Consider the following 144,179-nt stretch of genomic DNA (forward strand, 5'->3'; position numbering starts at 1 on the left):
GATTCAACACCCTCAAAAAAAACCCTAGGACACCTAAAATTATATAGTTTGATAATTGTAACCTGGATTTCCAAAAAAACCCACAATATTTATAAAAACTTGCCAAGTGATTAAAATTTAATAATATAATAATGCATGAAATTACCATTTTACATTATTTAAACTATATTTTTAAATATATAAAATAGATTTGTCAACCTAAAAAATTTAATGTAACTTAATTATACAGTCTTAATTACTAAAAGTTGTAATTTTAGAATTTTTATTCTAATTTTGAAGAAAATTGGTTGGAAAAACATGGTTGAAAAAATGTTAAAAACATAAAATGTTTGGACTATATACTAAATGACAATTGGGTTTAGTTTAAGTGGTTGAGAGGAGCGTTAACTTCCTTAGGCAAATTCAATTCCCCTATGTAACATGTTACTTTTAATAACTATATTATTGTAATGACCTTGAACCTTAGTACAATTTGAGTGGGTGAGCATGTGTTTTTTCCTAGGAGTCACATGTTCAAATCTAGAGAAAAGTATAATATGTACATCTCGACAAACTTTAGTAGTCAATTAGTGTGTAGAGGTGTATCTCTAGTCCCGCAAATAAAGGGGCCTCATACACCAATTTGGTGTATGACTTAGTCATGACCTAAAAATATATATATTATTATTATTAATTTGGGTTTATACCCTAAAGAATTTAGGGTTTGCCACAAGTAACATTTTCAAAATGAAGAGAAGTGCCTTTTCCACCTCATACACCAATTTGGTGTATGACTTAGTCATAACCTAAATATATATATATATTATTAATAATTTGGGTTTATACCCTAAAACATTTAGGGTTTGCCACGAGTAACTTTTTCGAAATGGAGAGAAGTGCCTTTTCCAAATATATCACTAAAAAAAAGAGTTATAATGATAATAAATTATTTTTAAAGTCACAGATAAACCCCTTCTCACATATACTTGTAGATCCATCTTATCTCATGACATTGTGTTCTTCATTCACCCGTGTTCAATCCCAAAGGACATGTTTGACCCATTGCGGCAAGACTTGGATAGATCTCACTTTAGCGGGGTAGCCAGGTCGAGATATCCTGGCTCTTTTACTAAATGACTTCTAAATTGTTAACTATAGCGGGGTAGCCAGGTCGAGATATCCTGGCTCTTTTACTAAATGACTTCTAAATTGTTAACTATACTCTTGGTATTATAGTGGTGACAAGAATGGTTGATTCTAAGTAAATTTAAATTACTCCGGTAAATTACCTATTCACCATAATTGAAATTAATAAAAACCTAAGTTGAAAAATGATGACTTACTTTTCATTCGAACCTCTAGAGAAATATAAATGGCCAATCCCTTTAACACAAAGTGCTGCTCACCAATCTAGAGAACTTGTAAATCTTTCCCCTTAATTTCCCTGTCATATCGGTCAAATTACAATTAAATTGTCAAATGATTTAACGATTATGGTGGGAAGAGAAAGCATTTTTCGTCTTCTCCTCGCCGAATTCCTTTACCTTTATTTTTCTGTCACACACAACTTCTGAGAACACATGAAAACGATAGACGATTCAGCCGCTGTGTTTAGAAGTCCGTCATTTGACGCCACAAGGAGCAAAAAATCTTAAAATCCCGTGCGGGGGCGGGGGTTTTGAGGGTTCCTAGGGCAACAATGGCGCTATTACTGTAATATGGACGGTGCAATGGCAGCCATTCCGGTGCAGTTGGGACGGAAAGAGTGGAGAGTGGTGACGGAAGGTTCAGGGCGGGATAGGGTTTTTGTCGACGGAATTAATGACAGCAGCGGTAGCAGAAGAGGAGGAATCAAGTCTAATTCCAGTAGCAGCAACGGCAGCAGCAACAACGGCAGCAGCAACAACGGCAAAAATATTAACATTAGCAGCGGCCACAGGATGTTTCATTCCGGCGGAGGAAGCGAGCATTCCAGTGATTCCGATCATCTGATTGTTGAATCCGGGTCAACCAATTTGATTAGCGGGGTCGGCGGGCTGGCTTCTCCGCGGCAGAATATGAGCCAGCCTGATGACGCCACAATTTATGAGGTCAGAGTTTCAATTCCCATGGATACCCGTATGGTTAGCTTATTTTCATTTTTCATTATTGCCTCCGTTACTGAGAGGTTGCAGGTTCAATTCCAACGGAAACCCATTTTGTTATCTGTTAGTTTTGCTACCTTTCATTCCTTTGTGGAAAGGTCACAGGCTCAATTCCTATGGACGCTTTGTTATCTGCTTCCTTAACCGACAGGTCACAGGTTTAGTTGCTACGGACTCCCATTTTGCTATCTTTTAGTTTTGCCTCGATTACTGAAAGCATACATGATCGATTCCTATAAGCGACCAATTTGTTATCTTTAAGTTATACCTCCTTTGCTGAAAAGTCACAGGTGTAGTTACTACACATTTAACATTTTGCTATTTTTTAGTTTTTCATATTTTCCCAAAAAGGTCACAGGTTCAAAACTTCAATCCCTATGGATATTCATTTTGTTATGGTTATCTTGGAATTTGCATTCTCTATATAAAGGTCATGTGTTCAAACCCATAAATACTCATTTTGTATATCATTATAGTTCATATGCTCAATGTTCATGTACACTCGCTTTGCTTTTTTATTACTTATCCGTCATCCGAGAAGAACAAACTAGTCCAATTTGCACGGACACCGATCTTTCTATTTTTAAGTTTTGCATCCTTCACTAAGATCCCGTAGGTTCAATCCCATAAGCATTTGTGCGACCTCATTTCTATTTTCACGGTTGAGAGGTTCAATTCCCATTCAACATTCATTTCATTTTTGTTGGAGGTTCAATTCCCGTTCAAACATTCATTTTTGTTATGTTTTTTTTTAGGTTTCGCCACTTTTGCCTATGATCCCATAGGTTCAATCCCATAAGTATTTGTGCGTCCTCATTTTTATTGAAATTTTCACGGTTGAGAGGTTAGAGGTTCAGTTTTCATGGTTGAGAGGTTCAATTCTTATTGAACATTTATTTTTGATTCTTGTTATTTTTTATTAGGTTTCGCCACTTTTTCTCAGAAGTCACAAGTTTAAAGCAGTTAAAACATATTTTATGTTTTCAAATTTTCTTTTCTTTTAAGAGGCCATACGTTCAAATCCGCTGATACCCATTTCACATTTTTAATTATTCTTTCTCCATTCGGAAGTCATATCATATGTTATATTGGAAAAACACTTAGAATTATTATTATTTTCCACTTTTCGAAGAAAAAGGCAGAATTTGGAGTCCATTTTGTCATCTTTAGTTTTGCATGCATTAGTGAGATGTCAACGATTCAAACTCTCAACACTCATATTTGTGTTTTTAATTTTTCCCCTCCTGAAGGATTCATTTGTTTGATTTCCATGGAAACCCACGTTGTATTTCTTAGTATTAGTTCCCCATAGACAGAGTTTGTTATCTTTTATTTTTGAATCCTTTACTAAGAGATCACAGCATGTTCAAACCCATAACTATCATTCTGTTTTTTTAATTTCTCCTGTCGAGTCCTGAGAGACCAATCACAACATGTTCAAACCCATTACTATCATTCTGTGTTTCTAATTTCTATTCTCTGTTTAATTTCCGTGGACACTCACTTCGCATTTTTTTACTACAGACATCGGTGTAATTTCCATGGACACCATATGTCTAGTTTCCATGGACACCATCTTCATTATATTGCAGTATTGAATCCTTTACTGAGAGCTAACCAGTTCAAAGTTCAAACCCATTGATTTCCATTGACATTGCATTTTTTAATACTTTTCGCTCTTTTAAGGATTGGACACTGATTTGATTCAGATCTACACGACTTTTTTTATTGTTTAGTTTTAGTTCCTTTACTGAGAGTGCACAGGGCTAGACCCGCAAACACTCGGTTTGTGTTTTCAACAATTTCCTCTCTACTAAATTTGAGAGCTCACATGTTCAATTTCCGTGGATACACAGTTTTGCTTTGTTGTCACTTTCAGCTAGAAGAGGGCACTGGTTCAATGCCCATTAATAACCTATTCTATTAATTTTTTTGTTCTGCGTCTTTAATGGAAAGGTTACAGATTCAAACTTATCGATATTTTTATGGTAAATTTCCTATTCTCACTATTTAGAAGTTGAGGGTTCGATTATAATTCGACATTTTTATGGTCAATTTTCTATTCTCACAATTTAGAAGTTAAGAGTTTGATTATAATTCTTTATGCATGTTTATTTTATTATTTTCTAGTTTTGCAAGAGGCCACAGATTCAAATCCATAAACACTCATTCAAATTTTCATGTTTTTTTTTTTACTTTCCTCTATCTTCAGAGAACATATGTTTGATTTCCATTGAAACCCACTTTGCATCTGTGTATTTTCTCTTGTCAAGATTAGAGGCCCAATTCTCGTGGACACCTGTTTTGTTATGGCTTGCAGATTTAAACACTCATTTGTTTTTAATTATTTCTTTGTCCTCAGAAATCACATTTTGGATTCCATGGGCAATCACTTCGCATCTTTTCTGTAAAATCCACATCCCAGGGAAATCTGGCAGGCACTTCTCGTCATCCTGAGGATGATATGCAGGGTAAACCAGTTTCTGCAGAAACTAGAGATTTTGTCAACAGGGGCTTAAGGCTGTTATAAAAATATACTTATTAAGAATTCAACATGTCACCTAGGTGAATTGAACTTAGATGAACCTGGATGAGGAGGTTAACACCCCTCCCAACTGTCTGGCTAGATCCAATTGACAACTGCTTTGCATCTGTACACAGACTTTGCTATTTTCAAAATTATGAGGTTGGAGATTCTATACCGATGGGAAACCATTTTGTTGTGTTTCAATTTTGCATCTGTACAGCTGTTTTTTTTGTTTTTGTTTTTGGTTTTGTTTTTATTTTTACGGTTGAGAGATTAGAGATTTAATACCTATGGGCGTTTTTTTTTAAATTTTGCTTCCTTTACTGAGGACTCAGAAGTCACAGGTTCAAACCTATAAACACTCATTTCATGCTTTTAATATTTCCCATCTCCTTGGTGGTTATATATTTGATTGCCATGGGTAACTGCTTTTGCATTTTTTAATTATTTTCCTTTCTATTAAGGAGGGGGTAGTGGTTTCAATTCCCATGGGCACCCATTTGGTGTCTCATATATATATATATATAACCATGGACAGGTTCTATTCCCTCGGGCACTCCTTTCACTCTTTTACTAATAATTTACTCCATCACTGAGTGGTTACTAGTTCATTCTCCATTTGTTTGTAAAGGTCAGAACCAACACAAGAGAGCCTATATTACCGTCGCTGGGTATTTAAGCTCCTAGGGTTTTATTTATTCATTTAGTTTGGTCCATTTCTTTTTTCAGAGTTGAATTCCTTGAGCACATTAAGACCTAAGCTTCCCCCAAATGACATCTTGGGTCTACGACTTTTACGATGATTTGTCCCCACAGACATCATTGGGAAGGATGCAATGCATTGAATTCCCATCTTGATGATCCATACCAAATGACTGAGGAGATTTGATTTACCCTGCTCCCAGTATGGTTTCTTTGAGTTTCATTATTTTAGTGTCTTTGAAGAATTTTGAAAGACCTCCAATTACACAGGCGGTCAAATGTTTTTCATGCAATCTGGCTTCAATCGTGAGTGATTTTACACAACCTGCCTCTCATAATAGTTGGGCAACCTGGACCTCAGGCAATAAGTACAACTCAGTTATGATAGGAGATGCCTTTACTCTCCCACTTGTATCTACATTGACATAATCTTTGTGGTCGTTTGTTGGACATTAATGGAATTTTCTTATCTTATTTCTGTTTTGGTTTCTTTGGATTCCCTTCACAAGGGTTTCCTCTTGCCACTTACCAGTATACAGTCTAGAAGGTTGGTGTGCCTTTGTCATATTCATTAAGTACATTGACACATGCTTCAAACAGCTTGGAAGCGTAATTTGCCAGTGTTTTATTTAGAGTGTTTTTTTCCATGCAAAGTTGGAGCAATTCAACCACAATCTTTCTATGTAACTATAGCAGCTTAGGTCTTGCTATCTGAAATAGATCCAAGGAATTTCAGCATATCCTTACCACCATTTGACTCAAGCCTGTTTTTTCTATCATGTTTGTATTGCAAATTTGAATTCATCTATTATTTGTTGTTTTCATATTTGCAGAAAAATCATTTTTTTTGGGTCTGCATTCTTGAATTGGCGGAGAAAGCTCTCTACATTTGACAATTTTATTTTAACAGTGTTAACATTAGCATTTTCACCGACGCTGTGCTTGACTGTTGGGTTTGAATTACACAGATAAAGCATGTGCAGCAGTCTAATAGACAGCTGGGGACTGATTTAGCTTCTTTATCGATTGATTCTGAGATGAACAATTCTGAGGAGTCGATACAACAACGCCTGCATGACATTGCAAGGCAAAGGGAGCAGCTACAACAACTAGAAATAGATCTTAGAGCGCAGTTTATTGCTAGGGCTGAGGTGGTGCAAATCCAAAGTGGATTTGATGAGCAGGCAAAACAGCACGCTAGCATTGTTGCGAACCTTCAGGTATGCATAATACTGCTTATTTTAAATTGGCAAATCGAGTGTACCCAAAAATAAGGAGTGTATGTAGTGTTAGTGCTTACATACAAAAATGGATATTATTTTACCTGCGTGTGCTTTTGTATTTTGTCAAATTAAATTATAGACCTCTGCTTTAAGCACATATCACTTTAAGGCACATATCACTTTTAAGTTTCGTTATCCTGGTGTTGTAGGCTGACTGATGTGATAGTTCCTGGAATGTGTTCTTTTTGATTGTTTGCCGGGTTCTTCCTTCATAATTTACTCATCAGAGTTCTGTTTTCAAAATTGTTCACTTACACTAGTTACTACCAATAATTATTAGAAGGGATATTTGCTGGCTGGAAAAAGTAATATTCTTCGTTTACACTTTTCTCCAGTGCACGTGATAAGTACGTTGTCCAAATCCTGAGATTTTTAATATCTTTGAAATACATACTTCCCCAGAATAAATCCTTGAGGGACCTTGAGGTCTTTTTGGTACCATAGATGGTACCATAGAAGAAGGGATATTTGTTGCCCGGAAAAAGTAATATTCTTCGTTTACTGTTTTCTCCAGTATATGTGATAAGTACGTTGTCCAAATCCTGAGATATTTAATATCTTTGAAATACATACTTCCCCAGAATAAATCCTTGAGGAGACCTTGAGGTCTTTTTGGTACCATGGGAATGACTTAATCTTCTGCAGGAGATAAATATAACTTTAGAATCTCCTTCCACGCCTTTTATTTTGGAGGCAAATTTAATGCACAGTTTTGCCCCTTCCACAAGAGCATCTTTTGGTTCTGTTAGTTGCAATGTGGAAAAAGGTCGGGATTAATTCGGCAAGGGTCCAAAAGTTGAAAAACTCGGCAAAGTCGGGAGTTTTTTGAAGAAGTCGGCAAAATGTCGGTAAAATTAAAAAAACACAAAATTATTCATTTTTTTTTTAACATCTAGAGTATCCACAACATCAAATAAATGCATTTCCACGTAAACATGTAAAGAAAGCTAATATATAATATGTATATGAAATCTAGTGCTACATCACATATCAAAATAGTGAATCAACTCCTGAATTTTGAGTCCTGTCTGAGTCTCAACTCGCAAGAGTCAAAATATCAACAAAAAATATAATAAATGTATATCATGAGTCATCTAAAAGTCATCAAGTAATCAATCACTGAGATCCTCTTCCCCTTTTATGGGAATAGGGAATGGCTTTGCCTTTTCCTCTAGAGGAAGAAGGCCCTGCCCCTGGGGATACAAAATCAAATGGACTTAATCGTCCTCTAGAAGCCGATGGAAGAGGTGGCCTCTGTGCTATGCTGCTGCTGCTGCTGCCCATCCTAGATGGTGTCACCTCGTCCTTAGCATCCTCATCCAGCTTTGCTACTGCCTTCTGACCCTGATGTTGCTCCTCCTCCTCTATCTCTGGCTCTCCCTCCCCTGCAACTGCTACATCCTCTAGATCCACACCTAACCAATCCGGGATCGAGTCCATGATCGGCCTCTCAGTCTTGACTCTCCATGAAGAGGTGGTATCAATATTGTCCAATGAGATGGCTTCCACATCAGTAGGTTTTTGAAGCTGTCTCACCCACAATCGAAGATTGTAGTAGACGTAGACCATGTCATTGAGGCGTTGGGACTCCAATCTGTATTAGGGTCATAGATTGTAAATTAGTACTTAGAAAATTTAAATATTAAAATTAATCAAATGAATTCAAAAAATTTAATTTGAAATCTTTTTACCTGTTGCGCTTTTTGCTGTGTATTTTGTCAAATACACTCCAATTGCGCTCACACCCAGAGGAACTGCATGTTTGGCTGAGCACTTGAATGGCAAGCTTTTGGAGATGGAGTACTCTAGCACCATAGCTTGTCCACCAAGCATCTACAAGTTAAAAGAAAAATGAGAAACACAAAAAAAACATTGAAATTCTAAACTTGAAAGTTTGAAACAAACTGAAGCTTACCTGGCATTTTGGTCGTCCTATTCTTAATAGCCATGTTAAAATCAAATGTGCCACCTCCCATCCTATAGGCCTCCATTTCTTTAGAAATCTTCTCATGTTCTTGCTCAGATGACACCATCCTCTTGACACAAGTGAAGAATCCATCCATCACCCCGGCATCAAATCTGAAACCACAAGCGTAAGAAAATGCAGGGTTGAGGTAGACACCTGCAGCATGAATGGGGGCGATGGAGGGTATTGTTCCATCATTGATCAATCACTCTCCATATGACCTCTTGTTTCTCTAACCCCTCATCTCCCTTCTTTGCATAATAAGCACGAATGGCTTCTTTGGCCCTATCCATGGCCTCATACAAGTAGCCCATTGCGTGCTTGGCTCCATCAACCAACCGAAGAACCCTTACCAAAGGTTCTGAAATGGCACACTCCTCCTCTACTCCTGCCCAAAAGCTCTGTTCATATGAAACTAGTCTGCATATGCCCTCTCCCTCCGGTTTGCGGCTAATAGATAAAGAATGCCAATTCGCTGAGAGAAACATGCTCTTCACATCCCATATAGAATTCAACAGAGACTGAAGAGATATGAAAGTAGTGGCAAATCATGTAATGGCAGGACGCACTAACTCTTTGTTGTTGGTGAATCTTCTCATCAAGTTAAGCACAGATGCATGATTATATATAAATTTTGTTATGCTCTTGGATGATTCAACAATATCCCTCACAGTAGGAATCTTACCTATATCCTCCAACATCAAGTCAATGCAATGAGCAGCACAAGGTGTCCAAAACAAGTTAGGATACCTCTCCATAAGCATCTTGCCAGCTGCAACATAATTTGTAGCCTTGTCCGTTATGACTTGGACAACATTGCTCGGGCCTACTTCCTGAATGAAGATGTCCAACAACTCACATAATGTACGTGCATCTTTAATGTGTGCAGATGCATCAACAGATTTCATAAACATTGTACCCTTGGGACAACTAACCAAGAAGTTAAGAAGGGTCCTACCCTTCTGGTCAGTCCAACCATCTGACATGACTGTGCATCCAGTGTGTTCCCATGATGCCCTAAACTCCGCCAATCTAGCGGTGCAATTAGTCTCTTCATCTTGAAGAAGAGGTCCTCTCAATTCTGCAAAGGTGGGGGCTTTGTACCCTGGGCCAACGACAACAACAACATCAAACATAGGCTGGTAGAATGGGTTTGTCTTGGCAATGTTGAAAGGAACATCACTCCATAGAAGACACTTACTAACCAATCTATCAACTTCTGCCTTTTCCTTTTTCTTCATTGATGATTTGATCCCAGGTTGTGAACCAGCTGTTGTTCTAGGAACAAAAAAAGATGAAATAGAAGGATGAGTACCCATGGGTGAGGAAGGTGATGCTATTGAAGAAGCACTGCCAGTCTCAATTCCCCCCCGCTCTTGAGCCCCCTACAAGTTGGTTTTTTAGTGCTGCCTTGGTGTCTTTTTTGTCCTCTTTATCCATCAATGATTGATTGGCCCGTCAGATGATTTCTGGAGTTGTATTTGTGCAAAGTTCAACATTTTGCCCCAGAATTTGCCCCAAATGGAATTTTAATATGTTTATACCTCCTGACATATGCTTGCCACACAACTTGCAAGTCAAATACATTCTATTCACCCCCCCAGTTTCGGGTGTAGTATTAAGCTCACCAAACTCCCACATAGCATCCAAAATCCTTGGCATTTTGTTTTAAACTTTGAGCTTGAATTTAAAGTTTAAACCTGGGCACAAAAAAATTGAAACAAATTAAATTAGCAATGATCCATCAAAATAGTAGCAATGATCCATCAAAATAGTCCTAAATGATGTCCTAAAAGTTTGAAACAGATCACTCAAACAATGTATGTATGCTGATCCTATTTGGCTATATTTGACATAGAGCACAATAGGGTTTTTGTAGGACTTTGTTCCCTACAGATTTGTAGCAGGAACTTACTCTAAACTATTGACAGTAGGCCAAGAAAGAAGCTCAGACTCTGTAGCTGTTAGCAGGAATTAAGGCAGTGAATCTGGTTCATTTTGATTTTATATACAATATTGAAGTGGTACATTACTGGTTTTCTTGGACAAATCAGTTCCGTTCATCGTGGACTTGTGTATTGTTGTAAAATTATTTGTGACCAAAACTGTTTTCTGAGCAAATTTCAGAAGCCCTGGCCCCTAACCAGTGATCGAATTATCAACAAAACATGAGTATTTTCTTATTGTAGGAGATTGCTTTGTATATTGGCGTTAAAATATCTTGATTGACTGTTCATTAACCATGAATTGATGATTGCAGTAAGGGTTCTGCAGCGTTGGATATGCTACTTCTTCCTCCCTTGGGCAATTAATTAGTAGGGGGCATTACAATATCTGAGTGCTTATGTGCTACATGGTACATGCACAGAATAATATATGATAGTTCCATGATACTTCCATCTTTCCTAAAGCCTACTTATGTCACCCTTGCTAGTTTTGGACTTCTAGAAAGCCATTGAAATTCTTTATGCTATGACTTGAGACAACTGTGGTGTTCATTGTGACAGTGATACTGCTTGATGTGAGAAACATTACACTGCTCATAACAAGCATCACCATTCTCTTTGCAACTTGTCCTAAAAAATGAAGGAAAGAGGTGAAACGTAAAGTTGGAAAGTACATTCACAGAAAAATGTAATATTGAGGAGTCAGGACTAAAACATGTTAAGGTAGTTTAAGTTACAACTGATAGATGATGTTAACTTGTTACGAGTTCTGCTACACGGGTTTTTCTGTCAGCGAGTTAAGGGTTTGGTTATAAATTATTAAATTTATAATACTGTCTTGCAGTAGCTATAGCCTACAAGGCTTCACATTGGTAGAGTCGTAGACATATATTACAATACAATGACCATTGGCAAGATTTAATAATTTTTAACAGCGTTTAAACTTTAACATTTACAGGAAATCTGAAACATTAACATTAACCTTGGTCCTTGACTGAAACATTAACTGTTTAACATACCTTGCTGGCTCCTCTCCACGCAATGGCAATGTTGCAAACGGAAGTTGGAACGTAACCCTCGATGAGTCGATTCTCCACAGCAGCCAAAACAATGAAAACACACAACAAAAAATAAACCGAAATCACCCTTTGCGGCATTTTATCCACGCATAAAAAATGGAAGCTGATTTTTTCCATAGACTCCCGATTAAATCAAGATTATTTCGATAAAATTGTGATTTTTTCGTTTACAAAAAAATCGCCAAAAAGTCGCCTGATTTATAATTCTTTTGGCCAAAAAATTGTGATTTTAGGAATAAATCACAATTTTTTTGGGACTTTTTCCACACTGGTTAGTTGTTCATTCCCCTAGACATCTGTTAAAAGTATTCTTATTCGACCTTCCTTATACTGAATCATTCCTTCTTGAGCACTGCCCATATATCTGCTAGCTGTTCCGTTGAAGTTATGTTTTACCCCATGTTATTTAGAGGACTCAATGTAATGGATGACATCTTTCAACGATGTTGATTTGCTTTAACTAACATGTATTTTTACTGCATTTTTGTTAGAAAATAGTCTAGGTACTGAAAATAGTATAGATATCTCTGTATTTGTTTTTATTTTTATCTAATAATTGTTGACTTTTTTAGCTATGGTCAGTCTTCATAATTTGTTCTGGCCCTCCAAATATATGAGAAATGATAAATATAAATGTAAACATCATGTCGGCTTTAAAAGAGGGAATTTCAGTTTTTGAAATCTAAATTTAGTCAGCCTTCCAAGAAGATCAAGTCGGCTCAGCCCATTAGACACACCCAATGTTATCAGAACCAAACCGGTGATCGAACTGAAAAACCTTGTGGACTAGGAATCGGTCGGAACCGGACCAGAACCAATAAAAAACCAGAAAAAAACCGGTTTACCAAAAACACATAAAATATTCATATTCTAAAGAAAAACATATATATTCATGTGCATCCATATGAATTCGAAACATTTATACACAAATATGCAAAAGTTCTCATTTACATAGGATGTAAGGGTGCACATAACCAAAATAACATCGAGCGCAATCCATCTCTGAACCGAAAATACATCAACAAATAGGCTCTAGATGACCTCTAGCATCCAAAAAAAATTCATGTTACAACAACTGCCTATATATCATCAAAATCATTTGCCTATATTGGGGTCTTCGTCATCAATATAATCATTTAGTCATTAAAATATGATAGAAAAAATGTAGCATGTCATGTCAAGATTTTGTTTGAGTGATGGGTACATTTTTAGTAGAGTCACGATAGAGGAGTTCGATAACCAATGCCACTAATATCAAAGTACATAGAGGGCTTGGTGCTCTTTATTAAAAACTAGTTACATACCCTTGTACATGACAAAATCCAATGGAAACGTTGCAATTCCCCCAATCCTGAAATCTTGAAAAATTGTTAAGTCTGTTGGATTTTGAGTGAAACCTAAGATTTTATTTTATTTTATTTTTTATTTTTTATTTTTTATTTTTTCCATATGAAATCCAATGAGGTTAGAACCACTTTCAAACATAACCAAAATAGCATCGAGCGCAATCCGTCTCTGAACTGAAAATACATCAACAAATAGGCTCTAGATGACCTCTAGCATCCAAAAAAAATCATGCTACAACAAATGCCTATATATCATCAAAATCATTTGCCTATATTGGGGTCTTCGTCATCAATATAATCATTTAAAATATGATAGAAAAAAATGTAGCATGTCATGTCAAGATCTTGTTTGAGTGATGGGTACATTTTTAGTGGAGTCACGATAGAGGAGTTCTATAACCAATGCCACTAATATCAAAGTACATAGAGGGCTTGGTGCTCTTTATTAAAAACTAGTTATGTACCCTCGTCCATGACAAAATCCAATGGAAACATTGCAATTCCCCCAATCATGGAATCTTGAAAAATTGTTAAGTCTGTTGGATTTTGAGTGAAACCTAAAATTCTATTTTTTCCATATGAAATCCAATGAGGTTAGAACCACTCTCAAACACCCTTGAGTCATTTCATGGTAATGTTAAAAATTTAAGTAAAAGGAATTTAACATTACCATGAATTGCATAGCAATACTAGGGCCATAGGCTTGATTATTAGGCTGAGGACCATAGGCTTGAATATCAGGGTAGCCTATGGGAGAATTAGAAGTGGGCCAACCAACTAAAAAAATAAAAATAAAAAAGACAATTTTTTTACGATGGCCTGCAAAGATATAAACTGCACGGAACCGATCCTGAACTGACCGATCCGGTGAAATAGGCCATAACGGAACCGATTGGTTTGGTACCGAATTGAGCTATTTTGGTTCGGAAGCTCGATTCAGACCGATTTTGGGCCAAAAACAACTAGATCGGCTGGTTCTGATAACATTGGACACACCAGTGTTACTTGGGAGCGGGAGCGGGAGCGGGGAGCGGGAGCGGAAGCGGGAGCGGGAGCGACCATTTTCAGAAGCTCCCGGTTTGGGAGCGAATCCCGGAGCGATTTTTTAAAAATATATATATTTTTTATATTTTTTAATTTTTGATACATATATGTCAACAAAAACATGTAGAATGATGAAATAGACATAAAAAACATAAAAAAACATAAATTGATCATTGAACCATATCACATCAATCATCTAGAAATTATAATCGTCATCAACCTTAGTAAAATAATAAATTAAAATAACATTCAATTCAATAACATTTATCATCATTGATCACCAAAGTAACAAGTTGTACTTGTAAGCCAAGTTTAACCATTACAAGAAGTAATATCGAAGATATTTCTAAGTCCTAACTTCTAACTGTTAACATGATATGAAATGTTAAAAATTTATAAAATGAAACATGAATAATGAGATGAAATGAAACAACTTTAGTCTTTCACAAAGCATCATATTCATAATTCACAATCATTACCAATGAGTTATAATTGCCAAGGCCCAACTTCAAACTTCAAATTTTCATTGTCACAGTGATATAATGTTTACAAAAAATATCATAATGTCATAATGATATGAAAGAGTCAAGAGTCAAGAGTCAAGGACTCAAAACTCAACACTGAACAGTTATGAAAACTAAAGTGACAAGTCTAATAGAAACTAAAAAAGACAAGTAAAGTGTAAATCTACAAGTGGCCCTTGCCACGAGAGTCTCCAGGAGTATAAGTAGGTCTTGGCGGTCTTCTAGGAGTCTCCCTCCCAGACCGACGACCAGAACTCGAGCCTCCACGCGAGGGTGTCGATGGAGGTGGCGACAGCAATGGAACAAGACTCGGGCCCCGAGAACTGCTACTGGATGGTGGAGGTGGAGGTGGCATGGCTGCTGCAGCTGCTTCAGCTTCATCCCGTACAAGCTCATCTTCTAGTTCTTCCATATGTACAATGCCATCCTCTAAATTGTCGTCCTCAGGGTGACTGTCCCAAATTTTATATGTGGGATCTTCATTGGCCCGATGACAGTAATGGCTCAACAACCTCAAATTGTAGTGCACATAAACCAAGCTTTCTGCTCGGTTTTCGTTGAGCCTGTTTCTTTTCACATTATGTATATAACTGTAGGTGCTCCAACACCTCTCTGCAGAAGAAGAATTTACAACCTGTGCAAGAACTTTCAATGCCAATTTTCGCAAAAGTCCGTCGCCGCCATATGTTTCCCACCATGTGAGAGAATCAAATTTATCTTTGTCGTCCATTGCATGGAAGTTACCATACAAACCACTGCCAGTGAAGTATCTGCCTATTTCAAGGCGCACAGCTGCACATTCCTCCCTGTCAGGCACCAACTTTTCTAATGCATCCAGATATCCTTTAGTTACCTCTCGATCTAAATGGGGTTTGGTCCTAACACCACCCCCTGCTGCAGGTTTGCCCAACCAAGAATCTGAGTAGTATTTTGGCGTAAGGATATACGCCAAGCAATGTAGTGGAAGGTTAAGCTTTTTCCACCGTTCACACACACAATCGTGAATCAGATTGTACAAGTCGGGATCTCTGTTATTAACAATGTCTTTTATTTCCCCCAACATGGTATCCATTTGCTCATACACCTCGCCAATCACCGGTTTGTCTGTATCTGCAAACCGAATCATGTTATAAATTGGCTTGGTGAAATCCAATACCTGTCTCACAGCTGTCCAAAACTGCCCATCAAGAGCGGCCTCCTCCACCGTATCAAAACCTGCAATGTCAGCTACATTTGTAGCCCTTTCCTTTAACACCTGCCAATTTGGACTTGATACCATGCTAGCTAAACCCTCTCTTACCTTCAAAAGGCGCCTGAAGGTGAGGTAATAGCTACCAAATCTAGTCCTCGCAATCTTCAGCAACTCCAATCTCGAGTGACTGCGGAAAAGGCCATGGGTATTGCTATGATTTGTAATAAATTTTATCATTTTTTTTCCTCTCTTGTACAAATCCCCAATCCATTGGTATTGTTCATTTTTGTTTTTGACAATATCATGCAACAGAAGGTTCAATGTGTGAACCAAACATCCAGACCAAAATATGTTCGGGTATCTATCCTCAATAATTGCTCCCGCTGCCTTACAATTAGGAGCATTATCAGTGATGACTTGGATGACATTGTATGGGCCAATACGCTCAATTGTTTCAAGCAATGCTTCTGCAATGTTGATAGCGGTCTTGAACTTGTCTGAGTAATCATGTGCAGCTAGAAAAATGGGACCACTTCGGGACACAGCAAGAACACTTATCAATGGCTTGCCTTTTACATTTGTCCATCCATCAGATACAATGGACACCCCATTGTCAGTCCAAGAACTTGTCATTTTATTCAAAGAATGTGATATTTTTGCTTTTTCATGATCAAGGCCAACTGTTCTTGCCTTGTCATACCTAGGGCTCTTGTATCCTTTAGGGGCATCATTTATGGCAGAAACCATTTCGTGCCAATAAGGTGAGCGTAGAACATTGAATGGTATCCCATTTGCATAGAGGAACCTGTAAATTTTTGAATCCACATCATTCCTACACCCCTCATCAAGGAAATCTGATATGCTTCTACGGCGTAAAGATGATGACCCTGAGCCTCCATGTCCATATCCACTGCCTTGGGAGGATGCTGAAGGAGTTCTTTGTGAGCTTGGTTCAAAGAAACCCCTTGATCTTTTTGCTTTGTATTGGGCGTCCTCCTCTTCCTTTATGTATTTGGCTCTATCAACTGTTGACACCCCGTTGCAAGTTCTGATTCCTATTTGTTTCTCTCCATCCCATGCCCTTTTCCCGCAAAGGTGTCTTCTCAAACGGGTGTATGAGCCTGTGAAATCAGTGTTGCAATGGGGGCAATGAAATTTAGTGGTTCCACCCCCTCTCCCTGTTTCAGGCCTCTGAACATATTTCCACAATGGAGTTTGGTCTTGTTTAGTTTTTTCACCCTCATGTTCACCCTCCACATCCTCCTCACTGGGGTTTTCACCTATTTGACTTCCTCCGGCTTCTTCATCCACCTCTTCAGGGTCAGGCCCCCTCCGTTTCCTACTCTCCACCACCATAATAACCAGAAAGGGGACCAGGAAGAGGAAAATGCCAATAAAAATGCTCAGGTCCATCGTGTTTGATGTTTGTAGGGTTTGAGTCTTGAATCTGCAAATTAATTTAGTTTATTGGGATTAATTCATTTAATTTATTAATTTAATTTAAATTAATGATCTTTAAACTCAAACAGGTAAATGAAACTAACCAAATTAACTACCTAACCAGCTAAACTAACTAAATGATTAAGTTACATACCTCTGCAAGCTTGCTCCTCGCTCCTTGGCACTTGCTCCTCGCTCCTCAGCTCTGGCTCCTTGCTCCTCAGCTCTTGCTCCAGCTCTCAATCTCTTGCTCAAGCTCTCAATCACTTGCTCAACAAAGTTGTAATGACAAGTTTTTGGCCCATTGGGCTTATAAAACAAAAAAAATTAGCTAAATTTTTTTAATTTTTCGGGTCCGGCGGAATTTTTTTCCGCCGAACCGCTCCCGGCCGGTTAAAAATCGCTCCCGGAGCGTTTTTTAATGCCCGGGAGCGATTAGGGAGCGATCGCTCCCCTATCGCTCCCGGGCATTAAAAAACGCTCCGGGAGCTCGGGAGCGATCGCTCCCTGAAACGCTCCCTATCAGAGCAGGGAGCGTAAATTTTTTTAAGGGAGCGCGCTCCCGACCCGCTCCCGAGCCGCTCCCGCCCGGAGCGCGCTTCGGGAGCGGGTTCGAAGGGGGGGGGGGGCGCTCCCCCGCAACACTGGGACACACCAATTCAGTGTCTTTTGATTACTATATAAAGGCCATTTGACCTCCTCCTTTGGGCATCAATTTGGATCACTTATGTTCACTCGTGGGGGGATGGAAAGGATGAAATTTGAGGCAGAATAAAAGACGAAATCTAAAGAAGAATAAAAGGATGAAATCTGAGGTAGACCTAAGTCTCTGGGGCAGACCGAATTTCTTAGGCTATTCATAGGCAATTTGACCAGGTTTGACCTTGGTTTGGTTACTGTCAGTTTGATTTTTATTTGTCTGAAAGTTCAAATTGTATCTCTTGCTGAATTGGACAAATTTCTCTAAGAAAAGTTCGTTGGGTTTTCCCAGGATAAATTTTGTGTCTCTTTTTGTTTGGTTGTCTCTTCATGATCCTACTGGCGTTATTGTTTATATTGTTGAGATTTTTTATGTGTAATTGCTTAAATGATGAATGTAACACGACAAATTAATGAAGTAATCATTGGACGTAATTATCAGTTTGGAGATTCTTGAAAAATCAACATGGTATCAGAGGTTATGGTTTAAGAGCAGCCATTAAAGAGACTTGCAAAAAACCAAGCCACTTGCTTGAGGAAGGCTACATGTTGAAGGAAAAGCTGCCCAGGTTGTATCTCTGTCTACCTTATAATTCTGCCCTGTAAGAGCCAAACACTACTTGTGTCAAAGTTTGGAAAAAATCATGTTTAGGTGGCTCCCATCCGAATTCCATTATGATTGATAGGACTAAATGAGAGCCAAGCCTTATTTTGTGTTTTTTCTAAGTTTGAAGAAAGAGGGCTAAAGTCCTAGTAGGAGGCCTAAAGACCTCAGGCCAGTATTCTAAATGAACCAAGATAGTAAGAAGCCTTAGAGTTTAGGCCACAGGTTAGAAGGAAAGGATTGAAAGGCCTTAAAAGTTTAAGAGCAATTTTTGAAGTTTGTGCTGGTCGAGTTTCTATTGATAGCCTCAATCCTAGTTGCAGGAGGGCCGAAGGGCCTAAGTCCAAGCTGAGGGTGAGCTAAGACGGTGTCAAGGCTAGTTGCAGGGGTCTGAGAGACCTCAAGAGAGCTAAGGAGCCTCAGGACTAGGCTACAAGCCTAGTAGAATCTGAAAAGGGGCTTTAGTTTGAGCAACAAAGGTTAAGGAGCCTTAGAAAATGGCCAGAAGAAGTGGGTTGTAGACCTTAGACTGTAGAAGGCATTGTACATTCAAGTCACAGAAAGGAGCCTCTCTTAAGAATGGATTTGATTAGTGCTTTAGTGCCAATAACATTTCATGGTTAATAAGTTTGAAGTTTTTCTAGTATCACATGCTCACATCAATTGAAGATTGCTTAATTCTCTTTGAAGACTTGTTTTGGCTACAAGGACTGATAAAAAAGGGTATATTGTTAGGCTCAATTACAAACAACAATTATGTAGATGTAATCAAAGACTTCGTTGCGTATGACTTCCAATCCAAGTAGACTACAATGTTAGGATATATTTGGGTGCTGTAAATGATTTGGTGTTTGCAAGACTTCATTCACTTAGATAAATGGATGCCCAACCCAAAATGCTAGAATCTATTCTTTGCACATCAAGGCAATCAAAATCGTATTTTTTGTTTTAAAGTATCTAGGCCGTAGACGTAGAAAAGATATTAGAAGCCTCAAACCCTTGACAATACAAAACAATGATACCCCAACAATGATGGACACAAATTGCAAATGATAATTCTTTAAAGAGGTCATTCAACCATTGATTGAAGAAGAAACTTGGCTATAAATATAACTAAATTTGAAGCAAACCTTTAGAAGTCTTTTGTTGAGACAAAATGGACATTAGAAACACTTGCTTCAAGTGTCTTGATCTGTTTAGGCATTTTGTTGATTGAATTCAGACTATTAAGCTCATTTTTTTAACTGGAAAGCAAAAAGAATTCACGCTTTAATGTTTTATCGCTGTATTATGTTGATCATGCTTAGGGACAAAGTTCATGATAGTTGAAAGGGCATTCTTAAAGAAGAGGCCAAGTTCCTCATTAGTTTTGGAGACCGAAATTCTCTTAAAGATGGTGTCACTTTGAGCTCTGGAGTTGTCCTTGTAAAGGGCATATTATTGCTATAGCTACATCTATTCTAAAGAGGCCAATCTACTTAGTTTGAAAAGGCTGAGAGCAATCATCTCTGCGAATAAACCATTTAATGACTTTGAAGTCTGGCACTTGCCCATGAAGATTGTTCACTTATTAAGAATTGGTTGATGGTGTAAGTTCCCTTATAAAATGCTATAGAAGACAATGAAATGCAATTCCTTCCCCTGGAGACACTTACTCTCATGAAGTCTTCCTTGGAGATTTGTATCTATTCCTTGACTTGATATATCTTTCCCTTTGTTGATAGTTGGAGGTGTTGTTTCTTTACAATGCTAGATGGAGGTAGAATACAAGCCCTACAAAAGCTACAATGGACCCTAAATACATATACATTTGCTTGGACTGATATCAAGATGGAACATCCTTTGCTGACACGATGGATTCCATCATATATGTTGAGGCATGGGGACTCTATGGTTCTCAACATCTTAATATGAAAGTTTGCAAGTTTATTGGACTTATAAAAGGTGTAAATGAAAATTGTAAATCTAGGGTTTGTAAACCTTAGAAGACTTGAAGTCCTGGATGTGAAAGCCCTAGGGTTTGTGGATAAAACCCTAGAGTTGGAACTAGATTGATAATTCTATTGAATGGAGAAACTGTAGCTCATACAACTAAGGAAAGGAAAGCAAACATGCTGATGATGAGGATGAGGATGTTTGCAAGAAGGTAAGGATCAAGAGGGAGTTGGCAAATTCCCTACAATCCTCAAAAGATAAGTACTTTATATCTCTCTTCCTTGTTTATTATTGTTTTTCTATTAGTTAGTCTCTTGTCTTTGTTCTTTTTGCTGGGTTATAGTCATTCTTCCATGGGCCTCCTCATGAGGATTGTAGGTACATTGTGAACGCTGCCATGGCTTAGGCAGTAGGTGGAAGTATTGGTAGAACGAAGCAAAATTTGTGGCAAGAGGATTCTCCTAGGAAGAGGGAGAGATTTATGAGGAGAAATTTTCTCCAGTTGTCAAGACTCGTGTCAGAGGGAGCAATGATGAAAGGAAGATTTGCTTCCATAATAAAAGGAGCAATCATATCAGAGGGAGTTGATCTCTAAGTTCGAGATGGAGGATCTTGATACATTATTTCTTGGGACTAGAAGTGTGGTAGAAGCCATATGAGATCTTACTTGGTCAAAAGGATGCTATATTGTTATGATCCTTCAGAAATTTGGGATGATAGACGACAAATCCCTGGTCATTCCCATGATGTCCAATTTGATGAAGCTGAGTGGCAAAGGGGGTAGCTTGGATTGTCTCAGCAGAATTGTTTTAGCGTTAGAATGACTGGAAAGTAGTTGTGGTGATGAATTCAGGCAGATTAGTTTATGGTTGAGCCAAGGCATGTGGCACAACATGTGTTGAGGTATCGACATGGTACAATTGGATAGGGATTCACAGATTCAGCTTGGGGTTTGCTATGATGAGTAGGAAGATGACAACACTGCTGGAGCATAGTATATTACAACTTGTTTGGCAAATCGTTGCTTTGGAAGTTACTTGCATAATTGTTTGATCAAGTGTGGGGAGTGACCATGATGGTAGGTCAAAGCATGTGGTGAGGCTCCTATGTATTTTTATGGTCGAGTTGGTTCTTGACATTCTCACAAAGCCTCTATCTCTGGATCAAGTTGGCATACTTTTGGGACAAATTTGGAGTGATTGAGAATGCTTCCCTTGGTTGAAGGGAGTGTTGATGTTGTAGCATCAAGGGGTGGATAATCTCCCTTAGGTCATGGGTGTTGACCAAGAAACCATGTAATATGGTTGTGGAGATTGGCCCAATTAGCATCGAGGCCTCTGAGTGCTCCCTCGGTCAGTGGGTTCTGACCATATTGCCATGGGGTTTGGCTAGTGGGTTGAGCGAGTGCCTTATAGCATCAAGCAAGTATTTTTACCATTCAATGACATGTGATGACATGTGGGAATGGTAAATGGGCCCCAAGTTTCACCATGGGTTAGGTGGGTTTCTTGATAAGACTCCAAGTGATGACTTGGTAGATTGGTGACCCAAGGGTTTCACCATGGGTCAGGTGGGGTACCTGACATGACTCCAAGTGATGACTTGGAGATTGGTGACCCTAGGACTAGTGGGTGACTAGTTCCTCTATTTGATGTTGATGTGGGGGTGCTTTCCACATATAGTGGATGGATTGATCAACATAGCCGAGCTCGTTCAACCTTTTCTTGGGATAGAGAAATTTTTTATTCAACAAGATAACATTTGGAAAGGTCAGTATGAATACCTCCCTAGCTATAAGAGGGAGTGTTGATTTTTGTGGCTATGCCCAGTCTTCATAATTTGTTCTAGCCCTCCAAATACATGAGAAATGAAAAATATAAATGTAAACATCATGTTGACTTCAAATGAGGGAATTTCAATTTTTGAAATCTAAATTTTATGCCTCTAAAAGTCAAGTCGTCCCTCCAAGAAGATCAAGTCGGCTCAGCCCAATAGACACACCAGTTTGGGCTCTTTTGATTACTATATAAAGGAAATTCAACCTCCTCCTCTAGGCATCAATTTGGATCACTTTTGTTCACACGTGGGGGGATGAAAGGGACGAAATCTGAGGCATACTGAATTATTCTGAGGCAGACCTAATTCTCTGAGGCAGACCAAAATTTCTGAGGCACAGCTGACCGAATTTCTGAGGCTATTCATAGGCAGTTTGAGCAGGTTTGACTTGGGTCTGGTTACTGGTCAATTTGATTTTTATTTGACTGAAAGTTTAGATTGTATCTCTTGTTGAATTAGACAAATTTCTCTAAGAAAAGGTTGCTAGGATTTTCCCTAGTTTGGGTTTTCCCAATATAAATTTTGTGTCTCTTTTTGTTTGGTTGTATCTTCACGATCCTGCTGGCTTTATTATTTATATTGTTGAGATTTCCTGTGTAATTGCTTAATGATGAATGTGACACAAGATGAATTAATGAAGTAATCATTGGAAGTAATTATCAGTCTAGAAAATCTTGAAAAATCAATAGTAATAACCATATAACAATGATGCATGAATCATGATCTCTAATGTTAGATTGGCTACTTTTTTACTTCCAGTTTGAGAAGTGGTAGAAAATTAGGGATGGACTTATATATCTAAACATTGCTCTTGATCTGGTTGGTTTGTAAATTAAAATATTAATGATCTTTGATATTTTTTTTGTTGGCTGATCCATGGGAAGGTTTGAACTTGGAATCTAAAGGAACATAGCACTTCATTATCAAGGCAATTGGAAATCGAGCTACCTCCTCTGGGTTAATGATCTCTGACATTAGGCCGCTGCCATATCGGAATTGTAATTTAGGAATGTTTTTCTCCCCACATTTTTGATATATATCAATGTTGCGAAAATCGTTATTGGGAGTAAATCGCTGAGGGGAAAAATCGGAAAAAGTCGTAAAAATCGGGAAAAAATTGTAAAATACAAAAATATTCATTTTTTTTTCAAAATTTTTAATATCTAAAGCATCTACAACATAAAATAAATACATTGACACATAAATATGATAAAAAACTAATATATAAGATGTGTAATATCATTTGTAGTGCTACATCACACATAACAGTGAATCATGTCCTGAATAGTAAGTCCTGACTCTTGAGTCCCAACTTAGCCTCAAAATATCAACAAAAAATATAATAATGTATATCATATCATGAGTCATAATGTCATATACAATGAAATGAACCAAATAACTAATACTACTGATTTCCTTTGCCCCTCTTGCAAGAAAATGCAATAGCTTTCCTTTTCCCTCTAGATGTAGATGCTGGTGGAGTTGGCAGTGGACTTTGCTGTGCTCTAGAAGCTGAAGAACTAGGAGCTACAAGTGGTAGACCACATCCTCTATTAGTGGCAGGGGTTGCCTGGCTAGGTGGTGTCACCACCTCCTCCTGTTGCTCCTCCTCTTCCTCCCCCTCTTCCTCCCCCTCTACACCTTCCACTACCTCATGCTCTAACCAATCATCGACAAACTCTATGAGAGGCCTCTCGGCCTCAACCCTCCATGCAACAGTGGTGTCAATCCCATCCAATGAGATGGCCTCCATATCAGCTATCCTCTCAAGTTTCTTCATCCGCAATCGAAGATTGTAGTAGATGTAGACCATGTCATTAAGTTGTTGGGTCTCCAATTCGTACAAAGATCATAAAATAATAATTATAAAAAAATTATTTAACGAATTCAAAAAATTAATTGGAAATTTGGAATATTTTAATTTTTAAGTTTAACCTATTGCGCTTCTTGTTGTGTATTTTTTCAAATACACCCCAGTTGCACTCACATCTTGAGGAGCTACATGTTTGGCTGAGGATTCGAATGGAAAGCTTTTGTAGATGGGGTACTTTGGCATTATAGCGAGTCCACCATGCATCTAAAACAAAAATACAAATAAGATAAACATAAGAAAAAAATGAAATTTGAAAGTTGAAGCAAAGTATGAAGTTATGAACTTGAAGAGACAATGAAATTTGAAAATACCTGGCATTGTAGTGTTCCTATCAGTTACAACCATCTCAAAGCCAAATGTGCCATCTGCCATCTTGTATATCTCCATTTCTTTGGAGATTTCTGCACGTTCTTTGGAGATTTCTGCACGCTCTGCTGGAGATCGCATCATCCTCTCAACACATGTTAAGAATCCATCCATGATCTCAACATCAAATAAGAATCCACATGGGTAAGAAAATGCAGGGTTCAGATAAATCCCTATAGCATGAATGGGACGATGGAGTGTGTTGTTCCATCGTTCATCAATCACTTTCCACAGGAAGAGTTGTTTCTGAAACCCTTCATCTCCCTTATCATCATAATAGGCTCCAATGGATTCTTTGGCCCTGTCCATGGCCTCACACAAATATCCCATTGCGGGCTTCTCACCATCAACTAATCGAAGAACCTTTACCAAAGGTTCAGTAATGGTGCACACCTCCCGCACTCCTGCCCAGAAGTCTTCCTGGTATGAAACTAATCTGCATATGGCCTCTCCTTCTCGTTTGCGGCTTATTGTCAAAGCACGCCACTCCTTTGAAAGAAACATTCTTTTCACATCTCACATAGAATTCAATAAGGATTGAAGAGATATGAAATTGGTGGCAAATCGTTTAATGGCGGGGCGCACCAACTTCTTGTTGTTGATGAATTTTCTCATCAAGCTAAGCACAGATGCATGATTATATATAAATTTTGTAATGCTTTTGATGAGTCAACAATATCTTTGACAAAGGAAATTTTTCCTATGTCCTCCAATATCAAATCAATACAATGTGCAACACAAGGTGTCCAAAATAAAGTAGGATGCCTCTCCATAAGCATTTTGCTAGCAACAACATAATTTGCAGCATTGTTCGTTATGACTTGGACAATATGTTCTGCACCCACCTCCAAAATAAACACATCCAACAAATCACATAATAATTTTGCATCTTTGATATGTGAAGATGTATCGACATATTTCATAAACATTGTCCCCTTGGGACAACTAACCAAGAAGTTTATAAGGGTTCTCCCCTTTTGGTTGGTCCAACCATTTGACATCACAATGCATCCTGTTTGTTCCCATGATGCCCGAAACTCCTCCAATATTTTGGTGCAGTCAACCTTTTCCTCTTGAAGAATGTGTTTTCTAAAGTCATCATAAAAAGGGATTTTGTACCCTAGGCCAACAATTGCAATAACATCAACAACACACTGGAAAAGTGGATTATTCCTTGCAACACTGAAAGGAATATCACTCCAAAGGAGAAACTTGCCCAACAACTTGTCAGCTTGTTCTTTCTCTTTTTTTTTTAAGCATTGAGGTGATAGATGGTTGTGAACCAGGCGTGGTTCTAGGAACAAAAAATGATGAGGTAACTACAGGGTTGGTTGTAGACATTGACGCTGAAGTAGGACCAATGCCACTTCCATATTCACCTCCTAACACCTTCCCTGCTAGTTCCTTCTTCAGTTCTGCTTCGAGCACTCTCTCTTGCTCTAATTCTTCCAATGATCTCATGGCTTTTCAGATGATTTCCGCATTTGTATTGTTGCAAGGCCCTACATCATATCCAGGGATTTGTGCAAGGTGATACTTCAATCTATAAACCCCCCGACATATGTTGTCCACACAATTTGCAAGACAAGTTCAATCTATCAAACCCTCCATCAGGTTCACCATATTCCCATAGAGGGTCCAATTTCCTTGGCATGTTTGTAACTTGGTTGAACTCTTGAGTTTTAATGTAAGATGAAGTTTGAACTTTGAAGTTCAACCTATGGCACAATAAGAATTGCAAGTTACAAAAATTAAAAAAAAAATTACATGCATGACACAACACATTGAATTTTTGACAAACAAACAAAAAAACCTCAACTCAATCTAAAATGAACTCTCTTCATTCTATGCAACAATAATGAAAAAAACACCATCAAATCCACTAAAAAAACTTTGATAAACAATGGGTTATAGAAAACCAAGCAAAAACAAGCAAAAAAACCAAAACAAAATTGCCAAATTTGGTGCCCATACCTGGAAACAACGGTTTGCCGGAGAAATTTGATCCAAAGACGAAGTCCTCTTGCTTGGGATGCTAAAATATCCAAGCTTCCTCCTCCTCTGCCCTAGCAGACGCCTTCCAGGGTTCCTCTCCTCTTCAACTCTCAATCCACGCCGCTGTCTGTTCAAAATGACAAAAAAAATCATGTTTTCCCTTATAAAACACGTTGTTTGCCACCCCCACGATAACTTCCCATTGAATCGCGATAACTTCAAAATTATCGCGCTTTTTTTGAAGTTGGTGCGATAATTTCACCGATTTTTTGGGAAAAAAAACCGCGTAGTAATCGGGCAAGTTTATCGGGAATTTGAAAAACTCGCGATTTTTTCATGTTATCGCGATTGTGACACTGATATATATATATATATATATATATATATATATATATAAGAAAAGAAAAGAAGAATTTGTGTACTAATGTATAAGTGGGACTAACAGTACTCTATTGAATTGCCCAAATATCTCAAGTAGTACACAAGACAAATATATAACAAAATAGATCAACTCTGCTATCTAGAACAGAAAACCATTATTGCTTGAGTTTTAAAGCATCAGTTATGCCTTTAAGCTCGATTTAGAGGCTAAATTGATCTCTTAATCCAGGTTATATCAACTTATACCATGAATAAAATTACACATTAGATCTGTAATAAATTGTTTTTGCTTGAATTATGCCTTGAAACATGGATTCAAAGGCTAAATTGACATCTTAACTTAAAGTTGACTTGGGATCCCATGTGAAAGTTGACTTGGGATAAACCTAGCATCAACATCTAGGTTACATCAATTTATGGATTTAATAGAAGTACCGACAAAATCTGCAATGCGAACAGAAAATTTAGCCCGAGGGTTGGCTCAATTGGTCAAGTCCCTGTCGTTAAAGCACCTTTGCTTTTGAGAGGTCACAGATTCAATTTTCTCGACACTCTCGGGGTTAGGCTTTGTGGTTGAGCTGGCAGGAAGTGATCTCTTTGGGTGGATCTGCATGGTACAAATATTCTGTGGACGTAGCGGTTACCGATCTCCGGGTTCCATGAACCACATAAAAAAACGTAACAGAAATTTGCCCAAAGGATCAGTTATGCCTTTAAGCTTGGCCTATAAGTTATATCATAGATGAAATAACAGTAATCGGCTAGGGTCCCAAAAAGATTAAATTAACAATAATTGGGAAAATGATCAGTCTTGGTGCCCTTGTAGTGTTAAATGGTGTATTCTGGATTGTTCTGAAATATCATTTTGTTGATTGCATCGAAATTATTTTGATTAGTCAGAGGCCATTTCACCTATGAATTTTATTTTTTAAAGTAACTTTTAAATCTCGTTTATATCTACTTTTGCTATGTATAAAGAAACTTAACTATGCTACTGACCTAATCTATAGTTATTAGCAACAAAGCTGTCATGTAATGAGTAAACACAATACTGCTTAAAAACATTTTTAATGAAAATTAAGACTTATGGAAAATTTGCTTCGCTAAGTTTTTCATGAGCAAGATACTGAGATAAAGTAGAAAGACAAATTGATAATAGCATCCACGCTTTTCCTTTTTATCTGTATTTCCCCCATTTCTTTTGACATCCTTTACCCTCAAAGCATTGGTGGCTTCCATTCTAAATGGGAGGACTTAATTAAGAATAGCACTGGTTTCAATAAATAATATTCAATATGAGAGTTGGATGCCCTTATTTTTTGATAAAGCATATTCAGTACGTAATTTGTTTAACCTAACAGGTTATTGAGATGCCACTTTATTGTGTGCAACAAAATTTGGCAATCGGCTTGGAGGGTAGGGTTTACCCCCGATCAATGGCTATTGTTCTTTCAGTATGAGTCATGATTTTGTTTCACCCAATGGAATTAAACTTCAGTAAAGTTGCTGTACATACTACATATTATTTGGGACAACAAATGAAGGTTCTCATGTATCAGAATGCCAATTCTCTTATCCTTGTCATAATCTGACATGTTCCATATAATTGAGGTGTTGATTTCACCTCCTTTTTCCTAAGTTATGTTTGTTTTTCTTGTGTACTGAACAGTCCCGTTGACCTACTTTTGGTCATTTTTTGGATGTTAATAAATTTATCTTATCCTGATTTGAAATTTCTAAACTGTAGAGACAGTCACATGATTTTGTAAGTTCTCTGTTTGTTCAGTTATCTTGCTGCATGTTTTTTGCCCTCAGTTAGGTGCACTGTTTGTAAGTTGAGCAGCTTGAGCTTCTCTGAATTTATTCTTATGCTGGTGCATGATAGCATGTCCATAGAATTAGAAGGCAAGTATTGGGCATGGTCGGGAATACTCTCCAACTTCAAAGTAAATTTTGATGGAAATGAAGTGTTCGAAATGCCAAAAGACATGGATAATATAAAGAAAATGGGGGCAAAGCACCCTTGTCCCTCTAATTAGAACAATATTGGAGGGGCACTTTAATTGATCTGATTATAAAGAAAACTCAGTTTGTAACCTAGGCGTTTGAAAAGTCTAGACTCTAAACTTCTTATGGTATAGAGATTTTTTTCCAGTTCTTAAGGATTTTGTTCTTAATATGTTCTAGAACTTTTAACTTGCTGATTGTTTTTATCTATATAGTCTTTGAATAACATCACAATTCTCGAAATCAATTTGAATATTTCTATCTTCTCATAGGCAGTTTAGCATGATTGATTTTTCAGCAATTTGCTATTTTCAATGATGACATGACATGACATGAATTAAATGGAAATAGAAATATAGCATCAATTAGTTATTAATAGAAGTTAAGATACACCAATATAATTTTATTAATGTCCGATGGATGACCAGAAAGGTAGGTCAGTATGACTATTTTAAACCCAGTGTAAATACAATGTGGAAGTGTTGATGTTTGTACCTCGGGCACATACTTACAGGCTGAAGTGTCTAAGCGTGCAGAAGTCGCCCAAAGTCTCGTTAGGGCACTTGCTCAAGTATGAGGGAGTTACTATTGTAACATAGCCTAAGTCTTAGGAAAAACACATAATTTATTATGTTGGCTATTGAGCTAAAGAAACATAGGAAAGTAAAGTATTTACTTTAGTGATTATGTTTTAATCTCAACCATTGATCTACAGGAGATGAGATCTAATCTCGGCTGTCAATCATTTTGGAAACTAGGATTAGGGATTTAGCTCAATGTAAAGTTATAAAAGCAAAGCTAAGGACAGGAGAAAAACACACCATACAGCACAAGCCATTGAGAGAAGGGATTTTCTCAAGTGAGGAGTGTTGATACTCAAGTGTATGTCTGAGGTAGGTGCAGAAGTGTAGCATAGGAGATCCAGATCAGCCAAGGAGATCAAGGACAGATTTAGGATTTGATTAGCTGGATCAGATTTAGTGTTTGTGTAAGTGTAAATTTTTCAGTTGGGCCATTGTCCCAGGATGGGAGCCCAAGTGGCAAGTAGATTCTAATTTAATGAAGAACTGATTTGATTGCGCAGAATTTGTACGTGTCACATGTGGTTTAGATTGGTTGTAATTTTGCTTCTGCTGAATAATTGGGTTAAGAACCTAGTTGTGCATTTATTCAATAGATGTGTGTGCTAAATCTGCTAGGAACTAATTGCTGAGTGCTGAAGTGCAAAAGCAAGTCCTAATTCATTGCCAGAAGCAAGTACAGAAAGTAGGAAACAGAACTAAGTGTCTAGATAAGAGCTATAAACTAGTGGTCTAGAAAGTTTAAACTGCTGCAAAACAAGTTTTGGTCAAAGAGAACCAAAGAAGCGAATACAGACAGGCTATTAACTGTTTGTGGGGTGTTGCTTTTTCTTTATGGCAAATTCATGCTCTGATTTTTTGTTATGTTATGAATGACAAAGACCTTTATTTTGTAATATATTTTAGAACCTTGAATTGTTTCCTGTTTTTATGCAAAATGACTAATGGATATGTGGGTCATGAGCAGGAGCAAATAGAAGCAAGAGACCATCAAATACATGAGTTAGAGCAACAGTTGGAAGAAAGACAGAGACAACTGCGTGTGAATCAGATAGAGACCAATGAAGCAGTGAGTCAGGTTTTCCACATTTCCTCTCTTTTTTAGCTCATAATTGATACTTTTATCTGGTAGATTAAGCAAGGTTGTGCATTCAGTTTTTGATCTTATTTTGTATTGGGCAGGTATGGGCGAAGGATGGCCTGCTTAGAGAGCAGAATAATGAGCTTGCTACGTTGCGGTATGGATGTATAAATTAATTCAATCTTAAGGATATTGAGTGGTATCTGTATGTTTGAAATTTGTCGTGTGGATTTGGCAAGATCACATTCATTTTGAACTCTTTCAAGAGGTAGCCTTGGACTTGAAACTATGCATGTAATTTGACTCATATTATAAACTAGTGCACATCTTGGTGTGTGTAGGTGCTGGTTAGTGGAACTTGACTAGAAGTAGTATTCTGGATGTTACCAGCTTAATTTGATTATGCCTAAACTTTCTTGATTTCAGACGGGAATGTGAGACTGCAATGTCTGAGCAAAAGGCAACAGCTGCACAGTTGGATACCGAAAGAGTACAACATACTGCAGAGATAGAGGAATTGAAGGAACGACTATGTGAAAAGGATAGACAGATCCATGAAATGGAGGAACAAGTAGGTTATTAGTTATAATCATGAAATATGGTTGTCCTCTTGTTTCGTTGCTAAACTATTTGCTATGGTTGCTTCAACTCATTAATACAACAATATTAGTGATATAAATATTAAAAACTACAGAAATAAGAAACTGATACTAGATGATATTAAGTAATATGGCCCTAGATACATGCTGTATGGATCAGCTTATCAATGAAATATCAAGATTCATCACCATGAAAAGCTCATAAGCAGGGGTTCATTACTGTGCTGGGTGGGTGTGTGGATGGTTGCATGGAAGCTGGAGTGTGCATGGACTTGGTGTTTGTGAGACACATTAATCTGCATAAAGTGTCCAACGAACCCTGTTTTCCTCCCACATCAAAGCACCAACACAACACACACACACACCACCACCAGAAAAGGCCTTATATAATGCCAAGTGATGTTCTGTAAGGAAAATGCTTAAAAATATAGAACAAAAAGTAAGTTAAATTAAACAGATAATATGAGTCAGCAAACTGTCAAAGCTAAAAGCCAATGAATACCTTGAGCTTTGGAGAGAAAGATGTTGATGCATAGCAAAACTGAGTTACATCTTAATCCAATTTAAGATAGGGCACATTTTTTGCAATATGTATTCTATTTATGGTATCTGTATATTTGTTTAATATTTATGTATTGGTCCATTAAATTTTATCAGATAGATCTGGAATTGCACTGGAACTGGAAAAACCAAAATATTGAAGCAGACTGGAACTCAGAATATTTTTGGAGAAAGAACTGGCCATATAAAAATACGTGAATATTCAAACTTAAAAAAAAAAAATATATTCATGGACATCATTGTAAATCCAAACCATTTTTGAAAACATTGGCATTGACAAAAGTCACCGAGTGTGTGAAATATATCATATCCGCAACACCAGGGAAAAAATTAGCGGACTGTAGCAAGCGTTGAAAAATTCAAATTAAATCCATTTTTTTTTCTAAACATATAAACCATCAACAACATCAATTAAATACATAGGCACATAAATTAAGAAAAACACTGATAGATATGATGTAGTGGATCAACAACATCAATTAAATACATAGGCACATAAATGAAAAAAACACTGATAGATATGATGTAGTGGATGGCAACATGAATGTGGAAAAACACTGATAGATATGATGTAGTAGAGGGCAACATAAATGTGGAAAAACATTGATTGATATGGGGTAGTGGATGAGAAAAAATGATTAGATAAAGGTCTGTTTTGAATCTTGGACCTCGATAGCTGTCCAATCAAGGACTCAAAAGTGGACAACCAATACAAAATGACATAAAATATATTGTTGATTTTGTATCTTCAGAAGGTCTTCTACACTGGCTTGGTGTGCTTAGTGTGTAAAAGATAGCTGCTTGGTGGAATATTTGATTTTATTATTTCTTTCATAAGTTTAACTTAGGAAAGGACATTAATTAATTTAGTTAGTTATTGTAGACTATTAAAAGCCAAAGTTCTAAGGATACATAACTAAATTATTTAAGTGACTTTGATATAATCTCAATTGTTGATCTCAAGTGAGGTTTATGATTTAATCCTAGCGATTGATTACTTAGGAGATTAAAGTTAGAAATTTTGGCTTAATGAAATTATAAAATAAGCCTAAGGTAGAGGTGAAGATACATCATTGTTGAGGAAGCGATTTTCTCATGAGTGAGAGGCTTGATTAGATTGAAGAAGAGGAGAATACTAGCAGGGAATTTCGGGGTAAAATTCAGGGAAAGTCGAAGGTAGGAAAGAGAGAGGATGAGTCAGCTGAAGAGGAGTGCCAAATTATCTAGAGGTCGAATTACTCAAGTGCGCAAGGGTGGTATGAGGGAAAAGAGTGGCCAAGTTGCTGGTTAGGAAGGCTAAATTTTCCAGAGGTTGAGGTTCTTCAGTAGTGCTGACTTTCAGGGGCTGATTTCCTTGAGGTTATTTTTTCATAGTTGGGCTAAGTTTTAGGTTCCCAACAATTGTATTTTTTGTGTAGTCTTTGTGGGTTGAGGTCCATATTTTCTTGAGAAATTTAATATGGTTGTTGTAGTGTGATTGATTTCCTTTTTTGACTCTCGTTGTATTTTATTTTCCTGAGTTAATATGCCAATTGTTTATCTTATCAACAATTTTAGAAATATTTGAGATAAATATTTTTTGGGTTTTTAATAAATTGTTGAAGTAAAATAAATCAGATTTGGTAGAATTAACATGGTATTAGAACAATAGAAGCTTTGTTGGGTAGATCATATATCACAAGGGTTTTATGGGAGCAAATTATTTTTTGCAGCATAATTTATCTTGTACCAAGGGTTTTGTGGCCAAAGTCTATATGATAATATGGCATCAAGTCTGAGGTATAAGACAGGTTGGAGAGGGATGCAAGCTTCAGCCAATGGAAGGAGCAAATCACCATTGTTTTTAATGGTAAATGGCTTGCGGAAATTGCAAGCCAAGAGATTCAAGTTCCTCAGAATGCTATCCAAGCAATTGAACATAAGCTAAAATATATAAAAGCAAGGGGCATCATTTTGGATGGTGTGAGGGATCACATAATTCCACATAAGAAAGAGATTCAACCTATAAAATGTTGACAACCTCGACAAAGCTGTACTAGAGTGACAACCATAACTTAGAGATGGTGCTAATGGAGAAGCTAAATAGCATCAAGATGAATAGGTCTGACACTGTGGCCTCATACTTAACAAGGATTCAATAGGCTTGTGATGAACTTTCAACTATTGGGGAAGAAGTGGATGAGATGGAGCTTGTAAAACTAGCATTGAAAGAGTGTACTAAGTAGTGGGTTACATTTGTGACAGGTATCCTAGCTAGAGATAAGCTTCATGGTTGGGCCAGATTGTAAGACGATTTCACCCAACGCAATGGTGGAGATGTGGAGAACCTTGCTCTTACTGGCAAGCAAAGAAAGGAAAAGGTAAAGTTAAGCAAAATCAGAGTGCAAGAACAACTTCACAAGGGAAGAAAGACATGAGCAAAGTCAAGTACTTTACATATCATAAGTTTGGTCATTATGCTAGACAATGTCCAAACAAAAAGAAAGGTAAGGAGAAGATAAAAATAGTTGCATCTGCACAGATGGATTAGTTGGAAGAGAAATTTGAGAAGGAATTTACTCTAGTATCCTATCTTTTTGGCACTATTACAAGAGGGGTGTGGTTTGTGGACAATAGATCATCTCGACAAATGACGGGATCTCGTGATATCTTCACTAGTATGGCTAAGGAGCATAAAAATCTACACGTGGAGCTTGGTGACAACACTAGGTATGCAATGGAGGGCATTGACAACATACAATTCCAACTAGACTCGGGGAGTCTTATGGAGGTGGAGGTAATGTATGTACGTGGTTTGGAAGAGAATTGAATCTTAGGTTCAACCATGGAGGACAGAGGACTTAAGGTCAATTTTGTGGGAGGTGAAATAGTTGTTAGGTTGAAAGGGGTTGTTATTAGAGTGAGGCGAGTTATAGGAAGAAGGGAGAATAACTTTTCTCTGTTGAGAGGATAGTCAGTGGAATCCTAGGACATAGTAGTGACAACCAGAGTGAGATTTGGAACAAAAATATGGTACATCTACACTACAGGGTTCTACCATTGTTACATGATATGATCATTGGTTTTTCGATGTTTAGTGTGGAGCATGATGGTGTGCGTAAGGGATGTGTGCTTTGCACACAGGCTAAGGCAACATTTCATATAAGTAAGTCAAAGTCCAAGGGTGTGTTGGATTTGGTGCATTTCGACATCTATGATCCCATGTCAGTGTAGTTTATCTCAGGATTTAGTTATTTTGAGACATTCATAATGAATATTTTAGGAGGGCATGGATTTACTTCTTGAAGGCTAAGGATGTGGTCTTCAGTTGGTTTCAAGAGTTCAAAGCTCTTGTGAAGAACCATACTAGGAAGAATATCAAGGTCCCGAGATCAGATAGTGGGGGTGAGTATACCTCCAACGAGTCTAAGGATTTTTGCAAGGAAGTAATCAAGAAAGAGTTGACATTGCCCTACAATCCTCAACAGAATGGAGTGGTAGAGAGGAAAAACAAGAGTGTAGTCGGAGTAGCTAAGGAAATGAGCTAATGATCAAGATTTACCTATGTTCTCTTGGGCAAAGGCATGTAATATGGTTGTATACTTGTAGAAGATGAGTCTTCACAAAGCATTGGAGGACATGACTCATGAGGAGGCTTTTCCATGAGTAAAACGAAGGTGAGTCATTTGTGCATCTTTGGAAGTCCAATTTATGTCCACATTCCTTCAGAGAAAATGACTAAATTGGAACCCTCATCAGAGAGGGTCATTTTTGTTGGATAGAGTGGGACTTCAAAGGCCTAAAGGGTCTATATTCTAGGATAGAGGAAGATAATGGTTAGGAGGGATATCAAATTTAAGGAGCGTGTGACCTTTAAGAGGTCACGTGGAATAGATCCAACTGTAGCAAAGGAGTAGAAGTGAGAGGCTTCGAAGGTTGAGCAAGGACCAACAACACCAACAATAGGGTCATAACCTTCATAGTAGGAGCGAGATGTTCCCTCGAGCTGTACTAGGAGGAGGCCGAGATAGGAGCATGTGGAGGCTCCTAGCAACAATTTTAGGGAGAGTAGATCACTAGCCAAATTTTCTAGTTATATGGCCTTAATGAGCAACATCAATGAGTTTGAACCTTTTATTTATGAGGATGCAATAGATTAACATGTTTGGAAGGATGCCATCTTGGAAGAGTATAGTTCCAAGACAACGAATAATGTTTGTGAGATAGTACTAAGGCTTTAGGGGAAGTTAGTGGTCACTTCTCGATGGATCTTCAAGATTAAGCATTCACCACATGGCAATTTTGAGAAGTACAAAGTCAGTTTTGTGGCGAGAGGGTTCTCCCATAAGGAAGGAGTAGACTATGAGGTGACATTTGCTCATGTTGCTAGATATGCATATATCATGGTGCTTGTTTCTATTGCTTCGGGGATGGAGTGGTGGATATATAAGATGGATGTAAAGACTGCCTTCCTCAATGGGGTGATTGAGGAAGAGGTGTATACTGAGCAACCTTAGGGCTTTGAGGTGCATGGGAGGGAGCCCCATGTATGTAGATTGAAGAAGACCTTATCTAGACTTAAGCATGCACCTCACTGGTGGTATTCCGGGATTAATGGGTACCTACTTGGATTTGGGCTTCACTAAGTGTGAGTTGGACTCCAACTTTTACTATGTACTTGTTTATGGTGAGCCACTTATCATTACTGTATGTTGATGATCTATTTTTAACAGGATGGAAGTAGATCACAAGGATGTGCAAGGAGGAGCTTGTTTTGGAGTTCGAGATGAAGGACATTGGTTTGATGCGCTACTTTTTGGCATTAGAGGTGTGGCATCAACTAGGAGAGATTCTCCTAGGGCAGGGTAATTATGCTATTGAGATTTTGACGAGATTCAGGATGGGGGATTACAGGTTGATGTCTACACATGTGATCATCAATTTGAGGAAGCTAAGTGCTTATGAGGGTGAGTTGGTGGATCTCGCCTTGTATAGATAGTTGATCAAGTGCTTGTTGTATTTAGTCAACACTAGCCCAGATAATTGCTTAGCTGTGAACACACTTAGCTAGTTCATGGTGGAACTGAGGAGGGTTCATTGGGTGGAAACGAAGCATGTGCTCAGGCACCTTCGTGGTACAATGGAGTATGGATTGGGGTATGTCTGAATTGGTTGAGTGGAGTTGCAAGGCTACACAGATTCGGTTAGGTTGTTTCAGCTTGGAGTTAACTATGATCTCATCGTATAGTAGGAAGCAACACTTAGTGGCACTTAGCTTAATAGAGGCTGAGTACATGGTAGTAAATTTGGCAAGTTGTGAGACTATATGGCTTTGCAAGATGCTCACAAAATTATCTGGTTTTGAGATGGGCCCATTGTGATTTATTGTGACAGTTAGAGTTGCATTAAGCTCTCTGGGAATACAGTGTTTCATTATAGGTCCAAGCATACCGAGATCATATACCACTTCATCAGAGACAGGGTTTAGAGAGGTGTTGTGAGATTGCAGTACAACTCCATAGAGGAGTAGGTGGAAGATATTCTCACCAAGCCTCTAGTGAAGGTGGAGTTTGTGTTTTACAAAGACAAGCTGGGGGTGGTGGATAATCCCTTCCTTGCTGGGAGGGAGTGTTGATTTTGTAACCTCGAAAGGTGTTCTACATTGGCTTGGTGTCTTAAAATATAGAAGATATTTGATTGCCTCTTTAGGTACTTGCTTGGTGAAGTGACTTTTTGATTTCTTTCCTATGATTAAGTTAGGAAAAGTAAATTAATTATCGTGGACTATTGGGTGAAAGATCTAAGGATAAATAATAAAATTATTTAAGTGACTTAGATATAATCTCAAGCATTGATCTCAAGTGAGGCATAGGATTTAATCCTAGCAATTGATCACTTAGAAGATTAGGGTTAGGGATTTTGGCTTAGTGAAATTATAAAATAAAGGGAGAGGTGAAGAAACACCATTGTTGCGGAAGTGATTTTTTCAAGAGTGAGGTGCTCGATTAGATTAAATAGAAATGAGGAGAATTGCAACATGGAATTTTGGGAAAAAATTCATAGAAGCCAAAGCTTACGAGAAAGAGAGGCCAAGTCAATTTAAGAGGAGGGTTGAATTATTAGAGGAGGGCCAAAATATCTAGAGGCCAAATTACTCAAGTGCATAAGGGTCGTACGAGGGAAAAGAGGGGCCGAATTACCGACAAGGGAGGCTAAATTTTCCAAAGGTTGAGTTTCTTCATTAGTGTTGATTTCCTGGGGGGCCGATTTCCTCGAGGTCAATTTTTCCCATTGGGGTTGAGTTCTAGGTTCCTAACAATTGTAATTTTTCTGTGTGTTCTCTTTGGGTCGAGGCCCAAATTTTCCGGAGAAATTTAATATGAAGGAAAATTTTGTTGGGCACAAATATGTTGTTGTAGTGTGATTGATTTCCTTATTTTACTTTTGCTGCATTTTATTTTCTAAGTTAATATACTAGTGCATTTATTTTATTAGCAATTTTAGATGTGTTTCAGATAAATATATTTTTGGGTCTCGAATTTGGAAACACACACTGGAGTGCAGCCCTATGGTGGTCCCTTTTGGAGAAAGGTTGCGGTCTCTGGACTCGTAGGGGCTAGGCAATGTGGTTCTTGCAATGCGACCCACAATTGAAGGTTGTAGTGGACATAAACCAAATCATTAAGACGTTGGAAATCCAACCTATAAGGTCGTAAAAATGTCAGAGGGTCATAAGTTATAATAGTTGTAATTGCTTAGTTAATGTTTAACCTATTACACTTCTTTAAGTGTATTCTTTTCAATTACACTAATTGTGCTTGCAACTTGAAGCTTTACAGGTTTGGCTTAGGACTAGAATGGAAAATTTTGGTAAGAGTGGTGCTTTTGCATATTAACATTGCCACCAAAAGTCTACAATTTATTAATTTTTATTTGACGAGGAAGGTGAGATGTTAGGGAAAACTTATTGGTTAGGCACCCGACATCTTCCCTCATATTAAATTTTCCTTGATATCCCCCCCCCCTATTAGGGAAAACTTGTAGGGTAGGGGAATATGTTAGGTAAAACTTAATAAGATGTAAAAACATGGTTATATATGAGTTTTATGACACTCCTAGTTTGATCAATGGCCTCCTTAATGTTATTTTTTCAATGTTTTATGCTGCAACAATTACTTGTAACAATTCTTCTTCCAATAACAATCATTTTATCCAATTATCTTCAATCTTTCAATAACAATAAGCAACGTTAGATAGAACATAAAACCATATGCACAATAGAAGATAACCAAGAACAATAGAGACACAAAGATTTGGTCAAAGACTAGGGAAAAACCCCACAAGAGGGGAAACTCGTTCCAAACTCTTCTATTAGATTGTCATCAAATGTTCAACAGAGAGAGACATAATCCAAGTACATCAACAATGAGTCAAAAGGTCAAAGCCTTGATTGTTGCAATCAATGATCCAATATCCAATCAAATCAAAGCATGCAAGTCAAATCTGGTCAAACTTGAATTTTGCAATTTCCTGTCAAAGTCAACAACAGTGGACGTTGCCTTAACTAGTCAACAATCAACGATCAAAGTGCCTAGATAAATTTGGTCAAGGTCGCAAATAATTTGGCCTCTTTCGCTCAATCAACTTTGGTCAAAACAATCCTCAAAACAACCTCCAAATTCGGTCATAGTCCACAAGTTGACCTATGGAAACCCTAGCTTCAAAACAACAATCAAAAGTGGTCAACACATGCCCAGAATTTCGGTCAGTAACCTCCTAAATTTAGTCTCCCAAGAATAGATTAGAAATTGGTCAAAGTATCCCAAGTCAACCAAAGTCAAAGCAAGTCAAACCAGTTCTAAATCAGAAGTCAAACTTGGTCAACAAAAACATCCTCTCCCTCCTTCACACGTGTGAACTTGGACTTGTAATTTTCGGACTAGATCAAACCATCAAAGGAAGAAATGATGTGTGGTGAGATGTCCCCAAGTGATGACAAGTAATGTCTATTTATATGTGGATTTGCTGGTCGAATTTCCTTGTCTAGGTCCACTGGAACATTTTGTGTTTTCATGGTTCCTCGTTAAAAATAATATTTTTTTAAGTGCAAATGAAATTCTTCCAAGAGCTAGTAGGGTCTTGAGAGGGTGGGAAGGGCTTCCCTAAGGAGGGAATTTCTCCCTGAGTTGCCAATTTTCAACACTCCCTCTCAGCTAGGGAGGAATTTCCAACTACATCATAAGTCTCATCTCAAATGTCTCATCATCATTATCGTTTTATCATATCATATCTTGTCTTTGCTCATTTGCTGAACATTCTCGATCTTAAGAAGAAGAATCATCATAGGAGAGATCAATTTACCTCCGGGTAAAGATCCTCCAACCCTATATGCAACCGACTGATCGAAAAACTCCTTCTAGATAATAGGGAAGATCAATTTACCTCTGGGGTAAAGATCCTCCTAACCCTATATCATTTGACAATAGGGGATATCTATTTGCCACAAGTGACAAAGTTCCTCCAAACCCTATGTCACCCAACTTGACCCTTAGTTATCAAGTGGTTTGAACTTTGAACATTTGGCATCCTAGACTTAGGGAGATCAATTTACCAGACGTGTCTGCCATGGGTAAAAATACTTCGACCTAAGTACTCTCCTCACTCATTGGCTAGATGAGTGGCAATCCCAACAAGCCCAGCTTGTGGGTAGGATGCATATTGGTGTATACTCTGACAAGTCCCAAATGTGGTAGGGGAGATCAACTTATCAAAAGACAATGATCCTCCAACCCTATAGTGCAGAGTTCCCTCAACCCTAGGAGCTCTCTGACACTAATCCCTCCCTAGGAGCTCGGACAAGGCGCGAGAGCATAACTCAGTGTTTGTGATCATTCGCGACTCGAGAGTGTCACATCTACCAGTCGAAGTTGCTCTTTGAAGACCAAGAACTTCCCTTTTGGTAAAGGCTTGGTAAGAATGTCTATATCTTCTCATCAGTCGAAATTTGATGGAGTCTTACGACTCCTCTTTGTGCCATATCTCGAATATAGTGATATCTGATCTCAATGTGCTTGGACATGTTGTGGAACACGAGATTCTCTGAAAGTCGAATCCCACTCTTGTGGTCACAGAGTATCGTAGTCGTATTCAGTACATGTTCAAACAACTCTCCAAAGAGCTTCCTCAACCATACTGGCTCACAGCTAGCCAATATACGTTTGCCTTAATCGTGCTAAGAGCAATAGACCTCTGCTTCATGCTCATCCAAGATATCATGGTACACCCCAAACTAAAACAACACATGGATGTGCTCTTCCTGTCAACAACATTTTCGACCCAGTAGACACAAGTGTAGCCATATAGTCTTACATCTTCGACAATGTATCTCAAACCAAGGTTGATAGTCCCATGTAAGTATCTCAGAACATGTTTAGCAGCGACCCAGTATTCATGTAGAGGCTCGGTCATAAATTGACTCAAATGTTCATTGCAAAACATATGTCCGGTCTAGTGTTCACTAGGAACGTCAATGCCCCACTCAATTGTCGGTTCTTAGAGGGATTTTCTAGATTAGGTCTTGTAGCTTCCCCACATAACTTCTTGAAGTTCATCTCCATCGGTTTGGCCATGGACTTGCATTCTACCATTCCAAATCTTTCCAACAACTCGACAACATATTTCCCTTGTGAAAGGAAAATCTCACTAGGTGCCTAGGAAGTAGTGCATCAACCTAAGGTCTTTCATTTTGAACTCAGAATCTAGCTCCATCTTACACTCGAGAATAAGAGGCTTTCCACTTGTTAAGAATAAATCATCAACATAGAATACCAAAATCAGGGGCATAACTTGGTTAACTTTGAAGTAGAGGTTTGGGTCAGCATTGCTTCTCGACGCTCGTAAATCCAAGCTTCATTAGTTAGTTTCAATGCGGGCATACTAAGCCATGGGGGCTCGCTTCAATCCATAGAGTGCTTTCTTCATCCTGCATACATGCGTCTTATTGTCATGCTCCTCAAAGCCCCGTGGCTGCTCAACATATACTTCTTCCTTGAGAATGCCATGTAAAAACACATTCTTCACATCCATTTGGTGAAGTGTCCATCTCTAGATAGCAACAAGAGCAACGATAGATTGAATGGTAGTATAGTGGGCAACCGGTGCAAAAATGTTATCATAGTCCTCTCCCTCTTTCTAGGAGAAACCTCTAGTCACAAATCTTGCCTTGTATTTCTCAATACTTCCATTTGCACCATGCTTAATCTTGTACAACCATTTAGAAGTCACAACAGACTTTCCTTCGGGTCTTGGAACCACTTCCCACACATCATTCTTCATTATGGACTCATATTCTTTGGCCATAGCGTCCTTCAATACCTATTCTTTCACTGCTTCTTCAAAGGTGTGTGGTTCAACCTGTATCATGTTGCTCATTGTGACAACATATCCTTGATATCAACATGGATTCTTGCTTTCCCTAAAGGTTCCTCTTGTTGCAACATGTCTCTCAACATCTTGTAAAGTGTCACGAAGCCATATCTGTCTCTTCCTTGCAGGGGGATCACATGAAAGGGGATCTAAAAGATGCATAGGTTGCATGGGATCATCAACAACATATGGCTCAGGGATCAGAGAATCTTCTTGTATATCCAAGTCATCATCCCTTCTTCCAATATTGGCAGGGGGAGGAGTGTCCCTTGCTTTACCAAGGGCAACATCTTCATCAAATGTCACATCCTTGCTAAACTCTATATTCCTTTGACTAGGCACATATATTCTTTAAGCTTTAGAATTTTCTTAGTAGCCAACAAGCGTACCTTTCTTCCTAGAAGCTTCTAGCATGTTCATCTTGTCCTTCGACACATGAAAGTAAATGGGGCAGCTAAAGATTCTCAAATGTCCAACATTGAGCTTCACACCACTGTGTTAGCTATTTCACCCCATAGAAACTTGACATCTTTTGATCAAGCAACATGGTTCAGGAAACTTCCATGATAGTCATGTTCTTCCTTTCAGCAACATGCTTATGCTTGGGGTTATAAGGTACGATGGTCCCCTTCTTGATTCTTTCTTTCTTGCAAAATTCAATGAACTCATTTGAAATGAATTCTCCTCAATTATCAACTTTGAAAGCTTTGATTCTTTTCCTTGTTTGATTCCCTATCAATGCCTTGAAGTCTTTGAACATGTCAAATGCTTGGTCCTTATGTTTCAAGAAGAAAATCCATGACTTGCAGGGGAAGTCATCCACAAAGATTATGTAATGCAGGTAGCTGCCAAGAGAATTCATTGGCATGGGTCCACATAGATCATAATGTATGAGTTGTAGTATATTGCTGGTCCTGCTTTTGCTTGAAGGGAATGGTCACTTCATCTTATTTCCAAAACTCCATCATGATCTATACGAATCTTGGGCTTCCCAAAAACCATCCTCCTTACCTTAGGCAATGCTTCATAGTGAAGGTGAGCGAATCATCGTTGCCACAACTCACATTGATCCCAAGGTGAAGGCGTTCCTCAAGCTTGATTCCATGGGCCAAGTGAGGACCTTTCCATTTATAAAAGCAACCTTCATTCCTTTGTCCTCCAGGGCAAGTATGGACACAAGATTCTTATTCAATGCTGAGCCCTGGCACATAAAAAACATCCTTGAGTTCCTTGATCTTTTGGGAGGATGAGAAGTCTCCTCTCTGGTAGGTTGTCCTCCTCTCTTCCTTCTAAGATTGTAGTTGTTCCTTGGAGCACTTCTTTCTTCCGGACAATCTCGGGCATAATGACCATACTTATGACAATTGTAGCATTCGATGTTGGATGTGTCCTTCTTGAATCCTCTATTGTTGTTCTTGGATCCTTGATTGTTGCTCTTGAATCCTAGACCTTGTTTCGTTGATTTTGATGGACCTCCTCTTCCTTTCTTCTTCTTGGCTTAGGCAACAAAGGTAGAGGGCTCTTCTTCTTCATGCTTTTGAATTCTCCCTTTAGAAATTATCCTGGTCTCATCCTGAGTGCACTTGCCTAGTAGCTCATCAAATGAAGGAAACATGCCATTGTTGCTAATGGTGGTAATGAATGTCTCCCTAATTGGAGGAAGTCGTCCAAGTGCAATTAGTACAAGCTCTTTATCAAATGTAATTTCCCTAACAGACAACAATTGATCCTTGAGTTGGGATATCCCCATGAAGTATGATTGCACAGTCTCCCCCTTGTTCGTCTTAATGTTCTTGAGTTGACTCTTCAAAGAAAGAATATGGCTCAAGTTGTTGACTTCGTACATGCCAACCAACTTAGCATACATCTCCTTGGACTTCTTCAACTTTGAAATATAAATAATCAAATGGTCTCTCAAAGAATCAATAATAATTTTCTTAGCTTTGACCTCACATTTCTTGTACTCGGACTTGACAACAACATAAGAATTTTCCAAAGGCTCAAGTACGTTGTCTTCAACATATTCCAAGACATTGTTCTCATCCAAAGTCACATCCAACCTGGTTCTCCAAACAACATAGTTTTATGAGTCATTCAACTTCTCCTCAATCTTGAAGTATGAGGTAGACATCTTGTTAATTTTAGATAACAATGGTATGTTCTATGATTTCACATAATTTACTTCAATGTTCCTTTAGCAACCCAATGACAATTCATAGTTATATCCAGTAAGTGAAGAATAACAATCCCAATTCCTTTCACGGGATAAGTGGCATTATCCCCAAGTGTAATCTCCATATCCGTCTTCTTTTCAATCAACTTAGAGAGAGCTTCTTTGTACCCAGTGAAGTGCCTTGAGGCACCACTATCAATCAATCAATTATCCAATGTATCCGGAGGAGAGGCAGTGGTGAGGGCAGAAATAAGATAAAATTCTTTTTGCTTTACAACATTAACTTCTTCACACTTGGAGTTTCTCGACTTCTTGGGAGGACGACCATTTCCATTTCGAGTAGCGGGAGCATTTTTCTTTCCTTTGTTATTGAACTTGCTGTTCATTTGATTTCCATTGCCCTTGAAGTTGTTGTTATTGTTGTCATCATCTCTTGGAGTATCCTTCTTGTGAGGACACTCTCTAGCGAAGTGGCCAAACCTGTTACAATTGAAGCATCTTCCTTTTCTTCCTTCTTTGAATCCCGGCTTGAACCCTTGACCTTGATTTCTTGGACCAACATTGTTCTTCCTCTTAGAATGAGCGGAGAAGGCGATAGGATTGTTTCCATTTGAGGGCTTGTCTCTTTCCATCATCCTTATTTCTTCTTGAGTGCATCTAGCCAATAATTCATCAAATCTTGGAATCTTGTCATTGTTGAGGATGGTAGTGTTGAACACATCCCATTCTCTTGTAAGGCCTCCAAGTGCGATAAGAGTAAGCTCCCTGTCACGAATGACTTCTCCTATAGATAGGAGATCATTCTTGATCTAATCCTCATGAAGTAGGATTGGGTGGATTCTCCTCTATCCATTTTGATGTTTTCTTGTTATTGAGAAAGAGAACTTGATTTGCATTATTTACTTTGAACATCCCAACCAACTTGTCATACATCTCCTTAGATGTTGTTTCCAAATCAGAAATATAGGCAACCAAATGCTTGTGAATCACATCCACAATAATTTTCTTAGCTTTAACCTCACCTTTCTTGTACTTTGTTTGTGCAACAATGAATGCATTTGAAGGAGTCTCCACTACTCTTCCTTTGACATAGTCCATGGCATCATTTTCTTCCAATGTTAGATCTAGGGACATCTTCCATGCATGATAGTCGGATTTGTCCTTGAGCTTGTCCTCGGATTTGAAGTAAGATGTAGTCATCATTGGGACTAGTTCCAAGTTCTCGTCCAACAACTTCCTTTAGTGATTGCTTTTCCTCACTCTTGCTTGGGATTTGTCTTCACTTGAGCTCTAATACCATGTTAATTTTAGATAACAATTGTATGTTCTATGCTTTAGCATAATTTACCTCAATGTTCCTTTAGCAGCCCAATGACAATTCCCAATTATATCCAGTAGCAATCACATTAACTTAAACACATTGATAGTAAATGCAGATAGAACATAAAAACATGTGCAGATGACAAGCCAAGACAAGATGACACAAGATATGGCGGATGCCAATGACAAACCCCAATTTAGGGAACCCTTTGATCTAATTTTCTTATTATTCTTCAATAGTTCAGGAGAGAGAGACTAAAAATATCAAATTAACTTGTCCAAAACAGTCTTTACAAATCAGCAGTCAACTGCAGTCCTAACCAGAAAGTCAATGTTGGTCAAAGAAGCTCCAAAATGTCCTCCAAGCAGCACGGTCAACATCAGATAAATTCGGCTCTCCAGAGGGTCAAAGCCAGACCAAAACAGTTCAGTCAAATTAGTCAAAGGAGAGAAAACACAGCTGTAAATTCTGCAGTCAAATATGAAGTCAATGCTGAAGTCAACCCTGGTCAATGTATCCTAAACTCCTTGAAAACTGTGTCAATAAATGCGGCCTTCAAAAATCGGATTTTGCCCACAAGAACGAAATCAACGCTGGTCAAAAGCACCCCGGTCAACACTCTTCTGTTTTCCTGAAATTTTCGGCCAGCAAACAAACTCAGAAATTTGTCCTCCTTTCACACGTGCAAAGTAGAGAAGGCTGCCTCCAAGCTGTACGAACCAATCAAGAGAGGAGAGAGAGATATATGTGATGAGATGAGTGATGTCCAAATGAGAGAGAGGTCACTCCTATTTATACACTTCGTTGAGGGTGAGGAGACACATCTATTGGGCTTCATGAGCCTACATTTGACTGAGGCCGACCTTGACAATTTGTGCATGAGAGAGAATAAATTCAAAATTCCACTTCTGCTTGTCAGAATGAGATGATCTTTATATCAAAATTGAACCTCTCGAAAAGAGGAATCCAATGCAATAATCATCTCCATCATATGAGTTGTCCTAAGGTGGAATTTGGCCCTAGTTTCCAATTTTAACACATCTTGACCAAATCAAGTAATCTTCAACAGTGGATAAGAAATCTTCAAGGGTGATTGCTCTTATCTCCTCGGGCTTGTCTTCACCTCAACTCTGATACCATGTTAATTTTTCAATGTTCTATGCTACAACAATCACTTGTAAAAATTCTTCTTCCAATAGAAATCACTTTATCCAATTATCTTCAATCTTCCAATAACAATAAGCAATTGTGGATAGAACATGAAACCATATGCATAATAAAAGACAACCAAAAACAATAGAGACAGAGATTTGTTCAAAGACCAGGGAAAAACCTCACAAGGGGGAACACCCTTTTCAATTCTTCTTCTATTAGATTGTCATCAAATGTTCAGCAGAGAGAGACATAGTCCAAACCATACATCAGTCAACCGTCAAAGTGGCTAGATAAATTCGGTCAAGGCAGCAAAGAATTCACCCTCTTCTGCTCAATCAACCTTGGTGAAAACAGTCCTCAAAATAGCCTTAAAATTTGGTAAAAGTCAAAGAGTTGACCTGTAAAAACCCTAGCTTCAGAACAACAGTCAAAGGTGGTCAATGCATGCCCAGAATTTCAGTCAACAGCCTCCTGAATTCGGTCTCCGAAGAACAGATCAGAAATCTGTCAAAGTAGCCCAAGTCAACCAAAGTCAAAGGAAGTAAAACAGTCCCAAATCAGAAGTCAGACTCGGTCAACAAAAACATCCTCTCTCTCCTTTGCACGTCTGAACTCAGACCTGCAATTTTCAGACTAGATCGAACCATCCAAGGAAGAAATGATGTGTGGTGAGATGCCTCCAAGTGATGCCAAGTGATTTCTATTTATATGTGGATTTGGTGGATGAATTTCCTCTTCCAGGCCGATTTGAACATCTTCTGTTGTCATGGTTCCTCATTAAAAATAATATTTTTCTAAGTGCAAATTAAATTCTTCTGAGGGCTAGTAGGGTCTCCAGAGGGTGAGAGGGGCTTACCCAAGGAGGTAATTTCCCCTTGATCTGCCAATTTTCAACACTTAATGTAAGGGGATATTCCCCACATCCTCAAGCATCAAATCAGTACAACAACTTGTGCATGGAGTGAAGAACATTGAGAGGTGCCTCTCCATTATCAAGTTGTTGACAACCACATAATTCATTATTATTGCACAACATGTTGCAAATCAATCTTTTGGATAAACCCATCTAACAATTCACATGACAATGTTGCATTTTTAACGTGTGTTAAAGCATCAAAGGATTGAAAAAACATTCCATCTCTAACAAAATGTACCAAGAAATTAATAAGTGTCGGGGGCCTACCTTTCCTATCTGTCCAACCATCAGACATCACTATGCACCAAGTGGCCTCTGATAACTTCTCTAGGTCATTCAGTCTAGTATTGATGTTGTTCTTTTCTGCTCGAATAATTGGCCTTTGCAAAATGGATTGGTTTTTTCATTGCTTAAATGGGTGTTCACTGTTGCTCTAGATAAGGCACCTTCCGAATACACTATTTGCTTCTTGCTTCTCCTTTCTTTTAGCCATTGTTTGGATGGAAGGTTTTGCTGTATGTCCAATTCTCGGAACAAAGAAAGGGGAGGTCCTCATGGAAGGTGAATTTGTGGAGTCCCTCTCACTATTTTGAGTCCTAGATATGCTTTGCTTGTGGTTCTTGACGATCTAGCCACTCCATTGGTACAAATTCAACTTTGGTAGCGATTGCCTTCTCATAAACAGCATTGTGGGTAATGTGCATAATGTCTTGGGGTTGATTTAGTTCAAATTCCAATCTCAAGTCCTTTGAGCCTAGCTGAGTGGTACCAGTATTATTGGAACTAGATTGGAGCTTGTGGAATTGGTTGGTCCAACCAGTTTGATCCACTTTGGATTTCATATGGAGAAAGCAGAATTTTAGATCCTACTCGAAATTAAGCAGACTTAACAGTTTTTAGGATTTCAGGATTGGGGGTATTGCACTGTTTCCATTGGATTTTTTCATGCACGAGGGTATGGAACTAGCATTTAATGAAGAGCACCAAGCCTCTATGTACTTTGATGTTAGTGGCATTGATTTGAACTCATCGATCATGACCCTAGTAAAAATGTACCCATCATTCATTTATTTCTTGAGTTTGCGTGTTAATCTTTTTCTATCTTATTTTAATGCTTAGAGGGGGTTATTGAGGACAATGATCCAAATATAGGCAAATTTTTTGATGATATGTGGGTATTTGTTGTAGCATGAATTTATTTGGGATGCTAGAGGCCATTTAAAGCCCATTTGTTGATGTATTTTTGGTTTAGAGATGGATTGCACTCAATGCTAGTTTGGTTATATGCATCTTTACGTGCTATATAAATGATAATTTTTGCATATTTGTGTATAAATGGTTTGGATTCATATGGATGCACATGAATATATATGTTTTTCTCCAATTTTTTTTGAATATTTTATGTAATTTTTGGTGGACTGTTTTTAGGACTGGATTTTTTTACTGGTTTTGGTCTGTTTCTCATCAGTTCCCATTTCGGTGGGTCTACTGGTTCGGTCAATGGTTCAGCTCTGTTAACATCGAGTGGTACTTCAACTGGCTAACCCTTCCAATTATGGCCTGCCCTCACAGTTTACAAGTGACTCCTTATTGGTTTGTGCCATCTGCAGGATGACCATGCTGCCAAGATGGGTCTAAAGCCTTCAGCATATTGGTAGGGCAATACTCAACTTCCAACTTAAATCTAGGGTGAAAGAAAACGTAAAATCTGAACAACAATTGCTGCTGGAAGAAAACACAGCTGGCTTGTAAAAAATGGACCTATAAATTGTTCAATGAGCAATGAAAAAGTATAATAAGAGGCAAACAGTAAGCGCTTTGAAAACCCTGCTTAAATTTAGAAAAAGACATTGCTTTGAGGGTGAAATTTGAAGAAGTACCTGGGATTTGAGAATATGAAAATCATAGGTAGATAGAAACTGATCCCTCCTCCAATGAAAGACATTTTGATGGTGGTGAGAACAATTGTTTGGCCCTCCTACGATGGATTTTTCAATGATGGTAAATGTCTTCTCTCAAATTCCCCAATAGCTGCAAAGACAAATGAGTGAAAAAAAAACAAATTTGACACTTAAGAGGATAAAAATTGATGTGGGTGATTTTTCCATTGTGGTGGGATTTTTTCCAGAAAATTGTGATTTGCTGATTTTTTTTTTTTTTTATGGTTTGGTTTTGTATTTTTTTCACTAAATTTGTTGTTTTATTATCAAAACCACAATTTTTTTGCGGACTATTGGGGTTTGGCATCGAAAAAATTCACAATGTTGTCGATTTTTTCATCTATGTTCCAAAGTATAAGATACCAAATATATGAAATTTGGTCATATATAATATATGTCAGGGTGAATATATCAAAGTGGCACTGATCGTGATACATATCTTAACCAAAATGCATAAACAAGTCTCTAAATGGCCTTGAGAGCCCAAAAAAGACACTAATCAAATGCCTACAATATACTGTCAAAATAACTATCTATTCAGATCAGCTAACAAACAGTGTGCCAAATTAGCTTCAAGCTTGTTCCAAATTAACTTACTTTGCCAGAGCTCTGAAATCTTCAAATGCTCAGAAATGATCAACGAGAAGATGCCCGCATTGTTGTTTATTCAACAATTTGGTACACAATGCTGAATAGCCAACTTAGACAATGTATCCCTGAAGCTGAATCACCTGTAGGAATGAGGTGGTTAATCACATTGCCCATACATGTCCTGTAGGCATTTTATTGTTTCTTACATGTAAGTGTTCATTTCCTATGTTTCAAATTTCAATCTTACAACGTTACAATCCGCGCAACCCACAAGATGTAGAAGGCCATGGTTGCAGTGTTTTACTCTTATAGTACTAAAATGTTGAAAACTAGGCATTTTATTGTTTTCTACATGCAAGAATTCCGTGCCTATGTTTTTGACTTACATCTCTATGATGCTGCAACCTACAATATGCTTTAGACCAAGGTTACAGTGTTTTATTTCATTTCTTGCTAAATGTTGAAAAACTGGTAAGTTTGTTAAATTGGAAAAAAGACCTAAATTTCAACTTTTGTCTTGTAGAGTCCTAGGAGTTTGAGACCATTACCAAACATCTGAAAAGTGGGTTAGATTTTTAAATTGAAATTAACATTTATTAACTTCAAGAATTCAATAATAAAAGTTAAAATCAAGAGAGATATTTTTCTTTATGCATTTTGGGTGTGGTGGGTTGGATTGATTTTAGATTGGACTGATTTGGACAAGAATCGGTATGAACTGGTCCCATTTTGCTTTTTTACTGGAGTGGGATTGGCTTTTGTTTAAATTGGAATCCACTGGTTTTGATTAACATTGCTAATCTTATCATAACTGGAATTGGAAATGAACCTACTTGAGACCCCAAAAATACAGACTACACAGGAACTGGGATATAACTGGTCAAAACATACATAAAATATTCAAATTTTGATATAAAGGTTGTGTGTTTGTGTGTGAACACCTTGGTTAGCTAGCTTGAGTGGTTGAGTTCATTGAGCTCTAGGTAGGACGTTTTGTGGTCGATCCCCCGGCTGGTTGCCTTGATTGCATGCACTGATGGGTTTACAATGGGTAATGTCCACGAAATGAGAGGAAGTGCATGGGTGTTTCCCTGTCAAGGTTTTATCAGAGAGAGATATATTTATTCATGTCAATGTAAATCGAAACCATTACACATAATACATAAAATTTTCTTTTGTATATAGCATGCAAGGGTGAATATAGTAAAATGGCATTGAGTGCAATACAAATCCAAGCCAAAATAAATAAACGTTGAGGCTCTTGATGGCCTCTAGATTCTATAATTAGTACTTTGACTAAGCTCCATGAAATATATGAATTAGTGCTTCAAATTGGTCATGTTACACACCCATTTTGGTCGAGTGCAAAAATTTATTTTTCGATAATAATAATAATGGTAGACCAGGAGGCCTTGATAAAATTTTGTGGTGTGGCAGCCAGAGAATTAAAAATTTGAATGTGGCAGATATTGATACTTGCTTGTCTTGATGCCACCACTGTATTGTCTGAACAGGTCTCAGAGCTTGGTATTGTTCAGAGCTTGGTATCTACCCAGCTAACCCTCTGGATTCTACATTCTGCATTCTTCCTCTTCACTTCTTAGGGGAAGACCCCTATAATACTGCTTGTGGAGTATTGGTACCAGGAAGCAGGAGAGTTTGTGGCTGCTAAAATTGCTCAGTTTACAGAGATATTGTGGAGCAGCAATGATTGAAATTGATGTGCTTTGAGAAGTTGTTAAGCATGATAGAAATGGCACAAGGTGTGTTCAGATGTGGAACTGGTTTGATTATCAGCATTGTTTTTGAGAAGCTTGGACCGAGTTTATATGATTTTCTAAGGAGAAACAATTATAACTTATCTTCCAGTGATATTATTCGGGAGCTTGGCAAACAATTTTGAGAGTGTGGCATATATGCATCACTTGCATTTCTTTCACTCAGATTTGAAGCCTGAAAAAGATGGAACATGTTAAATGAGATCTCGCCAAAATTAACTGCAATAAATCTTATTGATTTTGTAAGTGCTACATTTGAGGACCATAATCATAGTTGTATAATTTCTGCAAGGCATTATAAATGGATGCATACTTGTGATCTTTATGTGGAGGTAAAACTTGAGAACTACAAGGAACTAAAAAGCGCTTTGACAAGGAAACAAATCCAAAATGGAATCAAGTATTTGCATTTTCCAAAGAGAGAACCTGAGCATCATTTTTGGATGTTGTGATTAAGGATAAGGATTTTTTCAGGGATGACTTAATAGTCCATGTGATGTTCGATATTTATGAGATCTGCACAAGAATGCCTCCTAATAGTCCATTGAGAACTCAATGGTATACTTTGGAGGGCGATGATCAAAGAAAAATGAGTAATGGGGAAGACTATAATTCCTTTGCATTAGTAGCGAGGTGTTTGGATCATAACCCTGTTCCCACCGAGCGGTACAACCTTGGAAAGCATTTTGTGGTCGATGGAGAGGAGAATGAAACTAAGTTTGCAAGAAGGATTCTTCTAAGAATTTGTCTTGATGGTGGGTATCTTGTCCTTGACAAATCTAACATATTATAACAACAATCTAATGCCCACAACCAATAAGAAATCAAAAGGCTATAGGTCCCATGACAAGAGAATATCCTTTTAAAGACCAATTAGGATGTCTTGGATCAATGGAATAACAACGAAATGCAGTCATTGAAAATGCTAAAGGAAGGTAAGGTAAATGCCATGAGGATAGACCGTAATACAAGTAACTAGAGACGAACTTGCCCTACAAACCCTCATCTTGTAACAACATATAAATTAGAGGAGAGTGTTGGAAACAAGTCTTGGCTGAAGTTATAGAACAATTCTACACAAGGTCAACACATGAATATGGAGTAGATCAATATATATATATATATATATATATTTGGATGCTTATCAAAATTTTGGATTTCGAGTGACCTATATTGAAAGATCTAGGGCTGAACTTCACACAAATGATGAAAGTCAATACGAGATAAATTGATCAATTGGAGTTGACTTGTGTTGAATACTGATATTAGAGCCGATCATTTTTTCGATGGTCTTTATTTCAAAACGATGCCACCTTTACATGTGCTAGTTGGAGTTTGCAAGAAATAAGTCTATTATTTAAAGGGCAAGCCTTTGGTTTGAATCCCCACATGTTCAGCATTGGAAGGTGTTTTGGAGGATTGCATGCTTTATCTTGCAACCTACATGTCCATATTTGAGAGGTTTCACTTGCATGTTTGGAAGTTGATGGTATGGTTTTGAGACCCATAGAACGACCCACTAATGCTAAAGATGGAATGGAGTTGTCCACTTTGGATGCTCATGTGTCAACTTTGGAAGACACTTGGCAGTTCGAAATACACCTGTGTGGATCGAGACCACGCTTGGAAGGATCATCAAGTTTGTGTTTTGAAGAGCTAGCAAGTTCAAGGGCCTTTGGAGGTTGGACGCTGCACCAAAACCCCCCTCTACCGCTCATATATGTTGATGGACCACTTTTGTGGGCTTATGCCCCTTAATTTTTGTACACATGGCATAAATGCCTCTGGATTGTATTATTGAAAATTATTTAATTGTTTAAGAGGGGATTTTAACTTAGAAATTAATATATTTTTGTAAGGGAAGTTGAGCAACTTCTCTATAATTAGAGGTGCACTTCCTCTTAGTTTCTCATGGTTGGATTTAGGGAAGAAATCCCTAGTCAAGTTTGAATTTTTTGTAATTTTTCTCTTTTATAACTTGGTTATGAATGGATGTTGAGTGACTTTCTTGGGGACTTTGCTGATGCGTGTCTTTGATCTCTTTTCATGGATGGTTATGGTGAAGCTTCGATGAATGCATGATAAATCTAGTAGGTTAACTCTTTTTATCTTGGTTTTATGTTTTATTGGATCCTTGAATCATGTATCAAGCATGTTAGCATGGTACTCATTTCATGATCCTTGTTAAAGTAACCATTCTTCCAAGTCTTTGGGGATGTAGCATGTTAGCTTCTCCATTAATCTGTTTCTAGAAATTGAGAACCTCGATTCAAACCCTAGGATAAGTAGGTTAACTTAACCTAGTCCTTTCGAATATTGTATCTAATACATTCTCCTCAAGTTTGTTGTTCCTTGACCCTATATGCTCCAAAAAATAAATTGACAAGCTAAGGCATTGATATTCTATCCTCCCATCATGTTATCCTTTGCAAAAATCCTTCAAATTAGTTTGTTAGGGTTTTAATCTCCTTGTATTTCGTAGTTATGTGTATTTGGGTTTCTTTCCTTTTGAACTTAAACCTTGAAATTACATTGAAGAACCCTAGCAACCTTATCTTACACCTTAAGCTTTGATTGCCCAAATCCTTTGATTGGTGGTATTTGAATTTTGAAGTAGAAGACTTAGGGGGCTTTTGAATTGGTTTTATTGAGCCACTAGATCCCTAAGATATACTAAGGTGAATTCCCCTCGAGTTGAAGGAGCGTTGGTGAGAAGCAAGAGGAAGGTTGGTGAGGTGACAGTGGCCCCTCGTCAAGGACAATGGGTCTTGCACTTTAGCTTTTGGACTTTGTCTCAAGAAGTGTGAGATTTTGTTGTAATAGGCCAAAAGGTCAAGAATTGTAATCAACTCTCCAAGTCAACACTGATTCAAGAAGAGGTGACCTTTATACGCTGATCCATCCTGCTACTAAATACTGTGGGCCACTTTAACAAGGTATTGATCCATGAGGTGGACTCCTCAATGATCCTACCCAACTATAGCGCTCTGGGCTACAATACAAAGTCACCCCACCTCACCCCTGAAGGTATATCGACGAATACAACGAAGTTTTTCTCCAACCTAGAGGAAAGCCTGTCGATCTCTGTTTAAGTTGTCTGCTTGTCCTCCTTGTCCTTCTTCCGGAGAGGACACTGGGTACTGTAGTGACCGAGCTCACTGGACCTGAAGCACTTGACTTTTGACATGTCCTTCTTCTTTCTCTGCTCCCTCTACCCCTAACTGGGATCTTTAGATGTGAGGGTCACATTCTCCTCCTCCTTCACCATCTTCGATCCCTTGCTACTGCTGATGATGGAGCTCTTTCACAGAGCTCGTCTCAACTCCTCTTGCTGCAAATTATCCCACATTCTATCCCAGTCTGGTAGCCTATCTCTGCCCAATATACTTTGGACAAAGACTTGCCAATCCTCTGAGATGTTATTGAGTGCCAATCGCACTAGCTCCTTGGGCTGAGGCATTGCCCCAATAGTTGATAGATGGTCCCGGACCTCTTGAATCCTGGTAAAGAAGGGGTCTATGCCTTCCCCTTTCTGCATCTGGATGAGTCTCTGCTTCTCCTCTAGGTATATCTTCCGTTGCTCGGAAGTACCCTGGTGCAACGTGGATAGAGCATCCCACGTATTTTTGGTAGTATCTTTGCCAGCTATATGTGGGACAACATGATCCCTGACTCTATCTCGGATTAACCGCTTCTCCCACGCCATCTCTTTCTTGTATTCTTTTTGCTGACTTGCATCCTGAGGAATTGCCACTACTGCATCAATGTGGGCTTTAAGGCCATATTCATCTAGAAGGAAGGATATCCTAGCCTTCCTGTTAATTTTAGGCATGTTCTATGTTGAGGGAAAATTTACTTCAATTTTCGATATTAGCTCAATATCAATTCCAGATTAGCAATAAAAAATTGCATGATAGTAAAATGCAGATAGAACATAAACATAAATCACAGAAAACAAGCCAAGACAAGAGGACATAAGATGTGGCGCCAACCAGGGACAAACCTCAATGTGGGGAAACCCTTGATCAATTCTTCTTATGTTCTTCAGCAGTTCAACAAAGAGAGAGAGATAATACATATACATCAGAACTCAACATTTTGACTTGTCAAAATAAGAGCAGAGATCTTCTCCAAGAAGATGACACATGAGGTAGTAGATTTGAACACAGCTGATTCCATCACTGTGCTGCACTCATCATACTGCATCTATCACCATGTTGCATCTAGCTAGCTGTCTAATCCTAAATGAACCCATGATTACATCTCTGTCCATCTCATATTGGAACATCACCATACAACCCTCTAATAGTTTGAGATCTCAATAGTATTATGCACAACAACTCCATACATAATGCTAATGATATGAGTCCTTAAATATCCATACGAGATTGATTGAGATGTTATGGCTTGCGGCCTAACACACAGTGTTCAGGCAACATATTCATTTTGCTTGTCCCTTCACACAGTGACCCAGTCGGCCTACAAACAACAACGCCATAGCTCCTCCTCATTGGATACTTATGCATAGCATATCATACCAAAACATAACCATGCTGTCACCTACAACAACAACGGCTAGGTGACTGTGCAAGACTTCTTTCTAGACAACAACCTTATGACCATCCTTCTGAAGCAGTTGATCATCTTCTAGCTATGAAACAATGTGGAAGGGCTACCTAAAACAATCCTCCTCAACTGTGTATTGAGGCCTTTAATCACTGTGTATTAAAGACACCTTATTACAACGAATAAGGGATTCTTTGAATCACCCTTCTCTGCATATAAAGGTCACCTCTTCTTAACAACGTTTAGGCCTTATGGTTGTGCCTTGATCTTGTTGAGAACAACAAATAGGGCCTCTCCCTTTAGCCCTGCGTTTAGATGTTTGAGGGCTTCCTTATGACAACGTAATTCATCTCTCTTTTGCCTGCGACTAGATCTCCTCACTGTTCTCCCAACATATAGAATCCTTCTCCTAGAGTCTCCATTATGACAGTATGTTTGGACCTTTGAAGATTGCGAATTAGGAGCTGCATAGACACCAGATCATGGCTCTCTTCTTACTATGTTTGAGGGTCTCTTGAGACAACAAATTAGGGTCCCTTCATGACCTGCAACTAGGGCATTAGGGATAGCGTATGAGGGCTTTTATCTTCAACTATGTTAAGGCCTATTTTATTGCGGCTAGGGCTCCCTTTAGGACTCCTTAGATTCTGTTGAAGCTCCCTTAAACCAGAGATCCTTTTCTTGGCTGCGTTGATGGCTTATACTTCACTGCCCTTCTTGATTACGAGTAGGGCACGTCCAAGACTCCTTTAGGGCTGCGTAGAAGACATCTCCTCTTAGGGCAGCGCATCATCCTAAGATCTCTCCTCCCACCAAAACCCAAAGACAAGTGGAGAGGGAGAGATCACAAGAGCTGTGTACCAAATGACTTGCAAGCCACCTCTTTTTATAGCAAAATGTTGAGGATAGATGGGGGTAATTTGGTTGTTGGCCGACCTTGATGAGTAGACCCATAACACAAATAAAGTCATATCTCGATGAATACATATCGGAATCAGATGATCTTTAGATCAATCCTACACCTCTTGGTGAGGGGAATCCACGAAAAATATCAATTGCCATAAATAAGATGACCCACATGGAGTTTGGCCATAGTTGCCAATTTTAACACTTCTAGATGACATTGTTGGAAGCTCCATCCAACCCATCCTGATCACGAAACCTTGCAGTGGCCATCTTAAAGAACTGTCGAAAAATCCCTCTTTCCTTCTGCTTGGCTGCTATTGTGCTACTCGTACTCCCTTCTGGAGTGAGAAGATCTGCTCGCAACTACTGCCAATCTGCAAGGATAAATCAAATTTCTTGAGACTAGAAGTGCCCTGAGAGAAATGTTCGCTTTGTTGTGTGTGCTTTTCTCTTGCACCCAATGCGTATTTTGCTTCTGCAACTTGCAGCAAAACCCTTTGCGTCTAACCAGGAATCTTCTCAGCGAAAATCTGAGCTGCAGCTGCTCCCTTTGACTGCTGGAATCACTTACCGAGGCAATTTAACTTTTGTGCAACCTTGCAACTAAAAATTGTATTTTCTACCTAGCGATTCGGCTTGCTTGTTTGAGCATTGCGCTGCCTCTAGGAATTCCCTTCTTCTTGCTTCCTCTCTGATCAAATGCACTCTTATACCATGTGAAAATTCCAAATTGGAATCCTATTGCAGCAACTGGTATTATTTCTCCTAATTGTTAATTAATTTAACAATTTATCTGCTATGACAAATATCGAAATAAACACATTGCAACCTTCACAAATAAAATACTGCGAAGAAATAATGTGCTGGAAACTGAGAAATGCTAGCGCACATAAAATTAACACAATTATGTTTAGACAAAAGTTCTCGGAAAAACCCAACTTGGGAAAACCAGTGCAACAGTTGCGGGTTTTATTATTATGTAGCAGTGAGAAATCCAGAGTTCAACCAAATGCTGAAATTTGGAAATCCTATAGAGAAAAATACTAGCAAAATTGTAGTGAGGAATTTTCTCACCGCACAGGCAATCTCGGCACAACTTGCCTTCAGAAACTCAGTCCTATCATCTATGACCCTCTGCGCTGCTCTACACAATCAAGCCTCTAACTGGTCTTTGATGAAGTTGTTCTGCCCTCTGCTGGCTGAGAAAATGCTTCTCCGACAGTCTGGGACTCCATCTAGGCCCTGGAATTAAAGACATCTTTCCCTCCCAGCAAATCAAACTTGCCTCTAGAAGTTGTTGCGTTGACCTCGTGTCAGCTTCTCTGTGGATCTTTTGCTACTCTGCAAATGCACTCACTGGATCTGGAATACTTCCTCCAGCCTCACTGTCTCTGCCTCTCACACTGCTTCGATCTCTAGCTCTCTCCGACAATTGATTGCCGCTACTCTGGAAATCATCTGCCAAGAAATCGAATTGCTCAAGTGCCTTGTCCATTGCCACATCGACCTCCTCTTATAATCCACTATTGGGGCACCAACGACCAAGATTAAAACATAATCTATGGCTAGGATCATCTCTGGATCGTTCTGTGTGAGTTTCCAGATGATTCTCGCCTTGACTTAATTAATACTTATTAATTAACCATATTCCCTAAGTTAGGAAATATTTAAGAACTTGTTAATAATCTAATTAAGTCATTTCTAGGCAGAATTTACAAAAACGATTTCTGAGTTTTGGAGATGTCTTGTATTCTAGCCTCTCTACCAAATTTTGTGGCTAGAACACATCCGATGCTACAAAAACTAACAGATAATAACCCAAATATCCATCTCAATATAAATTTCTTCAATTTTCAGTGTTAAAGTGCTGACTACTAGATTTTGGCTGAGCTACAATTTTTTTGAAATTAATCTGCCTTTAGAGTTGGTAAATGTATAGAGGTATTTGAAAAGTTTTATTCTACACAACTTGAACATCAGAAACTTACGTGGATATATTCTTTGGGAATGTGTGATACTGTCGGTTGGTTTGAATTGAAGCCACTAACAGAAATGATAGTTGCAACTTATCAAGCATCCATGTCGCTATTGTTTAATAACTCTGCAAAGTGGAGTTATTTAGACATCAAATTTCAATTGTATTTGCCAGATGCAGGTCTCGTTGCAGTCTTAAATACACTTGCCCTCAACAAAAGAACAATTACTGCAGCTGACTATTTTGAATTCAACTACAAATTTAGATCCAGAAAAAGGAGGATTCAAATTCCACTAACAAAGGTTGTTGAAGAGAAAAAAGTCACTAAGCATGTTGAGAACAAGCGATGCCATGTACTTGATGCCTACATAGTTTGTGTCATGAAGAATAATGCATTGAGCAATTGCACAACAGATGCAAGCCACACATTAACTCAATACATAAGTGGATTGAGGATTTGGTTTCAATGGATTTCATTGAATGGGACCATATAACTGCCCTCAGGGCCGACCTCATGATCCATGCACATTTTAATAAATTTTGTGCTTAAACACATTTGGACCCACATGTGGAATTTTATTATTCAGTTGGGACACCTTGACCATCACTTTGGGGCTTCATCTTTGAGAGGGCATATTTTCTCAACCAAGAGGACCCATGTGCCGTACAACCTATTGTTGGAAATGGCATGACGAGTACAATCAAATAATGATGGTCTTTCTTGCAAATTCCCATTCATTTACCTCATCAAATGTGGGGCATCTTGATCATTGAGCAGCGGCTTCTAAACTTTTGTGCTTCTTTCTCTTTCGAGGCTTCTTGCCCATTGGAACTTCCAGTTAGTGCAATCCATTGACGTATATTAGAGGTGTTCTTGATAAGTCATTCATGACATGACTTTCCCTCTTTACTTCTCTACTTCCAAAGAAGATGCACTCTTTATGCTGATCACCAATGGCAATGGCTTCCTTTGACATCAGTGACAACACTATTCAACAGTAGTCTTCCAAAATAAGGGGGGGAATTCATATTAGGGACCTTAGGGATAAGGTAATGCGCAATAATGGAGAGGAAATCACCATGTCATAGCCCAGTCAGTGCCCAATTATTGCCACATGTCATCCTAGGTGCCAATCCCCGCTAAAAGTAGATAATAATCCTGTTGGGTTTATGTTATATTCTTTACACAACTATCCCAACCACAATTTTTGGGTGGTTTTTTGGGACCATTTTTGGTGGTTTTCAACACGGTTTTCACTTTTAGTGGTTTTGTGGTCCATGGTGGTTCCGCCCTTGGTTTTGTAATGCCGGTTAAGGAACTAGGGTTGTATTATAGTTTAGGTTAAATGGATTGGTGGATTATGGATGCTGCGGGATATACATATTGTATTGTAGCATTGTAAAGAGAACATATACTGGAAATTTTTCTGTTTTCTCGGTTTGGGTTTCCATTGTAAAATATGTGTGTTAATGTGTGTGTCATTGCATAATTTCTATTTATTAAGAACCTCTTTGCAACAATTAACTGTACAGGGTTAAAATCTACAGATCCCAATTGGTAGGGAATGTTTAGTATTGAATGAAAAGTGGTCATATGTGCCCCTAATGATGTATGGAAGAGGGTCAAATGATGGCCTAAGTGAGGTCGTGACGAACACCTGTGTGCAATGAACCCCAACAGAGAATGTCTACATGTCTCAATCAGATCATCATAACATTTACCTTGGGGAGTGTATTCAAACATTTTATAACTTCAAGTTTCAACCTAGCCCATTGTGTCATGGATGAATCGAGGGCTCCTTAGATCTAGGCTGTTTTGATCAACAATAGAACTGGGGTATGTAGTCTTCTCCAAATGTGGGAACACTCCCATTATTGCTTGATTTATGACCTGTTTTTATTTCACTGTCTTTTAGGTAAGGTGTTCATCAATATCACAATGGAACCTGGTTTGTGGATCTGGAGGTCCATTTTGTCATCTTCTGTTTGATGATAGGACAGTCTGTAGGATCTGCCAACAAATCGATTTGTGATGTGTGCTCCACTTGTCACTTCCCTGCTGCATTCCGTAGCTGATTTGGTGCTGTAAAACTTGCAAAAACTTCTGCTCTTGAAGATAATCAAATTTGTAATAAACTCTGCTCTAAATGTGTCTTATTTGAATTTTTAGTGCTGGAGCAGGATGGAATAGTGCCTGGTTGATTGCTGGCTGCTTCATTCTGGTGGAAATCTGAGCTGGTGTATTCATGACCACCATGAGATATTTGAAGACCTAATCCATTTCTGACTGCCCTATCTATTCTTGACATTTTGGTAGATGTTTCTGGATATCATGGAGAGTTCCATAAATAAGAAGTGGCTTGCTGAAGATTTCCTTTGGCTGAAGCTGTTTTCAGCCATCCTAAAGAATGTCTACATGTCTCAATCAGATCATCATAACATTTACCTTGGGGAGTGTATTCAAACATTTTATAACTTCAAGTTTCAACCTAGCCCATTGTGTCATGGATGAATCGAGGGCTCCTTAGATCTAGGCTGTTTTGATCAACAATAGAACTGGGGTATGTAGTCTTCTCCAAATGTGGGAACACTCCCATTATTGCTTGATTTATGACCTGTTTTTATTTCACTGTCTTTTAGGTAAGGTGTTCATCAATATCACAATGGAACCTGGTTTGTGGATCTGGAGGTCCATTTTGTCATCTTCTGTTTGATGATAGGACAGTCTGTAGGATCTGCCAACAAATCGATTTGTGATGTGTGCTCCACTTGTCACTTCCCTGCTGCATTCCGTAGCTGATTTGGTGCTGTAAAACTTGCAAAAACTTCTGCTCTTGAAGAGAATCAAATTTGTAATAAACTCTGCTCTAAATGTGTCTTATTTGAATTTTTAGTGCTGGAGCAGGATGGAATAGTGCCTGGTTGATTGCTGGCTGCTTCATTCTGGTGGAAATCTGAGCTGGTGTATTCATGACCACCATGAGATATTTGAAGACCTAATCCATTTCTGACTGCCCTATCTATTCTTGCCATTTTGGTAGATGTTTCTGGATATCATGGAGAGTTCCATAAATAAGAAGTGGCTTGCTGAAGATTTCCTTTGGCTGAAGCTGTTTTCAGCCATCCTAAAGTCTGCTCTGGAATATGTTATTTGATAGACTCTAGTAATCTCGGTGTACCCTGATAGACAAATTTGCAGAAGGCATGGTCACCTGCTTCCAATCTGCAGGGTTTTCAATGTCACAGAAACAAATAGGACAAGCATTCTCATTTTCATCCGTTTCTTTTATCATATAATTGTGAATCCCTAGTCAGCATGCAACATCAGCACACTGCAAAACTAATTCACTTCCAGCTGAAAGTCACCATGAGCACAAGGCTGGTGCTGTTGGATTTTTTTTTTTTCAAACACTCAAAAATGCAAGTGCATTTTGAGAGCTAACATGATCAATAGTTGCAAATCCAACATGCCATTGATCAGATATTGATTATAATCAACAGTCGTTTGTTGAATGTGCAGTTAATAAAATGTTGACTGAATTTTGATATCCATTATTTACTGGCACATGTTTAAAAAAATCAATACCCATTCTTTATTTGGATGCAGTAAAGTTGGAAAGATTGGTCCAATTTTAATTGGGGAATTGATTTGATAATTAGATGTTGACAAATACATGAAAGCAAAATTGTTGGAATTACAATATTTTTGACACATACAACTAAACAAGAGGATTTAAAAGATTCCTTCTACCACGTGTTGAGTTTTCATTTGGGTAGGCATCATAAACATCGCATAATCACTTCATAAGAACATATACAGGCTCCATCATGGTCCTATTCTTTTGAACCCTTCTTAATGCTGCTGATCCAAGCTGATCTAAGTTGGGGGAAACTCCTCATAAGATTATTCTTTTCACTCCTTTTGGATCTCCAGAGTATCTTTATTGAGGACCTATAGGAAACAGTTGATGGAGATGTCATCTTTGGAGCCAGTCATTGCAATTGATGGATCCATTATTGTTTTGTATCTTTCGGACATATTATGATTTTCACACCGCTGGCTGATGAACTAGTTTATCAAGTGTCAACAAATATGACAGATTCATTCTTGAATAGGTTGGGATGTTGGGGTAAGGTTCTTTTTATGGAGGTGATCTAAGTTGAGGGAAACTCGTTACAACCTAACTATTCTTTTTGCTGCTTCTGCATCTCCCGAGTACCTTGACTGAGGACCTATATAGGAAGCAGTTGATGGGGATGGCATCTTGGGAACCACTGTCATTGCCATTGACAAATCCGGTTATTATTTTGAATCTTTCTGACATATTTTGATTTTTACACTGCTGGCTGATGATCTAGTTTATGTAGTTTCAACATATGACAAATTCATTCTTGAATGCATATGCTCTCATCTATATTGGGATCTTGTCTTGACTCTTGAATTTGGGATGTTGTCACTTAATGAAAGTTATTAATTGGGTACTAGTATTAAATGTTGTTTTATGTTTAAAGAATTAAATTTTTTACTTCTATTTTCTTTTGTCACACACACATACATATGATGCATCATGCACATGCAACCTGACAATGGCAGTTTTAAAAGATTGCATCCCGGTACATCCCACAGCTGCCCTTGGGAACACAGGCATCCTTGAATCATTCTGATTAGTGTTAGAAATTATTTAAATCCTTGTTGCTTTACTTCTGCATGTATGAATCTTATGAGAATTTCTCTGTTGTTTTTGTTTGTATTTTCAATTTTACAGCGTAGGACAGCTCAGGAAATGCTCTTATACAAGGATGAACAGTTACGTGAAGCACAGGCCTGGGCAGCACGAATACAGGAACTAGATGCTATGCGTTTAAGCAGCAGTCATACATTACAAGTAGAGCTAAGAGACCGTACTGATCAGTTCAATCAATTGTGGCTAGGTTGCCAAAGACAGGTTGGTTTAGAAAACAACTTGCAATATATATATATATATTTTTTCTTTTTTTAATATCTGTAGTACATTGTCATTATCTTATCTGTAATATATTTTCAGCAGAAAATAATGATCACGAGTACGAAAGTAGGAAGCAAGACCATTTTTGAAGTACCTGTTATTCCTTAGAATCAACATAGTTCTGCAATAATGCATTTTCTTTCTTTTCTATGGAAAATGTCGTCGGAAAACCCTGCAGGAACTTCTTCAAGTTCTATGAACGCTACCCAGGATAAATGCCACTTGGGTACAAGATATACTCCTAACCAAAGGGGATTCTAGCAGATTTGAACCCACGACCTTTCAGTCTCTGCCTTGAAACTGATTGCTTCAAACAGATTGAGCAAAGCCATCGGGATATATAATGCAGAGTCTAATCACCATACATTTTATTTAATATATAGGGTTCCGAGAGGGTGGTATGGATAAGAGACTTTCAAGTTTGCTGCTAACTTATTTTTCTGATTGGTTTTTGCTATGTGCTTAGCTGGCAGATGCAGAAAGATACTATTTACAAACTATTCAGCATTTGCAACTTCAGCTGGCTGAGGCAAGAGAACAGAGTCAAGTTTGCAAGGAAAACACTGCTCATAATCAGATTGATGCCAAAGAAAAGAAACATTCATATTCAGAAAACAAAGGAGGTAGCCAGTATGACGTCAATGGAGATATGGCTTCAAAGGTTAGTAAAAATGGGAGTTCCATGGTAATGAACCAAGCTAAGGCGGGAATGATACCAAATGGCAGTGTAGATGGTGCTGTGCCTCTTGTTCTGCTTCGTGATATGCCTGCAAAGGTAAGGTTCAGTAAGTCAAAAAGCTAATTTTTAATTTTTTCTTTATGTTATAATACCTGATCTGTTTAGCTGAAAGGTGAAGGTTCGAGTTAAAGATCAGTAGTCTGAATCTTCTCTTTAAAATCTGCTGTGATTCTTATGGGAGTCATGTATCTTCTGCTCCAAGTAATCTGAACTTTGTAGTCAAAACTGCTCAGCATGATCTGATGCAATGAGTCTCTGTTTTGAGATGCAAGCATCCTGATTATCATCCTAAATGCTTTTCATGAATAAAGTTTATTATTTAAATAACAGATAATATTGTTTTAGCCATTAAGGGATAGTTCAATTGGTTGAGTCCCCGTCATTAAAGCACCTTTGCTATTGAGAGGTTGTGGGTTCAATTATTGTTAATTTTCCTTGAAACTCTGCAACTATTTGGATGAATTACTGAAAACAAGGCAACTGAAAACTGAAACCAAATTTACTTTCGCCAAGATACAAAGTTTCTTAATAATCTATAAGCAGCGGAAAAACACCAGAGATGAAAACACATGCACACAAAATTGACACGCCTGTTTTACCCAGGAAACCCAAAAGGAAAAACCTGCTTTCTTTGTTGTGGTATTTTATTGATTGTTCTTGAGCAATTGGATTTATTACAGAGCAATTCGTCCCAGAGAAAGCAGTAGGCTTCTCCTTACTAATCTCAACTTCTACAGTTGATTTCGACCTTGCACACAACTGTTCCCCTGCGGAATAGCCTTGACCTGCTTTTCAAATCTTGATCCCCTTGCTCCTATTTCCTTGCGCACAAGGGCTCCTATTTCCTTGCGTACTTCTGGCCCTATTTCCTAGCACACAAGTGGCCCTATTTCCTAGTGCACAAGAGTTCGTAAATCTATGCGCACTTGTTCCTCTCAAGAATGATCGATCTTGTGCCTTCGTCCTTTCTCTTTATAGATAGAATTCGAACATGCAAGGAGGCCTAGTTTGATTAGCAGTTCACTCGAGTTTCCTTCAGTTGTGATTGCGAGTTAACTGAGAACTCAACTCTTTCTCTCTCCAATAAACACTAAAGTCTGAACACGCTCTAACTGAACTTGTCACTGCCACCTCGTCCTGTAGTATAACTGAAGAACACTCCACATAACTGAAGCTCCAACACTATGCATGCAAACTTGATAACCATTCCAGTAAATTGGAAATCAACTCATCGTAAGTGAAGTCTTATCTCGTGAACTCGTATGCATGCTAGAGAAAGACAAATTCATGGTCTTCATTAGCTAAGGCACAAGTCAGAATACCTTCCATCACTACATTTTCAACAATTCTCTCAACACCCTTGGGTTCAAGCTCCATGGTCAACATCAAGAGGAAATATTGTTGTTGGTGGGGGGGGGGGGGGGGGGTGTTTGTATAGAGGAGTGAGAGATTTTATTAAATGCCCACGTAACCAAAATGGTCTATGGAATGGGATGTTACATTAGTAATAGGCTATACCTTGTCATCAAGGGAAAAACACGAAGTGCTGCCAAGATACAGCTAAGGTATGATCGAAGAGGAGGGGCTATCCTAAGTATGTTGCTAAATAGAGTTATTATGTGGCTGATCCTTGGGGTGTGTCATTTGCTTTGGCCGTTTCCCTCGACATTTTACTCTTAGGTGCATCATTCTTGAGTCTTTACACGTGGTGTCTTAAGTTGCCTTCCTTGAAATGCTGCTGTCCAACTGATTCCCTCTAGTCTTGAGCTTTGTTTTATGTGTTTGTATGCTTAACCTTGGAGTTGAAAACCCTGTTTGATCTCTGCCTTCTTTGAATCACAAAGTTGGCAGATCCTCTTTTCCCATTCTACATTAGGAAATGGTTTCCTTCCACCTTGCCATATCACAACATAACCCATTAGGAACTTGGCGTAGTGGATCTAGCTCGTGTTTTTCTTTCCAAGGGAAATTCAGTTTCAGAACTCAAGTAGTTTTGGATCTGTATTTTGCCTATGGGATTGAACTGATCAATGTAATACTGCTGTTGTATTTGCTTATTGTGAAACTCCGGGGAGCTCTTTTTTGCTATTTCGATCAGTGATGCGGTGCCCTCTTTGTACGAAAGGTGTTTGGGCACAAATCTCAGTCTTTATAGGCCTTTCCTTGATAGGAGGTCCTCATGAGTATCATTTCTTATTTCTTCATTGCCTTGTTGGATTGGAGCAACAAGTGAGAATAGGGATCTTAGATTCTCTAGAATGTAATTGAGGCCTTATGACTGTTAAATTTTGCAGATTTAAAATTTAATTTCTGGGATCATAAACCATAGAAGATAGTCAATGAACAACAAGACACAAGATTTGCTCCAAGACCAAGGAACAACCCCCCTTATGGGGGAAGACCCTTTTTTAAAAATGCTCTTCTATTAGATCATCTTCAAATGTTCAACAAAGATACATAATCAGAGTACAAACCCCTTTTACAATTAACAATAGTAGCGACCCTTTTTAATATGATAGCTTCAGAATACCACCACAAGCCTCCAAAGGCTTCCAAAACAAGAGTAGTAGACACAAGTGTGTGAACAAACAACACAAGTACGAGAGCTAAATACTGAGAGAAATATTCTCCAAATGCAAGATCAGAATGCCTACTGAAGCGAGGGCAATATACCAGCAATCAAACTCTGGTGCAAAAGCAATATCAAGAGTAGAATATCTCTGGAGCGAGATCAATACAAGATCTAAATAGTTCTAGTGTGAGAGCAATACCGACTGCAATAATACTTCCCTGGAGCAAGAGCATTAACAACAACAAATAACAAAAGCAGAAACCACTGGTGCGAGAGCTGAATGAGAGTTCGGAGATCTGTCAATAGATCTGCCAAACGATAGATATCCCAGACAATAGATTTACCAATGATGATAAGGGATCTGCAAATTTGCAGTAGATCTGCTACTGATAATAAGAGATCTGCAAATTTGCAATAGATCTGCTACTGATAATAAGAGATCGGCTATTGATAATAAGAGATATAATAAGAGATTTGCCAATTATGATAAGAGATTTGCAAATATGCAATAAATCTGCTAGTGATAATAAGAGAGATAAATTACTAATGCGAGGGCTTGATCATCGATGCAAGAGGTAGATCACTAAAGCGAGAGAGAGAGAGAACTCGATGTGTTGCAGACTATGAAACCGGATTCGTCCTATAGGCCCCACGAATCCCGAATCCATCGTGTCCGACACGATTCTCTCGAGATTTGTGTCCAAAAACCATGACACGTCGTGTCCTATTTTGACACGTCGAATCCGATTGCGTGTCACGATTTTGGCAACGTGTCTTGTTTTCCAGGACTCGTTAGGTGGCAAAAGTGACCTGCGCGGGTATGAAAAGGCCGCATTTGGTCATTATAGCCACACATATTTTCATTTGGCAAGCGTTTTGGCAGCTTAATGATCTAGACCCTAATATTGATATGCTATTCATGGTAATGTTAAATTCTTCAAGTAAAAGTGACATTTTCCTTGATCTTCATTTTCATCCTTCTACTTAAATTTTTAACATTACCATGAAATGACTCAGGATGTTTGAGAGTGGTTCCGGCCTCATTGGATTTCATATGGAGAAAGTAGAATTTTAGATTTCATTCAAAATCCAGTAGACTTATCAGTTTTTCAGGATTTTAGGATTGGGGGATTACAATGTTTCCATTGAATTTTGTCATGTATTAGGGTATGGAACTTGTATAATCAAGAGCACCAATCCCTCTATGTACCTTGATGTTAGTGACATTGGTTGTCAAACTCTTGTATCATGACCCTCCTAAAAATGTACGCATCACTCAAACAAAATCTTGACTTGACATGTTATGCTTGTTCTATCTTATGTTAATGCTTAAAGGGTGATATTAATGACAAAGATCCCTATACAGATACAGAGGTAATGACAAAGATATCTCTAGATATTAATGCTTAGAGGGTGATATTAATGACAAAGATCCTGATTTTCCAACAAGACTAAAAAATTAGACATTTCTCGTGGTGGCAAGAGGGCCAAGCATAAGAAATAGATAATAGATTGACATGTATTTGAATTTTGTATGTACTATGCATGCTAATAGCTATAGATGAAGATCTATATTTGAAATCAATAAATTTGTATCATTAATTAAAATTTGTGTAAGAAATATCTAAATTTTAATATATATATATATATATATTTTAATAAAATAATATATAACGAATCCTACGTGTCCTGTTCCGGGGGGTCAATGTGTCCGAATCCAACACCATGAATCCTGAATCCCCGTGTCAGGTGACTTAGGTTGCAGATGAATGCTTCTTTTCAATATATAGAAATCTTTGAGGAAAAATTGCTTCCTCAAATTTCGTGTTTTGGAAGTTCCTAGAGTAATCCATTCGAATTAGATAACTTGAGGGATTTTATTTTGCATGTGTCTAGTTGAATCACTTAAGTGATTTTATGTTAAAATTGGCAACTAGGGCCAAACTCCATGTGGGTCACCTTATCTATGACAACTGATGTTTTTCTTGGATCCCTCTCATCGAGAGGTGTACGATTGATCTAAAGATCATCTGAATCCAATAAGTATTCATGGAGTTATGAATTTATTTGTGTTATAAGACAATTCGCCAAGGTCGACCAACAACCAAATAACCCTCACATGTGCTCAACGTTTTAGTATAAAAGGAGATGACTTGAGAGTCATTTCACACACACTTCTCTCTTGATTACTCTCCACTTGCCTTGGGTTTTAGTGGAAGAGAAATCTAGGAGTGGAAGCCCTGGATGTTGGAGGAAAGGAGGCTGCCCTAGCCGCAACAAAGAAGACAAGCCCACAAAGCTATGGAAGGGATCTATGTTGACCTAAAGGAGAGCTCATGGAAGAAGTTTAACGCAGTTATGGAGGAGGCCTTAACAAGCCCTAGCCACAGTTCTAAAGCAGCCCTAATGCTGTCCTAAACAAGCCCTAGACGCAGTCCTAGCACAACCCTAGTAACCTAGAGGATGTAGTCAAGAAGGGTTATGACATGCCCTAGCCGCAACATATGGAAACATGAACATCGTGTTAAAGGATTATTTCAGGGTCATTTTTAGGGTGACAGAGCTACTGTTAGGAGCATTGAGGAGCTGGGCTAGAAAGCCGCAATACTGAGACTACTTCAGCAAAGGAGAGGGGACGATAAGGTCACCTTTGTGACTGATGGCATAGCGAAGTTACCTTCCTGCTGGTCGCAAAGGAAAGGAGCTCGGATTTGCTCCTTGAGGACTGTTTGAAGAGGCAACAAGGTCTGTGTGAAGGCCGCCCTCATAGAAGGCTGTTTTGGGCTAGAAAACCTAGGAGAATCCTCCTTGTGATAGGTTGAGTAAGGGATCTTAAGTCGCAGGCCTGTGAGTGTTGGTTTGGGGGTCAAACAACCCTATACATGGAGCTGTAGGTGCCTTCTCAAACAACGAGGTCACTTACCTTGCAAAGAAAGGAAGGCTGCATAATTTAAGGTGGGTTTTGGCATGATCATTAGGTTGTTGTAGGTTACAGGAGGATGCCCTAACCAGTGACCAAAACTCTGCCCATGAACAACAGTATGGCAAACATGGAATAGCAACAACAATGCTAGCAGCAATGGCATAGTGCAATGATGGCACAAATGGGATAACAAGTTGTGATGGGACAACAACAATACAAATGGGACAACAAGGCTATGATGCTTGGTGGAGCAAGCAAATGGGACAACAGTGGCTAGCATGGTGCAACAATGGCACATGGAACAACTGTGGTAGCATGGTGCAACAATGGCACATGGGACAATAGTGGCAGCGTAAGGTGCAGCAGTATGATGTGTGTAGCATGGTCACGAGGTCTAGCATAGTGATGATGGGTGCAACATGGTGCAGCACGGTGAGGTGCAACATGATGACGAGATGCAACTCAATGATAGGTGAAGGAGTCACCTTGGAGAATCAGTTGAAGCAGCATGTTTTCAACTGAGTTCAACTATCTCATGTATCATCTTAGAGATGATCTATGCTCTTATTTAGATAAGTCAAAGTGTTGACTTTTGTTGTAAATGTACTATCTCTTTATCTGTTGAACTATTGAAGAACATATAAGAAGAGTTGATCAAGGGTTTCCCCACATTGGGGTTTGTCCTTGGCTAATGCCACATCTTGTGTCCTCTTGTCTTGGTTTGTCTTCTATGATCTATGTTTATGTTCTATTTTCAATTTACTTTAATGCTGATGTGATTGCTAATCTAGAAAAGATATTGAGCTAACTGTGAAAATTCAAATAAATTGATTTAAGCCTAGAACATACCTAAACTTAACATGGTATTAGAGCTGAGGTGAAGACAAAGCCCAAGCAAGAGTGGAAGAGCAATCACCAAAGACAGTTGGGAAAGGACAAAAGGATCAATGGATTCCTCAACCCTCTTCAAATTCACCAACAGTGAAATCGAAGTAAGAGAATATTATCAGAATGGCGTAGCAGAAGCTTGTGATGGCCTACCTAAATATCACTTCAATGGGAAGTCCAGATCTAAGGGTGGAAGGAAAGGCAAATGCCTTGTTTGTAATAAGTTCAGCCATTATGCAAAGGAGTGTCCGAATGGTAGGGACACATCAGTTGATGATGATAGCGATCATTCCAGGGACATCTTCAATGATCAGAGGAATGACAGGTAATGCAGGTCATCAAGGAAACGACTGACTCTTCAAGAAAGCAAGGAACCCTAGGTATGAAGAATCAAATGTTGTTTCTTATAAAATAAGAAGCGTTATCTTGTATTGGCCCTCTCCTTCAGACTCTTTGGGAATCTGGCTTATTGATTGTAGTGCTCTCTCTAATTTGGTAGAGATGGAAACAATTGTGGGATTATACTTGGAGATGATGCCACATATCGCGGAAAGGGTGTAGGGAATATTACCCCTCAATTGAATGAGACTAACTCGATTCATTTACGAGAATCTCTTTATGTACTTGATTGCAAGAAGAACCTGGTGTCCATTTCTGCAATGGAAGTCAAAGGTTTCAAGGTGGCATTCATTGATGGAAAGGTACGTGTTTGAAAATGAAATTTTCAAAGATGCTTTTTCTCATGGGTTAAGGATTGGCAATTTGTATCAAGTTGCAGGAAGTCCATTGAGGACCATGTCAGTTGACACATCTCATCTATAGCACTAGAGGTCTACTTTATGGGGCCCTACTCGATGTGAGTCAGATGGTAACAGGGATGTCTGAATTCAAAAAGAGCATGAAGGTACATGTCTGAGATGTACCGAAGGAAAATTACAAGGGGACCATTCCCCTCATGTAGCAGCTCCATAGGTTTGGAACAACCCAAGGGGTTTGAGATTCATGATCGGGAATCTCATGTATGCAGGTGGAAGAAAGCCCTCTATGGCTTGAAGTTAACACCCCAGGCTTAATATGAGAGGATTGATAACTGTCTGATGAAGCTGAGATTCACTAGGAGTGAAGTCGATCCAAACCATTGCTTGAAGATTGTGGATGATAGACCTCTCATATTGGCACCTTATGAGGACGAGCTCTTTCTGACAAGTGCAAACCCTCTCATTTGCAAAAGTAAGAGGGAGTTGGATTTCAGATTTGGAATGGTGAACTGCAAGCCCGTGACTACCTCGATGGAGCTTAACTTTAAGAAGTTATGTGGTAGTGATGCTGGACCAGATTTGGGAAATGCCTCTGAGTTTCATAAACTCATTTGCATTGATGTTCTTGGTGAACTTTTGTCCAGATATATGTTTTGCAGTTAGCATGTTGGGCTCATATTTTGGTTGAGCCTCACTAGATTGGTGCCAAGAATCTTCTCAGATATCTTCGGGGCACAATCTCTCATGGATTGAGATACACTGTCGGAAATATGAAGCTGCATGATTATTCGAATGCTGACTGGGCAGGCAGTGTGGAGGATCTCAAGAGCACTTCTGAGTGCTGATTCTCTTTGGGTTCTGCTCGATATCTTGGATGAGCAGGAAGCAGAAGACAGTTGCTTTGAGCACCGCTGAGACTGAATACATAGCTACGAGTATGATCTCGTGTGAAGTTGCTTGGTTGTGGAAGCTCTTCAGTGAGCTGTTTATACACATGATGGATACCACCGTGATCTTTTGTGTCAACTAGGGGGGGATTCGATTGTTGAGGAATCCCGTATTCTATGATTGCTCCAGCATATAGACATCAGATACTACCTTATCTGGGATATGGTACATCGATGAGCGAGGAGGCTCCATCGCATTGAGACTGATGTACAGGTCGCAGACATTCTGTCAAAGCCTCGGGGAAAGGTCATATTTTTTACTTTCTCGAATGGCTTGGAGTTGTTGAGAGACCCTCTTATGAGGGTCCTGCATGATGCATGCATTGAGCTCTGGGGGCTCCCGGGGGCTTGGGGTACTTCTTGGAGCAACAAGTGACCATAGGGCAACTCACCCTCCCCTAATGGTGTGCTGTGTACAGGGTGAATGGTTCAACCTTCCCCTGTGATACCCTGTGGCGACTTATGGACAAGATGAGTGGTTCTCTTGTCGAGGCATCCTACCCATGCAGTCTGGGACTCATGGGAAGTACTTCTCATCTGGCTAATGAGCAGGGAAATGGGGTTAGGGACCATAGTAGTACTATCGATGGACACATCGTTGTATCTACTGTACTCCCTATGCTAGGATGACCTCCTTTCATCTGGGATCAATGAAAGTGATATGGGATCAGTATGATTGGTTTGAGACACTCTCTTGTGATATTGATTTGGGATCAATGAAACTGAATTCGAGTTAGTAAGAGTGATATGACTCACTCTGTTGGAACTGATTTAGGATCAGTAAGAGTGTTATGACACTCTCCTCATATGGAACTGACTTCGGGTCAATAGAGAATGGTATGAGACATTCTCGATCAATTCTTCTTCTTCATGGTTCAGCCTAGCAAAGCAGAGCAGTGCAGGGCACTGATGGCAGCGATAGTACAGTCCGGTAGATGGATCAACGGATGGAGTTCTCCCTAGTTGAGAGGGAGTGTTAAAATTGGCAACTAGGGCCGAACTCTATGTGGGTCATCTTATCTATGACAACTGATATTTTTCTTGGATCTCTCTCATAGAGAGTTGTAGGATTGATCTAAAGATCATCTGATTCTGATAAGTATTCATAGAGTTATGAATTTCTTTGTTTTATAAGGCAATTCGTCAAGGTCGGCCAGCAACCAAATAACCCCCACACGTGCTCAACGTTTTAGTGTAAAAGGAGATGACTTGAGAGTCATTTCACACACACTTCTCTCTTGATTACTCTCCACTCGCTTTGGGTTTTAGTGGAAGAGAAATCTAGGAGTGGAAGCCTTAGACGTTGGAGGAAAGGAGGCCGCCCTAGCCGTAACAAAGAAGATAGGCCAACAAAGCTATGGAAGGGATCTACGTTGACCTAAAGGAGCTCATGGAAGAAGTTTATTGCAGCTATGGAGGAGACCTTAACAAGCCCTAGCCGCAGTCCTAAAGTTGCCCTAACGCTGTCCTAAACAAGTCCTAGACGCAGTCCTAGCACAACCCTAGTAACCTAGAGGATGCAGTCAAGGAGGGTTATAACCAGCCCTAGACGCAGTAAAGGAGGGTTATGACATGCCCTAGCGGCAACATATGGATGCAGGAACAATGTGTTAAAGAAGGACTGTTTTAGGGTCATTTTTAGGGTGACAGAGCTACTGTTAGGAGGGCCAAGGAGTGGGGCTAGAAGGCCGCAATACCGAGACTACTTCAGCAAAGGAGAGGGGACGATAAGGTCACCTTTGTGACTGATGGCATAGCAAAGTTTCCTTCCTGCTAGCCGCAAAGGAAAGGAGCTCAGATTTGCTCCTTGAAGACTGTTTGAAGAGGCAACAAGGTCTGTGTGAAGGTCGCCCTCATAGAAGGCTGTTTTGGGCTAGAAAACCAAGGAGAATCCTCCCTGTGATAGGTCAAGTAAGGGATCTGAAGCCGCAGGCCTGTGAGTGTCGTTTTTGGGGTCAAACAACCCTCTACATGGATCTGTAGCTGCCTCCTCAAACAATGAGGTCACTTACCTTGCAAAGAAAGGAAGGCCGCATAATTTAAGGTGGGTTTTGGCATGATCATTGGGCTGCTGTAGGTTACAGGAGGATGCCCTAACCAATGACCTTAACTCTGCCCATGGACAACAATATGGCAAACATGGAATAACAACAATAGTGGGACAACAGTGCTAGCAGCAATGGCATAGTGCAATGATGGCACAATTGGGATAACAAGCTGTGATGGGACAACAACAATACAAATGGGACAGCAAGGCTATGATGCTTGGTGGAGCAAGCAAATGGGACAACAATGGCACATGGAACAACTGTGGTAACATGGTGCAATAATGGCACATGGGACAACAATGGCAGCATAAGGTGCAACAGTATGATGTGTGTAGCATGGTCATGAGGTCCAGCATAGTGATGATGGGTGCAACATGGTGAGGTGCAACATGATGATGAGATGCAGCTCAATGATAGGTGAAGGAGTCACCTTGGAGAATCAGTTGAAGCAACATGTCTTCAATTGAGTTCAACTATCTCATGTATCATCTTCTTAGAGATGATCTATGCTCTTATTTAGATAAGTCAAAGTGTTGACTTCTGTTGTAAATGTATTATCTCTCTCTCTCTGCTAAACTATTGAAGAACATATAAGAAGAATTGATCAAGGGTTTCCCCACATTGGGGTTTGTCCCAGGCTAGCGCCACATCTTGTGTCCTCTTGTCTTGGCTTGTCTTTTGCGATCTATGTTTATGTTCTATTTGCAATTTACTTTAATGCTGATGTGATTGCTAATCTGGAAAAGATATTAACTGTGAAAATTCAACTAAATTGCTCTAAGCATAGAACATACCTAAACTCAACATTTTATTTTGCACATGTCTAGTTACTTTATAAAATATTTAAAAAAAATTTTGCTCTTATGAAAAATAATTTGCTCTTGAGAAATAATTCGCTTCAAGGGCGAAAGGGGTTAACCACATAAGTGATTTCTAGGGAAATTTCTCCCTAGTTGCTCAAAAATTAAACAATCGCTCTCAACTAGTGAGGGGTTTCCATGAATAAAGCCAAAAATATTGTACCTGTCAAATCATCATGAGTCATGCTGAACATTCTCGAATCTAAAGAAGAATACTCATGGCAGGGGAGTTACTCCTACCACCCTGAATCCAAGCTCAGTGAAGTAAAGGCTAAGAGACCTTCACTAGAGAGTCTCAAGCTTCAAGCTGGTCCAAATAATCGTCGGGGAGCCAAATGCTTCCTTCCGACATCAGGGAGTCACATGCTACAATCTGGAACAAATACCATTGGGGAGACACATGCCACCACCCAGAATGAATACAACTCAGTCAATAAGACTAGGAAACCATAATAGCTCAACACAGCGGCTAAGAATCCACAAGGCTAAGCATCCACAATAGCTCAGCTCAAAGGCTAAGAATCCACTATAGCTCAGCTCAAAGTCTTAGAATCCATAATAGCTCAGCTCAAAGGCTAAGAATCCATGTTGTTCAAGAACACCAACATCTTCGAACTTGCGTGAGATACAACTTACCATGATTGGTAAGGATCACCATCCGATCCCAAGTAGCCAACACCCATTGGCCAAATGGGTGGGAAACAAGATGCATGACTGGGGCATACTTCTGATTGGAGGTCTCTCATCCCCAGGAGCTCACTAGCTCAAGTCCTCATCCCTGGGAGCTAAACCAGGGGGGAAGAGCACACATCTCAATTTTCTTGATCAGCCGGGTCCCGAACTTGGAAGAGGTACATCCCTTATTCCAAGCATATCTTTGAAGACTAGAAATTTCTTCTTCGACAGTGTTTTGGTAAGTGTATCAACAATCTGCACATCAGTTTGAATATGGTGGAGTCTCACTGCTCCTCTCTGTACCATGTCTCAAATGAAATGATATTTGATTTCAATGTTCTTGGACCTATCATGAAATACGAGATTCTCAGACAATCAGATCCCACTTATATTACAATAGAATATCACTGTAGTATCCAGGACTTGCTCATAGCTTTCCAAAGAGTTTTCTTAACCAAATAGCTTCACAACTAGCTAAGCTAGCAACAATATACTCGGATTCTGCGGAACTGAGAGCAACTGATTTTTGTTTCCTGCTCATCTGTGAGATCATGGCAGATCCCAAACTGAAACAACATCTTGAAGTGCTTTTTATGTCCACAATGTTGCCTGCCCAATCAACATTAGTATAACCGTGCAATTTTATGATGCCAATAGTATATCGAAGACCGAAATTCATTGTTGTCCCATGCAAATATCTAAGCACATGCTTAGCAGTGACCTAGTGATTATGTAAAGGCTTGGTCATGAATTGACACAAGGTGTTTACAACATCACCATAGAGTTTCTTGAAGTTCATCTCCATGGGAGTGCTCATGGATTTGCACTCTACCATTCCAAACCTTTCCAATAGCTTTACAACATACTTCCCTTGGGAGAATAATTTCGCTAGGTCTTTGCTAGACCTCCATGCCTAAATGAAGTGCATCATCCTCAAGGTCTTTATTTTCAAATTCAGAGGCAAACTCCGTCTTACACTGAATCATCAGAAGTTCATTCCTTGTCAAAATAAGATTGCCACCTTATAATACCCAAATCAAAGGCATACCTTGTACGACTTTGAAGTAGAGGTTTGGATCAACACTGCTCCTCGTGAATCCCAACTTTACTAAGTAGCTGTCAACGCGAGAATAGCAAGCCTCGGGGGCTTGCTTTAAGCCATAGAGTGCTTTCTTTAGTCTGCATACATGGGTTCTTCTGTCATTTACCTCAAAGACTTGAGGTTCTTCAACATATACTTCCTCCTGGAGAGCACCATGGAGAAAATCTGTCTTGATATCCATCTGATAGAGAGTCCACCCTTTACTAGCAGCTAAAGCAATAATAGAGCGAATGGTGTTATATCAAGCAACAAGAGCAAAGATGTCTTCATAATCAATTCTCTCTTTTTGAGAGAATCCTTGAGCCACAAACCTTGCTTTATATTTTTCAATACTGCCATCCATGCCATGTTTTATTTTGAACCACTTTGAAGTCACAACTGATTTGCCTTGAGGTCTAGGAACAACTTCCCATACATCATTTTGCATAATGGATTCATATTCTTCTGTCATGGCATCCTTCCATACTTGGTGCTTTTCTGCTTCTTCAAATGATTGAGGTTCACTCTGTATGATGAACTCGTAGCAACAACATAGTTTTGATATCGAACGGGCTTCTTGCTTTCTCTAAAGGTGCCCCTGGGAGCATTATGTTTTTTCAGCATCTTGTAGAGTATCACGAAGCCATAGAAGCCTTTTCCTATATGGAGGAGGATCTAATGGATCCGTAGGCTACATAGGTTCATTTAGGTCCTCATGATCAAGTTCATGGGTAGAGGGATCCACATCATCATTTGTTTCTTTAGAAGAGATAGAAGGAGGACTAATTCTTACTTTTTCAAGAGCTGCATCTTCATCAAATGTTACATCTCTGCTGAAGGCTATTGTTCTTTAACCTGGTATATAAATTCTAAATGCTTTAGAATCTTAACAATATCCCACAAAGATACCTTTCTTACTTTAAGCCTCAATCTTGTTCCTCTTTTCTTTTGGTACATGAAAATAAACAGGACAACCAAAGATTCTTAAATGACTGACATCGGGTTTGTTGCCTGTGAATATTTCTTCAAGAGTCTTGTCATATAATGCTTGATGAGGAGTAAAGTTCTGTACATCATACATATACAACAATGTTGGTAGCTTCTCCCCATAGGAACTTTGGCACATTCTGATCATGTAGCATGGCACGAGCAACCTCCATGATAGTTCTATTCTTTCTTTCTACCACACCATTCTGTTCATGATTATATGGTACAATGGTCTCCTTTTTGATACCGACTTCTTTGCAAAATTCAATGAACTTTCATAATCTGATCTGAAGACTTCAATTTTCTTTCTAGTTTGGCTTTCAATCAATGCTTTGAAAGTTTTAAACATATCAAAGGCTTCATTTTTGTGCTTTAGAAAGTATATCCACGCTTTTCTAGAGAAATGATCCATAGAGGTGATATAATACAAATATCCACCTATGGATGTCACTGACATAGGTCCACACAAATCTGAATGAATTAGCTGCATAATTTCAAGATATTTGGTACTGCTAGAGGGAAAAGGCCCTCTTGTTTTCTTTCCACTTTCACAACCTGGGCAAACACCATCATGTTTTGATTGAATTTTTGGCATTCCATAAACCATCTTCTTTACTTTGGGTAGTGCCTTATAATGAAGATGAACAATTCTATGGCACCATAACTTGATCTGATTGAAATTGCATTCTTAAGCCATAGCTTTAATAGGTCTTCCATTGACCTTGTAAAGCCCTTCGACTCTCGATCCAAGAGTAAAAGCATTTTTCATGTTTGTTTTCTCTGGCCAGGTTAACACCTTTCCTTTTATAAAAGCCACCTTCGTTCCTCATGTTCTAGAGCAGATATAGATATAAGATTTTTCTTTAGACCAGGTACATATAACACATCTTGAAGATGAATAGTTTCTCCAAGGTCGAAATGAAAAGAAACTGAACCAAACCCTTTTACAAGGTATGTAGTGTTATTTCCAAGGATAATGTTTAAACCAGTCTCCCTTTCAACCAAATTAGAGAGGACTTCTTTATAACAGAGAAGTGCCTAGAGGCACCACTATCCACTAACCAACTATCTAAAGAATCTGGAGAAGCGCTAGACAACGCTGAAATCATAAAGTACTTAGATTGAGAAGCAACAACATTATTTTCATACCTTGTATTTTTGTATCTATTTTGAGGACGGGGCTCTTGATCACTATCACTACGCGCATTGCTTCTTCCTTCATAATTCCTTTTTTATTTTATTTTATTTTTTGTTTTTTATTTTTTATTTTTTATTCGATCAGGAGATTGATTATTGTAGTTGTTGCTCTTCCTTTGATTATAAGAGGATATTCTTTTTGGACAATCTCGAGGATAGTGCCCATGCTTGTGACAGTTAAAATATTCAACATTCCTCATGCTCTTCTTGAAAAACGTGGGTTTGAACTTTGGCTTAGAAGATTTTCCCTTTCCTTTCTTCTTCTTTGCTTGTGCAACGAAGGCAAATGGTTCTCCTTCTTCATGTCTCTAAATTTTGCCCCTTGAAATCATCCTTGATTCTTATTGCTTGCATCTTCCAATCAATTCATCAAAATTTGGCAGAACATTGTTATTGCTGATAATAGTAATGAATACTTTCCAAGCTGTAGGAAGTCCATCAAGGGCTGTGTGTACCAACTCCCTATAAGACAGGGGCTCGCCAATAGACAAAATTTGGTCCTTGAGTTCAGTAACCCTTATAAAATAAGACTGAATAAATTCTCACGTATTCAATTTGATATCTTTGAGTTGTTTCTTCAGGTCAAGAACATGATTCAGATTTTGGACTTCAAACATCCAACAATCTTGTCATACATTTCCTTAGATATCTTCAGTTTGGAGATACATGTAAGAAGATGGTCTTTCAAAGAACCAATGATAATTTTGCGGGCTTTGATCTCACCTTTCTTGTATATTGCTTTAGCAGCAGCAAGGGCATTCTCAAGAGGCTGGGGTACACCTCCTTGGACATACTCTAGAACATCTTCTCCATCCAAGTTTCCAAGTAGCGTAATTTGAAGCCCTTGTCAATTTCTCGCTGTCCTTGAAGAAGGATGTAGCCATATGAACTGATCTATTGTTGTATTTTGAGCAACAAATAAGGTCTTTAAACAGATAATTGAGGGACTATGTCTTCGGGCCTCGGTGTCAAGATGGTTTAGGCTGTTGCATTAAGGTGTTGGTAAAGAGGATGAAGATGTACATGTATGTTATCACGGTCGTAAAGGAAATGCCCTCACGCAGGAGTGGCTGGTAACCCGAATACATGTTCCATAACAGGAACTGCCCTCACTTAGGAGTGGTTGGAAACCAATACATGTTCCTATCTAATGACTCAGAGAATCTCTTGTACAAGCTACATAGAGATCTCGTGATAACATAACAAAGCCATAAATGTACATCTCTCGGCAACATCAGCGAACAAGATCCCGCATCAAAACATAAAGCGCAAGGATCAAATCAACACAGTGCAAACTTATAATGATGATTCCGCATCCCATCGAGCGAGAATTGTAACACATCTCATAAGCCATAAAAAGAAGTATGATGCAACAACACTATATATACCTCAGCACCATGGATGCGTGCATAATGGGTTGCTCTGCTACTGGCCTGTTGTACCATCAAATCTTGTAGCATTGATCACCATCAAAACGTCTGCTCGCACATTGAGTATTGACACCTGCAATAGAATATAAGAAGTGGACGAAAAATCAAGGCCTTTGTTGCAGAATCTGACACTGCCATCAGGTTCGTGTTGTCGAGAGGTATAAAATCGACATAAAGTTTGTCCAATTTGGACATTGGGAAAATTTGGCCCCTCTCAAAGTTGGGCTCAAGCATGGTTCCACCTGCCTCTGTTCCCGCTCATGGTTCCACCTGCAAATGCAAACTCAGTCTCGAAAATCGTGCATGTACCTCCGTGGGCGCAATGTGAAAATGAGGGGTTTTTATATGAGTTTTGTGGGTGGATTAAATAAGAATATGGTTTGGTGCATTGTTTTTTATCGGAATTAGTTGAGGAGGGGTCGGGTGGTCAAACCCCGCCCCTCCCATTTTAATACCGTATACAGTTTAATATGTATGTTTGGGAGGCGGGTCTGCCGGCCCCTGTGGCCTGCTCGCCCATATTCTGCTGGCACCGTGTGGATGTGAATGAGGTGGAGGGGCGACGGGGTTGACAACCCGCGCCCCCCCCCCACTGTTTTTTGAAGGGCCATTGTGTGTGTGGGCTCCGGGGGTGGCGGGGTCATGTCCGCCCACCCCTAATTAAAACTTTGGTTACGGCGGTTGAGGGAGGGCTGGCGGGGGTCATGGCCCGTCGGCCCATAAAATTAATTTTTTGTTATACTTTGGATATTTGGGGGGTGGTGGGGTTGGTGGCTCACCACCCCAAAAATTATATTTTTTTTGTTTTTATAACAATGACATGGCTATTTTTGAAAAATCAGAAAATAGGCCGAAGGAGACAAATTAAACAGGCTACAAATTCGCTCGGAATCTGGCCCAGGTTGGCCGGAATCTGGTGGCTGGATTTTGTTCAAATTGCTGCCTCTTTAAGCCTGCCCAGACACCCAAGTCAACCTTGAACTTTGACTGCTCCTGAGTCCTAACTTTCACATACGGACTCGGTTTGACGAACTGTTCTCACCACTGGATCACGATGACGAGATCTTCAACTTGAACCTGAGTTGATCATGATCCGAGCACTTCCATTTTTGAGCCTTTTCACAGTCACCGGTGTTCGATGAGCCACCTGGATCATCCTGCAAGCTATATGCAGTGTTTAGGTGAAAATGTGGTGAAAGAAGATTGGTAAATAAATTGCAGATAATTTTTAGTTTACATGCATTCAAATTGAATCAGCAAAACAACAAAATACACTAAATGATCTAAGATTGAAGGTAAAGATGCTGCTGCTTTGGGCAATAAAGGAGTGTGCTTGTATAAACGTTGATTTCTTTATATCTGCTTTTAAGATCTTCAATAGCCAAGATCCGTATTTGCTTGATTTGTTTTTCTGAATAACATAAAACCTGAAAATAACTTGAGTCGTTCTAGAAATCCATCATATCATTTTGATTGTTGCTTTTCTTGTCATTAGTTGTAGATTTAGTGTTATTCCATTATGAGAATGTAAGATTGGGATTGATGTGATCCAATCTACTTTAGGATAGGTGCAGTCTGTCTTAGTCCTATATTAATGTACGTGTTTGTATATATATCCACACATTCCATTGTATAAATATTAGTTCAACTTGTAAATCATCCTAAGAAGCTTACATTGGCACATTTTGCTTTTAAACTATACTGCTTGTTCTGAGGGTGAATGGTTTCAGATTATTTGATTACTTGGCATACTCATTGGGTATTTGAAATTTAATGCTTACTGATTGCTAAATAAATTCAAATGATTTCGATCACCAGTCTAAAATAGGTTATAGGGTTGTAACTTGTATGTTGTGGCATCTGATCACCCTGTTATGACATTTTGACATAGGCGGAGCATGCTGCTGGACTACCTGTTGCTCCATCTCCAGTTTTTGGCATGGGTGCTATTCTTCCTTCTGATCCGATGGGAATGATGCATCAGTTTAGCATGCATCAACAAGGTATTCCACAAAATTTACAACCATCTGGTGTCCAGGTTGCTCAACCTGCTTTTGGACAATTCCAGTCTATATCTGCTATTGTTCCTCCGCAACAGCTTATGACCCCTCAACAACATCAACAGGTATTGTATTGCTATCTTGTGGGTAATTTAAGCTTAGCAATATATATCATTCATGAGGCTAGCTTGATAGTTTGAATGCAAAAATTGTTCTTAGCAGTTTGCTGTGTTTCTTTTAGCCAATCCAAAACAATCACCAATATTTGCATCAACATCAGCCTTCACAAACCCAGCGATTTCCACTGAGACAGCAGTCACATCCTAACTACCAAGTGAATTCAAAATCACAAGTGCTGCATACTAAGCATCAAGATTTTCATACACATTCTCAGCAAAACCAAACGGGGGGTGATATAGTGGATGTACAAAAGGAACAAGAGGTTATTCCCTTGTCTATTTACTGCATGGCTAGTTTGAGACCACTTCATAATCTATTTGAAGTTTACTTCATGCAGTTTTCTGTAATCATAGTTGAATAATAGAAGCAATCATCACAGGCACAAAAATTGAAGGAAGAAGAGGAAGAACAAAAATTGTCTTCTCTTCTTCAGGAAGAATATAATGAGCATGCTCCCCAGCCACAGGAGGCCTCAGGACTACAACAAAGTGATCAAACTTGTCAGCAGGAATCACAGGTAAATGATGCCATTGAGAATTTGTGACTAACTTGTTTCAACTTCTAATATCATGTTGAAACAAATATTAACTTTCAAAATTACTCTGGACTAGGCAATGCCAATTCATCTGCACTTTCAACCATCTGAGCAGAGTAGAAGATTGGATCAGCAGCAGTTGCCTTCTTTCTCTCAGCATCAGACCATGATCCAGCAACCAAAAGGACAGATAGGAGTCCAGGACAGAGAATATGAATCACAGAATCTAACAAATCAACAAAATAAATCCATTAATACAGAGCAAATAGGCACAGTGTCTCATACATCGGTTTCCGTATCTCCAAGTCAGTCATTTGGAGGTTCGAGTCACTTTCAGCCATGTGTACCTGATTGCAAAAATATCTCTGAAACGACTGATCTACAAAGCCCTGCATTACAATTGCCACATAAATCAGCTGCATTGGATGGATATAACAAGGCTTCGGACCCGGCCCTTTTCGATGAAAGATCATTGTTGGCATGCTTTGTTCGTGTTATTCCTGCAGAAGCCAGTGCACGTATCAGAATTAGTTCAACTGTAAGTTGAATTGTCATCCCTAATGCATAGTTGATTTCTCATTGTTAAATGGAACATATTATAGCAAATGCTATTTAGTTTATTGGTTGAATACCAGATGATTGATCAATCTGTGTGTGGCAAATGTACCTGTGCACCACATGAGGATATTCTGTAATATTGTTTGTACTTGAATTTCTTGTATTAAATATCTATTAGTTTCGGCATTTATTAAACTCAATTTAAGCAGTCTTATCTTCTTCTGATTTCATATGTAATCAGCTTCACATTGTAATAGAAATTTACTTGCTATTCTAATTAATTTTTCTGTTTGCAGTTGCCAAATAGATTGGGGAAAATGCTTGCTCCAAATCATTGGCATGATTATAAGAAACAATATGGCCGGATTGATGAATTTGTAGCTTCTCATCCTGAAGTGAGTGATGTCCATTCAGTTATTCCTTCTGGTTATTTATTTCCCAGTAAAGTTCATTTCATTCTTTCTATAGAAATGTAATGCCTAAACTCTGTCTTTGTTTTAGTTGTTCGTAATTGACGGGGACTTAATTCATCTGCGGGAAGGAGCCCATGCTACAATATCTGCAACTACTGCTGTTGCAAAAGTTGCAGCGGCAGCTGCAGCTGCAGCTTCCCCTATAGGAACAGGACGGCTACCAACTGTAGCAGTCACTCCTGTAGCCCATTCTCAGGTGCATCGGTTAAGGAAAGGCATACTTATCAATCCAAAAGATGTGAAAAGCACTTCTATAGATGCCTCTACTATGGCGCAGTTGGTTCCAACTTCTGGCACTCAATACCCACAATTACATGGGGGGACATTGAAGCAATGTCAAGGTTCAGTAGTTAATGGAAGCAGTGACCAGAATGTTGATGTAGCTCATGCAGGTATAGAGAATTCCTCCAGTTCCAAAGGAGACGGTCAACAAGCAGATGGATTAGCTATAAACTCTAAGCTGGATGGATTGGCTATAAATTCAAGTACTGGATCTACAGTGAATTTTGACAAGGCAATTACAAATGGTTATAAAAGTACAGGGGCAAGTAATGGGAGAATTGGAATGTCTTTTCCAAATAGACAGGGAAGGTATGTCATCTTCCTGTAATTTGGCTCGAAAAAATTATTTTGTTTATTTATTTATTTTGTTCTTTTATTTGATTTATTAATTCTCCTTTTATCTATTTTTAGTGTACTTTATGAAGCAAACTCAGAAATTTATTCCCTTTTTATCAGGTTTATAGGATATGTTAAGCAGGAATTTGTCAACCGTCCTCAGACACAAGAGAGTCGTATTACTAGAATTGATGCACCTACTGCCTCAATAAGGTAAGGTTTTTATTAGCAAGTTTTGCATCACTTCCTCTTCATTGAGTATTGAAATATTCTTATCTTAGATTTCATATTTGTTATTATTTATGTTTGACACCCTGTATGGGCTTTCTTCTAGGTAATGACTGGTACATGCTCCTCAGTTTGAAGCTTCAGTTTTTGAAGGGCTAGGAAATTTATTCTGCAGCAGAAAGAGCATATGAGCATTTGGGTGGCCTATGAATTGTACCCTTTTGGCAGTGTAATCATCTTGAAGCCAATAGAAAATGCTCAAAATGTCTTACAGAAACTATAGTTGAGTTCTGCTGTTGGGGAGAACCCTTCGCACATTATTTGCCGGCCAGATTTGTTCAGAGCAAGGTTCCGATGCTGCAAGAAGCACCATTTTGCTTGTGGAATCTTGCATGTGACCTGAAATTATTATCAATTGCATTGATGCTTATCACAGTCTATTTTTGCTTTCTTGTTTCTTTAGTTGTGAGTGCATTCCAGAATCTACTTGAGGGAATTCCTCCTCATCTTTTCCTCTGAAACACATTTTTTCCAATTTAAAGCATATAGACAGAGATTGCAATAGAATCTGCAAGGAGGGGAAGATCCCAAACAATAAGTGGAAGTTTACTGTATACTGTTTTTCAGTTGGTGAAATGTGGAAGTATTTCCCTCTAAGCATTTGCAATTTGGACTAAAACTTAATTATTAACTAGGTAGTTTTCAAGACATGGCTGGCTGATTGCTTAAATCATTTCAGCATGCAAAAATAGGAGTGTTGTCTTGGCAATTCAACAATGGCATGACATCTGAAGTCGTCCATTCACCATGCCCTCATTGTCTATGAATAGTGTGCTTCATTAGGTGAAACTGGACTTCGTTTATACTGCGAAGATACAGTGCAGCAATGTTTTTATATACTTAATTTTAGTTGGTGATATTTGGAAATATTTCCCTCCTGCACATTTACAATTTGGACGAAAAGTTGATGAATTAAGCAGTTATCTGGGCCTGCCTGGATGTGAGATTGCTTAAATTGTTTCAGCATGCGAAAATAGGGGCCTTCTCTTGGCTTTAATTTAATAATGACATGAAATATGGAATTGTCTGTGGACCATGCCCATATTGTCTTTTAAGAGTGCACTTCATTAGCTGAAACCGGATTAAAGATACAGTTTCTGGAAGTGTACTAAAGTTTTCAACAGTATGCAACGAAACAATTCAAATAATCTTAAGATACCAATTCTATTTTAGTTGTGTTGAAAAAATGGTCCCTACACTAAGTGGTGTATTGTGATGGCCCGATGGGTTTGGATATATGGTTTGGAAGCCAGCAGAAGAAAAAAAGAGTTTTGATTTTCTTTTGTGCTTTATGATCAAGTCTTTTAGTTTCTGACTAGGAATGTTTCTGGTAGATGGCTGGCTTTACTGGGGGTGATGTGATGCTTGGACTCCTGAGCATTTCCTCTTGCCCAAGGTTTGAGATTAACTAGGGTTTTCATGGAGCTGTAGATATCTTTGGTCTGGACTTTCTATTTATTTGGGCTCAATTTTCCTCAGATTAACTAGGATCTTCAACTTCTAATGCATGTGTCCATGTCTGATCTATAATTAGTAGCGTGAATTGGGAGGAGTGTATGGCAACCCACTCTTTTGTGGTAAAAATAACGTTAGCTGGGAACAATTGTAAGCATAATTTTGAAATTTGAGCAAGCATTTCCATCAAACGAAATAGGAGCTTCTATACCGTTGTGGACATTGTGGAACTGACAACAATTGAATTGTTGGGAAGCTAGAAACCAAGACACTTCGGGAAAGCTGGGAACCAATACACCATGGAAAGCTGGGAACCAAGGCATCCTGATGACCGTGGCAACTCTTCTGATATACATGCTAAACCATTATCATTCCAATCTTGATTTGTTTAATGGCCTTTCCACTGCACTGGGTTACCCACACGGCCATCTCAAACTCACAGGAGCATGGTTTGTAAGCTCCTAAACAGGAAGGATTACAGTTAGTATAACTTAGTAATTAGCATAGGTTTTTCCGTTAGGGTCAAGGGACCATGGCACAGTTGATCATGCTACTGCCTAATTACATTATCAAACTATGCTGTTGGCGTGACATAATATATTGCATTATGTTGCGTACTTGCATATCTATGAATTTAAATTTTTATGATTTTGGTTCGGCCAATATAAATGATAATATTCGTTTCTGAATATTTGAGCTGCAAAGTGCTTCATTATTTCAAACACGTAGACTTGTGACGACCTTAATGTATAATAAATAACGTATGGTAATATATTACCAGGTGTAGACGTTATGGAGAATATACCTGTGCTCAAGAGTGTTTTATAATTATTTATCAATGGTCTCTTGACAGGCTTTTTGGGACAATATACCTGTGCTGCAAAAGTGTTTTATAGTTATTTTTAGATAGCCTCTTGACAGCCTTCTTTGTAAGACGAAGAGAGATACATTTTGTATGTGCTTTAAAGCATTGCTAGAGGGTCAGTATATCCTTATATCTGAACAAGGAACAAAAATAAGAAACCTGACTTAGCATCACATGGGGTTTGACTTTCTTTGACATTCTCTTGGCAAAAATCCATAGCTACATTATTTTTCAACAAAGTTGTGTCCAAATGAGGAGAAATGATCTCCTTTATAGTGGGGGTCGAATGGGTGCCACTTAGGGGCCCAACCGACTAATAAATTTGGAAGCATAGTAAAAAATTTCAAATTTCCATTTATTTTTCAAGATGAAAATACCGACCATGGCTACCATATTTTTCAACACTCCCTCTTAGCGAGAGAAGTACTTTTCATTCTTTCTCAAAATCAATTTTCTTGACCGATCGTAAGTCTCACAACCCACAACCTAAGGAAGTGATCATCAATCTCATCATGAGGAAAGATACATAGCATCCATTTTAAATCATCTCCCCGACCATGAGGTCTCATAGAATACAAGCTAAGGGAGGAACCAACAATACATCTCCCAGACCATAAGGTTTCATGACCCATAGCCTACAAGAGGAATCAACAGTGCACCTCCTGGACAACAAGGTTTCATGACACAACCTACAGGAGGAATCAACAATACATCTCTCAGACCACAAGGTCTCACAACACACAACTGCAAGAGGAATCAACAATCCATCTCTCGGGCCATAAGGTCTCACGACATATAGCCTATAGGAGGAATCAACAATACATCTCCCAGTCAACAAGGTTTTTGTTATGAATAAAATATATATAAAAATTGTAAAAATAATATAAATAATAATAGACATAAATAATGATTAATTAACTAATAATTGTTGGAAATACTAAGAGGGGGGTGAATATGTTTTTTTTTCAATTGTTACTTTTACTAGTTAGATCACTTATATTTAGTACACAAAATGAACAATAAGAATAAATGCTTTTATTAATTTCTTTTTTACAATAATTCAAGTACAATATATGTAGGGCTCCAACCCTAGATGAAGACACTGATCTTCAATTCTAGAGGCTCCAACTTGGACTTTCCAAGGCACCAACTTGGACTTTCCAAGGCACCAACTTTGTCAATTTTGAGGCACCAATGTCAAGGGCTCCAAACCTATATTTGGTTCAGGGTCCGACTTGGTTTCTTGAGGACTCCGATCCTCTAGGGCTCCAACCCTATCCACCAAGGCACCAACCTTGTCTCTTTGAGGCTCCAACATCTTGCGTTCCAACTCTTAGCTTACTTCGTCAAGATATGTTTAGTTGTACTTGATGACTCCCAATATCTTCTTCACTGAGCCTTGTCAATCTTTAGTGATGCCTTTCACTTAGTCTCCACATCACGTCATTAATGACAACCTTGTTCTTCACATGAAGGTGTCAACACTGCTCTTCATCATACCCAACCAAATTCTCCAAGTCATTTCATGATGACATCAACGCATCATGGTCTCCAATATTATCTCCAAGATTGGCTTCAAGATGTCTTCAGATGTCTTCAATAATGCCTCAAGGTGTCTTCAATAAATTTCCCAAGAACTATCCAAGACAATGAAGGCTTCTCCAAGGAATGCTCAATAATGCTTCCCAAGTCAATAGTTTTTCACAAGTCTTCACAAATGAACAAGTCATTGTCTTCAAATGCTGCTCCAGAATGTGCTTAAGCAAGTGTGCTCTAAAGTATTAGTCTTCAATAGGTGTGCTTCAATGCTGTCTTCAAGGTCTTCAATTCTTCAATGGTCCTCCAATAAGATATCTTTTGCACAACTTTATAAGATTGCACCACACTTTCACCTTGTCCACTGTCCAGAAGCTTCAATTTCTTTGCTGCCCATGTCTTCAAATACCTCACTGTTCAAAGAGCTTAAAGCTCTAAGTATGATTCAAATAATGACTATAATCTTAGACCGAATCATAGAAAATAGGACAGTTTTGAGTTTCAAGGCTTCTGTGCAATGGAGATTTCTTAAAGTGGACAAGCTTCCTTCTGCAACTTGACCGAGGTAAATAATAGATTCAAACTTCAGAAATTATCCCTCGGTCAGATTCAGATTCTTGCCTTATTTCCACCGCATAGAGTACCACAACACTTGTCCAAAATACTTGTATAATGTGTGAGGTAAGTGGTCTGCTCTTCTTGACCGAGTTCAACAAGTCCGAGCTACCTTTTATTTTCTGTGATTAGGTTATGTTCTCAACACAGTGTTTGACACCCAAAACAGAAATATCATTAAGCTCTTTTTCCTCGGCCTTCAGTTCACGAGGCGTGAACCCTTTATTATTTTCCGAGATCACTTCACTTCACCGAATTGGATAAGGCACATGCTTAAACAATTAATCTTCTTTTTCCTCCTCGGGTTCGGTCTCCTTCTAAGCCTTATATCTATATTGATCACCGAGATTGGATTATTTGAATGCTGACTTTTAAACGTTAATATATACTAGTTTTTTGAGTTATATGAATAGATACGGCAGTGGGAGGAGAGGCCGACTTTTGTTGATGCCAACATATCTTTATATTTATATATATATATATATATAATTTTATTTGTTTGCCATGTGATGTATGCATTACTTCTATCTGCCATGTGATGGATAATATAAGACCTTGTCTTCCATGTGAAAGATGGATCATATAAGATCTTCTCTACCATGTGGAAAAGACCTTGTCTGCCATGCAAGTGTTATATCTCATCAAAAGCCTTGTCTGCCATGTAAATGTCTGCCATTGTATCATGTACATGTTGCAATTATACATTGTCTGCCATGTATGCCATGTTTGTTTGCCATTAAACAAAGTAATTTTATGTACATGGTAATGATATAGGTGTATGATGTTTGCGTAGGTGTTTAGGAATTAAGATTTTAGAACTAATGTTTAGGATTTAGGATTTATAAAAACAAGTAGACATTAATATTTAGGGTCATGATGGCAATTATATGCTTCATCCATGTCATCTTTATATGTATATTTTATGTGAAGTTAGTTTCCTTGTATCTGCTGTTTTATTGTAGTGTTTTTATCCTTGAATTTACCTTCACATAGTTTTAGTTTACATCACATAGTTTTAGTTTACATCAATGTAAAGATTTGATAAGTGCACACTAAACTTCTAGTTTTAGGGCCAAGTTTTCTTCAACTTGTCACCAAGAGCATATCAAGGCATGCTTTATTTACTAGGTTTTAATTCAACAAAATCTAGAGCATCTTATCAACAATTCTAAGGTCAAGGCATCATGTAGTATAGGGCTTATATCAACAATTTTAGGATTTCATCAACAATGCTTAGAGTTTTATCGTCTTCAACATTGCAAGGATTTCATTAATGCACTTGGCAACATCATAGTTAGTTTCAAGACTTCATTAGTGGCTTGACATATTAATGATATCATTAATAGCTTGACATTTTCGTTAATGACATCCTTATCAAACAAGAGGTACTCGTCATCATGAGCAAGGTCATCATCATATTATGCATCACAATAATATTTGCCATGCCAACAATGCCATATTGACATCAATGACAACCTTGATTAATAATCTCCCCCTTTGTCATTGATGGCAATATTCTTGCCCTTCCAACATTTTCTCCCCCTTTGTCATTGATGGCAATAATCTTACCCTTCCAACATTCTCTCCTCCTTTGACATCAGTGGCAAACGGGGTGCCCAAGTACTCCCCCTATCATGCTGCTTCTTGTCATGTTGCTCCCCTTGTCATGCTGCTCTTTTTTCTAGCAATGTGGTTCGATGTGTTTGCATTTATTTATGTGATGAACCAACTCCCCTTGCTTGCATAAACTCCTCTAGCTCAAGAAAGATTGCTTGCCTTGTGATGAAGTAGAAGATATCTTCAACAATGGTCCATTAGAGGATTATGTTCTTTAATGGATTTTCTCCCAAGAGGTGATCTATCAAAATATGATTGTCCATGTGTGACTCATCAAGGGGTTTCATATGGACCTTTCACGGATAACTTCTGCAAGAATGATCACAAACTCTTCTTAACTATAGGCATGGTCTTCTTTTTGGTAGAGTCTCATCATCAAACACTTGGAATATCACATCTGTCAAGGATGTCTTCATCAAATCAACATGTGTTGTTGGCTAGAGTGTCCAAGAGACTTTCAGATCCAATTTGCTTCTTTCTCCATACTTGTAAAACTTTCTTCTCTGGCATGATTCTTCCTTGTGTAGGGGCCCAAGTCAAGTTACAATCACGTGACATATGTCCAATGTTATGACACTTGAAGCACTCTATGTTGTTCATGAATAAGAATTCATGACTTCTTGCAAAATTGTGTCTTGGAGATTGACGGGGATCATTATTTATCTTTGTGATATGCCCTACAATCTTTTGCCATGCGCCCAAAGTTTGTACAAGAATAGCAATAACCTAGAAATATACTTTGGTACCTGGGAGAAGAAGGTTTCCTTGATGTACTTCTAAAGTCTTTTTGCCTTGGGATCCTTTAATGATGACCATTTCTTCTTGCATCCTTGATAGCGTTTGCATTTTTTCTTGGAGGATGGTTTCTTCCATAGTTTTCTTGACTCTTCTCCTTGCCTTTGCTGGAACTGGGAGCATCAACATTTCTTCCAGGTTTCCTCACATCCTGGTTGTTTGAAGCATCAGGGTTTGCATCATTATTACTTGAGGATTCACCTGCATAGCCAAAACCTGATTTATCAAGGGGAGACCTTTGATGACTTAGGATGTCATCTAGGGTTTGAGAACTTTTCAAGTTCTTATTCAGCAAGTCAACTTACTTTTTAAGAAAGACAATTTCTTCCTTCATTTCATTGCATTCTTCATCCTTCTTTGATAAAATTATCTCCATTTCTTCCTTCATCTTGGTTGCTTCACACAATTGGACCTTAAGAGAAGTGATTTCTGATTTTAACTTGGTGATGTCATCATCCTTTTCTTCTAGGTTGCATATCATGGTGTTTCTCTCCTTTTCTGCTTCATCAACTTGTCCTTTTATGAATGTCAAAGCTTCCATCACTTTCTCAGCTCCTTGTGCTTGTTTCCTTGCTTCTTCTAGCTGAGATCTAAGGAAGGAGACCTCTTCCTTAAATTGAGCAATCTCTACTTCAAGTTTGTTCAAGCTCTTGTGCCTTTGTTCAAGTTGGCTTGACAAGGCATCTTCCCGTTTCTTTTCCATATCTAATTGATTTGTCATGGATATGACTTGTTCATGATGCTTTTCTCTTGTTTTGATGAAATTCTTCCTTAATCTTGGCGAGCTCCTCATCTCTTTCTTGAACTTGAATTTTGACAAGGTCAACTTCCTTCCTTGTCTTGTCCTAGTCACCAACTTGTGCTTTCTTCTTAAGTTCCTCATTTTCATTTTTCAAATTGTTACTCTTCTATGGCAACGATAAGTTTAGTGAGAAGATTTTCTTCAAAATCTTCTTCATTCTCTTCATCTTCTAGATCTTCTTTAGCTTTGATGTTATCACTCTTATCTTCACCTTCCTTGATGGGCTCTGAATTTCCTTCTTGTTTTCCATCATTTTATTGACTAGAGATCATTGTCAACGCTCCTTTTGAGTGACGATCATGAAGTTTATCACATATGCCTTTTGCTGACAAACATTTTTCAAAATTGGCCTTCATAGAATCAGGTAGCCCATTCAAGATTGCTTTCATTGCTCGACACCATGTTTTGATAACATAAATAATGTTAAGGGTTGCCCATCTTGTGTAAAAGTTATCATTTGCATATTTGGTGGGCTTTAGCATATTGTAACATGTTTGCATGTCTTCAACGTAATAGGTGGTGAGTTGTCTGCCACTCTCATTGCGAAGCACAAGGTGCAAGTCATCCATATACATAATTATCCATTCAATGACTTACTCACATGACATGTTCGAGAATCTGCATGTGATCCTGTGCATCCTGAACTTCTTGATGTTGATATATGCATGCAAAGCTTCCAAGTCTCCAGGATACCTCTCCTGCATGAATGTGTTATCTATTTTGATCCAAGTGACCCGTGTAGCATTATCAATGAAGCACTGAGTATTTGCATATATGAGATCATTGGGCCTTGTGAATTCCGCAGGCTCATCAATGCTTGCTTCTGAAAGTTCTTTGGAGATCACTTTGTGAGGCAACATGTCTCCAACAAATGACAATAAAGTGGTAACACTTGTAGCACGAGAACTTATTTGGGGCAACACATTGATAGTGATAGGATTAGCTTAAAACAACCTAACTATGCAAAAATACTCATAAATCACATTCAAAGAAACATTATATACTATATATCATGAAAAACTATGAACGCCAACCTAAAATAACTTGCATGCAAGAGAAAATAGGCATGCAAACTAGGCAGACACACTCTCAAAGCACGATGGGGACATGCAAGGTCATTTAGGGTTTCGTAGTGTGCTCATGTGCTTGAGTAAGGGGAGAAAATCCACTAAGGAACATTGTCACACCTTGAAGGGTCAAAGGTATGGGAAATGGGCCTTCATGTCTTCCCTATGCGCGCATGTGCTCAACGAGACCAGGAGGATGCATTGTCGCACTTCAAAGGGACAAAGTGTGAGGTTAACAAGGCTTTGGGCCTTCACAATGCACCCATGCACTCAAGGAGACAATGAGGGCGCACAATTGCACTCCGAAGGGATGAAGGATGAGGTTAACAATGCTTCATGCGTTCAAGGCAAAGGAGGGCGAACTGTCTCATGCCAAAGGGATGAATTATGAGGCTTCATGATGTGCTCATGTGCTCTAAGGATATGAGAGCACATTGTAGCACTCCGAAGGGTCAAAGGAAAATGCTTCATGCCTTTGTGATGCACTCATGAAGAAAACTTGATCAAACATGGCACACTTTTCGAGGCTGATGGGGTTTCGAGCTCAATGAGTATGCTCTACCTATTGGAAGCTCAGAAATAAGTTCAATCAATAGTATTCGATGATACGATGAGGAAGGTAAAGATATGCAAATTTTTATAGCTATTGTCACATGCATGGTGGAAGATGTAGGGTTTCAAGAATGTGAAGGGTTTTTGCATGCAACAGTAGATTAACGCTTGCAATGTGAAGATTGAACATAAATTCCAACAAGCACACTGAAAAAAAAAGTGATCGACAATAAGAAAAGAAATATTTGACAGTGAAATCATGAAAAGCAATAGGAGGATAAGACATGAAAAAATCACTTGCAACACTAGTCTTTAGGCCTTCCGACACCTCTCCCTCTCCTTAATAGTCGAGCCATGCTTACACATCCTCCCTTGATAAAGATCTTCTTGATCCTTGTGTTGTGCGTTCAACTTTGATGAAATTATTATGCAAAGAATGTTTAACAAAGTTTATTTAAAGAAATTAACATGAACAAATGGTTCATGCATGAGTTCCACTTGTGATCGCATGAAAGGGTTAATTAAGAGGAGTTAATGGGGCTCCTATTTTCTAGAAGTGCACTTTCATGGAACAAGTTGGCTCACGCATGCAACTGGACAGAGCACATGTCTTCGACATGAAGAAGTGCACCTAGAAGTGTCGCGGCGATAATAGATACCTGCTAGAATTAAGTTTTTCTTCACCTGATAACTACTTCAATGATCAATTAAACATTAGTTTTCACATAGAAATAAATTTCATATCATTTAGGCATTTATACAGAAGAAAAACATCAACTAATAAACATGAAAGAGCTATAAAGTAACCATGAAATATTAAGACGAGACACATAAATTAGGCACATAACTATGGAAAAACCTGTAAGGGGAAAACCCAGAAAATGTTTTTCCTTATGAGAGAGTTTCCAGGTTCATTTATACATCATAAATAATAACAGTAGAATAATAACCAAACCAGTAACCAAAATCATGATGAAGTGCCATGTCGAAATTCAAGGCCCTCCTGTAATTTTTTTGGATCAAAGATGCATAAGACCTGTTATACCCCTATACCAATAGGTGTCATATTTAATGATTGACTTGATGAGCTCTGTAATATGTTCATCCCTTTTCTTGTTGTAAAGGTTTTCCATATTTTTAAAAAATAAAAAAATGTAAAGAGAGTATGCCCTAAAAGAAAAATCAAAGGGTAAAAAGAATAAAATGGTAAAAAAAAATGAGAAGAAATGAACCCCAAACAAAGAAAGGCCAGGAAAATGTGCAAGTCCCAAATGCCATTACTTTTTCATTTTCTGCAATAAGCATTGTGTGCAGCTTGTTAATTTATGTTGCAATTGATGAATGACCAAACAACTTAATCTTGGATAGTTCATATTTGAATTTCCTGTTTTAGAGATAGAGAATAAAGTCTAACCAAACTGTTTAATCTTAGCAGATAAGTAGATAGGTACAGTAAATAAAAAAGAGATCAACAGTGTAATCTAAGCCCTTGGATGTTATAAGGGCAGAATTAGGTAGGCTTTCCATGCAAAGAAAAGAAAAATTGATGAGGGTTTGCTAGTCCAAGTGCACCCAAGTAAAGAAGGAAAAAATGCTAGGACTAAAGTAGGCATGGTAGGTAGATTGGTGTTGCAGAATGACACTGTGGTAGATTTTCTCTAAATGTGTTAATTTTCACTTCTATTACAAGTGCAATGGCGGACATTATACTTGAAGCAACTCAAGCGAGGCAAGTTTTCATAACTAACTCCCCTTCATATTTTTCCCTAATCATTTACTAATCCCCCCTCCTAAAATATTAAGAATTTGTTCTTAATATCACTAAAAAACCACTCCTTCTATTTCATCAATTGCCTAAGTAAATTCCTATTTTATTTAGGAAAATGGCCATATTTCTTGTATAAACTCCTTTTTATTTTACTCTAAGTTTTAATGTAAAATTTCTAACATTATACTTAGCACTTTCATTTCAATATTCATATTAATCATTAACTTTTATTATATAAATCCCATGTAAATTAATACCCTTCCCCGTATTATGTGAATATATTAAAAATCCCCAAATAATACATATCTCCGCCCCAGTCGATTACGATCATAAAACATTGTATAAGCAGGGATTAACATGGTTATTTGGAACCCGTTAATAACCTTCCCGCCGCGCAATCAAGGGTTAATTAACCACCTGGGTTAATTAATAACCAAACTACCCCGAACCAATAAAATCAGCCCCGATACATTTAAAACATGGTTTATTATGACCGGGCCCGCTACATTAACCTCCCGCCATCTCCAAAGCGCGTCCGCCGTCCGATCCCTGCTCCACCATCCAACGGTCGACGATCAATATCGCGACCCCCTAACCACCGAACGTTAACGCGCGATCGGCCGGTGGTTTTGCCGCCGTACCAAAGACACGCGTCACTCCGTCAGCCTGCTCGCTCGCCCTCCGCCCGAAACCACTTGGCCCCAAAAGCGGTGCAGGGAAAACTGCTTACCACCCCTTGCTGACGTCATCCGCCACGTCGTCTGTCCTTTGCTGACGTCACTTGCCACGTCATCTGCCCCCGTACTCCCGTTGACGTCATCCATACTGCTCACATCATCCGCCCAATCAAATCAAAAATTCTCGCCAAAACTTCATTTTGTCAAATAAAAATGATAAAATATCATTTTTTTGCTATATTTCGCTGCAAACAGCGTTCCGGGCATAAAATCGACCGAGTTCACAGATCAGTCTCGACCGGCCCCCGACCAGAAAAGCTACAACAACAAGCCCGCAGCCTCAAACAACCTGCGATTTTACAGTTTCTTCCTCTTTAACACAGTTTGAACCAACACCGAGGGACTTCCAAGCTCGCAGAAGAGAGAAATAAAGAGAAATACAGGGAGATTGCTACCTTAACCAGTGGACCTTCAGAGTGTTGGCATTATGATGCATGTGTTGTACTTGATGGCAACCCTCTCATATCTCACTTATGTATAACTGGATGAATCTTCAGACGAGATATCAGATGTGACTGATGGAGAATAGCTCAAAGGAATCAGATGATGAATCTTCAGAAGAGATATCAGATGTGACTGATGGAGGACAGCTCAAAGGAATCAGATACTAATTCTAAGTGTGACAAGTTAGCTTTGCCATCAAGTCCAAAGGGGGAGATTGTTGGCATTATGAGATAAGTGTTGTCCTTGATGGCAAACCTCACTGATGACAAATCATAGTACAGAAGGTCAGCAACAAGGAATTGATGATCAGACTATAAGAAGAAGAGAAAGTTCATACACGCAGGTTCTTTAAGCCCAAGTCGCGTGTACACGCAGGTTGGCTTCAGCAAAAGCGCGTGTATGTGGAAAAGTACCTTTGGTCCATGGCGGTTAGTCCTTGGAAGTTGTGCCTATGGTTTTGGACCATTGTGTCTCGACGGGCGTGTCGATCCCTAGTTTTGAAGTTGATGGTATTGTGTTACTATGGTTTTGGCTCTTGATATTGAGCAAGGCCTAAGGCTATATAAGGAGAAGGAAATCATTAGGCAAGGGTATCCGAAATGTCTTGAATATCTGAAGAAGTATGAGATCCAGTATGCAGGTTATGGGTTGATGATGCATTGCTTGATCTGAGCTAAGGAGAGATCGGGATCAGATCTCATCGGTTGATGGAGAACTAGATCAAAGGAGAGATCGGGATCAAATGGTTTGAAATGAACTATCTTTATGATGCTTATTCTAGATCTACATACTGACGCATGTATTGTTCTATAAGTATTATGAGTATGATTGATGTCTGGTACAGCTGCAAGTTGATAGAAATTATTTTTAGATCTGTACGCGGGTTTGCTTTGATAAAAGCACGTATACACGCGGGTTTGATTCATCGAAGTAGCGTATACATTGTAAATCTTAATATTTGAAGTTGCTGATGGATCTGATGGTTATTACAGAGTTCTGTGTCTGCTCTGTGTTCTGGTGACTGTTGTTAACAGGGTTTCAGTGATTCAGAGTTTGATGATTGTTTTGAGCTTCAATGATAGTTATGGGTCCAGTATGAAAATTGGATGAAAAGTGGCCTTACAGATTATGTGTTGTGCTTCAGTGTATCCAGTCTGAAAATTGATGAAACGTGGTACCTGGAGGTGAGAAGATTGTAGGCAAGCACCTACGTACTAGTATCTAAGCTAGTACAAAAGCTAAAGGAGATCTTTGGAGCATTGTAGCAGGTAGCAGCCTGCGTACTAGTAAATGGATCGGCTAGTACAAGAGCAAAGGGGGTTGTAGCTCCCGTATTGGTATAAGACTGCACCAGTACAAATATTGTAAAAGGATTTTCTTATTAAGAAGAAGATTGAGATGACTTGCAGCAGGTGGTTTTCACCCACATTGGGTTTCCACCTTATATCTTTGTGTTCATGTGTGTGGCTCTTGTGTGATGTTCTGTTCTGTTATTCTGCACCTGTTTACTGTTAATATGCTTAATAATGATCTGATGCATTTACTGAAGATTAAGCTAACTGAATTATAAGATCTCTGGATATACGCGAGTTTCATTAGACACAGTAGCGTGTACACGCGGGTTCACTTAATTGAAGTAGCGTATATGTTTCTGAGTATGAAATTGAAAAGTTTGATTGATCTGATAATACTGATTCACCCCCCTCCCTCTCAGTATTATTTACAACAATTGGTATCAGAGCAGGTCCTTTGGTAGAAGCTTGATCGCTTGAAGGAGATCCGTGGAACAATGGGAAAGAAGCTTAAGAAGAAAGCTCATAAGAAGAAGAAGACATCTCAGAAGATCTATGACAGTGGGAGAGTCGATTGGGGATTAGGTATAAGAAGCTCTTCAGATTCAGAATCAGATTCAGAATCATTATCAGGTATGAATGTGTTATCCTCTGATGTTCCAGCCATATTTCCTTGTGAGACAGATGGAAGTGATAGTGAAACTACTGAACTTGCTCTTATGGGTGAACAAGAAGGAAATGAGATAGAAGCAGAATTTAGAAGACTAAGAAGCAAAATTAGAGCTCAAGAAGATCTTCTGAACATAAAGGATGATACTGCTAAGGCTCAACGAGAGTTATTCAAGGAGAAATATCAAAAGTTGCAGGTTGAAGCAACTTCTCTAAGAAATGAAGTCAATGACAAAAACACAACCATCAAGAAACTCAAAGATAGATCCAGCTACTATGAAAATCTTGAAGCTACAATCCTCTCACTAAAAGGAGATCTTGAAGAATCAAAGAAGCAGAATACAGATCTACTCCAAGCTACTGCAAAACAAGAAAACGAAGTCACCAGCTTAAAATCTCAACTAGAATGTGCCTTCCGAGTTCGTCAAATGCAGCAGGATCTGAATGAAGAACAAGAAAAGGAGATTCTCAAACTAAGGCATCAGTTGGAAGAAGGAAGGAAAGATGGAGAAGACATGAAGAAACAATGTCTAGAAAAGGAGGAACAACTTCAAGTTGAGGTAAATATCTTGAAAGGTAAATTAGAAGAAAAGGATAAACTTTTGAGATTTCAAGATAGTACTAAAGCCTTGGATGATATTCTTAATAGTCAAAGGTCTCCTGCTATCAAGACTGGTCTTGGTTTTCATGAATCTATTGAAGGTGAATCTAGCTCACAAGGTGAGGCAAGGAACTCTAAAGAGAAAACTAAAATGATCAACAAGGAGATGAAAGGTCAACCCCATCAACAATCAAAGAAAAAGGCTCCTCAAAGAAAATCTTTTACTCCTCCTATGAATAATATTGAATGTTATGTATGTCATAATCTTGGACATGTTGCAGCTAGATGTAGAAGAAGAAGAGTTCAAGACTATTATGCGGACAGGTCATCTCAATCAAGGTACTTTAATGGATATTGCTTTGCTTGCAATATGTATGGTCACAAAGCTGCTGATTGCTACAGGAGAAATATGAAACATGTAAGATGTTATGCATGTAACAAGCTTGGACATATAGCAAAGGAATGCAGGAACAAAGGATGGACATCACATCAAAAGGAGAAAACCTCATCACACTTGAAGATATGGAGGAAGAAGGAAGTACAGTCAGCACAATGTACTGAGACACAGCACAGCATAGACATATCAGACTCAGGGGGAGCTGAAAGTGTAAACCTTCAGTGTCCTGAATCTTATACGCAATTTCCTTAAAGGGAAGTCGCGTATATACGCGAGTTCGACACTGCAAAGTCGCGTATATGTCAGTCTGAGGAAAAGCAGTGGGGACAGGCTCAGAAAAGGGATCTGATATGATTCAGTCCATTATTTGCTCTATTGGTTAATAGCTTCAGTCTGCTGAGGATGTGTGGAAATGTTTTGGTACTTGTATGATGTCTAGAAGTGTTTTAATCCTAACTTGAGGATGATGATGTTTTGATGCTTATGCATGATCAGATCTAACAGATGGCACTGGTTGAGGGGGACCATATGCCTTTAGTAATTCATTGTTGGCATTATGGTTAATAATCCTTGGTGATGATTCTTATATGGCTAAATGATATATCTTGCTATTGTGAGTTGTCTATGATAAACTCTCATTTGATTCTTGGAGTTACATAGAAGATGTTCAGATCAGATTTATGGTTGATTCTTTGATGATGCATATATGGTGCTTACATGGTGATCTTCATAAGAACAAGGAGAAGTACAAAGCTTGAATACACATCTTCCTCACTTGATGATGAGTCACTTATATACTGCTGTTGTCATATGCATAAATATCATACAGTTATGATGCAGGCACTCATGCGGATAAGGATTGTTGCTGATGATGATATCAAGAATCTTTGTCAAAAGAATTTGAGCTCAAGATACATAGTGCTGATACATGGATGACTACTCAAAGTTGCTTTATTGAAGACATGGTGATGAGTTCTTATCTATATGATGATAGGTTGATCCTTACATATGTTGATTGATGCAGATGTTCCCAAGTAATGATACTTGGATCATGTAGAGCTTGATGAAATGGCTATGGTGGTTTCACACATGATACAATGTGAATGACTCTGAATTCTGTTCAAAGGGATGAATTGATGCAGACATACCTTGTTATAGGTTGATGAACTATTCTCTACAGGACATTTACAGGTTGCTGATATGGAAATTTGTGTACGCGTGTTGTTTAAAGGATATCCGCGTGCATACGCCGGTTTACAAGGGGATAGTCGCGTATATTGTGTACGCGTGTTGCGTAAGGGATATATGCGTATATACGCCTGTTTATGTGTATACAGACGCGTATATGGAGATTTGAAGGAAATCAGCAGGGACAGATGTTGGTTGCAGAAAGTCTGATATAGGTCTGACAGAGATCATCTGGCACAGGTTCAGGGGGAGCAGATAATCTTCCAATGATGCATTGTTGGCATTATCTTAAAGCTTTTGGTTCTAGTTCACATTTGGTGTTGATTTCAGGAGGAACAAAGGCGAAAGGAGAACAGAAGGATCTCTTGGTTGCTGATCTGAATGGTGATTATCAGATGCTGCTGGTGACTTTCATAAGTCTTGGTCTAGATCTATTGTCTCTATGTCATATATCTCTCTTGTGATATCTCTTTTATGGTGTCAAGGTCATGTAACGGCCTATTTTGGTTTCCCCACTATGCCTGGGATGATTGATGCAATATGATTGGTTGTCATATGTAAAATTTTGATGTATCCCCACTTGGTTGGGTGGATGAGTCAATTTTTGTATATCCTCACTTAGTTGAGAAATGGATGTATGTATGAGTCTTTGGTGATAGGAAGGTCTTTTATGATGTATAGAGTCATGTTCTTCTTGAAGAACATCTTTTGCAGATCTTGCCTACAGTCAGGAAGAGCATGAACAACACACTTCAGCAGTACAGAGACTTGGCATGTACTCAGGGGGAGCATTGACAGATTGGTACACCTTGGCATATACAAAGGGGGAGATTATTCAGAGATTTCAGCAGGTACTCAGGGGGAGTATGGACAGTGGAATGATTCAGCAAAGGAAGAGAATATCTTGGTCCACCCTTTGCCCTTGATGTCAAAGGGGGAGAGTGATTTGGTGTTGTTGCCATCAAGTCCAAAGGGGGAGATTGTTGGCATTATGATGCATGTGTTGTACTTGATGGCAACCCTCTCATATCTCACTTATGTATAACTGGATGAATCTTCAGACGAGATATCAGATGTGACTGATGGAGGATAGCTCAAAGGAATCAGATGATGAATCTTCAGAAGAGATATCAGATGTGACTGATGGAGGACAGCTCAAAGGAATCAGATACTAATTCTAAGTGTGACAAGTTAGCTTTGCCATCAAGTCCAAAGGGGGAGATTGTTGGAATTATGAGATAAGTGTTGTCCTTGATGGCAAACCTCACTGATGACAAATCATAGTACAGAAGGTCAGCAGCAAGGAATTGATGATCAGACTATAAGAAGAAGAGAAAGTTCATACACGCAGGTTCTTTAAGCCCAAGTCGCGTGTACACGCAGGTTGGCTTCAGCAAAAGCGCGTGTATGTGGAAAAGTACCTTTGGTCCATGGCGGTTAGTCCTTGGAAGTTGTGCCTATGGTTTCGGACCATTGTGTCTCGACGGGCGTGTCGATCCCTAGTTTTGAAGTTGATGGTATTGTGTTACTATGGTTTTGGCTCTTGATATTGAGCAAGGCCTAAGGCTATATAAGGAGAAGGAAATCATTAGGCAAGGGTATCCGAAATGTCTTGAATATCTGAAGAAGTATGAGATCCAGTATGCAGGTTATGGGTTGATGATGCATTGCTTGATCTGAGCTAAGGAGAGATCGGGATCATATCTCATCGGTTGATGGAGAACTAGATCAAAGGAGAGATCGGGATCAAATGGTTTGAAATGAACTATCTTTATGATGCTTATTCTAGATCTACATACTGACGCATGTATTGTTCTATAAGTATTATGAGTATGATTGATGTCTGGTACAGCTGCAAGTTGATAGAAATTATTTTTAGATCTGTACGCGGGTTTGCTTTGATAAAAGCACGTATACACGCGGGTTTGATTCATCGAAGTAGCGTATACATTGTAAATCTTAATATTTGAAGTTGCAGATGGATCTGATGGTTATTACAGAGTTCTGTGTCTGCTCTGTGTTCTGGTGACTGTTGTTAACAGGGTTTCAGTGATTCAGAGTTTGATGATTGTTTTGAGCTTCAATGATAGTTATGGGTCCAGTATGAAAATTGGATGAAAAGTGGCCTTACAGATTATGTGTTGTGCTTCAGTGTATCCAGTCTGAAAATTGATGAAACGTGGTACCTGGAGGTGAGAAGATTGTAGGCAAGCACCTACGTACTAGTATCTAAGCTAGTACAAAAGCTAAAGGAGATCTTTGGAGCATTGTAGCAGGTAGCAACCTGCGTACTAGTAAATGGATCGGCTAGTACAAGAGCAAAGGGGGTTGTAGCTCCCGTATTGGTATAAGACTGCACCAGTACAAATATTGTAAAAGGATTTTCTTATTAAGAAGAAGATTGAGATGACTTGCAGCAGGTGGTTTTCACCCACATTGGGTTTCCACCTTATATCTTTGTGTTCATGTGTGTGGCTCTTGTGTGATGTTCTGTTCTGTTATTCTGCACCTGTTTACTGTTAATATGCTTAATAATGATCTGATGCATTTACTGAAGATTAAGCTAACTGAATTATAAGATCTCTGGATATACGCGAGTTTCATTAGACACAGTAGCGTGTACACGCGGGTTCACTTAATTGAAGTAGCGTATATGTTTCTGAGTATGAAATTGAAAAGTTTGATTGATCTGATAATACTGATTCACCCCCCCCCCTCTCAGTATTATTTACAACAATAAAAATTCTCGCCAAAACTTCATTTTGTCAAATAAAAATGATAAAATATCATTTTTTTGCTATATTTCGCTGCAAACAGCGTTCCGGGCATAAAATCGACCGAGTTCACAGATCAGTCTCGACCGGCCCCCGACCAGAAAAGCTACAACAACAAGCTCGCAGCCTCAACCAACCTGCCATTTTACAGTTTCTTCCTCTTTAACACAGTTTGAACCAACACCGAGGGACTTCCAAGCTCGCAGAAGAGAGAAATAAAGAGAAATACAGGGAGATTGCTACCCTAACCAGTGGACCTTCAGAGACACAAATTGCCAGAGGAAAGATGATCAGAAGACACGTTAGCAGTTTTGTTTTACTAGAGCAGGATGAACAGGGGTCAGATCAGCATTAAAGTGTGTCAGAGCAGAATTAAAGAGTAGCAGATCAGAATTAAATAGTATCAGTTAAGACAGGCGACCAACGTAGAGTTACTGAAGAAGACTAGCTGTTTCTATTTTACTTGTAAACTATTATCACTTATCCTAGATATTATCTCACAGCTGTTATGAGATATTTGTTGTACAAATTTGTTGCATAAATACCCCCTCCATTGGAGTATTGTGGGTGGAATTCTTAGACTCTACTGTAACATTGAAATTTTGGAATAAAGAGCTGTTGGAATCAATTGTTGTATGGCCTACTGGATGAAGAATTGAAGCAGAGGACTTGTCACAGATTTATTGAATCAACCTTTGGATTAGTAAGTCCTCTATATCTTGTGTTTTACAATTTTCTTGTTTATTATATCATCCGTGTTTCATAATCTGAATGATAAAGAAAAGGTTAATTTCAGAATATGCTTGATTGCACTCTGTTTTCAGTATTTATTGTTCTCTGTGTTTTTTTCAGAATTAGAATAAGCAGTGAAATCTTAATTGCTCATGTTTCCTAATTCTTTCATGTTGATTATTTGTTAAAGAATACTTCACTGCTCCTTATCAATAATCATCCAATTTCCCTCTTTAAATAGGTTGAAGGATTCTTAACTGCCTTTCACCAAATTTGAGCCCATTCCATCTGTTTTAAGTCTCTATTTGTTCCTTGTTTGACTACTTTGCTCTGTGAAGCCATCCTCTGTTAAGAAATCAAACCCAAAAATCCATCTTCTTTGACTCCATTATCCCAATGCACTGAACTACTCTCTTTTACCTTTCTGTTCTATCGAATCTCACCACCCAAACTCAAACAAAACCCTTGAACTTCATAACTAGCCTAATACCTTTAAAAACAAAGCTAAATCATAAAGAGAGAGCCTTCTCTGGATACAGATTGGTTAGATTCTGTATCTAAAAGATTGGTCTGTGGTTACCTCGACATCTTTCCATTTCTTACAACTTTTGGGAAAACCTGAGTGATAACATCATTGGCGACTCCACTGGGGACTTGAATAATTGTTTGTTACTATTGTTTATTTCATAAGCTACAGACGGAGCCTGAAGTTAGCCAGGTAGCCTTTGAAATGTTTTTGCTTTGCAATTGCAGAAGTAAATGAATGCTACTTCAGTCTATCTCCGGTTTAGCTTATAGATTGGACAATGGGTTTCAAATACTTTATCAGTTCCTCTTTTTTATTTTTATTTTTAAAAGAGGTCTTTAGGAAAGTTCAAAACTCCCACATCTAAAACCTCCAAGAAGAGATTGTTAAAGTTGTATTGTCAGAGCTATTTCGAGAAAAAACCAAAAACACACCTAGAAGACTAGATTCAGAAAAGATTCATTACACCAGATCAAATCCTGATCCTAATTCCCCACCTGTGTTTGAAAATCTGAATATGATTCCTAGGATTCTTAGAAGACAAGGGAGCCAAGAAAATTCTGCTAGTTCTCGGCCTCTATACAGATCAAGAACCTGTCTTGTGAGGTGGATCTACCACGAGGACGAACCTTTTGATAAGTATTTTGAAAAATCTTTATTTGAGACCTTTTCAGAATCTGGGTTAACCCATAGAGTTCAAAATCCAATATTCATTGAAAATTTGCACATTGAAGTTGTTACTTCACACCTTGACAGAAATTTGCAGAGCTCCATTCAATTTGAGCTTACCTCTGAAAGAAAACCAAACCTTTATGTGATTACTACAGCTTTTCCAAGTTCTCCATCAGCCCCTCAAACTACCCTTTCCACTCCTCCATATACAACACTCATTCCCATTGTTATCCCTACTCTTTTAGTTGTCACATCTATTTCTGCAACCATGTGAAACCGATACACTCCCCTGCTCTTACCTGCCAATCCAGGGGCTATGCCCTAAGAGTATCAAAGTAAAATCCCTTCTTTTGAAGGCACTGACACTTACACAACTCAACAAAATACCAATAAAATGACCGACTATTTTGAAAGATATGAAGTTGATGCTGATGATGTTAGAATGAAAGTATTTGTTCAAAGTTTAACTGGAGATGTTAGAACCTGGTTTAGAGCCGTCCCTGCAAATAGTATCAATTACCCACTAGCTCTTTATCAGACCTTCTTGAACAGATGAGAAAAGAAGAAAGATCCTCTCTACATTTTATCAGAATATGAAAACCTAAGAAGAGGCACACAAGAAACTGTCCAAGATTACTATACCGGATTCAATAATGTATACAATGCTATTCCTCAAAATCTTAGACCTCCTCCAGATTTGGCCTTGATCAAATTCCCTGATGCATTTGATTCTGATATGGCATGCCAACTTAGGGAAAGAGCTCCTCGAAACTTAGAAGAGATGCAGAGTATAGCTGTCAGTGTTAAGGCCAACCTAATATCTAAACGATCTAGAGCTAGAGCTGAAAGGAGGACACCTTTCAAAGAGGAACCTGCTGCATTTGAACAAAAATTAGATGCTATTATTAAAGGAATGGATAGACTCGGAGATAGAGTGGAAACAATCGAGAGAAAATCCCCTTGGGATGGTCAACTAAGAAATACTGGGAGAAATCCAAATTTCAGGAAGAACCAAAATCCTAACACTGGAAAGACAGGGCCTGACCAAAATATTAGGCCCCTATTTCAAGAAAATTATGCGGAAGCCTCAACTTCTGATGAACCAACATAAGACACTCAAATTAATTTGATGGGACTCAACAATGAACAAGAAGTTTTCTTGACCCAAGAGGATCAAGAAGCTCACATCCTTAAACAATTCCAAACTCAGTCAGGTGAATCATTTGACTTTAGGGAGGGATATGATACAGTCGTTTATGAAGTCCACAAACAATACAATCTGAGGAGCAGAAGAATAGATATCCCTGAAACCAATAAACAAAAAGGTACTAAGCAGCCTAACAAAGGTAAGATTAGTGCCCCCCCTGTACATATTCTTTTTAGAACAGATCCTAACCCTAATAATCCAATTGTCGAAGATGTATCAGATAATCAACCACCTAACAGACAACCTTCCACTTCTAGTCCTTCTAAAGGAAACGTAGAAGAGTCTCTAGAATTTGATTTGGAAACAACTTCAGCCCATAATCCCACTCCTGAAGAGGATAGAAACACAGAAAATCCAGCGGTCCGAAATACAAAAACTTAGACCGAAAAACCTTTCAATCTTGAGACAGAAGTAGGCAAACTAAAGATAGCTGTTCCATTATCAGAATTAGCTAAAAATGATGTCTACAGAAGTCAAATCAACAGATCACTCAAAATTTCTGTGAACAAAGATTCAGTGAATGTTTTTGATGACCAGCCTGAATTGATATTTGACCCTGGAGTAAATGGAAAAACAGTAGAGGGAGAAGTTCCTCATTTCTATGTAAGTTTAAACATGCATGATAAAATATTTCATAATGCCATGTTTGATTCTGGTGCTTCCCATAACTTAATGCCTAAATCTATAATGGAGAGGTTAGACTTTGACATCACCAGGCCATATAAAGACCTTTTGTCGTTTGATTCAAGTCAGGTCAAATGTTTGGATTTAATCAAAAACTTATGTGTGTCACTAGTCCAATATCCTGCCAAAACCATCTTAATGGACATAATAGTAGCTGATATTCCACCAAAGTACGACATGTTATTGTCTAGATCTTGGGTTGCAAAGCTTCAATGATCTCTATAGTTATACATGTCTTACGCTACTATTTCAGTGTTTTGTCAACCCAAGAGACTATACAGAGAAACCTTAATGAAGTATGTAGTAAGTAGTCAAGAGAAACCTCAAAATTTCCCTATCTACTCAGTACATTCAGATATGGATTCTTTTATCCTTTACAATGCTGAAATTGATCCCCCACATACAATAAAAGTTCTAGCAGATGAAATAGAAAAAATTGCAAATGAGAGGTCTAGTGTCCGAATCCAAGAAATTTCTGAAAATCATGAAACATTAGATAAACCAGAAAAAACTGAAAAACTAGATCTCCCTATTGAACAGATCCCTGAAACACCAGATACTAATTGTGAACATGAAATCCTTTGGTACTTAGAATTTGATGGTTCTGTGAACAAATTAGGAGCAGGAGCGGGAGTCTGGGTGCACAATCTTGAAAAAAATCATGCTGAAGGCCATTCCTACATATTAAACTTTAGATGCACTAATAATATGGTTGAATATGAAGCTCTATTGCTAGGTCTAAAACTCGTCAAAAAATTGGAAGCAACTAGAGTGTCAGTCCTAGGAGATTTTGATTTAATCATTCAACAGATAAAATGGAAGTTCTTAACAAATGATCCCATATTAAGAGAGTACAGAGGAACAACTATAGAAATCCTCAATACATTTCTAGAAACTCAGCTCTCCAAAATCCCAAGAAAACATAACTTGCAAGCTCATAGCTTGGCAATGTTTGCTAGCACCTGTAAATTACTATTTGAACCAAATCATCAATTCACAGCTGAGATTAGACACAGGGCAGCCATACCTGATAATGTAAAAAATTGGCAAGTGTTTAACAGTGATAAACAGATCAACAATTTTTTAACCCTAGAAGAAGAATTTTCTAGCACTAACATAGATGGAGATACAGTTAGTGAGTTTGATCCAAAAAATCAGATAGAAACAAACATTTCAGCAGAAAAGACAACTCAAACGCTTCATCCAACGAAATTTACCAAAAAGGAAATACAGGATCTTAAAGAAATAGATGTTGATGAAATTATTGAAGGAGAATCTGAAGTTATCAATTTGAAAGACAATCATTTGCCCAAAGGATTAACTCCTTTGGAAGATCTCTTTAATTTCAACGATATTCCAAAGAAACCCAAGATGGAACCTCTAAAAGCAGACATTGAAGACTACAACATAGGAACTGAAGAGAATCCAAAAATGGAAAAAATTATCCAAATCTTTGCCCCCTGATCAAAAACTTAAATATGTTGAACTGATCAAAGAATTCCAAGATGTTTTTGCCTGGAGCTATGAAGACGTGAAGTCTTATGACACCTCTGTAATTCAACATACAATACTCCTCAAGGAAAATAAAAAGCCATTCAAACAAAATCTCAAAAGAATCAACCCTGTACTGCTTCCTTTAATTGAAAAAGAAATCAAACGAATGCATGAGGCAGGGATAATTGCTTCAATCAGATTCTCAGAATGGGTGTCTAACTTAGTGCCTACCAGGAAGAAAACAGGGGAAATCGATTATGTGTTGACTTAAGAAATGTAAAGAAGGTTTCTTTAACAGACAATTACCCTTTATCTAATATGGATCATATTTTACAAAGAGTAGTAGGTGCTTCTAGGATTTCACTTTTGGATGGGTTTTCAGGGTATAATCAGATTCTGGTTCATCCTGATGACTAAGAAAAAACTGCATTTACAACACCATGGGGTACATTCAAATATGTTAAAATGTCATTCGGACTTAAGAATGCGGGGGCAATCTTTCAACGAGCAATGGACATAGCTTTTGCAAAAGAAATTCACGATTTGCTGGTTATATATCTAGATGACCTCACTGTGTTTTCTGGATCAGATCAACAACATTTAGATCATTTGAAACAAGTGTTTTTGAAATGCAGAAAGTATGGTATTTCATTAAATCCTAAAAAGTCTTTGTTTGGCCTAGAAGAAGGCAAACTGTTAGGCCATATCATCTCCAAAGATGGCATCATAATTGATCATGCTAGAATAGAATCTATTTTGCAAATACCCCACCCCGTAAATGTCAAAGAACTTCAAGCCTTCCTAGGAAAGATTAACTTTCTGAGAAGATTCATATCTAATTTGGCTGAATTAATTAGATTGCTGAACATTATGTTAAAAAATGATTCAAAGGTTAAATGGACAGTAGAAGCCAAACAAGCATTTGAAGGAATTAAAGTGGCTTTGACCAGAACACTAGTCCTCACAAGTCCAAAGTTCGATAGAGACTTCATAGTTTTCTCATTTGCATCGTAACACACTATAGCAGCGGTTTTACTGCAAAAAGATGATCAAGGATGTGAAAAACCCATAGCCTTTTTCAGTAAAGCCCTTAGAGATGCACCTTTGAATTACAAAATCATGGAAAAAAAGGCTTTTGCACTTGTGAAAGCAATTAAAGACTTCATAGTCTATATATTGTACTCCCATGTAGTAGCTTACGTACCAAATGCTGTTGTCAAAGACATCCTGATTCAGGATGGAATTGAAGGCAAACGAGGTAAATGGATAGATAATATATTGGAGTATGATATTGAGATAAAACCTAGAAAGCTTATAAAAGGACAGGGATTGGCTAAACTCATCACTGAAACAAACTTTCAAGCCCTGGATATTAATGAACTGGATAATGAACAGTAGATGGCGACTCCACAAATCAGCCAGACCTTCTTAGAATCACCTCAGTATGCTGATATAATTTATGTATTATTAAACCTGCAAGCTCCTCTAGGGTTATCCAGAACAAAGAAAAGGTTTTTAAAGATGAAAGCTTCAAAATTTTGTATTTTAGATAATGCTCTTTTTTTGGAAAAATCATGAAGGTATTCTATTGAATTGTTTAATAAAAGAAGAAGCTAACACAGTTATCAAAGAATTTCATGCAGGGAACTGCGGTGGACACCTTTACTGGAAATCAACTGCAGACAAAATCCTAAGGACTGGATTTTACTGGCCAACCTTGTTTGCTGATGTAAAGAAGTTTGTCACTGCTTGCCACAAATGCCAAATTTTTGAAGGCAAAAGGAAACTGTTACCCTTACCCTTGAGACCAATTTCCATTAAAAAGCCCTTTCAACAATGGGGTTTGGACTTCATTGGAGAAATACACCCTCCCTCTTCTGGCCAACATAAATGGATTCTTACTGCCACAGACTATTTCACCAAATGGATAGAAGCCATTCCTTCTAGACAAGCCAATGATACAGTGATTATAGGATTTTTAGAAACCAACATATTGTCTAAATTTGGCTGTCCTGAAAAGATCATAACCGATAATGCTGTTGCCTTCAAGTCCAAGAAAATGATAAATTTCTGTAACAAATACCATATCACTTTAGGCCATTCCATAACCTATTACCCTCAAGGTAATGGTCTAGCTGAGTCTTCCAATAAAAAAATGATTAATATTATTAAGAAATTGTTGGAAGAAAACAAGAAAAACTGGCACAAGAAACTTACAAATGCACTATGGGCAGACAGACTTACTACAAAGAGATCTATTGGAACTAGCTCTTACGAACTAGTTTATGGCATGGAGGTTGTGTTTCCTTTATCTTTAGGAGTTCCTGTAATGAAATTACTGCAAGAAGCTCAGGTGGAACCCAATGACATTCAAAGGAGAGTAAATTAGACCATCCATTTACAACAGAGCAGAGAAGAAGTGCACCAAAGATCCCAAGTGTTACAAGAAAAACTCAAGAAAATATTTGATAAAAGGACCAAAGCAGAAGACTTCTACCTTGGAGACAAAGTTCTAAGGTGGGATTCCAGGAGAGAAAACAAAGGAAAACATGAGAAGTTTGACTTCCTATGGAAATGGCCATTTATCATCCAGGCATTGCAAGGGAATAAAACTTAGTTTTGAAGAGCCTAGATGGTACATAAACAGAAGAAGGACCAGTGAATGGTCGAATGCTGAAACATTACTTTGACCCAGTTTTTTAATGTATTCTGACTCTAACACGTACATACTATATCCTTAATAATGTCACAGTTTGGAATGAGGTTTGTTTTCCTGATACCAATCATTCAGAAGATCTTATATGGTAGGATTACCATTATCCTTTGGTCGATATATTGTAGCCATCAGTGCAAGGAGAGATTAAGAATCATGAACAAATTTGTGCTAATTCCAACTACCATAGATCAGAAGATAGATTTATAAAGCAATATGTGGAGGAGAAAGCTTCTGACCTAATGTGTGTGTTTGATGACATTAATTCTTTTGATGATTTGCCCAAATATGATCAATATGATGATGATTATGTTTCTCAAATCCAAATTAACCGTGCAGAGGAATCATAAGCTAATTTGGGGAATAAGGAAGTTCAGTTTCAACAGCTTGAAAATAGTGATCAGCTTGTTCATTTCAGCTATGAGGATGAGGAGGAAAGTTCAGAAAATTTTGAAATCAATAAAGGAACTTTACCATTTTGTTTTGATTCATTTCAGTTTATCAGAGATAACTATCATACAATTAGAAAACAAATGTCAACAAGTCTTGGTATTCACTGTCTAGAGGGCAATCAAATCTCTGTTTAAGACTTATAATATCTAGATTTGCAGCCTCAAAATGCCATTGAATGTCAGGTTGCAAAAGAAGATTTGGAAGCCGGAACATATGATCAAATGATCCAAATTGATTCCTTGCCTCTTTGTTTTGAATCATTTCAATTTTTAAAAGAAATGTGGTGTAAATTTTTTAAAGAAAAGTAGGAGAAACATGTAGAAATCTATGAAATTCCATTTGAACCTATATGTAATAAGTTGCAACAATCCTTCCAAGTTCTTTATGATCCAATAGCTGACAAGTTGGATGATGGAAGCAATCATAATTTTTCTCCATTAACAAATTATGAGAGTCAAAATCAAGATGATAATGGTTTTACAAGACAAAGATTACAGTCACTAGAAATATCATCACAAAGAGAAGTTGAAAACATGCAGGGTGATAAAGATAAAAGTGATATTTCAATTTCATGGCAGCACCTTTTAGTTTCAGGTTAGATTTCAAGTGGTGCTGGAAAAGGTTGAAAATATTTTTGATAAACAGGGCAAGACTGAAGATTCCTATCCAAGTGACCAGGTGCTCAGGTAGGATCCAAGGAGGAAGAATAAATGTTTAAGTGTTGATCGGACAGTAACTTGTTGGAGTTGAAGCCCGAAGTGAAGGCCCTAAGCTTCACAAAATGTGCTGTCATATATATAATAAAGCAATCAACAAAAGGAGATTTCAGAGCATGATCTAAGTTATTCAGAAGGCCATATGACCTGCTGTTATTCACTTTCCACCAGGAAAAACCATCCCCAAGTGGAGTCACTGTTATACTCCTATACCAATAGGTGTCATATTTCATGATTGACTTGATGAGCTCTTTAATATGTTCATCCCTTTTCTTGTTGCAAAGGTTTTCCATATTGTCAAAAAATCAAAAAATGTAAAAAATGTAAAAAGGGTATGCCCTAAAAGAAAAATCAAAGGGTAAAAAGAATAAAATGGTAAAAAAAAATGAGAAGAAATGAACCCCAAACAAAGAAAGACCAGGAAAGTGTGCAAGTCTCAAATGCCACTATTTTTTCATTTTCTGCAATAAGCATTGTGTGCAGCTTGTTAATTTATGCCACAATTGATGAATGACCAAACAGCTTAATCTTGGCTAGTTCATATTTGAATTTCCTGTTTTAGAGATAGAGAATAAAGTCTGACCAAACTGTTTAATCTTGGCAGATAAGTAGATAGGTAGAGTAAATAAAAAGGAGCTCAACATTTTAATCTGAGCCTTTGGATGTTATAAGGGCAGACTTAGGTAGGCTTGCCATGCAAAGAAAAAAAAAGTTGATGAGGGTTTGCTAGTCCAAGTGCACCCAAGTAAAAAAGGAAAAAAAGCTAGGACTAAAGTAGGTAGGGTAGGTAGATTGGCATCGCAGAATGACACTTTTGGTAGTTTTTGTCTCTAAATGTGTTAACTTTCACTTCTATCACAAGTGTAATGGCGGACATTATACTTGAAGCAGCTCAAGCGAGACAAGGTTTCATAACTAACTCCCCTTCATATTTTTCCCTAATCATTACTAATTCCCCCCCTAAAATATTAAGAATATGTTCTTAATATCACTAAAAAACCGCTCCTTCCATTTCATCAATTGCCTAAGTAAATTCCTATTTTACTTAGGAAGATGGCTATATTTCTTGTATAAACCCTTTTTTTTTTAGTCTAAGTTTTAATGTAAAATTCCTAACATTATACTTAGCGCTTTCATTTCAATATTCATATTAACCATTAACTTTTATTATATAAATCCCATGTAAATTAATGCCCTTCCCCGTATTATGTGAATATATTAAAAATCCCCAAATAATACATATCCCCGCCCCGGTCGATTACGATCATAAAACATTGTATAAGCAGGGATTAACAGGTTTAGTTGGAACCCGTTAATAGCCTTCTCGCCGCGCAATCAAGGGCTAATTAACCACCTGGGTTAATTAATAACCAAAATACCCCGAACCAATAAAATCAGCCATGATACATTTAAAACATGGTTTATTATGACCGATCCCGCTATATTAACCCCCCGCCATCTCCAAAGCGCGTCCACCGTCCGATCCCCGCTCCACCATCCAACGGTCGACGATCAATATCGCGACCCCCTAACCGTTGAACGTTAAAGCACGATCGGCCGGTGGTTTTGTCGCCGTACCAAAGATGCGTCACTCCGTCAGCCTGCTCGCTCGCCCTCCGCTCGAAACCACTTGGCCCCAAAAGCAATGCGGGCAAAACCGCTTACCACCCCCTGCTGACGTCATCCGCGATGTCATCTGTTCTTTGTTGATGTCACCCGCCACGTCATCTGCCCTCGTACTCCCGTTGACGTCATCCATACCGCTTACGTCATCCACCCAATCAAATAAAAAATTCCCGCCAAAACTTCATTTTGTCAAATAAAAAGGATAAAATATCATTTTTTTTGCTATATTTCGTTGCAAACAGCGCTCCGGGCATAAAATCGACCGAGTTCATAGATTAGTCTCGACCGACCCTCGACCAGAAAAGCTACAACAATGAACCCACAACCTCAACCAACTTGCGATTTTACAGTTTCTTCCTCTTTAACACAGTTTGAACCAACACTGAGGGACTCCCAAGCTCGCAAAAGAGAGAAATAAAGAGAAATATAGGGAGATTGCTACCCTAACCAGTGGACTTTCAGAGACACAAATTGCCAGAGGAAAGATGATCAAAAAACACGTTAGTAGTTTTGTTTTACCAGACCAGGATGAACAGGGGTCAGATCAGCCTTAAAGTGTATCAGATCAGCCTTAAAGTGTATTAGATCCGCATTAAAGTGTGTCAAAGCAGAATTAAAGAGTAGCAGATCAAAATTACAGAGTATAAGTTAAGATAGGCAGCGAGCGCAGAGTTACTGAAGAAGACTAGCTGTTTCTATTTTACTTGTAAACTATTATTACTTATCTTAGATATTATCTCACAACTGTTATGAGATATTTGTTGTACAAATTTGTTGCATAAATACCCACCCCATTGGAGTATTAAGGGTGGAATTCCTAGACTCTGCTGTAACATTGAAATTTTGGAATAAAGAGCTGTTGGAATCAACTGTTGTATGGCCTACTGGATGAAGAATTGAAGCAGAGGACTTGTCACAGATTTCTTGAATCAACCTCTGGACCAATAAGTCCTTTATATCTTGTGTTTTACAGTTTTCTTGTTTATTATATCATCTGTGTTTCATAATCTGAATGATAAAGAAAAGGTTAATTTCAGAATATGCTTGATTGCACTCTGTTTTCAGTCTTTATTGTTATCTGTGTTTTCTTCAGAATTAGAATAAGCAGTAAAATCTTAATTGCTCATGTTTTCTAATTCTTTTATGTTGATTATTTGTTAAAGAATACTTCACTGCTCCTTATCAGTAATCATCCAATTTCCCTCTTTAAATAAGTTGAAGGATTCTTCACTGCCCTTCACCCAATTTGAGCCCATTCCATCTGTTTCAAGTTTCTGTTTGTTCCCTATTTGACTACCTTCCTCTGTGAAGCCATCCTCTGTTAAGAAACCAAATCCAGAAAGCCATCTTCTTTGACTCCATTAGCCCAATGGACTGAACTACTCTGTTTTACCTCTCTGTTCTATCAAATCTCACCACCCAAACTCAAACAAAACCCTTGAACTTCATAATTAGCTTAATACCTAAAAACAAAGCTAAATCATAAAGAGAGAGCCCTCTCTGGGTACAGATTTGCTAGATTCTGTATCTAAAAGATTTGTTTGTGGTTACCTCAACATCTTTCCCTTTCTTACAACTTTTGGGAAAACCTGAGTGATAACAAGACCAAAATTGTGTTAAAATGAGGAGAAATGATCTCCTTTATATAGCCTTCAAGTGGGGGTCAAATGGGCGCCACTTAGGGGCCCAACCAACCTAATAATTTTGGAGGCAAATTTTAAAAATTCAAATTTCCATTTATTTTTCAAGATGAAATTACCGACCATGGCCACCATGTTTTTCAACATGGATGGCCCCTATCCATTGATTGGACATGAAAATTTTTTATGTCGTGGTGATATTAGGTATTGTGTATTTTTAATCTGGGGTAATTATGATGATGGTATTGAATTCCATGTTTACTCAATTATCCACCTTCTATTGACAATATTTAAGAGTTTTGATATCCATGCAATCCAGACAAGTTCTTCCATACCTTTCAATTATAAATTTAATTTCTATTTTTTTCAAGTTTCGTAATAAATTTTTGTCAAAACTTTGGTTTTTAAAATTTTAATATTTATGCACTTCCGGTAAAATTTGTAACATTTTCCAATTATCGTGCCCCTTTGTACTTGAAAGGAGGAGAAATATAAGTATTTTACGTATCATAAATTCTTTGAATCATAGTTTTCTATTTTGTTCAAGTGATTTAAAACTTGTGCACAACCGTGCCTATCAAATACTAAGATCCTTGTACAACCATACATTTTTGTTCTCATTTTCTTGTTTCTCTTTTACTTGGTATCCTCCCCTAGAAAATGGGGAAGAGACACCTATATATGGTATATACTTAAATGGGTTAGGCTATCCCACATTAATCTTGTTATATATCTTTTCAAAGTCATTAAAAACTTTTACCTGGCATATATCTTGCTATGTACCTTGCCAAATACGAAGATACTTGGTTTTTGGTTCTCATTTTCTCGTCTTTCTTTTTCTAAGTCTATCTCATGAAAAAGAAAGGAAAGGATATATCTAGATATACTATAATGATTAAAGGGGTGACCTATATATAATATAATGCTTATATGGGTAAAGTTATCCCACGTGAAACTTGACTCCATTCATCCTCCCTTTGTGGGCATCCAATGGTTTAGAGGGCATCTCATACCGGGTTTTTAAAGCCACTTTAGTTCATTACATTCTCCCTTAGCATAAACACCTCTAAAGTATTTCAGCTAGTTATGAGGATTTTTAAGGATCAAAACTGGTTACGTTTGTGTTGTATCTTCATGGAAAGTAAGTCATCTATTTGTACTTTTTTACGACATCATGACAAGCTTTGCATTCATGCTTTCTTTGCTCCATTTTAGTAAGAACTGTAATTCCTTAGCGTAGGGTATTGTCTCATTTGACTTTTAGATATTCTTGTCCCATCTAATCATACATTTCCCTCTTATGTGTTTGAAGTTTATGATCATTTTATATTTGGTTTGGTGCTTGGAATAAGCCTCTTTATAACTCATGTTTAGAGACCATGAACATTGGCATTTTTGCACATGAAGTTAGTGCTAACTTCATATATGTTGAAAATGATTTCACAATAATGGTTATATTAGAAACCTATGAATATGAATCAGACAAAATTGTAATACAAAAAAAAAATGGTTGTGGCTGGATTTCCAAAATTCAAATTTGTTTATTCCATTTTCTGCTATTTTGGTCTTCCCAATTCCAATGTTTCAGGAGTTGGTTGGTATATTGCCTCACAAGTTAATTAAGAAAAAGTATTGTATGACAAAACACAAGAAATCTTGTAAAGAAAATTGTTATTTTCCAACCCCATAAAGGGCCTCAACTTACACATCTCCCATGTCTCCGTTCCAGTGTCATCTAGGTGCTTCATATTCTCAAATTTCGCTGCAATATTGACATCATATATGCCATAGTTTTGTTCCATGTTTTGAGAGTGTAGCATAGCCCAATTCCCAGTTGAGGTAGAACAAATACCATAGAGTGATGGTTCATCAATGGGGCTATGATTATCAATGCAAGGTGTTGAAAAAATTTTCGGAGGGTAAGGGTTTTCTATTTTACAAACAAAGGGGTTTACTATTTTACCAACAAATGAGTATAGATTTTACTTCATCATTTAGGGAAACATTTTTCCCTCAATGAATCCCCATGAAGAAATCCACCTCTTTCTCCCATTCTTGAATTTCCAGGAATTGTTTTGTAATGTCAACTACAAAAGCATCATGTGTACAATTTTATCTTTTTGAACATGTTTTTCAAATTCATCTTTTTCACTTATTCTAGTGGATGGTTTGGTGCATGATGATATAGGGAACTTGTATAGAGTCCTCATGGTTCTTTAGGGCTTTGCTTCATATCCCCAGTTTCACACAACACACATAATCCTTAGGAATCTAATATGACATTGAAGCCTCCCTGTTTGTATGAAATATAACTTAGAAACCTATTCATGTCAACTTCTTTTCATGAATATTTTTTTGACATGTAGGAGTTAGCCATGCCTCAATGCTAATTTATAACCATGCACAATATAACCCCCACCCAAGTACCACTTGTCCTCAACTTTTTCTTAACAAACTTCTTGCTCAAGTTGATGGCAAGAGACATTAAGAAACCAACAATTAATGTAGGTTGAGAGTTCTCATTTTTTCCTAACCAAATGCATCGATAACTTCACCACCCACACTTGAAGAGAGTCGCGACCTGTAATTTATGCAAGTAGGTCATTCCAACACCAAATTGACGACCAACTAAATCTGCATGCATCTTTTGTAATTTCTATCATACCATTCTTAAAATTTGGTGCATATGGAGTATGATATGAGATATGAGAATGGAATTGATGAAATAAATCACTTGTGTTAGTGTTGCATGCTAGGACAAGTGTTATAAGGGCTTGACACTAAGATCATAAGCACCAAGGAGGGGGCGAAGATGGCAATCTCTTAATTTAAATCACATATGCCTTTCATCAACTTAGCTCCTTTGTTGGATAGTTCATCGATGAACTTATTTTTCCCTCAAAGAAAATTATAGATCTCAATATTATTAAGGTATTGAACTCACCCTAAGATCATTTGAATAATATAACATAGTTTAGAGCTATTTCAAGAATTATTGTGATGTAGGAATGTGATGATTACCATTGTCCCCCACCCCTTAATCTTTTTAAGATGGAAATACCTTTATAAAGGGCTAACACTTTTGCCTCATTGATGAGATAATTCCATCTTGTTAATGTTGCATATTAGAACAATTTTTATAAGGGCTTGTTACTAAGATCATAAGCACCAAAGAGGGGGCAGACATCGTAATCTCTTAATTTAAATTACACATGCCTTTTCTCAACTTGACTCCTTCTTTATTGGCTAGTTCATCAATGAACTTATTTTTCCCTGGAAACAAATGCTAGATTTCAATCTTCTTAAGGAATTGAGTTCACTCGAAGATCCTTTGCAAAATCTTATATAGTTTAGAGATATTTAGAGAAGTATTGTGATGTAGGGATTTGTTGACTACCATTTCCCCCCACCTTTTTATCTTTTGAGATGGAAAGACCTTTAATTATTTTGCCTCACTATTGGCCGAGTTTCCAATTCCCCGTGCAATGCAATTTTTATTTTATTTTTTTGAAGCCACAAATGATGCCCCCTCTAGCAATTACCACTAGTATAAGGATTGTAATTGTAATTATATTAAGCATTGGAGTAACGTATTTGGATACAATGATGTGCCAAATTCTCATCTTTGAGGTGATTGACTTCTAATTATGTTGGATCATTGACCCATATCTTTAACAACATATCAAAAGTGAGTCTCACTCTTGTCTCACTCAATCATGATAAAGTACCTCATGATATAGTTAATTCTTGTCAAGTTTGTATTTGAAATTATAAAGTGGTACCCTTGGTTGCGTGCATGGAATACCATGTGTAGTGCATGTGCGATACATTAAGAGAGAAAAAAAAAAACTTTCGTTTTCAAATTGATATTCCTTATAAGATATTATTTCATGGTGTGGCTTCAAAATTGTTGTTGTGAAAATTGGATTAATGGAGGTTGAAGATTTATTTCCACATATTTCTGGATGTTATTGGTGGCTTATCCAAAAGTAGATTCTTCTGTTTTATGGAGCTAACTAAGTCATTTCTACATCATTGATATCCTTTGTTACCCACAAGATGAGGTATTTCATTGCACTTCACCGTTTTTAACCCAATTGTGTGGATATTCATAAGCTCATGGATAGGTCAACCTGCGCTCATGTTAGCATACTGTGGTGTGAATTATACCCCCAACTCTTCTCTCTTTAACCTGACATGTTGCAAAGTGCTAGTAGGCTATGTTGTTTTTCATAAGCTAGAAACAGAGGGACATATTTAATTTTATGAAATATCTCATGTAAGAGTGGATAAGGGTTTTGAGTGATAAACGGATGACCACCTTTATTTGTATTACATTTTTTTGGTCATGGTGTTTTGAAAGCACCTTTTCTAAAAGGGGAGATAATTTGTTCCCTATGGATGTTTTTCTCGAAATTTGTTGTTTTCAAGTATATCTTTGATGGCGATGATATTTTTAACTTTAATATTTATTTATATATTTCATGGAGGTTCTTGTAATGGTGCAACTAATATATTTTTCATTTTTACCTACCATATTGAGTATGCTTTATTACATGTATTTTTTTCTACTATGGATAACTAAAGAAGAATTGTAGATTTATAAATGTAATGAGAGGATTGTTTACTTGTAATCTGCTAATGTTAAACTTCGTAATGGGTTGCTTCTTTGCAAGATATTCATCCCTGTTAGAGAGATTTTACCCTCCAACTTCATAACAAAGTCATTTGTTTGTGGAACACTAATACATGGTTTAAGGGGAAGGTTCTTTCATTGTAGAAAACTAATAAGTCAATTTCAAGATGATGTCAATCTTTTGCAATTATATTTTCTTAGCTTTGTGAGGATATTTATGACTATAGAGTGATGCTAGTGCTCAACTTCATAATGAATTAGCTTGTTTTTATAACACTAATACATAGGTTTAAAGGGAACATTGATTCATTGAAGAAAGCTAATATTCAACTCCAAGACGAAATCAATTTTTTAAAACACTTTTTAAACTCTGTGCGGAAGTTATCACACTTTAGATGGATGAATTTCCTCTCCATAGCACACAAATAGGTTCATACCACTACACATAGTTCAAGGATAAGTTAATTAACTAGCAATTTCTTTAATAAGTTGGAAACCCTGACTTTAGAAATAAAAATAGAAGATGAAATATAATCCCCATAGAATCTATCATTGTTAGTGATAAATATCCTTGCATTGAAGTTTATAGAGTTGTGATAAATCTTTTAACGATGGCCTATGCCTTGGAATGATTTGCATACTCAACTCCAAGTCCTTGAAAGAGAAGAATTGTCTCGATCTCCAGTATGAACACTAGATCTACTATTGTAAAGATAAATCAATGAACTATGCAAAGTAAAATATTTGGTGCCCTCTTAGGGGATTATAACTCCCTTACTCTTGGTGTGAATGAAGTTCCTCACTTGAGGTTTTAGGGTTGAAACTTCCAAGGTATGAGTAGAACCTTGCTAATGAAGATGTTATAGGATGAATCACTCAAACATGGAAGATTGAAACCAAGCTAGCCAAAGGAGTCCCTATAGAGGTACTAGAGATGAAAAGTTCTAACGAATTGAAGAGCATGAGATAGGTGGAAGGAGATCAATCCTAAATGTGTTACCTATAAAGTAGGATATTTCCAAGATAAAACAATTTCAACATTCGAAGACAATTTACAAAGAGGAATAAAAGAGTATAAATAGACAAATGAATGACCTCAAGGTGTAAAAGGACATTGGATTAGCTATAAGAGTACTTGATTCATACAAAACCTTAATACTTCATCTTTTAAGTGTTTCAAAATTGGTATAATGGTATTGTAGGTTTTGAAGACAAAAATAGTCCTTTATTATGCAAATTATGGATTCAATGTCATAATAGTTTAGGGGAATCCATAGTACAATTATTGCTAAAAGATCAAGAAGGTTTAGGGGTTGGAATCAAATTTAATTAATAGATAAAAAATTCCAAATGGGTTTAACTGGCCATGGACTTGATTTAAGGGATAATAAGTGACCATGGATAGGGGTTGGGGGTTTATGCACCCAACTAGACTTGTTGAAGTTAGGAAATGTTCCAAATGGATGATCTGAGGGGTTAAATTGAGTGATGACCAAAATCTAGAGTTGAAAGGAAAATGTGGACTTAAGGAACTCATACAAGAAATAAGCATCTCAATGAGGCCGCATGACTAGGCTAGGGTGAGAGAAACTTTAGGGAGGTGGCCCATCACATAGAACATGGCTTGAGAGATAGTTTAACATCATTGGGTGGGTCACACACGAACAAGACATATAGGTGGTTCATAAAAGGAATTTTGGGTGTGTAGGTTTATGTGAGTAACCAACTGCAAATACAATATGCTATATTTTGCCACCTCTGCATCAATTTGTAAGGAAGGATAGGAGGCGTGTGCATGTCCATGCAGTGTAGGCCAGTGGGTTGATGTCGTGAGGGAAACATCCATGAATTGTGCTTATGTATATCATAGAGCATGTGAAGGCCCGCATGCCCTAATAATTTGTGTTAGTAAAAGTCACAAGTGGTGTTCCCATGATGTCAAGCAATCTTAAGAAAAATAATAAATAAAGATCAACAAGCAAGTGATGCACATCAAATATGTTATGGATGTCAAACAAAATTATTGGGATGGGTGGACAAGCAAGATTAATCACTATGTAAGAATGATAGAAACTAAACACTAAAATGTAAATGATAAGATAATGAGTAACTTAATCTAATGATATAATAACTAAACCATGACATGAGAGATAAAATAGTTTTGATTACTAGGTAAATAGAATAATGACTAGAACATGGAAGTAAAGCATGAGTGATTCAATCTAATGATAATAATATTTCCGACTATAAAATCATCAACAAGATTAAGAGTGAGGAGGGAATCCTTTCACTTACCTTTAGGTGAGAAATGACAATGGAGGTGTATGATTAGCATCATCTAGATACTAGCATAAAAGAATTAACCTACTTAATTCAATTATGGTAGGGATGACAACATTAGTTCTCAATGGAAAGGATGATATATGTATATGTATATGTATATGATTAGCATCATCTAGATACTAGCATAAGAAATTTAACCTACTTGCTTCAATTATGGCAGGGATGACAACATTAGTTCTCAATGGAAAGGATGATATATATATATATATGTATATGTATATGTATATGTATATGTACATACATACATACATACATACATACATACATATATATATGAAAAGGGGAAGACATGGAGTGATATTGTATCGGGAAATTCCAGTGACAGAAATACAGAGAACGAAACAAAAATAGCACGGCCTGGTGAAAGTATGAGTGAGGTGATTATGACACTAGCATAGACATAACAAAGGAAAGAGAAGTGAGGCAATGGCACTGGGAGAAGTAAATAGGAGAAGAAAAAGGTGTTAAGGAGGAAACTTTGTAGCTCTAATCTATGATATGTGATGGCATTAAATGCTTCATAGAAGTGATGCAGTGATTGATATTTTTGGGATGAAAAATATGTTGAGTCAACCCCTACTTGAAATAATGACTTGGAGAAGAATTAACCACTTGGAAAGAAACCAAAGGAAATGTGGAGACCAAGAGGCGATAAAGAGGGGGTGGTCATTACACTAAGTAGAGCTAGGTGATTAAGTGGAGATCATATAACGTTGAACGATGTTTTGGTAGGAGGTGTTCATAGATGATGGTAAGAGGTAAAAGCTAGCCCCACATATGTTCCTCAAGGATGGGGATGAATTCACCTTGTATAACCATATTAAAACATGGGATTCATATGAGCAAGAAATTGAAGGTGGAGATGAAGAGAAAATCAGAGGAGAAGAAGAGGAGGGGTTACCTTTGGTATGGTGGGATGAGTGTAAATGGGAGAGGAAGAAGCAAGGGACCCACACATGATCCCTTTGAGGATGCATATGCATTCAAGTAGGAGATGAGCAAGAATAGAAGAGGATTTTGACCTATACGTGTTGAATTTAGGATGGGGAGAAGAGGAAGAGTCCTCACAAAGATTGTACCATGGGACATTGGAGAACAAGGGACAAACTTTAAGAGAGACTTGAGTGAGGTGAGTGAAGAGTGGGATTTCATTGAATGAAATAAGTATTTATTTTGCGAGGGAAATAATGCTATTTTATGAAGGAGAAAGGATGGGTGGCCAAGGAAGATATTTTACTGAGAAATGAATGTTCGTAGCATTGGGATAAGGGATAAGGACATCTCAAAGACAACAAGGGGTTACATCTCAAACCTATTGAAACCCTAGATGATGTGAGAAGAAAATTATAAAATAAGTAGCACCAAGGGCACGAAAAACATGAATAACAATGATGATAAGGGTTGATCTAGGGTCCATAATTATTTCATTGATCTTGAGAACCGGTTGACCATGTTTTCTTTCTCAACTTCTTCCTTTAGTTGTGGATTCGCTTGTGTACAGGATATCCTCAAAACACAAACAATGGAAGGATGTCGATTGTTCATTTCCAATGTAAGAAAGGTTTTTCACTTTTGAATTAAATCTACAGAGGTTTGAGAAGTAATGATAAGGGTGTAGCTAAAGAAAAGTAAAACTCTGCAGCCAACCTTCATCCAATTGGACATTTCCTCATTCTTTCTATATGTATAGACGCAACACATATAAGGGTGACAAGAGTATTGGATAAATTAACCACTCATGTAGTCATGTTGTACTTAATTCGATTGCATATTTTAGGAATATTTCAGAATCTAACGAACATCAATGACAATAGTGTTGAGAAATCTAGGGGCAACAAGTGTAGGTGATTTCTCTTCTTGTTGATAAGGGTTAGTGATGTATTTTTACTTTTCTTGATTTACTTCTTTTTCTTTATGATAATTAGTTTTTTCTTTCATTAAAAAACTACAAAAACACAAAGAACAATGGGACAATAAGACACAAGATGTAGGCGATCATCCAGGGCCAAGACCTCTCCAACTCTGAGAGGAAAACCCACAAGAATTATTCTTCTTATAGAATCTTCAATTGACGAATTTCAAGACCTTGACCCTTGAGCAAAAACTCCTCCAAAATCAAGTCAAACCTTGTTCTCTTCTTGTCAAGTCAAACAAAGTCAAGAAACTACTGCAACTTCTCCTTGTTCTTGACCTTAGACCTACAACACAAGACTACTTCCTTCAATACTCGGCCTCCTAAAACTTATTGCAACTTTTGCACGTGTGAGGTGATTAGGTCATTATAGCCCTTATTTTCCTTCGCCTGATTGGGCCCCTTCTCCCCAAGACTCCAACCTTCAAATAAGATTGTTTTGGCACCAATATTTGAATTCTAGAGATGATTGCAATTTAGACTTGGGTTTTGCAGTGAATTCCCTAGCTTCATCCCGCATGTGTGAGAGTTTTAGCCCCAAAGGAGTCCTGAAAAATATGCCTCTTCATCTTCAATTTATCTTCTCCTTTCTTCATTGATTTTAGTGCTCATGGTCATGTTTCTTGTGAGTGATTGATGCCCCGATGGTGGTCGATTAGTCTTGTATATATAGTATTCTATTCACTCCAAATAGGTAGAATTTTCACTGTTTCTAGGCCGACTTGTTATTAGCATGTTTGACTTGACCTTGGAGGGTTTCTAGACTTTATTTCGACTTAAATAAATTTATTTACAATATGTAACATGCCAAAATGGGTCTTTAATACATGACAATGACTCAATGACTTTATGACAAACCTAGAAGCACTCAATGGGCGTTTGACCTATGAAATAAATAGTGATTTACTCATTGATAATAAATATGTGACCATGTATTTAATGTGTAAATAAAAGTTGGCTTTCTATCACTATTCAAGACTCAAAAAGAGGTTGGAGGTTGGATTAGAGATGTAGTGTTGAACTACTAGAGAATAATGTTGTTACTATTCAATACTCAAATAGGGGTTGGAGGTTGGACTAGAGATGTAGTGTTGAACTATTAGAGGATAGTGAAGCAGGATGCCCTTTAGGATATCAATATTGTTAAAAACAATATTGCAACTAAATTTAAAAAGAAAACGTGGAGCAACAAAGAGGTTCGAAATAAATAAATAAAAGTTGAATGACTAAAAATAATTTTTTATCCAAAATTATATTTTTTTGTTGTCACTTTTAAAATAAATATCATAGAAAGTAAGAAAAAATTTCCATAAATTTCATAATGAAATGGGAATGATGGAATTTATCTAAAACTCCTTAACATAGATGAAGAAATCTCTAGTATTCAAAGATAGTTATAAATCTTTGCAATGCCTAGATATATATAGATTCCTATGAAACTATATCCACATTTTTCTTAGCTTGAAAATGAGTCTCTTCTTTGGCAAAGGTCATCCTCCTCTAGATATAGTAGCTTTTAACGCTTTGGTTGCGACTTAGGTCAAGACCAAAAAGACCAAAAAGCCCCCATCATCAAATTTTGTGAAAAAACTTTATAAAATTCCAAAAGTCGTCATTCCCTCTTAGTCCTTTGTGATGGCTTTCCATATTGTTAAAAGAGGATTAGTTAGATAATTTATGGGTATTTGGCCATCCCCCTGCTCATTGGCATATTGGGTAAAAAAAAATGGAATTCGTTGATCAAGGGAAAAATCGCATTATCCTTTGTTTGGAAACGCTTCTTTACCATCTTGTTTGAAGAGAAACAAACCAAGGATATTAGGTTTAGAAGTGGCCCATACTTCATGGGGGCTCAAGGTTTATATATAAACATGTGGAATACAAACTTCAACTCTGAAAATGACATTCTCTCAACAATTCTAGTATGGGAAAACTTCCCCATTTTCCACTTCACTATCAGAATGAAGATACCTTCAGAAACATAGGAAATTTCCTCATGAAATACATAGACAAGGTTGAGCCTAGAGATGGAATATTTGCATGCGCAATAATCTGTATGACAATGGACTTCAAAAAGGGTCTACCTGAAGCTATTCAAGTATACTAGATAATTGGTCTTTCATTCATCAAATGGACTATGATCAAATTCCTTTCAAGTATAATACTTACCATGAATATGGATAGTTTTCTATATATTTTCCAACGAGGGTATCATAAGAGGTACAAGTAGAAAAAAGACATCAATGGAAATTGCCAAAAACAAGAAAAAAAATACAAATAATCTTGCAAAAACCAAAACAACCATCTTCCTTCCCTGCCTCTTCCATCCCTCATCTTCCCACCAAATTCCTCCATTGTCAATCACCTAAGAATTTCCTCCCCCTCCCCTCAACAAGTAAAAAATACTCTATCAACCTAAAACTCACGAGGATAATTCCCTAGGAAATATTGAGGACAACAAATCAAAACAAATGCCACCATTGGAAGATGCCCCTGTTCAAACTTAAGAGACTTTTATTCCCTCTTTTAAAGAAGAAAGTACACCAACTTCCAAGAATATAAGGACTCCCAGAGCTAGCATGGGGTTGTTATTACCAAATCCTCACCCAAGAAAAGATCAATTAGAGGATGAAGCTATCAAGAGCTATGCAATCAACAAATCAATTAGAAAATAAGGGAGAAAACAAAATAAAGACAGAGGGAAGAACAAATGGCTTGAGATAAGGGAATGGGCACCCAACATACAATGGCAGGCTGATATAGTAGAGGCACCAGGAATTCAAGGTAAACACAGTTTCTCCCATAGGGGGAGGTATAAAAACAACCTATAAATGATGAAAGTCATCCCTTTAAACTGTAGAGGTTTGGGGAGTGAAGACAAGTGGAAATTAGTAAACAAAATTATGAAGAGAAGAAGACCCTCAAATTATTTTGCTTCAGGAGACTAAGATGGAGGAGGAAACAACCCTCCAAAAAAGTAAGAAAATATGGATCAATAGTTAAGCAAAAGAAATCAGGTCTATAGGAGTGTTAGGAGAAATTTGCACGATGTGGTCATGAACTCATTTTCGACTTTTGCAAGATTTAGCATCAAAACGTTGTATTGCAATCCACCTTCTCCATATTCAAGTCAAGTAAGAAAATCAACTATACACACACACACACACACACACACACACACACACACACATACATATGTATATGTATATGTATATACATATATATGTATATGTATATACATATGTGTATATATATATATATATATATATATGTATGTATGTATGTATGTATGTATGTATGTATGTATGTATGTATACATACATACATACATACATACATACATACATACATACATACATACATACATACATACATACATACATACATACATACATATATATATATATATATATGTATGTATGTATGTATATGTATCTACATACACACACACACACACATATATATATATATGTATGCCAAACATATATCATGAAAAAATTGCTTGTTGGAGCACTATTTCAATATTAAAGGGCTCCATCTAGAAGTTCATTAACATTTTTGCAGGAGATTTTAACACTACATTCCATATTTGGGAATTCTAGTTAGGGATCCTTTCATGGAGAACGTAGAAGATATTATATCCTCCCTTGATTTTGTTGACCTAAAAATTATGAAAGGAAAAATTATTTACTTGGTCAAATAGAATAATAGGTATTGGACACATAATTTCAAAAGTAGATAGATTTCTTGTTCACATTTCTCTTTTGGATGAAAACATCTCTACCCTCTCTTAGATTATCACATGGTCTGGGCCTATATCTCCCACTCTAGAGACTTATGGACCCCTTCCATTCCAATGCAACCCTATATGGACGCAAAGCCCTAATTTCCTTGAACTCGTATCTCAAACTTGGAATCAATGGACAGTGGGATTGCCAATCTACATTTGGGAGCAAAAGATTAAAAAGGTAAAATAGGCCCTAAAAATTTGGGCCAAATAAAATCATGTAGAAGGCAAGGAATCCATCCAATCTTTAAAAGGCCAACTGAAAGAGATCTAAGAAATTAAGGAAAAACAATCAACTACCTAGATTACATTGCTAGCAAAAAAGTTTATATTTCAAAAAATACAAACATAACTAAGAAATTAAGAGGAAATGTGGAGGCTTAAATCAATATAATTTGGATGAAATTAGGAGATAGAAATACAAAATTCTTCCACAATAAATCCAAGCAATGAATATGGAAAAAAATATCAACAAAATCTTTATTAGAAGGGGAGACTTGTCTTATTATGTGCAACTAAAAGAGGTGGTTGCCAAACACTTTGCTAACCCATATCAAGAGAAGACCCTATGTAACAAAGAGGCAAGAGATAATATGCTGGAACACGTTAGCACTCCTCAATATCCCAAGGCTGAGAAAGATGACCGACAGAGGTAACCTCAAACAAATATTTAGATTTGGTAGATAGCCCTACCAAATCAGAGAGGTCTCTCTCAAGAATATCACAGCCAATAAAATGATTGGGAAGGAAAATAGATCTTAGGCTAGATATTCAGCTCAATAGGGTTTGAATTTAGTTTTTTCTGGACCAGTGTCATGGGTTTGAGAACTAGGTCAAGGTTTCAAATGATCAGTTGCAAAGATACAATGGGGAAAGGTAGGTATGATCAATGACATATTGGAGTTTTCATTGTGGTATAGGGTTGAAATAACGAAGGATCAAAATGAGCATAAACTTATGAATTCATTTATCATAAGAAAGAGTGCAAAACATGAAAATCTCATCAGAACAGAGCAGAAGACTTATGAATTTTGTTAAACACCTATGAGATGATCACAAGACAACATATATATGGTAATAAGGAGAAATATATATTCAATTTGATGATAAAATAGGGGAAAAACACTGTCACAAAATGGGGGTGATAACGTAGAAAAGATAGGGTTTTTCTCACTTAAATCAACCAAACACCAAAGGAAACCAAAAACGCAATGAAAACCCTAGGAGAGGGATTTTAACCATTTACTAAAGATAATTAATTGAATAAGAGCTGATGAGATGTAACTTCATTTGGAATCTTTGGAACCTGTTTGATACTGATTTGACCCTTTCAATGTTTTGATTTGCCTCATTTTCCAAAAGTGCAGCGAAGGTGCCAGAAGCACAACAAAACTAGGTAAGCAAGGGTTTTAATGAGGATTTTTGATGCTCTGGTGACTGGGATGGAGATCGATGATGGAGAGGTGATTAATGAATATGAAATGAAGAATTAGAATGCTTGGATGGTCTTCTTGTAGCTCAAAAGTCAATTTTTTGCTTTGGTCATGGAGTGACATCATCATGTCTTTTTGAGAAATGAAATGATAGGATAGTGTACTGCAGCTTTGTAACTTAATTAGGAAAAGTTACATCTTTATTGAGTGGTACATGTACCTTTGAAATATTTTGAAAACACATTTCCTTAATTACTAACTCCCTTGATGATGACTATGGTGGTGACATGACTCCTTCGTGATTTGTGATGACATGACCTAATGATGACACCAAATGCATATGAAAGACCATGATTAAAGACTTTTGAACCTTTGTAGTATGCATGATAATGAGATGATTACCTTCAATGATGACCAAAACACTCTTTTGGTGGCTTATCACAAGGAGTGATGAAAAGGCCATGAATACGGAGGGAGTAGTAATGACCTGTGACATAGGTAAGTTCCCTCTGCTGACAGAGGCAACCCCTCTAGCCCTAGAGTGGGTCTAGTCACTGCACAGATAATACCAAAGAAAATTTCCTTAGAAAGTTGGTGTTATGAAGACCTACCTTCATTCTGACGTTCGATGAAGTCCTCGTCATGTTGCTCCAGCTCTTGTTCTTCTAGTCGTTCATACCTGAAAACAACATGTAGAGGAACACCACAAATGCAATAGAAAATGACCAAACAATCTACTTGAAGAGTCAAGGAACCTCAAGCTATTGACATACAATTTAACGCACGATATAGGAAACAAGCTATTGATTTGTATTAATACAAATCAAAGTAAAACTTACAACTGAGCCTTGACGTCGTAAGCCTCCTTGAAGGGTCTTGTTGGTCTGTCTCCGTAAGCATTTACTTGTGAACTGTCTCCCAAGAGAACATATGACTCTCTCTTCTGTCCAAAAGGGTTGATACTAGAAATTTCTCAAGCCAAATCTACTCAAACGTCTCTCAAATCAAAATACATGAGGCTACTTCCACACTCCAATAACACTCTCTACCTCTACTCCTCTCCCAAAAACATGAAACTATCAAATTACATCTAGCTATCATCCAGTTACATCCAAGCTAGCTAATGTTATTCATGGAGGAGATATTTATAGGAGGGAGAGGTCCCATAAGAGAAGGAAGGAAGAGCTTATCTCTTAGGGAGGTTGCACAAAAGGTGGAACAACTATCCCAGAGGAGAAAGGCGAGCTCAACTGACCCAACAACCAGCCCTAGGACCACCCATGAAGCAATTTCATCTCGAAGTTTCGATGAGTTGTTGAAAAACTTGCCAAATCTGGCTCGTCACGGGTGCAACATAGGGATAGAGCGAAGACTTCGCTAGGGCTAGTGTTAACTTGACCATCTTTACGAGGGGGATAACTTCTGACTCGTGACGACCCAGAAACTTAGGTAAAAAGGGTCTTCTTTAGGGATAATGAAATGAGACACTCTTCCTGAGATTGCAAGGAAGGTAATGACACATAATTGGCAACATGACACAACACAGATGTCAGTAACATGGACTGGTAGTATCCGGGATCAGGGAATGTAGAGTCAGTGACAAATTACTATGTAACATATGCCCCCTAAAGCATGAAGGCTGAGAGAGTGGGAGGGGTGAAATGCTTTACGAATCCATAACCAAACAGAATGTCCTCGCAGAGAACCTGCAGACACAAGTACAACTGATATCTCTGATACATGAGTACATAGTGAAAGGAAATACATGTGCATAAGGCATGGGCGCAACCATCTAGAAGATAAATATAAATGGTCTGTGGTATGGGCACAACCATCCAATCAGAAAGACCACAAAAATGACTCAGGCATAGTCGCAACCATCCAATCAAAAGAGTCATGTATAAATCAATCCACACAACCTGGACTTGTGTAATCTGAGCCCAGCGTCTTGAATCCCAGCCTGTCCATTGTACAATTTCTAATATGCAAATAGATGTATTGAAGTTGAGCACACTATAAAATCACTTGATTACCGACCAATGATGTGAACCGTTAACAAGCGCGAGAGAAACCACCAGTAATGTCAATGGTTCTCAAGGTACTGCTAGTACAATCCACAAAGTGTGAAAAATGATATGGAGTCAAACACTTGTGAAATCACTCGATCGAAGACCAATGATGCAATTTTGTCATCGAATGTGAAGAACTTTCCATTGAGGCATGCAAGCTCCAAGGTACTAGAAAGGAGTCTCTAGGTCAACTTCCCAGATAATGAGCTGAAGTCGACAGGAAGCGACCGATCGAAGGACGACCATAATGTTTCCCACATCATCGATGCGAACCAAAGGAAAAAGATGATTGTGAATGAGACGGAGAATGAGGAAGGTGTGTAAGGCTACAAACTGCAGAAGGATTAAGCTCTTGAACATATCGACGACAAAATTCTGGAATTTAGCAACATTTTGGTAGCAAGGGATCAAAGGTCATGACGATGCAATAGGGAATAGATGGGATGACGCAAAGAATAACCAAAAACCTGGAAGGCCAATGATATAATGAGGATATCCAAACCCGACACGAAGCAGAAAGAGTGTCGATGTCCAAGAGCAACAAGCTGCCATAATAACTAATATGATCAATAGAATGTTTCCAAATTTTCCCCCACCATTTCTGGCGAGTACCCCAATTATTTTTGAAACACAAGCTTGAAGGGGATAGCATATGCTTGTAATGTAAGTTCATCCTTCGGATGAATCTGACCTAGTGAGTTTTAACGAGCCCTAGGAAGGAGAAGCTCAATCTCGTCATGGTGACAAGTCCAATGTCGTCAGTGTTTAACGAGTCCGACATAGGTAAAACTCGGAGTCTTTTTCATGTTTAAAGAGTTTGAAAAAGACATGGAAAATAAAACTCCAAAGGTCCCTTTTCGTAAATTTGTCCCTCGAACCTGAAAAGGTAGAAAATAATATCTAAGGGAACCCATTGACCATGAAAGACCAACGTATACCTTTTTCATAAATAATTTATCCAAACTTGGAAAAGGGATAAACGTATACTGGGTAGATGACGCTTCACAACCTTTAACAAGTTCAAAGCGACAAGAGCTTGGCGATCTTTTCATGTTTCGACAGTCAGAAAAGAGCTTAAAGATGACTCCAAAAGGGACTTTTTCGTGTTTTTACTGAGTCCAAAAAAGTATAAGATATAACTCGCAGGGTAGTCACCAGGGTTCACGAAACTTGTTGCTGCACAAAAACAAGCGTAAGATCCATCTTTGATAGAAAAATACGTAAAAAAGGAAAAAACCCTAATTTGACCAAAAAGGCTTATAAAAGAGTCATTTGGTAGAAAACAAATTACTTTTCACCATTTTACCTTAGAGCGAAAAATTTTACCCTCGTGCATTCGAAATTTCAACGGTCGACTGGAGGAAGATCAATAGCCTGTTAGGAAATTCGTCCGATGCAGGTAAGCTCTAATCATTTTCCTGCATATTTACATAGATAATACTTCATTTTTGATGGTTTTAGTCACCTCCAAGGAAGGATTTAGGGCCGGCATATGTGCGGTGGTAGTCCGCAAAGGAAACTTACCTGTGTCACAGGTTGGCGACTCCACTGGGGAACATATGACTCTCTCTTCTGTCCAAAAGTGTTGATACTAGAAAGTTATCAAGCCAACTCTACTCAAATGTCTCTCAAATCAAAATACATATGAGGCTACTTCCACACTCCAATAACACTCTCTACCTCTACTCCTCTCTTAGAAACTTGAAACTATCGAATTACATCTAGCTATCATCTAATTACATCCAAGCTAGTTGATGTTATTCATGGAGGAGATATTTATAGGAGGGAGATGTCCCATAAGAGAAGGAAGGAAGAGCTTATCTCTTAGGGAGGTTCCACAAAAGGTGGAAAAACTATCCCACAGGAGAAAGGCGAGCTCAACTGACCCAACAACCAGCCCTAGGACCACCCATGAAGCAATTTCATCTCGAAGTTTCAACTAGTTGTTGAAAAACTTGCCAAATCTAGCTTGTCGTGGGTGGAACATAGGGACAGAGCGAAGAATTCGCTAGGGCTAGTGTTAACTGGACCATCTTCACAAGGGGGATAACTTCTGACTCGCGACGACCCAGAAAATTAGGTAAAAAGGGTCTTCTTTAGGGATAATGAAATGAGACACTCTTCCTGAGATTGCAAGGAAGGTAATGACACATAATTGGCAACATGACACAACACAGATGTCAGTAACATGGATTGGCAGTATCCAAGATTAGGGAATCCAGAGTCGGTGGCAAATTACTATGTAACATGACCTAAACACTAACCAATGATCAAATTTTATTTGAAAATATAAAAATTTGACCTAATAACCCTATCAACCACATGGAAAGAGTACATTTGATCACTGGTGACTCATAGACACTAACATTGGCTCCAGGGGATGGCAATTTCTTTATGAGGTGTCAATAACACTGTAGACCAGGTAGCCTCATCCATTGGGAAATGGAGTCAAAATAAAACACTTGACACTGAAAAGACTGACTAAGTAAACTTAAGAAAAATTGAAACCGACTTGACTTGACTGAAAAACTTGACTACTAACTGAACTTACTTACACATGGCAGCAGACCATTGAGATCTTAGAGACTTCACCTCAGGCTTCAAATCCCGACGATAAACACCACCTGCTGAAGATATATATACAATCATGTGAAATTATCCCTCCAATGTAACCAATCCGTAAAATGGTTACTTACTTGAATCCTGCTCATACTTTCCTTTGAGCAGGCAAAAAAAACAAAAGATAGGCAAATCAAAGTGTCCACTGAACATGTGCTCATGATCCATAAATACAAGAAAATTCATCTTTCTAGATGGTTGCAAAATTGGAAATAGGGTCTTCAATAATATGGAACATTACCATGTCTTGAGGGTTAGCAGAAATACAAGGACACCCTTCATTTTCCAATGTAAATTTTTTGTCAGGATGAAATAAGAAAATATGTTCATGAATTTTTTCATTCGCATTAGGAGAAAGGGAAATTTTCTCTTGAATTTTTTTGTTTGAGGTAGTCATATTATCAATAACAAAAATGTGGACATCCATAGGATCTGAGACAAACTGCTCTTCTTCAACAAACTCTTCATTTTTTGATCGTGGAGAAATATCATCATGTGCAAGAGACTCTAAAACAACCTCTTCTTTATCATTTCTCTCTTCTTCATACTCTGCTTTCAATGTTTGATGATTATCTTCTGCCATAATTACATTGTCTGGAACCTCCACACATGCCAATTCAAAATTATAATTTTCACAAAGCTACCCTTGAAATAGTGCTTCAGAAAATCAATGAGTTGGAGAGACATATGAGTAGTGAATGTCTAGAGATCCTTGTTCATGCATTTCATCAGAAACCTCATCTTCGTCTTCACAAACTTGATCTTGAAATAAAAACCTAGAGAAAGAACAATCTGATTGACTATCCTCATAGCTTTGATAATCAAAAGACTGAAAAGTCTGCTGCAAAGATTCATTAAACTCGTAGGATGGAACATGACTATCATACATAAGCACCGACTCTTCATTAAAACAAGGCTCAACATTCCCTTGTTCTTCTGAAATGTCCACAGGTTGTTTAATGTGATCATTTAGATCCTGCTCAGTTTCACTTTCATCTAAGGGATAAGACACCTGTTCTTCTTGGTGAAGGAAAGGGTTCTCATAAAAAGCCTCCAGGATCTCTTCATCCATGAACTCTTCAACACCATAAGAATTCTCTAGATTTTGAATGAAAACCTAAAAATGTTCACAACAATCCTCAACCAATGACAAAGAAGGACGAGATTATCTATATTTAAAAAAACGTTGAATGAAAATATTTAAGAGAATAAATACTAGCAGATGGGAGACCTTCATACCAAGGTCTTGCTTTTCTATCTAAGGTTGCCATGAACATCTTCATGAGACAGACTTCATGAAATTGAAACTTTAACTTGCACATGCATGTGAAATTTAACCAAGTGAAGAGCAACATCATCTCCTTTCAAAAACTTTGAACTTAGGAAAATAAGTATGCCAATCTACACAAGGCATGTGGTTCAGAAAACTTGGAATGTGGTCTCGTATTAAAGGAGCATACCTTTTGGATATAGAACTCATCTCGATTTCTAGATCTTATGTCAGTGGAGTCTTTGGATCAAGTTGGAGTTGCCAGGTGAATGTTTTAGCTTTCATATGTGTCTGATTGTTGTCCACCATCAAAAAATCATATATAAAATTTGATGATCTTTCCCGGGGAATATGAAATTGTTCGTCCCCAGTATGGTCGCCAAAAATGTTAGCACTCCTCAGTATCCCAAGGCTGAGAAAGGAGATCGACAGAGGTAACCTCAAAACAATCTTTAGATTTGGTAGTTAGCCCTACCAAATCAAAGAGGGCTCTCTCAATAATCTCACATATAATAAAATGATTGGGAAGGAAAATAGATCTTAGGCTAGACATTCAACTCAATAGGGTTTGAATTTAGTTTTTGCTGGACCAGGGTCATGGGTCTGGGAACTAGGTCAGGGTTTCAAATGATCAGTTGCAGAGAGACAATGGGGTAAGGTAGGCATGATCAATGGCATATTGGATTTATCATTGTGGTATAGGGTTGAAAAAGGGAAGGATCAAAATGAGCATAAACTTATGAATTCATTTATCAGAATAAAGAACACAAAACATGAAAATCTCATCAAAATAGAGCATAAGACTTATGAATTCTGTTAAACACCTATGAGATGATCACAAGACAACATATATATGGTAATAAGGAGAAATATATATTCAATTTGATGATAAAACAGAGGAAAAACACTGTCACAAAATCATACCACGAGAGTCCCAAGATAATAGCTGCAAACTACCTGTATTACTCCTGCAAAAATGATGGTGTACACTAGCTTAAAAGCCTTTGACTCATAAGCATCCAACTCTCTCTATGACTTAGATCGGGATACATATAGAAAAAAAACCACATTCCCCCTCTCAGGGGTCAAATCCATCAACCTAGGAACTAATTACATCAATCTCTCTAACCAAACCTAAAACTAGGGAAGTTAGAAACTAATTTCCTGTTTAGACTTAGTTGATTCACTATGACTTAACAATCATTAATGAGCACGAATATACATAAATTTGACATTTACCAGATCCATTAAAATTAATTACACCATGTGAAAACCTAAGAAGACAAAACACATCATGAAAAGTTGACCTGGACTGATAAAACTCAAAAATCTGACCTCTTGGAAAAAGCATAGCGAAATTTCGCAGAAGTGCAACGTGCTTTTGTGAAGCCCTTTTGTAGTCATTGTTAGGTATCCTCAAGTTGAACTGAAGGAATGTGAAGATAGCCTAGGATTTCTGGAAGACCATTGAACCTTTAATCCTGTAAAAGTCCACCTCCATGACACCCAAAAATCAAATCTCCCAAGGCTACTCCAGAAGTGCGGTGTGGGGTCCAAAAAAGAGGCAGAAACATGAAAAATGACATATTTTTTGACCTTTTCTCCAAAATTATGACTTGACATGGAAAATAAAGTACATGAATGTGATATAGGGGTCAAGGGCTATCCATCCATGCAAGCCATTTGTGATTTGGATGCCCTAAGAAAAAGCGCAGCGTGACCACGTTGCGCTTTTGTGTAATTGACTTGCCAAAATTCACCAAAAATTCGAAAATTGACCAAAATTTCTCAAAATTTGCTTAAACTTCATCTTTCACATCTCTGAGTGGTGGCCTAGACAACTAGATAGGACTCAGTAAGCAAATCAAAGTTATCCTTCTTCTTTAGCTTGATTAGGGTTTTCTTAAGTTTCCTTTTCATGCTTCTAACCCTAATTTTGGAAATCCAATTCCTGGTGAAGTAGTGCCTTGCCATGTGTCTCTGAAGCTTGGTGTATTTGTTGGCCTTATTCAGGAGCTTCTCCAAGTGCTCATTTACCTTCTCAAGAAAATATTCCTTCTCTTTTTCAAGCGCAGTTGCAATAGTGTCAATAGGGTCTTTTTGTACCAATGAAGGAGATGGCTCCTTGTCTTCAACCTACTCTTCTAAACCAATCACTACTTTACCTTTGTCCTTCGATTTTCGGGATGATGGAAGGTCTTGTGAGGTACTATGCTACATCAATCTCACCTTCAAAATTCTGTTTTCTTGTTTCAAGAAGATCACCATGTAGTTTGCCTTGGCAAGATCATCTTTGAGTGCTTGGATTTGTGCTTGTTGTTCCTTGATAATATTTGCATATGACTTCTCTGCATGGTCCAAGATTTCTTGTTCATGAGGCATCTCCTCCTTATATTTCTACAAGGATGACTCAGTCTCATTCGTAGGTGATTTCTCCATTTCTCCTTGAACTTGCTTAACTGTAGTTTCCTTAGACAATTGTCTAGTTTGTGACCTAGTCAGAGTTCTAGGCGTAGATACCTCTTTAGTGATCTTAGGGGAAAAAACCAATATTTTACCCTTCTTGTAGGTCCTTGTGATCTCTACCTTAGGTGTCTTTCTCATTGAAAACTTGTTTGGATGAGTCAACCTCCTATGGCCTTGATGGTGTTGATGGAGTGCTATGACTGGTAGGTTGACTAGTGGTAGGCATAAAGGCATATGATTACAAGAATGTCTCCCATGAGATATTAACCTGTGAAAGTTGATGAAGAACAATGACCTTAACCAAACCATGATGAAACAAGTTTTCTTGGTGATCTTTCCCTTTGCTTTGTACCTTTTCTGTCATCTTGACAAGGCTTTTGTATAAGCAGTGAGGCAATTTTAGTGGTTTGATGGCAGTGAAATGCATCATTAACCTTATGTGATACTGGTACAACCTTGAAAATCTCCCTTCACATGTAAAATATTTCATGATCATCTTCATTAAATAGAGTATATTTGTCCAAAAACTGTGTGAACGGAAAAATGTGTGAGGGAGCATCATTGTAGTGTGGTTTCAAGAAGACCTTGTAGTTTTCAATGTCCAAATCCATCCCTTTAAACCAGAATTCTCCATGGTTAGGGATACATGTGGCTGAGTCTATGGCATCTATTGAGATGGCGAAGTAAATGTTGGCATTATGATTCAGGTATGGCTCTATGTTACAGATGTTGTACTTGATGGCAACACCCGTGGTAATGCTCTGATCAGGCTCTCAAAATGTTGAAAATTAAGAAGTTCGCAGGAGAACAGTTCAGAAGGCGCGTACACGCAGGTACACCATGAAGGGACCGCGGCCAGACACGCAGGTCAGCCGTTCAGGAGGTGCGTACCCCCAGTGAACTCACTTCAAGGCAGAGAAAAGCACACGTGGGGTTTCTTATGTTTAACCCTTGGTATTTAGCCGACGATATTTGTGTTATTATGGTTTTGGCTCGTGGTATTGATCCATGATTTTAGGAGGAGCTTGCCTATATAAAGCAAAGGAGATCACTTGGCTAAGCATCTTTTGCAATTGAATATCTTAAGATCTGAAATATTGGGTTAAAAGCTTGATCTATATGTAAGAGAAGTGGAAAGCGAATCTGTGAAGGGTGATCTCTCGAGCGCATCTGGGCATCTGACTAACTGTGCCACACTGGTGGACTGCCAATTCGGCCCTAATCTGAGGTACGCAGGTGTCTGACGGTACAGGTGCGTGGGTACGCAGAGCAGAAACAGAAGAGCTGCGTGGGTACGCAGAGCAGAAGAAGGAGAACTGCGTGGGTAAGCAGAGAGACAGAGGTTCAGGTGCGTACACCCAGTAAAAGTACGCGGCGCGATAGTGTCTCTGGGTGCGTACCTGCAGTAACAGTACGCGGAACGATAGTGTCTCTGGGTGCGTACCTACAGTAACAGTACGCGACGCGATAGTATCTCTGGGTGCGTACCTGCAGTGACAGTACGCAGCGCGGTTGAAGAGACAGTGCGTGGTCACGCAGTGCGGCAGAAGGGTCTCTGCAGGTATACGCAGGGGAGCAGAAGGTGAAGTGCATACGCACGCAGACCAGAAAAATAAAAACTGCGTATCTGTATTAAGACATTTTGCTTGGCTGTATTTTTCTGTTGATAAGGTGTTCTGGGTTTAGTTCTATTATTGTTGATCTGGTTACTACAATTGACTGGGTGATTTTCTTATACTTGATGATCATTTGATGTTTATGGATCCAGTTTGAAAATTTATGAAAAGTGGTCCTTGTAAGAAAAGAAGTAGGGGGTTGTATTTCCCTTCCAGGAGAGACTGGAAAACAAGAGAGAGTTGTAGCTCTCTGCAGGTTGCAGCCTGCGTACTGGTAAAGGACTGCACCAGTACAAAACCATTGTAAAAGGAGTTTCTAATTTGAAAGAAGATAGAAACATATTGCAGCAGGTGGTTTTCACCCACATTGGGTTTCCACCTTATATCTGGTGTTCTTTGGTGTGACTATCTGTTTTTCCTTGTTCATGCTCATTATTTTATGGTACTGATATGCAAAAATAATTCAAAGTATAAATAAGGAAGATTTGTTGAAAGAACTTTGTAATACTGATTCACCCCCCCTCTCAGTATTATTTCCAACAATTGGTATCAGAGCAGGTCCTTCGGAGAAGCTTGATCGCTTGAAGGAAGATCATTCATTATGAGCAACTACGAGAGGGAAGCATCAATCAGGCCACCAATTTTTGATGGGACAAACTTCAATTATTGGAAGGTAAGAGTTACTGCCTATCTTCAATCTCTTGGTACAGAAGTTTGGGATATCATAGATACAGGCTACGCTTTTCCTTCAGCTACTCCTACAGATGCAGCTGAAAAGAAGAAATATGAAACAAATGCTAAAGCAGTCAATACTTTGCTGGGATGCTTATCTCAAACAGAATTTGTAAAGGTTATGCAATATAAATCCGCAAAAGAAATATGGGACAAGATTGTCTTGAGCTACGAAGGAGATGAACAGGTAAAGCGTGCTAAACTTCAAACTCTCAGGATTCAGTATGAGAATCTCAGGATGTATAATGATGAAAGTGTGGCTAACTATTTTCTTCGGGTAGATGAGATTGTTAATTGCATGAAAAATTTGGGTGAAGAAATAAAAGAGGCTATTGTGGTTGAAAAGGTTCTAAGATCATTGTCCCCCAAGTTTGAATCTAAAGTATCTGCAATAGAAGAAAAGGAAAATCTACGAATCCTTACTATGTCTCAGCTACATGGAATTCTAACTGCTTATGAAATGAGAAAGGGAGGTCCATCAGACAGAAGAGAAGCTGCTTTCAAGGCGTCAGGCAAAGGAGATTATTATGAAGCAAGTCACGTACCAGAAGAAGAAGAAGAAGAATCAAATTTTGTCAGAAATCTTCAAAGGGGTTCTGGAAGGTTCAGAGGTAAGTTACCTTTTAAATGCTTTGCTTGTGGAAGAGTAGGTCATTATGCTGCAAAATGTCCTTATAAGGATAAAGGAAAGGAACCTGCTAGATGGAACAAGAAACAGGGTGCAAATAAGAAAAGCTACTACACTCATGAAGATAGTGATGGTCTATCAAATAGTGATGAAGATGAACAAGGTAATGAATATAAACTGTTAATGGCATTTGAAGATGATGATTATATGGATGCTATAGATGTGGATAACCTTTATGAAGAAATTACTAGACTCAAGAGATGTATAGAAGAAAAGAATATGATCGTTGATACTCTACAATTTCAGATTGATGAAAAAGAAAAACATCTTGAAAAATTAGAAGGTGAAATTGTTGCTCTTAGAAAAGAGATTGAGAAAACAAAAGCTATTAATCTTAAGTTTGTCAAAGCATCTGAAACTCTGGATGAGATTATCAATGTTCAGCTTTCTCCTCTAAACAAGACAGGTCTGGGCTATAATGGAGAAACTTCTCAAGCATCCACTTCAAAAAGTTATCTTGATGCAGCAAAAAGGAATGAGCAAAAGCACAATGGAGACTATGAGGTAAAGCAGGGACGAATTGCAAACAAAGACTATCAGGGGCAATCCGTCTTAAGAGTGAACAAAAGCTACAACCAGCCACAGGTAAAATCTTCTCAATTTGGTTCAAGAATGAATGACAATAGAAATTACAATCACTTGGCGGGTAGATTTGATAACCGCAGAAGTTTCTTCAATGGACAATGTTTCTCTTGTCATAACTTTGGTCACAAAGCAGCTCAATGTGTTGCATATAAAACAATCATGACTAGAGAAGCTCAAAAACAAAGAAGTATGACTGGGATTACAAAAA

At 38.1% G+C, this 144,179-nt stretch overlaps 1 protein-coding gene across 3 annotated transcripts; it reads left to right on the top strand.

Moving 5' to 3' along the window:
* Window positions 1-1,407: 1,407 nt before the first annotated feature.
* On the top strand, window positions 1,408-86,775 carry LOC149138846 (RNA polymerase II degradation factor). Of its 3 annotated transcripts, none has more exons than XM_089448527.1 (15): window positions 1,412-2,069; window positions 6,321-6,572; window positions 30,417-30,527; window positions 30,632-30,687; window positions 30,957-31,101; window positions 64,182-64,361; window positions 64,888-65,196; window positions 83,418-83,651; window positions 83,768-83,968; window positions 84,086-84,223; window positions 84,318-84,779; window positions 85,096-85,194; window positions 85,301-85,863; window positions 86,011-86,103; window positions 86,225-86,775. In XM_089448527.1, the coding sequence occupies exons 1-15, from the start codon at window positions 1,698-1,700 to the stop codon at window positions 86,226-86,228; spliced, it is 3,219 nt and encodes a 1,072-aa protein (XP_089304653.1). In that variant the 5' UTR covers window positions 1,412-1,697; the 3' UTR covers window positions 86,229-86,775. The 3 variants fall into 3 exon arrangements, with proteins under 3 accessions (XP_089304655.1, XP_089304653.1, XP_089304654.1); XM_089448528.1 differs by having other exon boundaries at window positions 30,417-30,518; XM_089448529.1 differs by lacking the exon at window positions 83,768-83,968 and having other exon boundaries at window positions 1,408-2,069.
* Window positions 86,776-144,179: the final 57,404 nt, after the last annotated feature.

Source organism: Pinus tabuliformis, chromosome X (genome assembly GCF_031772625.1).
Source record: "Pinus tabuliformis cultivar Carrire ecotype Pingquan chromosome X, CPIR1, whole genome shotgun sequence".
NCBI classification, from domain to species: Eukaryota; Viridiplantae; Streptophyta; class Pinopsida; order Pinales; family Pinaceae; genus Pinus; species Pinus tabuliformis.

What these genes read in the sequence shown, in the direction of transcription:
- LOC149138846 (XM_089448527.1), top strand. Translation starts at nt 1,698, where the DNA reads ATGGACGGTGCAATGGCAGCCATTCCGGTGCAGTTGGGACGGAAAGAG. An exon ending in ATGTACAAAAGGAACAAGAG is followed by an intron (nt 83,969 to 84,085) that starts GTTATTCCCTTG and finishes CAATCATCACAG; the next exon opens with GCACAAAAATTGAAGGAAGA. An exon ending in GTATCAGAATTAGTTCAACT is followed by an intron (nt 84,780 to 85,095) that starts GTAAGTTGAATT and finishes TTCTGTTTGCAG; the next exon opens with TTGCCAAATAGATTGGGGAA.